This window comes from Cinclus cinclus, chromosome 8 (assembly GCF_963662255.1).
Source record: "Cinclus cinclus chromosome 8, bCinCin1.1, whole genome shotgun sequence".
Taxonomy (NCBI): Eukaryota; Metazoa; Chordata; class Aves; order Passeriformes; family Cinclidae; genus Cinclus; species Cinclus cinclus.
The window spans coordinates 2,669,805-2,809,513 of record NC_085053.1 but is presented as its reverse complement, the minus strand read 5'-3'; the positions used below and the strand labels follow the sequence as shown (position 1 = coordinate 2,809,513).

The 139,709-nt window shown below is 53.5% G+C and overlaps 1 protein-coding gene across 1 annotated transcript; it reads left to right on the top strand.

Moving 5' to 3' along the window:
• The first annotated feature begins 21,895 nt into the window (after window positions 1-21,895).
• Window positions 21,896-111,075, top strand: CACNA1E (calcium voltage-gated channel subunit alpha1 E). Its single transcript, XM_062497716.1, has 48 exons — window positions 21,896-22,161; window positions 30,472-30,577; window positions 31,009-31,148; window positions 41,372-41,475; window positions 42,213-42,365; window positions 42,473-42,654; window positions 55,865-55,968; window positions 67,036-67,151; window positions 68,160-68,213; window positions 68,550-68,630; window positions 68,907-69,116; window positions 70,429-70,541; window positions 70,782-70,894; window positions 71,026-71,157; window positions 71,468-71,540; window positions 71,922-72,039; window positions 72,353-72,420; window positions 73,997-74,094; window positions 77,088-77,144; window positions 78,013-78,612; window positions 78,722-78,996; window positions 79,589-79,748; window positions 80,273-80,402; window positions 80,901-80,960; window positions 81,244-81,350; window positions 85,429-85,440; window positions 86,804-86,900; window positions 88,014-88,174; window positions 88,527-88,664; window positions 89,180-89,381; window positions 89,574-89,738; window positions 90,230-90,340; window positions 91,269-91,352; window positions 91,434-91,559; window positions 91,738-91,803; window positions 93,496-93,587; window positions 93,726-93,891; window positions 94,055-94,182; window positions 100,571-100,667; window positions 102,339-102,444; window positions 103,714-103,821; window positions 104,306-104,406; window positions 104,667-104,773; window positions 105,350-105,458; window positions 106,914-107,042; window positions 108,472-108,652; window positions 108,744-108,934; window positions 109,797-111,075. The coding sequence occupies exons 1-48, from the start codon at window positions 21,896-21,898 to the stop codon at window positions 110,337-110,339; spliced, it is 6,840 nt and encodes a 2,279-aa protein (XP_062353700.1). The 3' UTR covers window positions 110,340-111,075.
• Window positions 111,076-139,709: the final 28,634 nt, after the last annotated feature.

The following is a 139,709-nucleotide window of genomic DNA, read 5'->3' as shown; positions in this document are numbered from 1 at the left end:
TGTCTGATGTCTGCTGCTGAAGCTTCTCCCAGCCTGAAGCAGCTCCTGGGTGTTCCAAGGTCTGCTCTTTCCTCCATCTGATCTTTGCAGGTGTTCCAAGGGTCTTTGTTGTGTTGTTTTGGTACCACAATGGCCCAAAAAATAGCATGTAATAGGTGAGTGGGTGATGAGAAAATTATGTTTTTTTGAGCCAAGTGGCCTTTCTTTGATTCCACCATGTCCTTCTGTTCTCAACATACTGGCACATGTGATTCTCCTATTTTGGTACATTTGTCCTGACCCTTTCATCCACACCTTTTGTTGTGTGTAGGACAAAATCTGCAAGGAGTGTCTCCTCCTTTCCTCCTCCTTTCCTCCTCCTTTCCTCCTCCTTTCCTCCTCCTTTCCTCCTCCTTTCCTCCTCCTTTCCTCCTCCTTTCCTCCTCCTTTCCTCCTCCTTTCCTCCTCCTTTCCTCCTCCTTTCCTCCTCCTTTCCTCCTCCTTTCCTCCTCCTTTCCTCCTCCTTTCCTCCTCCTTTCCTCCTCCTTTCCTCCTCCTTTCCTCCTCCTTTCCTCCTCCTTTCCTCCTCCTTTCCTCCTCCTTTCCTCCTCCTTTCCTCCTCCTTTCCTCCTCCTTTCCTCCTCCTTTCCTCCTCCTTTCCTCCTCCTTTCCTCCTCCTTTCCTCCTCCTTTCCTCCTCCTTTCCTCCTCCTTTCCTCCTCCTTTCCTCCTCCTTTCCTCCTCCTTTCCTCCTCCTTTCTCCTTGTTTAAGTCCCTCTGTTACTGTTATACAAAGCTCCCAAGCCTGGAATGCAAGCCCTAGCTCTCGCTGGGTCCCAGGGATGCTGGGAGCAGTTCTTCCCAGCAGAGTCACTGCAAATCTGCCAATGCTGGGGGCTTTGGGAGAGGGGTTTAATCCCACAAACTTTTTGCCCAGTATCAAATGACTTGACTGAAAATAACCCACTCACCAGCTGGCTCTCACAGCCACCGTGCTGCACTGCCCCAGATGGGCTGGAGCACCCAGGGGGCCCAGAGCTGACCCAGGCAGGGCTTACCCACCCCAGCATCCATGTCACTGCCAGGGGAAGTGCACGTGGCAGGAGAGGAAAAGGCCACGAGGATGAATCAGCCTCTCTCGCAGCCCATCTGTCTCTGTTTGGAAGGGCCCCACGCTGAAATTCTTCTGAGCGCTCGGAGGTTCGGAGCTTTGCTTTGCTTTTCCACGCTGCCTGAGCTCCCCTTCCCCCTTGGAGCAGGGACTGGTAATTAGGAGCTCAGGACAAGCATGGCTCACTGGAGAGAGGCTTTTGATTGCCCTGGAAGCCAATTGGCCCCCTGACCTGGGGAGAAGCAGGTCAGCGAGTCAGAGGGAAGGAGCAGCGGGGTTTGGATTTGGAGCATCCCTGTGCCTCGGGAAGGGGGGAACCAGGCCTAGATATCCCGGCATGGGAGACCAGCCAAGCTGGGGAGGAGACATCCTCTGTGGGCTGGTAAAGTGGAGAATCCTTGCCTGACTTGGGGTATCCCCAAGATGCTTGGGAGCAGCATCCTAGATGCTCTCATACAGATTTATATTATGTGTATATATTGATAGTATCATATATATATATATATATATATACACACATATATACACACATATTGTATATATATTTAACAGCTTCTTGCTCTGATGCTGCTGCCACAATCATCCTCCAAATCCCCAGGGAAGGCTGCTGGGGTGCTGAACCGTGTTTGGAGGGCTCCAGCAGTTTTGTTGCCTGTGGAATACACCACAGCCAGGGTTTGTCCATCCTGCCCTCTTCGGGAAGGGATCTCTGCTTCCCTGCTCTCCTGGGGCTGGAGGTCTCAGCACTGCAGTGTTGCCTGGGGAAGATCAGCCCCGTGGACCAGCACAGTATTAAACCTTCTGCTTTAACTCCGGGGGTTTTGGTAAAAGTTGTTTAGATAATGGAAGCAAAGAGCTCACCCAGTGCCTTAAGTGCTGAATGTAGTTATTATGGTAATACATCGTTTCTTGGCTAAAGGCTTGATTGCTGCCATTGTAACACAAACACAGGCGCAGAAAACCCCTAAAAGGAATTTCCTCTTCGGAGGGCAGCGCTGCTGCTGGGAACCTGCTCCTCCCTGCAGCTCTTTATTGGTTAATCAGAGGGGGAAAAAATGAAGCATGGTGTGAGATCTCAGGGTCTCCTGCCTGCTGGGGCTGCATTCCCTGGCTGGGGTTGAGGTAACAGGGTTGGGTCTCCTGGGGATGCTGTAGGGAGGACCTGTGTGTGTTTCTTCTTCCATCACTTGTGTTCTGGTGCTTGAAAAGCCTTTTCTCAGTGGTTTGTGGGGTGGGCATGCTGCCTTTGTGTCCCATTTCAGCCCACACTGATGTACAGGCCAAGGGGCTAGGGTTTGCCTGTGTAAATTCCATGAGGGAGGGAGGAAGGAAGGAAGGAAGGAAGGAAGGAAAGAATCTCTGAGATCCCCAGCTGGGATGGGGATCACAGAGATGTGACCTAGATGATGTGACCTCCAGCTGTGCCAACACAGCTGGGTGGACTCATGTCCTCAGCTGTGCCCTGGGCTGAGCAGGGAGCAGCACGTTGCTCCCAGCCACTGTGCAAGTGAAAGCACAAGTGCCAATGTTTTTGTAGCTGAATATCCCCTGTCTAATTCAGTTTTGCTGCTCTCAGTGCCCTGTGGCCGTGGTTTTATCCAGATGATTTCTCCACAGCAGGAGCAAACAGTGAATTTCCTGACTTTTATTGCATTTAGAATGAAGTTTGGGAGGTGAGGGCTTCTAGAGGCTTCATTTTAATGCACTGAAAGCCTGCTTTGTGTCACAGCACAGCAGTTCCTTGGGTCACCTGTATGAAACACGGACCAACGTCCCACTGCTGGGCAGTGACATCCCTGTTCCTGTGGCAGGGATGGCAGGGGCTGTCCCAGGTCCCTACTGCATCCCAGTCACACCACCAGAGGTACAGACAGTGAGCATCCATCCACCCGTGGGAAACCACCTGTGGGATGACAGGGGGGTCAATACAGGTGGATATGCTGTTTTCCTTTGCTTCTTTTAACCCCTAATTGTTATTAGTGGAGGTGTGAAGGTCATCTTCTGCCCAGCAACCTGGAAAGGTTTGTAGCTGGAAGGGCTCCGAGGCACTGACACCTGAAGGGAGCCTACAAGAAAAATGGAGAGGAGCTATTTATGAGGGTCAGGACAAAGGGGCGTGGCTCCACACTGACAGAGTAGGTTTAGGTGAGATATTAGGAAAAAATTCTGCCCTGTGAGGGTAGTGAGGCCCTGGCACAGTGTGCCCAGAGAAGCTACCCCTGCATCCCTGAAAGTGTCCAAGGCCAGGTTGGATGGGGCTTGGAGCAGCCTGGGATAGTGGAAGGTGTCCCTGCCTTTTTCAGGGGGTTTGGAACAAGATGAATTTCAATGCTTTTTCAAACCCAGGCCATTTTGTGACACACACATAGACAAGTTCTGCATTATTAAGAAAACCCAGGCTTGAGGCAGGGCTGCTGGATAGCTCCATGGTCCTGGCTCTGGCCTTGTCTCTTCCCATCACAGCCTAAGCTGTGGGTTCCCACCAACAGAAGCAGGGCTGGCATTTAAACAGCAGAAGCCAAATTGCATGAACCAGTGTGGTGTTTTTCCCCACTAATTCAGATTTTGGGTAAAAATAAAGTGTTTGTTTTCAGTGTGTGAGGAGGGGTCCAAAGGCCAGAAGGGGGGCAGGTGCCCTGGTGCCAGATGCTCTGTATCTGGCATGTGGTATCCCTTGAGCACCCTCGTTAGTGTGACACCTCCTCAGCTTTCCTTAACAAAATGTTCTGGCATCCTCCCTTCTCTCCTTGTCACTTCTCCAGAGGGAACGTGGCTTGTTCTGCTGGCAGCGTGAGCCCTGTTTGCTTGGGCGCAGGCAGAGATAATTATTTCTGTTTATTTCCTCAAACTTTCTCAGTGTTTTGTTTGAGGGCTCTGCCTGAGCTTTTCCACTTGCTCCCGAGCCTGGGAGTCAACTCGAGTGGGACATGCACGAGGGGGCATTAGCAGAGCCAGTGTCTGTGTGGACTTTCCCTTGGGATTTATCCTCGTTTGATCTTGGCTAATTGTCCTCAGGCATGGCTGAAACCTGGGGTGTTCAAGCTTGGTGTGCATGAAATCCTCCTGTCCTCGCCAAGGAAATGTTTAGGAAAGGAACAGGGTTAATGACTGTTTAAAAAAACATAAAAAACCCCAAAACAAACAAAAGCTGAACAAACACTGGCCAAACAAAAAACCCAAAACAAAAAGCTCACCAACCACAGGAAAAAGAAAACCAAAACAAAAAAAGCCCCCAAAACCAAAGGAAACCTGGAGTTAAACTTTAAGAGGGGAAGGTTGAAAATGAGCAGAACAATATGAAAAGGAAAAACAGAAGTTGCTGAAAATTAGATATGATGAAGGTGTCCAGAACTGACTTGAAGAAGTAATTAATGTTCCTAAAAAAAGTTGCATGGGTAAGCAAAGTAGTGGAGTGAAGGATCTGTTTATAGCTCTCAGTGGGAGCAGCCAAACTCATCTTATCAATGTGCTAATTAATTTGCTGAGGCACTTGCTGGCAATTGCCTTTTTCCTTCTGGAGAGCTTGCCAAGGGCTGAGTATCCCTTGGGCTGGACTGGTTTAAATTTGAGGGTGACTTTGAGTGGCTTCTATTTACAGGGCAGCACCACGGACCTGAAGGAAATATATTCCCCAGGGCCCTCCATCCATCCCCCTCATCAGGAATGTCAAGCTTATTTTGACTAGGATGGAGGCTATGTTCCATGTTGTCCCTCAGTTACTGTTAATTTTTTTCCCCCTTGTATTTAATTTATTTTTGCTACTGGTGTGGTGTTCCCTAGCCTTTATCCCGTGCTCTCTTCTCACCTCCCTATTTGTTCTGGAGGTGTCTCCAAAGGAAGCCCTGGGGAGGGGTTAAGATGGTGATATGCTCAGTTTGCTGCATGACTGGGGGATTTAAATTCTCCTTTTCCTTGCTGGGTTGCTTTCTCCTGTGTTAGGGATGGAGTTAGGAAGGGAGTAATGGCCTTGGCTGCCTTCTGCTTTCTCTCATCCCCTTTTTCATCTTCACTGTGGGCAAACACGGGGCGGGGAATTTCTGGGGAATCAAGGCCTTTTCTGCAGCAATAACATGCTGAACAGAGCTTTTCCAACACAAAATTAAAGCATTTCACCACGGCACTGGGTATAGGCTTGGACACGAGCATCTCCTGTCTGTAGAGCATCACCTACTTTGCTCGGTGTGGTGTTCCTGGCACTGATCCAGTGCCTTTGGCTCCCATGTGCAGCTCCCGACTCAAACCCACACTGGTATTTCCCCATCCAGCCTCCTGAAGTACTGCCTGTCTCTGGGGCTGCCTGGCTGTCCCTGGAGTGTGGGGCTGGAGGGAGATCTGGATGCTCCAGCCAGGGGTGCCACACAGAGAACGACCAAATAGAAGGAGCCTGGGGTGGTTTGACCCAAGTGTCCCAAATCTCTTTTCCCATCTCATCAAGTTGTGCTGCTCCAGGGAGGGCTGGCTATGGGGTCAGGAAGCTGCGGGTCCAGGGATGTGCAGATTGGGAAGGATTAGGGAGGCAGGAGATGCTGCCCCTTGCCCTAACCTTGGGGGTCCAGTGATGCGTGTCCTGGCACGAGAGGGTCCAGCCCGACAAACCGAGGAGAAACGGGACTTTTGATTGATATGGGAGGAAGGGAGGGAGTCATGGGGCAAACAGAGCAAACCCCTGAGCCTCCCTCTGTCTTGTCCCCCTCCAGAGTGATGAGCCACAGCAGCAGCAGCGATGCTGGGATTCGGGACGTGCTCCATGGGCACCGCAGTGCCGGGGAGGGGGGCTGAGCTGGACGCCGCCTCGTCCCGCTGCATCCTGGCCCTGCCCGAGGAGGAGACGTGGCGCCAGCACCGCCTGGGCCTCATGCAGAGCACCCAGTCCTGCAACCTGCTGGAGCCCGAGAGCCTGGCCCAGGCCCTGGTGTCCCGCGCCGCCTCCTTTGACGCCCTCTACGATTCCCGCTCCCGGGACGCGGACGCTGGCAGCGCCGTGGACCTGGGGCTGGGCCAGCTGGTGCCCGTGAGCCCGGATGTGATCAAGCGCCGCCGAGGAGGGCTCATCGAGCAGAGGGACATTATCAAGGCACACGAGGCACACAAGATGCAGAGCACGCCCCAGGCGCGGAGGAAGGAGTGGGAGTAAGTACCGGAGAGCCCCCCAGCCCAGGTGGGCAGCTGGGGGAGTGGGAGCCTTCCCTGTCCTCTGTGGGGCTGGTGGGAGGGACTGGGGGTATCCTGTTGGCTCCCCGTGGAGCAGCCAGTGCCAGCTGTGCTCCATCTCCTGGCACTGCTGAGTTGGGCTGCATGGCTCTGAGCTGGAGGGTGGCATCCCATGGGAATGGTGTGTCTCCAAATTGTGGGGTGCTAGGGGAAAGCGGCATGGAGAGGAAAGTTGGAAGCTCCCTGTTTTGGAAGTCCTCAAGGCAGTTTCCCTTGGCTGTGCCTGGATATTTAGATACATTTGGGGCTGTTGACTTTCTGCTTTTGCTGTGGCTTTAACCAGCTGTGAGGGCATTATCTGTAGATATGGTGGTTGGGACTTGGCAGGGCTGAGCTAACAGTTGGACTTGGTCTTAGAGGTCTTCTCCAACCTCAATGATTCCATGATTGGTATTTAATTCTAAAATGTGTCCAAGTCTTCCTGAATCAGAGCAAGCTGGGACATATTAACAAACTTGAGAAAGCAGAAGTGTTTGACGGAGCTAGAACCCACCGATTTTATTTATTACTTTCCTTTAATTAACTTATTCTCATCGTTTGGTGCTGTGAGGAAAGCTCAGCTGCAAGTCCGGGATTAGCCCCTCTCTCTCCCCACACTCACTATGTGACAAGGCTGCAGCAACGTGCTTCAGTCCCACTTTTAAATGACAAGCTTCCCCTCCCTGTGTCCTCTCAGCAATCAGCAAGATTTTGTGGGATAAGCTGTTGCAACACATCCTACTCCACTATCGCTGGTCTGGAGCAGTTCCCTGCCTCCAAAACTTGATTTGGGGAATAATGTTTAATAAAACACCCAAAGGAGAAGGGAACCCCCGTATTAATTAGATGTGGCGCTTTACTTTGGCAAGATCTAGGTCAGCGCTCTGCTTGTGTGCAGCTGGTAGGATTTCTTTGGGTTGGTTTCCACCATAAAACCGCTCGTGATAACGCTGAGGCTGCTCCTGCTTTTTTTTTTTTTTTTTTGGAGAGCAGCCCATGGCTGAGGCAGGCTCTCCCCGGCCCTCTCAGCTCTGTGCTCATCCCTTTTGTGCCCGGGGAACCTCCTGGCCAGTGACTCAGGCAGCTTTGCAGGGGAAATAAATTGCCATATGGGCTCGGCAGGCGCTCGGTGCCTCGTTATCTTTTGCAGCCCGCTGGGGATGCCAGATGAATAAATCATGGCAGGGCAGGAAGCAGAGGGGTGACCTCGTTAATTGTCGGCTGGAGGAGCGCAGCCCGCTCGCTAATTAATGCCTGCAGCTCCACAGCTCTGCTTGGTGGCAGGGATGTGGAGATGGAGCCCTTCCTGCTCCTGGTGGTGGGATGTGTCCCCCCAGCTGCTCTCAGCTCCATCCAGCAGCGGCTCAAACACAGAGCCCCGTATTTCTGTCTTTAACACCGTGCCTCCATCCCGATGTGGTTTAGCAGGATGCTTCCCCAGGCTTCAAGGGTCCTGTCCTTGCATTTCCCAGCTCCTGGGTGATTTGGTTTGTCACTTCATCCCGCTTTGTGATGGATTTCTGGGAAGCCTCTGATGCTGGGGAGGACAATGGGCTCTGGCCCTTGGGCTTTGCAGCCCCCTTGTCCCACTGAGGACCAGAGGGCCCCACTCCCTGCCTCTGCCAGGCCCCTTCCTGGGAAGTTGGGGAGCACCAAGGGGCTCGATCTGCTCCTTTCCCAGACTTCTGTGCCCTGCTGCCCCATCAACCTGCAAAATCCACATGCCAGAGGCTCCTGCTTTAACATCAGACTCAAACATCGGAAGAGGGAGTTTTGATAAGGGCATGCAGTGGCAGGACGAGGGAGAATGGCTTTAAACTGAAAGTGAGTCGGTTTAAGGTTAAGAATTCTTGACTGTGGGGGTGCTGAGGCCCCGGCACCGCTTGCCCAGAGAAGCTGTGGCTGCCCCACCCCTGGAACTGTTCAAGGCCAGGTTGGGTGGGGCTTGGAGTAACCTGGTCAAGTGGAAGGTGGCCCTGCCTATGTCAGGGAGGCTGAAACAATATGGTCTTTAAGGTCCCTTCCAGTCCAAACCATTCATTCCTTCTGGGACAAACCATGCAATGTTCTCCCAAAAGCTTTGCCGAATCCCAGGTAGGTGTGCAGAGCTAGTAACCCCAGTGCCAAGGATGCTTTCTGGGAAAAGATGGATACCTACTGGGGAGAAAAAGCAAATTAATTTCCTTATGTGTAATTTTATTAGTAATAATGCAATTTCCCTGTGATTTCATTTTCAGAAGGGCTCATCTCATATGCCTTGGATCACCCTGGGGCTTTCACTGAGGCAGTCTGGTTCTGGTTAGCAGTGAGGGGGGGTATTCCCCCATAGCTCCAGCATCGTGGTGGGCATTGAATGGGACATGGGAGCCATGGAAAATGTCTGAGTAGCTGCAGGCTTTGGCTGGGTGGTCTGCAGGGTGGTGGGCACAGAGAAAGATGCTGCATGTGCCTCTGTTCTGCTGCACGAGCCCTCTGTTCCCCTGGAGCAGCCCTGTCTTTGCAGATGTGGCATTCCTGGTGTGTAGCCAGATGTTGTTTAGCTGCTCTCCATCTGGTTTGCTCTGAGGGTAGTGAAGAAAGGCTTTTTTTTTGTGCTCACCAGTATTGACAAGTATGACCCTCAGTAAACCTCCACCTCTGGTGCCTTCTTTTTGCCTTTTGCAAGTGAAACAATCCCACAGGTAGAATAAAAATGGAAGCTTAAAATGAAAATACTCTTTTCATGTGGTGTTTTTTAATATTTTTCCAGGAGGAAACTGAGGCAGAGAACAGAAAACATGGAGTGCCTGTGGGGCAGTGGCTCTGGGGAAGGATTAACTTTATGGTGAAAAATCAATGTACCAGCCCACCTTGCTCTTGTCTGAGGGACTTCTGCCCTGGGCAGACACTAAATTCCATTTTTCCCGAGTCCCATCCTGCTGCCCTGCCCTTCATACACACACTGGGGTCAGGGATGGAGGTATCTGGAAAGATCTGCAGTGCTCCAAGGTTGAATCACTGCTGCCTTTGCTCTGGATGCATCCTTTGGATAATGTCAAGCTTAGAGAGAGCTCAAAAGAAAAGCTCTTAGTCAAAATAAGCAAACAGGGAACCTCCCGTGGTTTCTCCAGGAGGAGCAACTGCTTCCTTAGCTGATGGTAAGGACAGGCAGAGCCACACGGGGAGCACATCCCAGAAAATCTTCAGGCTGAATTTGAATCACACAAAACCCAACCCTGCTTTTCATCGCTGAAACCCACATGTGCTTGGGGATTTGTTAAGCTCACCTTGTGAAATTTGGGGAATGCAAGCTGTGCCCTCATTTTGGGCTGATATTTACAGGCAGGATGCATGGAAAAGCCAGATTCCAGGCAGATGTTGGACATGGAATGGAGGAGACTGGGGGGAAAGCAGCAGACTCGTGGCACAGTGTGAAGGTGGGATGCTGTAATTCCGCCTTTGAGCGCCTGAGCGATGGGTGGAGGGTCTGAGTGTAATGTCAGGATATTGTAAATAAAAGTGATGTCCTGCCTCGGATCGCCTTAATTCACATCTCTGGTGCTGTGGATTTGCAAGGTCTCCTTTTCTTTGGAGCCTAGGGAGCTCCCAGGAGGAGACCTTGCAAGCTCCTGGTGCAGGGAGCTCTGTGCTGCAGTCTGGCTCAGTCGAGGGGAGCCTCTGGGGCTGGAGCGTTCCTGCAGCTCTGCCTCGGCACGGTTGGATGGGAAGCAGGGAGAGAACAGAGCAGGCTGCAAACACACAGGGTGTTGCTCACAGATCTCAGTGGCTTTTTACAACTTGGCAGCCTCTGCCTGGTTATGTGCACGCTCTGCATCCCAGATTACAAATGAAGCAGATCTTTTTTCCCCTTACATCCTTTTCCCCCTTTATTTATTTATTTGTTTTACTGGTGCTGAATGAGACAAAGGACCCTTTTGGTATGTGCTGGGCTGCCAGCTTCGTTGCTGCCTCCCAGCATATTCTCCAGCACCATCTGGGTCTGTCTTTCTCCACCAGGGGCTCCTCTTCAGATGTCTGTTGCCATGATCCCAGGGCTTTGGGAGGGCTGGAAAATAGGGTTGGGGCAGCTCAGGCAGCTGGCAGGAGCTCTGGGGGCTCTGCAGGTCAAAGCCCTGAGATCTCGGTGGCAGATGATGCTGGGAATTGTGTACCTGGGAGGATCCTTCTTGTAGATCCACCCATGCTCCCAAGTCTTCTACAACTCCCTGCAAAGCAATTAACTTCTCTGAGCCTAAGGAGTGTCTCTTTGTTAACGTGGCCCTGCCTGCTTATGTTTTACCCTGCATCAGCAGCAATGCAGGCAGTGAAAAGCACTGTGGATGTGCCAAACCTGGCAATGGGTGCACTGAAATATGGCTTTTGTCATGGTACCTTGCCTTGAGCAGCAGAAAAACATTTCTCCAAAAGGTATCTGCCCTGAACCTCCCTGTGCTCTCCCTGCTTCCCTTTAGTGCAGACCGAGGTTTGCATCCTGAGGAGGAGTTTGTTTTTCGACCTGGCATGAACTCCAGTTCCACTGAATATCCTGGCAACAGCATGGAAATAGCAGCATCCTTCGCTGAATTTCCTCAAAGCCCGGGTTTCTGGCACACCCTGCAGGAATTCCCTGAGTTAATTCCGGTGACTGCAGAGCCTCCCAAGGGCTGCCAGAGGGGTGGGCACTCGGGGACAGTTCGAGCCTTCCTGCGTGGCTGAGCCAGTGCAGGCTCAGAAGTGGTTCCAGGGAGCTCCTTAGGAGCTGGGCATGGAAGGACAAGGTGGTTCCCAGGACATGCCTCTGCTCAGGAGCTGCTGCCTTTTGTTTTGCCACTGCATCCTGGCAGCTCCTGCTTCCCTCACTGGAATCTCAGCTGCAGGTGTTGGGAAGCTTTGTTAGCACATCTTGGAGCAGTGTTCAAACCGTGGTCTGTGCTTTCCAGGAACCAGCCTTTGGAAAGAGCTTCTCCCTTAGCTTGGGGCTGGCCATGGCTCAGAAACAAAGAATTATTGTGAGGCACTGAAGTGGCAAAGAACCTCAAGCAGGGTCACCTGAGCAGGCTCCACAGTCCTCTAAGTTTCTCCCAGTAGCATGTTCAGGTGGGTTCTGAGTTTCTCCAAATATGGAGAGTCCACAGCCTCTCTGGGTAGCTTGTCCCAAATGTTTAGTTCCCCTTACAGTGAAAAAAGTTAATTCCTCTGTACAGGCAGAATTTGTTTTATTGCACTTTGTGCCTGTTGCCTCTAGTGCAGTCTCTGGGTGCTACAGAGAGCAGCTCTGCCTCTTCCCCCACTCTCAGGTGCTCTGTGCATTGATCACATCCTCTCTGAGCCTCTTCCAGCCAGGCAGAGCAGCCCCAGCTCTCCAGCTCCTGTCCTTCAGTCACCTTGGCTGAAGTTGCTCCAGTAGCCCATGTCTCCTATCCTGTGGGGCACAGCACTCTGGATGTGTCACCAGGGCTAAATGGAGGGGACAGGCCACCTCCTCGACCCACTGGCTTTGCCTAACACACCCCAGGGGGCTGCTGGCCCACTTTTTTCAAGAGCACTGTGCTGGTGGCCACCAGGTGCTTTGGGGCTCTCCCTGCGCAGCCCCTTCCCAGCCAGCACTGGATATGTTCTTCCCCAAGTGCAGGGCTTGGTGCTTGCCGTGGAGCTGAACTCCCTGCTGCTCCTCTGCTGCTGCTCCAGGCTGCTGAGGTCCCTCTGGATGGCAGCACAGCTCTCTGCTTCAGCAGTCCCTGGTTTTTAGCGTCTCTCTGTACTGGTGGAGCAGGATTCCATGCAGCCTGCAGGCACCGAAACTTCTGATATTTCCTGCTCGTTTGCATCCTTGTCCTTTCCCTCCCCTGGAATAATTCAGTGTCTTCCCCTTTCCCAGGCAGTCCCCAGCTGTCCCTGTGTGATTCTGATGGGAGGCTGGCTGGGAAGTGTTTGTGACAGAGGCATTTTCCAGCGTCTCCAGTTTGTAGGGTTAATGTTATTTACTACTCTCAATTTCTTAGGTGTAGTACTTGCCTCACCCCTCCTCCCTCACACATTGTTTGTATTTCAGGGGTGACAGTGTAATAGGTTAATTCGGGGACCTCAGGGGGTATCTAGTTTGATCAACACTTATTTTTCATTTCACTCAACATTTTCCATTTTAAAATATAGAGGATGGCCGGCTTCACACTCCCAAAATGGCTTTTTCTCGACTGAGGGTTGTGAGGCCCTGGCAGAGGTGGCTTAGAGAAGTTGTGGATGTCCCATCCCTGAAGTTGTCCAAAGCCAGCCTTGGAGCAGCATGGTCTGGTGGAAGATGTCCCTGTCCATAGCAGGGAGTTGGAACAAGAGGATCTTTGAGCTTCCTTGCAGCACAAACCATTCCATGATCCTGCAAAACCTCAGGAAGGTCCCTGAAGTTGTACTAAAGCAGCTTTCAGATGTTCTGGTGCTTATCCCAGCCATGGGGAAGGAGGTCAGTGGGGCACTGTCCTTCCCAAAATCCACCTGAAAGAGCTGGTGTTCTCCCATCTTCCCTGGATGATGCCAGCCAGCTTGTTTGGTGGGAAGCTTGGAGCACACCACCACGGTGGATGATGCTGTGATGAAACCTGCATCATCTCCGTGAGCTCTGCTACAAATCCCAACTCCTTTGTTTGTCCTCAGAGGAGCTTCACAGGTATTGCTTTCCCCCCCACCCCTCCACAGCTCGTGAGACAGTACCTGATATGCTGCTACTTTCTTTTCTGTGCATTTTCTTGGGCGGAATTAAGCCTAAAAATTCTTCAATGAACTTTTTCCCATTGAGGAATCTCAGGAGCCGTGCTCAGCCTTGGCTGCTGAGGGTGTTTGCCTTCACAGAGGCTGCTGAGCTGCTGCCTGCCTGTCGCTGCAGCAAGGGGGACGTTTTTTCACACCTCCCAGCACTGAGGAGCTCTCAGAGAGAGGTTTTGCTCTTTGGCCTTTTCTCTTTCACAGGTTTGGGAGAGGGAAGCAGCATCTCCTTCCTGGCTGCGTGCCAGGGATGGAGCTTCTCCGGCTGTTTTGAGCATCAGCTGCTCAGTGCAAGTTCAGACCTGCTGGAAAAAAATTTTTCAACAGCTCCATCTTCTCCTGGCACTTCTCCTGACAATGTAGTTTTGTCAAAGCCCTGTTTGCTAGCAAGGTTGCTTTGGAGAAAGCTGACCCTGGGAGTTTGGCTTCATTAGGTTGGAGATGGAGTTGGTGGATTTCTGGTCCAGCTTTCTTTTTATTGCAGGGGGAATTTGCAGCCCAAAAGCAGGAAGGAGACTCCTCTGTCATCCCACTCCCTGGCAGTGGGTCTTTTGCTGTGTTTATCCAACTTGAGCCTTGCAGGGCAGGCAGAGGATCAGAGGAAGGACTGGGTGGTCCTCAGGCATGGACCTGCCTCTTGGAGGGGTGAAGAGGAGGTCTAAGGGAGAAGAAAATCTCCTGCTGGCTTAGGCTGGAGCTAGCTCTGTTGTGCCAGAGGAGCCATGAGGATGCTGGGGCATTTCTTTTGCTTTGGGTAGTGCAGCGGTTGAAAAAATGCTTTTAGAAATCCCCCTCCAACCTTTTGACAGGCTAGAAGTGAGTTTTTTTTGCTGTTGGCTGTCTATGGATAGCTCTGGGGATGTCTTTTCTGAGCTTGTTCCCACACACATGTAAAATTTGGTAGCTTGGTGTCTGGCTCTTGCAGGGCTTTGGTGTCAAGAAGGGGACTACCCCCCCGGATCTCTGCCTGCCCCTTCCTCATCTCTTTGCTCTCCGTGCTGCTCAGTCCCAGTATTTTGGGCAGGGCCATTCTCAAATATCCCTATTTTTCCCCCATTGGATCTTCTCAAGTGGACCTCTCTGGAAGTGCCTTGCCCAAAGCTGGACCTGTCTGAGGCGGAGGAGGATGGAAAGGTGTGATCTCACCTCCTGCCAGCTCGCTTAGTGTGAGGCTGGGATGCTCTACAGCTTTTGGCTGAGGGGAGAAGTTGTGGAGAGGGATTTGGGGGTTGGAAGCAGGGATGGAAATTTGCTTTAACATGATGGCAAAGCAGGGGAGGGTGGATAGCTGTTCTCTGAGGGGTGGGATTGCTGCACACCTGCCCAGAGCAACCAGGATTTGACTGCAAATGCTAATTAGAGCCCGGGCTGGCAAAGCTAAATAAAGCAGCAGGGCACTCCAGGCAATTTATTAATGGGTGGGTATTCCAGGGCCCTTCAGTTGAGCCACAAAAGCCTCCTGGCCTAAGGCAGAGCTATCCCAAGGAGCTCTTCATTGCCAGGAGCACTTGGAGAGGGGTGTTTAGGTAGGAAAGGGGAGAGCGGGCAGTGTCGGGCTGGGGGGAGCATCCCTGCAGCCAGCACTGCAAAGCAATGCTGTCCCTTTGCTCGGTGATTTGGGGGTGATGGGGTCTCACCTGCCTCTGCCTGAAGTGTCAGCAACCCCCCCGTGCTAGTTTGGGTACTCTCATGCAGCCACAAAGGTGGCTTTTGGTTTTGGTTGGGTGTTTTTGGGGAGTACAAAGTCCCGAGCAGCCTGTGGGGGTGGATTAGAGCAAGCACTGAGTTTCACAGTGACGGGGTGAGACCGAGCACCAAAATCAACTCCTGTGAGTTTTGTGGGGCTGGATGCACATCCCTACTCTGTCCCCATAAATGCCCAGGACTCGAGATTCCTTTGCTGCCCTTCAAGCTTCTCCCAGCCTGCCATCATTCAAAGGCCTGAGCAGCCTGGTCTAGTTGAAGATGCCCCTGCTCACAGCAGGAGAATTGGACTAGATGGCCTTTAAAGGTCCTTCCCAACCCAATCCATTCTGTAATTCCACAATTCGGTTGCTAAATTCACCTTTAATTTAAGGTGTGACAATGTTCTGCTTTATCAGTGGCTCTGATGCATGAGCTGCCCCAGTCCTGCAGCAAAGCAATGTGGGGCCACATCTCCCTTAAATGAGTTTAATCTTAATTTATAAGATGTATTTTAAAATAAAATTTAGTTTTTCAAAATCATGTAAGACATTTTAGCTTCTAACTGTGAAGTTTTTAAGACTTTTGGTTTTTTAGCTTAAGAAAATGTCAAAACTGTGCTCAATTATGAAACTTAAAAATTTACAAATATGCATGTTAAAACCATTAAAATATGTAAAAAATGTTTTAAAAAAAAGATCAAAAAATTCCCATGACATTTGAGACACCATTAATGTGTCTGCCCTTTGCTTGCATTGGAAGATGTCACCACAGATCACGGCGAAGCATCTGCATGCAGGGGAGGAGGGGAAGGGACGGCTGCTCCCTGAACAGCTGTGGCTCAGCACCCTGACCTTTCACCTGTAGGGCAGCTGGAGGCTGGTGGGCCCTGATGGGTTGTGGTGGGATGTTGTGGATTTGGGAACCTTGAGTGGGACCTGCTCCACTCGTGTTTGTGTGGCATTTTGCTTCAGGTTTCTGTAGTGTTTGTGTGCTCGGCAGCTGAGAACTGGCAGGCATTTTAAGAAATGGGACCAGAGATGCTTTGGGCTGAATTGTCTTAAGCAGACACTTACAGAGAGGTTAGGAAAAAGGATCCCTAGGGTGGGAATGCAAGGTGTGCTGCAGCTGGGGTCTTGGGAAGGGGCTGCAGGGGGAAGCCTGGGTGAGAGCTGCTGGGGCACTGCTTCTTCTGCATCTCCATCACCTGCAAAAGCTTGTCTGTGGGGAGCTACAGCCACCCGAGTCTCCTTTTGCAGAGGATTATTCCCTTATTCCAGCAAAAGAGAGCTTTACAAGATTGTTTTCCTCTTGATTTTGAAGATGCCAAGGCTGGCTGCTGGACTTGTGGGTCCTGGTAATTAAAGCAGCGGTGTCTGTGAACATGGGAATGTTTCATCACAGCAGCGTGCAGATAATTCCACTTCCAGCCTCACACATCCCAGTTCTTGTGCACGGCTGCCGTGTGACACCTGGAGTGGCTGCTGCAGCCCAGGGCAGGCTGAGGAAGTGCTGGCAGTGGCTTAAATCTGGAGGCACAATTCACAGCCTGGTGTGAGATTTGCTGTCTCTCACTTCTCTTCCAGCCCTCTGATCCCTCAGTGGGTAAATCCCAGCGCTGAGCCTGTAAATTCCACCTGGGGGTTGGTGTTGGGAAGGTGTCCTGGTGCTTGTGAGGATGATGGTGCCCGTCTCTGCCAGAGCTGGAGAAGGCACATCCTGGCGAGGTTGTTGGAAAGAAAGTGGAAGCAGATGGCAGAGAGGAAACACTTTCCCTGGTTTGGGTGAGAGCTGCCTTGCTGTGAGGTGGTGCAGAGCCTCTGCAGGGCTTTGTTGGCACAAGAAATGCCGTCAGGGCTGTCCTGGCCTGTGCCACAGCTGTCAACATCTGCACAGACGAGCATCAGGCAGAGGCTGGTGTGGTGCCCTCCTCCAGAGAGATGCCATCCTGGGTGAACTGTTCCAGCCCAGGGCTTCTGTCTCGCTGCTGCTGCAGAGGTGCTCAGCTCAGCAGGACTTCTCCTTTGCAAGTGGGGAGAACATCCTCCTTCTAATGCAGCAGGTAATGAAACTGTTCCTGGAAAAAAACTTGCATTCCTGCATGGTTATAAACACGCTTGTGAGTCACAGCTACTCAGTAATTTGGCCAGAAATTTGAAATTCGGCCAGAGCACACTGTAGATGATTCTCATTTGATTTTTTTTTTCCATTAAATTATTTTTTCATCTCAGCATAGCCATATTTAAAAAATAAATCGGGATGCCAAAAGCCACTTTCTAAGATGAGTGCAGTCCATCACATCTTCTGGGAATATCAGTCATGGAAGGGGAGCCTGTCCTCCCTCTCCAGACCCTGCATTAGAGTCATAGAATGGTCCAGGTTTGAAGGCATTTTGAAGATCATTTGCTCCAACCCCTCTGCTGTGGGCAGTGGCACCTTCCACTGGACCAGGTTATTCCAAGCCCTATCCAACCTGGCTTGAACATTTCCAAGGATGGCACAGCCACACCTTCTCTGGCCACCCTGTCCCACTGTCTTCCATCATAGTCAAGAATTTCTTTCTAATATCCCTTTCCACTTTGTGAAATTTTTGTCAGTTTGAAACCATTTCCCTTTGTCCTGTCACTCTAGGCTCTTGTCCAAAAACCCTCTCCAGCTCCCTTGAGTCCCTTTAGGGGACTGGAAGGGACTCTAAACTCTCCCTGGAACCTTCTCCAGAGTTGGACAGCCCCAACTCTCAGCCTCTCCCCAGGGACTTGTTCCCTGCCTGGTGCTCCCTCCAAGCCGAGGAGCAGCTCTGACTTTCTGAGCAACCTGGGGCTTGGCAGAGGAAGCTGTTAACACTGGTTCCCGGTGTTGGTGGTTTTTTGTTGGCTTTTTTTTTTTTTTTTTTTTTTTTTTGGTGCTTGTAGCTAGCAACGCACAGATAGGAGATTTCGGGGCGCCCGAGGCTGCGCGAAGGGATGCGGGAGCTGCTCGGGGTTTTGCATCTGATCCGAGCATCCCTGAAGGGCTCAGACGAAGGGGGGAGCCGAGGGGAGCCCAGCCGGGGTCCGAGGCTGGGGGGGCGCAGGGAGGGGACAGCTGCCACTAGATGGCAATGCCGGAGCGGCGGCAGCGGCCCCGCGGAGGGAGGGGAGGCTGGGGGGATGTGACACAGGGAGGGGACGTGTCACCCCCGAGGGGACAGCGCCGTGTGTCCGGCCATGTCCTGCCCTGCAGGGGTGGCGGCGTGGCTGGGAGAGGTGAGGGCAAAGCGAGGAGACGGCTTGGATGGCAATACTGGTGTGACAGTCGTGGAAAAGTGGAATAATTTCGGTTGGAAAAGGCCTTCAAACTTTAACCCAGTTAACTTTAACCATTAACCCAGCACTGCCGAGGCCACCACTCAGCCGTGTCCCCAAGTGCCACATCTGCACATCTTCCAAATCCCTCCAGGGATGCTGACTCCAGCACTTCCCTGGGCTGCCTATTCCGAGGCTTGGCAATGCTTTTGGAGAAGCCACTTTTGCTATTATCCAGTCTGAACATCCCCCTGGTGTGACTTGAAGCTGTTTCCTCTTGTCCTGTCCCTTGTGCCTGACAGAAGAGATCGACCCTCACCTTGCTACATCCTCCTTTCAGGAGCAATAAGGTCTTCCTTCTCCTGGGCCTCCTTTTTTCCAGGCTGAGCCCCCCTCATCTCCCCCAGCTGCTCCTTCTCAGAGCTGTGCTCGAGACCGGAGGAGTTTTAGCCTGTCTCGGTAAAACCACGTGCATCCCGAATGCCTTCCTGTCCTGGCACCCACTGTTCCCTGTCTTCTCGCATTTCCTCCATTGACAAAAACTCAAACAGCCCCACATAGCTGGCTCTGAATCCCTGTGCCATGTTGAATCATGTGGGCATCAGCCACACTTCTCCCTGACTCACAGATCCCAGCGTGCTGGGTGAGGGTCAAGATGAGAATGGCAATAAACATCCTGGGAAACAGAGCCTGCATCTCTTGGCATAGGCAGAGACTTTTTTACTTCCTTTTGGCTCTCAATCTTCTCTTAAGGAGCTGCTTTCTCATAAATATCCCATCCTTTAGCACTGTCTGAGCAGGAGAGAGGCTCCCAGCAGGGTCATCCTGCGCTCTGCTCTCTCTGCAGCAGCAAATGTAGAGTAGAGGTGAGAGCCAACTCCATGTTCAGGGGACAGCCTGGTGCCCCAGCAGAAGTGTCCAGGTAAGGGGTGCATTCCTGCTCTAAGGGAATGGAGGAGGAAGGCTGCCTTCCTCCTCCTCAGCCCCTTGCTCCTATCCAGGCGGGGGATGCAGGGGCAGTTCTGGGTGCAGCCTTCCCCATTCTCCTCGGGCTCTGGGTACCAGAGCCTGAACATTTCGGCTGGGTGGGGCCTTGCCATGCAGGCAAGGATGGGAGAGGGCTGGGGGGAGCAGGAGCAGGAGCTCGGCAAGGCTGAGGATCTGCTCCTGGCAATCGGCCCAGCCTCGGGCTTAATTAACAGTGGCTTAAAAGGCTGAAAGGTGGGAAGAGCGACATCGCTGCTGAAGCTGCATTGGTGGTGGGGGGGAGGAGGAGGTGGGGAGCTACAAATAATAATTGATTCGTTTAGGGCAGTGTCTTGTCTGGACTGAATCGAAGGGACTGTAATTAGTCAGTAGCTGCTGTGGTCACCTCCTTGCCTGTTCGTAGAATGAAAAGCCAGGGTCACTCAATTGGTGGCCTGGGAAGTGTTTTGGGAGGGGTCTGGGTACGTCTGCTCCACTCTGTGCTGCAGAGTGGTAGTGAGGTACCTGGGGACGTGTTGAAAACCTCCCAGATATCCCACTTTGGCTATAAAGATCACTGGAAGGAGAGAATTAAGAAGGGAAGCAGCAGCTGGGTGTTACGGAGAGCTGGTGGGCTCCCAGTGCCTGGTTGAGGTTGGGGCAATGATCCCACAACCCTTTTGGCAAACAAACACTCCTCTGTTACCTTGCCGAGGAGGATCTGGTCCTTCCTCTTTCTCACCCAGCCAGCCCAAGGGCTCCTGGCAGTGCACCTGCGAGGGCCTGGGCCAAAAAACGAGCCCTGTAGCCCTTCAGCCACTGTAGTGGCTGCAAAAAGTAGGGAAGTCCCTGGTCAGGTGTTGTCAGGCTGCACGGAGGGAGAAGCCCTGGCACAAATGAGTTAATGATTTATGTGATTAAGAACTAGATTTATTAATTAATTTATTTATTATTTTAAATGCCTCAAGCAGTCCTGGCTGTCCCACAGCAGTTTTGAGGGACAGGGCAGCAGCCACTGTGTTTGCAGAGCAGGTTGTTGGTGGGGTGGATGAGGGAAGAGCATGCCAGGGACACTGCATGCCTTGTGCTGCTGGCTGGAGCCGTAGGTGGTCTGCTTGTGGGAAATGCAGGTAGCAAGTTTCACAGGCGCTGGGGAGCTCTGTGGCCTCGGGGTTCAGTGGGAGGGGTGGGGGACCCTGCGTGTGAGCAGCTCTCAGGGTGTGCTGTGCCCTGCCCTGCCTGGTGGGTACAGAGGACTTGGGGACACCCCTGGGGGTCTGGTCATACCTGCGTGTGCCAGGAGGTCAGGATGGGTTCCCCAGAGAGGGGTGGGTGGGCAGGCAGCCCCCCGACCCGGGCACAGCGCAGCCCAGGGGACCCTGGGCATGCCTGGGTGACCTTGGCACACGGGTGGCTGTAGCATCGGCAGTGTCCCCAGTCCCCTGTCCTTATTGGGGTGCCTGGGGCTGGGGGCGGGGAGCAGGGTCAGAGACATCCCCCCCACCCCCGTGGAAGCTCCTGCAGGGGCACATCCAGCCCGGGTTGTTTACTCCTCTTGGATGAGCCGCTGTTTCTTCCAGACAACATCGCTTGTCGAAAGGCAAATACCGAGGTGTGGAGGCTCATCTGTATGCGAGTGAGCAGGAGGGCACTCCCCGGGCACCCGCTGGCATCGGGCGGCTCCGGCAGGGAGCCGGGAGCCTCGAAGTGTCCCAGGGATGGGGGGAGGATGACGCGTGTGGCCAGAGAGAGATGCTCGGTGAGGGCTGAGGTGGGGTGGGGGAGATGCAGGGCGGGGAGCCCTCCCCTTGCTCCCCAGTTTAGCCACTCACCTAGGAGCACCAGTGTGCTGGAAAGCCCTCTGCAGCCAGGGCGGGGAGTGTGCGTGCTTCTGGCAGGGTGGGGGCTCCCCCATTGCCTTTGTTCCCTTCAGACCCACCCCTCGCCTCTGATTTTCCTTTGCGGCAGCTCCCGTGCTTGCCAAAAGAACGCGCTGGATGGAGCGAGGGAGCGAGCCGGGCGTGTTGCGCGTGTGTGCGCGCTTGTGCGCGCCTGTGTTGCCACTGACTTCATTAAAACGAGCTGTCCCCGAGCTGCAGAGGCGCGGCAGCCTTTAATTTTGTGGCCCGGCTCCTGCGGGAAGCCGACGTCGCCTTGCGCGCTCCTGCCCCGGCAGCGAAGGGCTGAGCATCCCTGCCGCCGCAGGTGCCCGCCCGGGGGCTCAGCCCTCCGCCCCTGCCCGCTGCCCCAGCGAGCCGGCAGATGGGCGGCCGGGCTCCCGCAGGATGCTGAAGATGGAGTCGGGAGGAAGGAGTTGGACACTTGGCTCCAACTAGGCTGGACCGCGCTGCAACCTGTTCCCCCGGCCGCGGCTGCCGCGCTGGGTGCTGTTCCGAATTGTGTCTTCCTTCCTCGGCCAGAGGGCGGCTGGAAGGACTCGGATCCCTGCCCTTCCCGTGCCTGATCGCTGCTCGCCTTGCGGCGGGGTTGGCGGGTTAAAAGGGGCTGGTTTGGGCTTGCAGGCAGAGCGGTGGGGAGGATGTGGCTGGCTTTAACCCCTTGCTTCGTGGGGGAAGGTGCTTAGGGAGTGAGCGGCTGCGGCCTCCGCTGGGCACGGAGGAAGAGGAGGAGGAGGAGGAGGAGGGGGGGGGGGCTCGCTGCCCGCCCCGCTGCCCGGGTGACCGTTCTGGGGGGGCCGGGGGCTCGGCTGCCCCCCGTGCCGTGCCGGAGGCGCCGAGCCGGTGCCGCACGCTGCCACCTCTCCTCCACGCGGGTCCCTGCTCCCCCGGAGGGATGGAGGAGAGACGGAGCTGAGCATCACCCGGAGAGGAGGAGGGGGCTGTGGTTGGGACTGCGCCCCGCAACCCCCTCCCTCTTCTCTCCCACCCCCCTCCCCCCCCGCCGCCTCGGTGCTGCTGCTTTGGCTCACCTGTGTGTTTTCTTCCAGGATGGCTCGCTTTGGGGAGGCAGTGGCCGGCAGGCTGGGCTCTGGAGATGGGGGCTCCGACCAGAACCGGAGCCGGCAAGGAGCTCCTGCCCCTGCGGGAGGGAGCCCGGGAGCCTTCAAGCAAACCAAAGCGCAGAGAGCCCGGACTATGGCTCTGTACAACCCCATCCCCGTCCGGCAGAACTGCTTCACCGTCAACAGATCGCTCTTCCTCTTTGGGGAAGAGAACATAGTCAGGAAATATGCCAAGAAGCTCATCGACTGGCCATATCCTTTCTGCAGCCCCTGTGAGCCCCCACCTTCGCTGCCCGGATTTGCCTCGGTGGCCGCCCAGGACACGTGCGAGTGGCACTATCGGGCAGGTAAGGTGTGCGGAGAGGGGTGCCCCGGCCCCCGGGGATGCTCTCCTCGCCCTGTTGCTGCTTCCCCTTCTGTCCTCGGCTCCTCGCCTGCTCCTGACAGGACCTGAGCCTTTTCTCCCCCCCGGGAGCCACCCAGCCCCTCCAGAGGCTTGGATTTACTAGCCCCCCCCGCCCCCCCCCCCCTTCCCGTGCTAATAGGGACTGGTGCTCTGATCCCTGCGTGCTTTGGGATGCTCTGTGTGTGCGCCTGGGTAGTGGCCTTTTCTCTGTGCCTCGATGTCTTGTGGAGTTTTGTCACCCCACCCCATCTGGAGCCACCTGGGAGCCCACGAATCTCCAGTCCCTGCTGGGTGGTGGCTCTGTCCCTCCTGTGTGTGCCCTCTTTGCTGCAGATCATGCCTGGCAGGGGCACAGCCGTCTTCACCCTGCAGCCCCCGGCCCCTCAAGGTGGCTCTGGGAACTGGCTGCCCCCTCCCTGTGTCAGAGGGAAGGATGTTGGAAACCTCTGCCTGTGCCCTATGGCCCTTTTTAAGAAGGCTGGCATGGGGAGCCCTGATTTTATCCCAGGGACTCCTCTCCTAGCGCAGGGCGGAGGGTGCAGATCTCTCCCACTCCTTCCCCTGTTCCTCCATCCTTTCATACCTCCCCACGCACCTCTCTCTCCTCCCATCCTCCCTGTGGGTGCCCCTGGGTGCCTTGGCTGCTGCCCAGCACCACAGCTCTCAGCCCCACGCCAACCTAGGCTTGACACCTGCTGCCCCCCAAGACACCTCCTGGGCTTTGCCCCCACGGAGGATCTGAGCCTGGAAACTTCAGCGTGGCCACGCTTTGGCTGTAGGAGCCTCCCCGTGCCGTGTTCTGCAGCAGCAATTCCATGCGGCTCCTGCTGCTGCTGCTTTCTCTCCCTGCAACTTGTTGGTTGAGTTCCTGGCTCCTCTGGTGGGCACGGGAGAGCTTTCCCTGGTGCCAGGCAGCAATGCCTCGGTTTGGTGCAACAGGTACCTTGGGGGAAAGCCTCTGGTGAGGCCCAGGGATGCAGGACAGGTCACCCTCCCTGCAGAGCATCGCAGGGGAATTGTCCCTTTGCAGCTCCGACACGTCAGGTCAAGCCTCTGCTGGGCAGGAGCCAGTCCTGCCTGGGGAGCTGTGGCATGTCCAGGCTTGAGGGGGTGACCTGGGTGTGAAGAGCTGGCTTGGAGGGGCTGAATTTCCCATGGCATCCCTGAATCTGCCCCTCCTGGCAGCGCCCATGGGGCGGGTGGCTGCAGGACCGCTGGTGCGGTGGCGAGCTCGGCTCAGTGCGGAGCCCTGCAGGGCAGCGGTCAGGCCGGCTGCCTGCTTTTCCAGAATATGCCAAATTATTAATGTGCTTTTCCAGTGCGGTGTGGGAGGGCTCTTGCCCCTCCAGCTTTCATTGGGAGCCAGAAAGAGCTGGGGTGCTGCCACTGGCCCGGCACTCCTGGCGTGGGCTGGGGTCCCGTGCCGGTGTGATGTCTCATCTCCAGGCAGCTGCTGTCTCCTAGAGACTGGAGCTCCACCACCACATGAGCAGAGCTCCCCAGCATTATTCTCCCCTGGAATTTGCAATGCATGAGGGAGATGGGCTCATTTTATGTTTTTTTTTTTTTCCAGAAGTAAGTGACATATTCCCATGTGAGTGCTGGGAACAGGCGTGCTCCAGGCGCAGGAGCTCAGCATTCCTGCCTATCCCCCACCCAGCTGCTATCTCTTTCCAAGAAAAATGCATCCACCCTGGATGTTTCTTTACACTGCTGGAGTTTTGAGGGCTTGGCAACGGGCAAGGCCTTTTGGTGATAAGTTTGGTTAGGTTGGCCAGGCCAGTTGTTCCCGTCCCTGTAGTCGTAGCCTGGCACAGGCAGCTGGTGCCTTTCGGTAGGGCCAAGAAAACCATGCGAGCACCTTGGCTGCCTGGCCTGGAGCCCATGGCATTGCTCCTGGGTGAGGGTATTTTAGGGAAGAGAGCATTGGATATTGGCCACGGTCAGTAGGAGCTGCTGGCCTTGGGAGGGTGATGAGCCAGTCCTGGTGCTGTGGGTCAGGGTGGGCACAGCACCGAGGAAAGCCAAAGGGGCTGGAGAGGAGCGCAGGGCGAAGTGGAGGCTCTTCTTCATCCAGCTCTGGTTGACTAGGTAATAGGGCTAAAAATATCTGGTGATTCAGGCCTGGATATCTGCTGGGTAACTGTGTAATTATAACCAGCAGCCTCTGCAGTTTGGCTTCCCAGTGTAAATAGGGATGATGCATGGAGGAGAAGGAGGAGAAATACGAGCAACTGGGATTGGGATGCAGCTCCATGGGAGGCAAGTCTTTGCCGAGTTCCTCGCTGGAAAGCCCAGTGCGTTGCCTCCGCTGGAGCTGCTCTTTTAAAACTGGTCCTGCCCAAACCAGGGGGCAGCTGCTGTTTTGGCTGTAGGAACATCTCCTTCTCTTCTCCTTGGGAAATGCAGCCTGCTCTCTTCCTGCTGATGGCCAGGCCGTTCACCCTGATTTCATTTGTTTGGCTGCCTGGAAGGCTCCAATTCAGTTAGTACACGAGATGGGCTGCAGCTCATCTATATCTGCTCCGTTCCTCATCCACTTAATCACATTTGACCTGGATAAGATCCCTCTCCCGCCCCAGGAAGGCCAGATGACATTGTGTGGCTCTGGCTGTATCCCCAAGGACAGCATCTGGCTGCAGGCTGTCCACTGCACCTACCCCCAGTGTGGCAGGGAAAGAGGATGTCCATCAGGACTTTGCTGTTCCCTGTGGTGAGGGATTTCACCTATCTCAGCCCCTTTGAGTAACAAATCTGGTGTTGGGCTGGCCTAGAGCACCTGGAGTGCCCAGAGCTCCAGGGCATATCCCCATCCCAACAGCCAGGGGGATTTTGCTCCATGGGAAGCACACTCGTGAGTGCCTGAACTGTTTTGCTGACCAGGACTCTCACTGTGACCTGATGCTGGGTGGGCAGTGTCTCTCGGGAACCCTGGTGATGTCACATCCCACCTGGCCGAGCATCCCCTGCACCTTGGCTTTTCCCCAGCCAAGATTCCGGCAGGTCTCGCCTTCCCAAGGGAAGAGCCTGCGCCATGTCGTGCCATCCTTGGGAGCTCTGTCCTTGCACTCCCCGAGATCATTTCCCCCTCCCCACCTCCCAGCCTGTTTTCTGTGCCCTCCATTCATCAGATTTTAGAAGGTTTTTTTTTTGGGGAGGGGCGAGTAGGTGTAATGGCAGGTCCATCTTTTTGACAGCCGGGGAGAGAGAGGCTGCCTGTCAGATGGTGAATTTAAACAGAGGCAGCTGTTGTCATGGTGATGCCAAGTTGCATCCTGTTGCTGTGGCAACCAAAGTTAAAAAACTGATGTTAAGGCAGGAAAATCACATGATGTGGTCCTTTTTTGTTTAAGAAAAAAAAAAAGAAAAAAAAAAGGAGGAGGAGAGGAGAGAGGTTTGATTTCCAGGGTGAGGTGGGGGAGAAGAAGACGCTTCTCCGTGGAGCTGTTTGCACGTGGCAGGCAGGCATCCCACATCCAGCATCCCGCATCCCTACGGGAGCAGCAGCAGTGTGGGCAGCTCTGCCCCGTTGGACTTCTGGCTGTCACTGCCTTCGGTTTAACCCCTGATGGAAACCAAACCACTGCATTTTGGAGCCATAAAAGCAGCAACAGCTGTGACTGCAGAGAGGGAGCGTGGTCTCCTGTGTCCATTCAGTGGGATTGAGGCAGGCTGGGTGCTCCAGGACGCAAGCACAATCCAAGCCCACATTCACTCTCCTGGGCCTCTCTGTATCAGGCACAGAGCAGCTGGCTTGTTTTCAAAGTGGGAGGATTTGGGGGGTCTGGATGTTGCTTTCTTTTAATCTTCCTCAGCATGGATGGGCTGGGGGCACTGAGTGGCAGGACACAGGGATAGAGACAGGGACCACAGCTCTGTGGATGGACTTATAAATCCTTTGTGTCCTCAGGGACAAGCCAGGGAGGTACTGTGGGGATGGGGAATCCCAGAGTTGAATTAGGGCCACTCACAGGCTTTGCTCTACTTGGCACTTTCTTTTTTTCTTGGAAACCAAAAACTTCACATGCTCACAGAGGTTGTAGACTCCCTGGAATTATTCAAGGTCTGGTGGGATGGGGCTCTGAGTAACCTGGTCAAGTGGAAGGTGTCCCTGCCCATGACAGGGGCTTGGAACTAGATGATCTTTAATGTCCCTTCTGACCCAACCCATTCTGTGAATTCCTTGAGTCTGTGAAGCCTTGGAGAGAAGGTGCTCTCTTTCCTGATGGGGTGTGGAGTTGAGAGGAGGGGGATTGGGGCATCCTAAGGGTAGATGCTGAAGATGCGGACCTTTCACCACGTCATGCCGTGTGTGAGTGGGACAGGCAGCAATACTGGGAATGGGACCAGCAAGATGAAGTCCAGAGGTGTAGGAATTGAGCAGAGAAAGCCCCTCAGAGCAGCAGGTCCTCAGGGAGGCATGACAAGAGGTGGGAAATAGAGACATGGCTTTCTAGGAGATGTTGGAACCTGGATGATACAGGCATAGACAGGGGTTAAGTTGCTCCTGCTCTTTTGGTGGCACTGGAAGGTAGGATTCCCCAAGGCCCAGGTGGCCTCACTTCTCTGGCTCCTCTGCTCCTTCCCCACCTGCCTGCCCAGGTGTGGAGAGAAGGGACTGGGAAGGGGTGGGATGGAGGGGAGCTCTCCATAGCTCCTGTCCTTGCTGGCATCCAGGGAGGGGTTTATCTTGTACCCAGCCTCCTGTGGAGGTCTGCACCAGAACCCATCTCTGGGCTCACTCCCTGTCTTAACAAGATGGGTGTTCTGGGTGGGCTGGTTTGGGTTTCTGGCTGGGGAGGAAGGTGAAGAGGAAGGTCACAGCTGGAAGATCTGCCAGTGGCCGAGCATCTTCCTGACAGGTCTGCCAAGGAGCTCCAGCTCCATGCAGGGGGTTAGCCCGCAATGCCTGCTCCAGGTGGTCTGGGGGATGGCCCCATGGCCTGGGGTCACTGTCCCCACCTCAAAGGCACTGGGAGGGAAGCTGCAGGTGTGGTGTGCACAGGGATCGGCCAAGTTGCTAAGGAAACAAGTCAATGGTGCAGGGGAGAGAGCATTGAGTAAAGGAGATAAATCAATAAGAAAACCTATTTTTATCGGCTCCCTAATGATCCTCCAGGAGAAGCCAGACGGAAGAGGAGGAGGAGAAGGCTGGAGGGAGATGGACTCTCATTAGCAGGCCTGGAAGGTGGTGAGGGCTACTCTGCATTTTGGGTGGCTGAGAGGTTGTGTAATTATTCATCTGATGTGGGAGAAAACAAAGCCCTGATAGAGGATTGTCCGGTGGGCTCATGCCCCGACTGCGAGGATGCTTGCTTGGCAGAAGTAAAGAGTGGGGATAAAATATCCCTCAGTTCAGCCAGATGTTCCTGCTGTCCCTTGGGAGGTTATTTTCCTCTTGGTCCCTCAAAACCTGGCACAGCTGGAGCTATGGGGGCTGGCTTCCATGGGGTTGATGTCTTACGCCACTCTGGATGTGATAACCCAGGCTCAACTCCTCGAGAAACTGGGCCAGTGGGGTTTGGGGAATCACTTTTGGCAGTGACCTCGTGTTAGGGCCAGTGCTTTTGGGAGCGATTGCCCTTTTAGGCTCAGCCAGGTTGGACGGGGCTCCGAGCACCCTGGCCTAGTGGGAGGCATCCCTGTCCATGGTCGGGGAGATGGTCTTTAAGGTCTCTTCCAAGTCAAACTATTCCTTGATTCCATGATATCTGTTCACCCACTTGCTGGAGGTGGAGCAGGAACGTGGTCCTGCGCAGGGGTGTGACAGATGTGCACTGTCCTCGTGCTTTGAACCAGATGTTGGGGCCAGGTGGTCCTGACCCCCCCAGGCACTTCTGAGCAGGGCCCCCACGCTGCTGCTGTTGTGTTTCTCCCCCCTGGGTGTCTCTCCCATGAGAACAGAGGCTGTGGCAGGGAGCAGTGAGGGATGCTGGGCGGGCTGAGCCGCACCGGGGCGGACAGACGGACTCTCCGCGCCGTTCCCACACTTCTCATCTAGGCAAATGTGCCTGGTGCCTGGGGAGCCGCTGCCCCGCCCCACTATCACGCTGTTTGTCTCTTAAGCCGGTGCTAATTGCTCGCAGACTTTCAGGAAAATGATACGGAAAGATCCCAAATAGGCTGGTGGCGCGGGGCCAGCGCCGCGATCGGCTGGAGCCAGAGGTGGGATGCAGGGAGAGGACGTGGCCTTTGCCGGAGCAACGCAGTGAAATATTCTCTTGTGTTGAGCCTCAGAGGAAAACTTTTGGAGTCTGGCCCCCCCTTCCCAAGCATAGGTAGCCGCTCCTGCTCCGTGCCTGGCTGGCAGCAAGGTCTGAGCCAGCAGCAGGGAGCTCTGCAGCCACTCTCTTTGGGTTTGCCATTAATTTCACTGAGTGGCCTTTTAAATGCCTTGGATGTATCTTTCCTGGCTCTTCTTCCTACCAAGTTAAATACATCCCAGCTCCCACAGGCTCTCCTTATCTGTCTCTCCTGGCTGTCTCTCTGGAGTCCTTTCTCTGCGCTCATCCCTGTTCCTACCCTGCAGTGTGCCCAGTGTCACTGCTGCCAGGGTCACTTCGTGCTTCCCTGTCTGCCGGGGACACTGGGGTGTCTTCTCATGCCTGTGGGCTCCAGGGCACTGGTTGAAAGCATTACACTGTAATTGGTGGCCAAAGGACGAGGTTGGAAAAGACAAAATCACCCCTTTTCCTGGGGCTGATGGAGTGGGCCTTGGACACCTCCTTGCCTGAAACATGTCAGTCTGAGGGTATTGGGTCTGGAGAAGCCTGGTGTGGTGGGAAAGGGCTTAGCCAGCTTGAGATGGTGTGAGTGTGGATGGTTCCTTCATGGGTAAATCCATCCCAGGTGGGATCACATCCCGTTTCCAAAGACACAAATTTTGGGAAGGTAGCAGTCCTCTCCCTTCATGGCTGCTGGTGTCAATGGTGACAGTAATAGAGCTGTTTTGGCACAGAGGGAGTGGCATCAGGGGTGTGCTGCCTGCTGCTGTATCACTCCACATTTAGTTATTGAGGACAACTGGACTTTTATTGTGAAGAATTGGGAAAGATGGATGGCAGGTTGGAAAGATATGGCCATTCTGTCATTTGGAAGTGCTTTGTTTTCAGAGCTCGGCAGTGGGCCAGGCAGGAGAGTGCTCCATGTCCCTGCCTTGATCCCATGAATCAAAAGGCAGGAGGAAGCTGAGTTTTGGGTGTTTTCCTGGGCGTCAATCTGCCCTTTACTTCCTCAGGCCCTCAGACACCAGCATCTGCTGCCACTTGTCCTGGCTCAGGGGGCTCCTGGAGAAGGGTTGTGTAGGACCTGGACATGGATGTAGGATTTAGGATTGCTCATAAGGGCCCAACCAGATCCCGTTGACAAGGTGCTGCTGCCCCTTGGGGTGTGGCTGAGATGGGATGTCTCCACAGGGAGTTTCCACCCTGCCTGAACTGACACTCAGGCCCAGGTACCATCGGTGCCTCGAGCTGCGAATGCTCAGCCAAGTGCTCTGCAGCTCCCTGTGCCACCTGGGCTCATCCTGCTGCCCACAGGGTGCTTGGCAAGGGCACACGGTGCACTGATCCAGGTCAGATCCCCAGGACTTGCAAGGGATGCTCCATCCTCCTCAGGTTGTGCAGGTGTTTCCTCCCATGGGGACGTTTTAGGACAAGGGCTGCCGATACCTTGTGACACCTCCCCTTTCTGAGCCCCATCTCCTGCTGGTTGGTGATGAAAGAGAAGGAAGACGGGGACATGTCAACCCTGGCCAGCAGTGTGCCATGCCAGGGAGAACCTCCCTGGTACTGCCAAGGATCATGCCAAACCTTCTTCCAGGCAAAGCCCAGCCTGGTTGTCCTGCTCCAAACCTTGTGTCCACCTCCTGGGCTCCTTGCACAAGTAGCATCTCTCTCCCAGGGGAGTTTTCATCCCATCAACGGAATCCCATCTGCTTGATGTCCTGTGAGCTCGGGGAGGAGGTGATGAGGGCCAGCAGGTCTTCAGGGAGAAAGGTCTTGGGGGGCTCTCACCCCTCTCATTTCCACACAGCACCTAGGTGAGCCTGAGAGCAGCGTGTGTGGATGTTCCCATGGGGAAAACAGGTGAAACGAAGGGTGGGCTGGAGGGTTGGGTGTCACCCACCTCTTTTCTGCTCCTTAACTCCCCTCCACTCCCTTCGAGTACATGATCCTGGCGACCATCATTGCCAACTGCATCGTGCTGGCCCTGGAGCAGCACCTCCCCGAGGATGACAAGACGCCCATGTCACGGAGATTAGTGAGTACCCCGTGTCCATCCCTCTCTCCCTGTGCTGGTGGGCTGTGGGGCACAGCCACGGTCAGCCACCCAATCCTGCCAGGCAATTTCTTCTGATTTTGGGATGGCTGGACAGGAGGTTTCCTCTGGGACTAGCCCCTCCAGCCTTCCTGGGGCTGCTGTAGCATATTCCTTTTCTATGGAAAGGCTTCAGGAATGTTTAAACCCCTTAAAAAGGAGTAGGGAAGGGTTGGGGAACCTGAGTGTGTCATAGCCACCCTCTTTTTATTTCCGGGGTTGCTGCTGGCTGAGAAAGGGCTGGGAAAGCTCCTAAAGGAGGTGATGGGTCTGGGGAAGGTGGGATGGGACATGAGTTGGGTCAATGTGAAATGCCTGGTGCTGTGTTTGCTCAGTCTCCCCCTCTCACCGGGTCACTGATTTCACTCTGACAGGAGAAGACGGAGCCCTACTTCATTGGGATTTTCTGCTTTGAGGCTGGGATTAAGATTGTGGCCCTGGGATTTGTTTTCCACAAGGGCTCGTACCTGCGCAATGGCTGGAACGTCATGGATTTCATTGTGGTCCTCAGCGGGTGAGTCGGGTGCTGTGGGGCCACTGGTGGGGTTGGTTGGGCTTGGGGGCTCATCCTGGTGAGGACACAAGCTCCAGGACATGGGGAAAGCCCCTGGTTTGCTGTTGTCAGTGGTGTTTCATTGTCCTGATGAGGGAGGGGAGGATGGCTCCCTGTGCTGGAGGTGCTGTGTTGGCTTTGCTGTGGACACTGATGATGGGACAAGGTTCCCTATAGGTGCAGTAGGGCTGGCCCTGAGGCCACCATGTCTAGCTGTTCTCACTTGGTGGCCTGTCACCCACCTGAATATGAGGCAAGTTGAGGACAAGGTGGTGGCATGACCTGATTAGCAACTGTATGTGATCTGGGAGAGATTCTGGTCAAACTTTACATGGGGAGAGGGAAAAATCTCTTCTCCTCTTCCTTCCCAAGCACCTTCCATGCTTGCTCTGGTGCTGGAGGTTTGGGAATGAGGTCTGGGTAGGGTCACGTTTTCGGGTGATGCTGCTCATTGTCCCTGCTCATCATGCAGCAGTGGTGCTGGGGGTGGTAGCACACAGAGCTTCACGGGTGCTGCTCGTGTCACTGTGGTGTCACCTGCCAGTGACATGGCCCAGATTTGAGTCTTGCTTGCAGTGTGCTGGGCTGTTCTGGTGACACAGAAACGAGTGGGGGCATTTGGGTGTGTGCTAGCCAACACTGGCAGTCAGCTTGATCCAAAGCCCATCCAGGGTGAACCCCGAGCCCCTCTCTGTGTGGAGGGCAGGTGGTGCCGGGATTGTGGATATTTCTTTTTGCCTGCTGATGGAAATGTCACGCTCAGAGGAGCTGGTTTGATGTTCACAAACAGATGGTGCCTATGGGTCTGAGTGCTCCATGAGCTTTGCTGGGTACGGAGCAGCTGCAGGGCTGGCTGGGAAACTGAGGCATGGGGACCAGGCGGGATGCCGGGGGTCTCTACAGAGCTTCCTCCTGCTGCACAGTCCTGGCTCTTGGCTTGCGGGGTGGTGGCACTACGTGGGATGTGACACCTGGTTGGGTGTTTGGAGGACGAAAGGGAACGCTGAGCCTGCTTCTGCTGGGGTGTGGTGTAGCAGTGCAGGTTGGGACTGTGCACGAGAGGAGGCTTGAGGAGAGCGTGGCTAGGGACGTTTTGACTCCCTCGGTGCAATGGGGACTTTGATGGTCTTGCCGGGGGGAGGGACGGTGTCACCTGAGAGTGGAGGGTGTGCTGGTGGTGGGTGATGCTTCTGATGGGCAGCGAGCAAGCAGCCTGTGGGAGGTGCAGCCCTCGCTGCTCTCCCACATCCACAGAGTGACCCACGGAGAGGGTCCTGTGGCTCCTGGGCTGGGCAAAGGTGCTCATCTCCCTGGAGACAGGTTCTCACACCTCTGGGGACTGCATGGGACACACGTTGGCAGCAACAAGAGGGACCCTTGGCCTCACTGGGCTGAGTGTGCAGGAAGCAGCCGGGGGGGGGCTGGGAAACGCCCATCACCTGTGTCCTGACCTGGGCATCCTTTGGGCCATGGGCCAAGGGGCAGCACTGGGCTGGGAGGAGGGGTTCACAGGGACCTCTTCCTGCCCTCCCCGCCGCTCCGGGCTTGCTGCTGTAACCGAGCTGGTGCTGAGTCAGCGCTCGGCAATTACTCACTCGCAGAAACCTCGCCAGCTCCTCTCGGTGCCAGGCTGAGCCGGGCCCCGTGCCAGGGAAACAATTGTCCGTGAAGGGCTGCGAGCACCGCGCTGGCCACCGTGACAGGAGGTACCCATGGCCCCCTCCGGACTGCCAGTCATAGGGCGCAGCCCTCCAGCATCTGCTTCCCCACCGTTGCCCCCCTGGGATCCCGACGTTTGCTCCAGCAGAGTGGAACCCTGCCCAAGGAATGCCCCTTCATCTGCTGGCTTTGCCTCAGCAGTGCTTGCCAGCGTGACCGCAAACGACTCGTTGGGGCAAATTCTGTCGTATGGTGGGTGGAGGAGGCAGCCCATGGATTTTCATCCTGGGCTGGTTTTGGGGTCACTGGGATCAGCTGCCCCAGGTCGTGGGCTCCTCCGCACCGTTCAGCTCTTGCTTTTGCCCTGCAGTGCTGCCAAAGCTGCTGCTCCTTGATGCCATGGTTGCGCTTCTCATGCAGGAAACTCTCGCCTCTTAAATCTGCTGAATTATTGGCAAATTCCTGCAGCAAATAATCCTTGGCTGGCAAATGACTTGCAAACAGCTTGTGGGAGAAGGTTTGCACTTGGCGGCTGGTTCTGTGTCAGTTGCGTAAGGCGGGCAGGCTGCGGAGCCTGCATGGGGCCTCGGGATCACCTTTGCGGACTCAACCTTTCTGCTTGACGAATATCGAAGTGTCTGCACGGAGATTTGTGAGATTCGGTGGCTGTGGGGATCTTGTTGTGGCTTGTGGAAAGGCTGTGGCTGTGGCGGAGGGGATGCTGCGATGGGAAGTGCAGGGTAGCGCTTACCTCAGGATGTGCTTAGTGGGTTTGGATGCTGGAGCATCCCATGATGGGCCAGAGAATGTATCCATGTGAGCAGGACCTATCCCAGGATCCATCCCTGAAGGACCCAGAGGGAGCTAGCATCACACTCACTGGCCCTCGTCTCTCCAGTTGTGACACAGGATATTGCTGCTTCTTTCTGGACTTATTTTTTGCTGTGTATCTGATGGGAGAGGTCCTCAGTGTGGGTGGCATCATGGTCACAGACACCATGCTGGGATTTCCGTGAACAGTGGGATTTTCTTCACCCTCTCCCTGTTGTAAATAAGCCTAATGAGGGATTTCTCCCATGAGCAGCCTCCTGGGACCCTGTGCAGGAGTGGATGGCACTAACTAGGGTTCAACCAGTGTTTGCTTCTTCTGTCAATAAATCAACTTTTTTTTTTTTTTTCCATCTCAGTGGAAATCAACACCCACCTAAAAATCCCTGATGCTAAAGCTTCCACTGGGGGACTAATAGTCACATTTGTAAACCTGCTCTGTTTGTAACCTGTGGTTTCCAAATCATCAATGCTGCCTGAAAAAAAACAGCCTGTTCTTCCGCAGCTAAAAATAATTTAATATGAAAGTGTGCATAAAATACCTTTACTGTTCTGAGGCAGAGCCAGTGAGGGGAACATCTGCGTTTCCCCTGGGATTTGGGGATGCTCACCTTGTCTCTGCATGAACCAGAGCCGGCTAGGTGCTGAAGCTGGACTTGGGACCTGCTTGATGCAGTGTGACCTGGACCAAAAAAAGGGGAAAATGGCTCAGAAATGGTCAGGAAGGTCAGAGAAAGGTTGGTGACCTCTTAATGGGTGGTTCTGAGAAAGTGAGGCTGACAGAGCTTCAGCCACCAGCAACTGGAGCATGAGCTCCCTGCTCCCTGGGTGCCATTAGGAACAGGGAACAAGAGCCCTACAGCTGCCTGCTTTGTCCTACATCCTAGCTGATGGAATAAGAAGGGTTAAACTCCCTCTGCAAATATCCAGGTGGGTGTGTGCTTCACACAGTCAGGTGCCTGAGCATTATCAAAGCACCATTGGCTCTTTTTTTATAGCAGTAATACAATAACACGTGAGAGTTGAAGGGGTGGGGGAACACCGTTCACAATGGGGAAAAAAATCCAAACAGGAATCAAAAGGCCCTTGTGAAGTTGTTCTGCTCAGGAGCTGGGGAAGCAGCCGCTGTAAAAGCCCGATCAATAGCCGGGGTCACGCAAAGGAAGCGCTGCTGTCAGGGTTTTTGGGAGGGTTTAATAACAGCAGCTACACCTGGGTGCCTTTTGTGAAGCCCTTGGGCACGGTGGTTTTCATTAAAGGGTTTTGTGGGGTGGAGCATGGCCAAGGGAAAGCGGGAGTGAAGGATTGCTGGCACTGCCTGCCATGCTCTTAGCAAACCCAGAGCCAACCCGAGGGGCACCAGCCTGTGCTGGAGAAGGAAAGCCTGGCTCTCCAAGTCCTGTTCCAAAATCCATCGTTCTCTCCCTACAAAGCCAAACAGCAGCTGTGAGCCTGGTCTCTCTCTCTGACCTCCCAGAGCAAGCCTGCTCACACTTGTGCCCTGATTTCCTGCTGTGGCTGGTGGGAAGCAGGATGGAATCATTCCAGGGAAGGTGCTCCCTGCTGTGCTGCAGGGTTGCAAGGTGAGCCCAGGGATGAGGAGGGCAGGTTGGCTTTTTTGCTAGTTTTGATGCTGCCTGGATTTTGAGATGACTGTCCTGGAAAGTTCCCTTTTCACAGTTCCCCCTGAGCTCCCCTGTGGGACAGGCAGGGATGTTTTGCGTTCAGGTATTTAGTGCACCTCGTACAACCCCAGTTTCATGGTTTTTGGGTGCTCTTTTTAGTCTTAGAGTTCCAGAGATGGAAGTGGGATCCTTGAACAGACACTGGCAGCAGCTGCATCTGAGAATATTGACGTGCTGCATGCCCTGGTGGTTTGGGGTGCTGGCCCCACAGGTGTCTGGCTCACCACACAGGTGCGAGAGCACACACAAGCACACCTGGGCTGGGAACAGGCTCTTCCCACAGCGCCCACACCTACATTTCCCTAACCCAGGGAGCACAGCGCACGCCCAGCCAAGGAAACTTGGGGGAATGGATAAGAGATTTGGAAAACAAGTGTGGAATCAGAGCACAAGTGCAGCATCCTGACGTGGTTATCCTGCTGGAGCATGAGCCACTGCAAGGAGTGCTGTCCTATAGGGATAAACCAGCAAAGAGACAACCCCAGTTCCAAAAGCCCAGCAATACTTCGATCACACCAGAAAAGACCTTTTGCCCCCTCTTTCCTTCTTTTCCATTCACAAATGTTGGCACTATCCAACCTGATGCCCCTTTCCCACCCCTTTCCCTGCTCTTTCCTTTCAGGACAATCAGTAAAATGTTTGGTCTTTCGTTTGGATGAATAATTAATTTCCCAGCTCGGTGAATGATTCATGTGCCATATGCCACGGCCCTGGGACGTGCCCGACACCGGCACCTCGCACAAAGGGCAGCACCTCTTCCCTGGCTGGGTGAGGAGGCGAAACGCTTCCCGTAGCTGGAGATGGGGGGTGGAGATCCCTGGGCAGGCAGAACTCCGGCTCTGGCTTTGGGGAAGACAGGCATCCCACCTTCTAGCAGCGCGGGATCTGGCCCGCGTGCCGCTCACGCGATTCCCGGCTCCGTCCTTCCCGGCTCCTCTTCCCCGCCGGTTGGTTTCCTGAAGCCGCAGAGTGAGTCAGTCCCTCCCACGTGGCTGCTGGTCCCTGGGGGCACCGCGTCCCCTGCCAGGCACCCCTGTGCTCCCCAGGGGCTCCTGCTGCCCCCCGCCACCCTTGCAGAGCTCCTGGTCTGAGGGATGTCCTCATTGTCCTGTGGGGGTATAGCCTTGGGATTCTTCGCACTGTCACTTACCTTGCTCTGGGAGATGGGGTGAGGGGTATAAGCCTGGCCTGAGGGAAGGGGCAATGGGTTGTTTCCTTCTCATCCTCGTTGAGAAGGTGGGATCACACAGGTGGGTGCTCTGTGGTCTCATACCCCTCCTTTGGCATGAGTTCAGACAGGCCCTGCTGTGCTCCGCCCTTACCTGTTCTCTATTCCTCCTGTGGGGACAGCTCTCCTGTCTGCTGCCAGTGGCTTTAGCTTTCCACCAGGTCCTCTGTGTGCAAATGTAGTTTTGTCAACATCACCTCGCCCTGCCAAATCCTGTATCTGCTGAGAGGCAGTGGGGGGATGGAGGCAGGAGGGGGATGTGGGGCTTGGCCAACCCGCAGGGTCCAGAACAGGGGATGCTCCCCCATGCCCCAAATCCTGGGGGCTTCTCTGGGAAGGGTGGCCTTGGGAGGATCATTTCACCCCCCACATCAAAGGCTGGTAAAGGCAGGTTTTGTCCTTCAGCCTCATCACACTGCTCAGGGAGTCACTTGTGCCTGTCCAGACCTCTCCAAGCTGCTGGGAGGGGTGGAAGCAGGAGCTTTGCAGCAGCTCAATCCACCTGGGTCACAGCCCCGAAACCTAGAAAGAGCAAGCGGAGGTGATGGAGACATTGACGTTGCTCTGAACTGTGCCAAGGGCAGGACTTGGCCCTGGTGTCCCTGTCCCCTGGTGTCCCCAAGGCTGCATCCTCAGAGTGGGTGACCTGACCCTGCTGGCCCTGCCTCGAGCCAGACTGGGACCCAAGAACCATGAGAATGTCCTGCTACTCATGATGCTGCCTGCAGAGAGGGCAGGGGTGGGTTCACCCCATTGATTCACCCCCAGAACAGGGCAGGAATGGGGTGAATTCATCAGGTAACTCACTTTCTGTGAGTCGTTTGACCAGTGTATTAATTATGAAGTAGTCTCCCTCGTAGAGTCAGGTGGCAGTGCAAGCCTTCAGGGGCCTTTCCACTTAATTATAAATATTAATTTGCATGCCAGCCAGCATCCTGCCTGCCCCAGATTTTGGGCTGAGATTAGTCTGTCTCAGCCTGTGCCTCTCTCCACCCAGCACACCCTTTGCTGGGACAGTTTGTCTGCATGAGCTTCAGCAGTGCTCCCTGAGGGGAATGCTTGAGAGGGGTTCAGTTTGGGGTTGAGGGGGTGGGATCAAGGGTCGATCTGGTAATTTGGGGTTCTGCCCTTTGCTTGGGGTCTCTGGTGTGACACTCTTTGCAGCATGGCCTGAGCTGTGTGTGCTGTCCCTTAGGGCTGAGGGATGGGATGGGATGATGATGGGAGGATGATGGGGAGGTGAGCCCAGCAATGCACAGGCACAGGGTGCACGATGGGTGCTGTACAGTGGGATAGTGCCCAAATTCAGTGTTGACTTTACGTGGGCAGTGTCATCGAGCATCACTCGTGCTTTATTCTGCATGGTGCCAAAGAGCAGGGAATCCTTTGCAATGAGATTATTCTTTGGGGTTTTTTCCTTCTTTTGACCCCTGGGAGAAGAGATCTAAAGGTGCAGGTCTTCAGCTGGAGGCGAGGGCGAGTGCTCTGCTCAGCTGCTGCGAGCTGGAGCAGCGGCGCCGGGGGCCGAGCCTGGCTCTGCCAAGCCCCAAAGTCCACAGGTCTGGTGGCCCCAGTGGGAGCTCGCTCTCCTCCCCGGAGCCTCCAAATAAATAAAATAAAATAATCATCCTGGTTGCAAGCACAAAGCATTGAATTATTATTTTTTTCCTCTCCTGAAAGAGTGTTTTTGTCTGCTGGTGATTGCTCACTATTCAATTATACTTCGGCGGATTAGCATATATTTCCCATCCTGCCTCCTCTCTCATTTGCATCCTTCCAAAAGTTCCTCTCTGCTCTTTTCTCCACCTGAAGTCTCTCTTCCTCCTTTCCTCTGAAGTAAAAGTAACCCCTTTGCCTGGGTGACCTATAAAAACGCCTTCACTTTTTTTTCCCTTCTTTTTTTCCTTCAGTACATATGATGAAAAGCATGAGATCATTGGGATTTTTATAGCCTAAATCTGGCAGCTTTTTTCAAATAACTTGGATGGTGAGATGTAATTTTAGTTTGGGTCCTTGCCTAAAAATAAAGAATAATTATTAGCACATCAGACGTGGATATTGTAAGTGATGGAAAAGGGTTTAAATTGTTCTACAGATACCGGAGCTGCTGCCCTGTGGCAGCACAAAGGTCTTTCACAGCCCGAATCCCATCTCAGGACCCTTGAGAAACCTTAGTTCAGAAACTGGAAGTTCTGGCTGATACGGTTAAAAACAATTATTAATGAAAGGCATGATTAGGGGGTTAATAAACAATTGACAGGTGAGATATGCTGAAGTCCGAAGCAACAAGGTGTGCTTTGAGTACTGGATTTATAATTAGTGATGTGGCGGTGGTGTCTGTGCCTCCCAGCCAAGCCTGGTTATCCAGGAGAGGGGACGTGTGTCACTTCCAGCCTCGGAATGGCTTGGGGAAAGCAGCCAGCAGCCAGCCTGTAGTGCCTGGAAGCTCGGTTCGCTTTTCCCAGCCACTTCATTAGGTCTAAGGAAGGTACGGGGCTGCTCAGACCGTGTGCCCAGAGGCTCCGGGCTGGGTGGGTTTGCTGGAAGCAGCTCTCGCGTGGTCCCGGTGCCTCTGCCCTCACCGGCACTGCGCCTGCAGGAGGATGTGCAGGAACCCGTGTAGCATAGCAGCGGGTCAGCTTTTTGTCACCGGCCGTGTGACGGGTCTGAGTGCAACCACCTCGGTCTGGTGATCTGTCCAAACCTCCTTCCCGAGGAGCTCGTGATGTCCCCCGTCCCCCAGCGAGGACAAGGAGCATGTCACCTTGCCACAGAGGAGTCCCATTCTTAGCAGCTAATTTAGAGCGCAGGGAAGGAGTGCCCTGAAATCGCCCGAGCCTTGCCTGGAGGCTCAGCGCGGCTGCTCCGGAGCCCTTCAAACAAATCTGGGTTAGCCGAGGACTTTGCAGCGGGGGCGCTCCCGTCCCAGGTGAGGGCTCCACCTCCATCGCTCCGTCCGTCTGGGACCGCGGATCCGTGCTGAGAGCAGACAGCTGCCCATCCCAGTCCTGCTCTGCTTCCAGGAGCCTTCCAAGCTGGGCTGGCTTTGAGAGAAGAGCTGGAGCCTGCATCCTGCCCAGGAGCATCCCAGGCCTCCTGGAGGTGTTCAGTCCTGGCTGGAGTCAGCGCTGGGGCTGTTCCTGCCCCTTTGGGAGGCTGGTGGCACTCCAGGGGCTGGCACACGAGGAGCAAAGGCTGAAGGAGGGGTCTCGGGGTTTCCAGCATGATGTTTGGCACAGAGCGTCCCCTGTGCTGGCATTTCGGGGAGCGCTGGGGTCCCCTCCTGTCACTGGCAGGGTGTGCGAAAGGGCAGGCAGTGACAGGGCTGTTCTTCCTCCCTTGCACTGCCGAGTGGCCAGGCTTTATCATACTTATTGATTTTGATCTTACAACCAATTTAACAGCACAGCTCTGCCCAGCCTCTGGGTGCTCCCGACTTAATTAAGTCCCTTTTACACTCTCCTGTCAGCCTTGTGGGCAGTGGGGTCTGGGCGAGGGCTGGGGCATGGAGTTTGTGTGGAAAGGGCTCAGGGGAAGGGGAAAAGATCCCTGTAAATATTCAGGGATAAGCAGTGTGATACAAAGGGGGTTGTGGGTGATGCATCCCAGCTGCTACTGGGGCCAGGCTGTGACCCCTTGCCCCCCTTGGGGCAGGGGGGAAGAGGAGGCTGGGAAAAGGAGCTGAAGCAACCTGGTTTGCAGATGTGAGAGCGTTTCTGCTGCCAGGGTATCCTAGGAAACCCAGCCACCTTTCCGGAGGGACAGGTTGGTACCTGCTGTACCTCAGGGAGAGGGTGAGAGAAAGAGTGCTAATTGCTCAGCACGCCAGAGAGCTGCTCTGGCCTGTAATTAGATGAATTAGTGGAACAATGACCCAATTTCCCTCGGTTTTTGGATTGCTGCAAACAACCCTGAGGTTACTGCCTCCCTCTATCCCGTTCTCCTCCCTCTATCCCCTCCTCTCCCACCCCCAGCAGCAACTTTGCTGCTCCTTGCCCAGCACCTGGGGACCTAGCTTGGATGGGAGAGGGTTTTGCCAGCATCCCTGAGGTACAGCATCCCTGTTCCCAGAGCAGGTGCAGGGGCTCTGAGTGTTTCCACTGCTGGACCCAGTGTGCACCAGCTCCCTCCTGCCCCAATTTGTTTTCCAGAGATGGGCTTGGAAAAAAAAAAATTAAAAATCTTTGTGTTTTAAAAGAAAACCTCTGGAGTCCTTCCTGTCCCTGTCGGTTGCCTTCCAAGGTCATCAAACTTCCATTACTATAGATTTTGGAACGTATGTGAGGTTCTCGGCTCCTTCTCAGCAATCCCAGAGGTGGGACTCTGAGGAAGCTCCGTGTGTGGAAAAAGCCAGGGCAGCTGATGGTTGGAGGAGCTGCCACAGAAGCACAGAGGGGAGTGACTCATATCTGAGGTGCCACTCCTGGTCCATGTGCCACCTTCTGGGAGGGAGGTCGATCCTCTGCAGCCAGGATGAGCGTGGTGTCAGTGGTGTCAGTGAGACCCCAGATGGGATCCATGGGTGATGTGGGGCTGTCCCCAGGCATCCTGGCATGTGGGGGGCTGGGGGGCCCCTGCACAGCTTTTTCTGGTCATAGCGGCCCATGAACTTGTGTGCGAGCATCAAACGAGGCTCGCTGACCTTTGGGAGGAGTTGAATCCCTGCACCTGCCCAGGGACACGGTTCTCCTTGCGGCTTCCCCCAGCCTGGCGCGAGAACGTGGCACTGAAGTGGCCAAGGGCTTTCCCTGGGATAACTCTGCTCTGTCCCTGTGTGCCCACAGCATCCTGGCCACGGCCGGGACACACTTCAACACCCACGTGGACCTGCGGACGCTGCGGGCCGTGCGCGTGCTCCGGCCTCTGAAGCTCGTCTCGGGCATTCCCAGTAAGTTGGATGCTCCTGATCTTCCTCCCAGAGTGTCCACATCTGTACCTGATGTCCCTGGGGTGCGAGGGGTCCTTGTGCCACCTTATTCCACCTCTCCATCTAGTGGGAACTCAAAGGTGGCAGCACTTGGTGTCCCCGGGTGGCACTGTCCCCTGCTCAGCCCGCTCTGTGCTTGGCAGAGCCTGCTGGCAGCTCCTCTTCCCTGGCCAGAAGGAGGTGGGTGGATCCTTTCAGGACCTGGGTTTATTCAGGGGAGATTTCTTGGCTTTTTGTTTTTGGGTTTGTTTTTTTTTTTTTCCCCTTTTGTTGTAAGATGTCATCTGTTGGCACGGGGATAAATAGAGAAACTAGGCTGCTGCTGGAACCAGTCCTGTCCCTCCTGCCTTGGGCACTGGTGGTACTGGATCCATGCCTTAGGGGCAAGGAGGGGACAAGCCATGTCCCAACCAGTCCAGGTGGGGCAAGGAAAGGCAGGACATTAGAGTGGGGACCAGAAACCACCCCTGCTGGAGCTTTGCTCTGCAGCTTGGCTTTCCCTCCCCTGCAATGGTGCTTTCCTCCAGGATCCTCCTGCCCAGAGGGATCCTCCAGGCTGTGCTGGCCTCTTGCATCCCTCTGTTGACTGTCCGTCCTCCCTGCTCCCTGTTTTCCACCTGCCAGAGCTGGGATGGGTGTGTCCCTGGAAGGGAGGTTGCATTGCTGTTCTGAGCTGTGCCCTTTCTCTCCTCTCCCAGGCTTGCAGATTGTCCTGAAATCCATCATGAAGGCCATGGTGCCTCTCCTCCAGATTGGCCTGCTGCTCTTTTTTGCTATCCTCATGTTTGCCATCATTGGCCTGGAGTTCTATAGCGGGAAGCTGCACCGAGCCTGCTACACAAACAATTCAGGTGGGGACAAGGGCTTGGCACCCTCTTCACATTCCACAAGCGGAAAAAAGCTGGGATGAGCTGTCCCTTACCTCTGCCTCCTTTGGCTCTCTGCTGTGTGCTTGTAGGTGAACTAGAGGAGCTGGACCCTCCCCATCCATGTGGGGTGCAGGGTTGCCCCCCGGGCTACGAGTGCCGGGAGTGGATTGGTCCCAACGACGGGATCACGCAGTTTGACAACATCCTCTTTGCTGTGCTGACCGTCTTCCAGTGCATCACCATGGAAGGGTGGACCACAGTCCTGTACAATGTAAGTACTGCTGCTCTGGGGGCTCTCTGGGCAGCTGGGGGTGGGGAGATGGAGGTTGTTGCTATGTGCTGTAAGCTCAGAAGATCCAGAGTTTCTTTCGTGATGGAAATGGGATGTGTTCCATACCTCCAGGCAAAGGCAGCTCTAAGCGCCTGGTTCCCATCTCTGACTCGTTGCAGAGGGCAAAACCTTGTGGGCATGTCCTGCAGTGATCCTCCTGCTTGAAGGCTGTCCCAGGGGGAGGCATCTTTCCTTGCCTGCTCCTCCTGTGCTCCCCAGGGCAGCTCTGTGAGAGTGGATGTGGTTTCTGGGCATTGAAGACCAGGCAGAGGATGTCTGGCAGCCTGGGAAAGCCTCAGAGCTGGGCTCAGACCCTCTCTCTGGGGCAGGGACAGCATTTCAGTGTCCAGCAGGGAGCTGGGATCTTTGTGCTGATGGAGCAGGGAGTGGCTGGGCTGAGTTCTTGTGGTTTGCAACTGCTGGAAGCTGCTGACGACCCAAGCCCTTGGAGTGCCCAGAGAGCAACTTGAGGGCAAAGCTGGGAAAAAATCTCCAGGCAATCCCAGAGTGCAACATCGCCGTGGGCGACTGGCCATATCAGCATGTTTGAGTTTGTGGGCTAGAAGCAACCGTGCCTGTTCTGTTCCCAGCCTAATTTCAGCATCAATTTTGGCGTCATTGCACCGGGAATGTTTTTACACCCTGGTTCCCATAACGCCCGGAGATTTGCAGGGTGGCATTGCTCTGCGGGAGGTGAATTGGATGGCATGTGGTGGGGATGCTGCTTCAGGAGGGACTCTGTCACTGGGGGAAAGGCTGTTGTTAAACTCCAGGCCAGTGCCAGGCTGTCAGCACTGGGTGTCCCTGTCTTGCTCAGTCTGTCACAGGGTCCCTCTGGGGGTGCAGGATGGCATGCTTGGATTTTGAAACCTGGACTGGAATAGAAAGGGGAGAGCTCACTGCAAAGGCCTGACCTTTCAGCAAGGATTTAGTTTTCCTCTTCTTGATGAAGATGGCAGTGTCAGGAGCTTGTTGTGTCAGTGGAGGAATTAAGCAGGATTGAACCACCTGAGCATTCAGACCAAAAAATTTCGATTCTGTGTCTGTTTCTGGTGTGTCAATGGGATTAGAGGCTCACCCACAGCACCTATTGCCCAGGTGTAATTGAGTATATCAGGGAAGGTGTATTCCCAGTGCCCTGGGCAGCTGCTCCTACTGTCATATGTAGCCTGTGCATGCCTGTGGCTGGTGCCACCTGCCCTGAGCCTTGCTCTTGTGTTAATCACTGTCTCCCTGCTTCCATCAGTGCTTCCTGTGTCTCCCCCTTCCCAGCCTTTGGAGCCTGCAGCAATCAGCAGCAGCACTGCCCCTGCTGGAGTCCTGCTGGTGGGGTGTGAGGGGATGGGGAACAGACAGATAGTTTATGGTCTAGTGGACCTCAGGGGTTTGTTTGAGTGCATCTGGTCTCCTGCTGTTTGGGGTGTCCTTGCTGGGAAGGCTGGAGCTGATCCCTTCAGTGTCTGGGATTTGCTGATTCATCACCTGGATCTGAAAACCCAGGAGCTGGGAAACTGTGCCTACCCTACAGGAATCCCTATTTACTACCCTAGCTGCTAAGCTGGGGGCTCTCTGGGACCCCTGTGGGGATCCAAATCATCTTCCCAACACAATTAGCAAAGCTGGGCAGATGTGCTCTGTCACCAGTGTTGCTGTCATGCTCTGTCACCATGTTCCCAATGGCCAGGACCATAAATTAGGTGCCTCCTTTCCCTGTTCCTCTTCAGAGAATCAGCTCTTACTGACCAGTTATGGAAAGGAGCAAGGACCTTTCTTGGCATTTAATTGAATGAGAGCTTGGAGCCTTGGTATCATTAAATGCTGCTGATTCACCTCGGGGAGATGGCCATAGCTGGTGTTCCCAGCACTGCTGGGCTGCTCCTCCCCAGGAACTCTCAGGGGACCTAATGGTGCAAAGGTTGTGGGTGCTTGGTCCTTTTTCTACTAGGAGACAGAATTTATTTTTTTTTTAAATAAAAAGATGAGGGATGCAGTCCCTGGGGGATGCAGGAGAAGGGCTGGAAAATCACAGGGTTGCTCTGCCATCACCTTCATCAGCTGGGGCAGCAAGCCAGAGCAGGCTCCTGCTGCTAACTAGTGTGGACCTTGCCCAGCCCATGCCCCAGGTTTGGGAGGTTCAGTGGGGCACTCTGCTTTCCCACTGGGATAAAGCCATGGGAGGCTGTGTCCTTGTGGATTAACGCTGCAGGGGAGAGGGAGATGGCAGGAAAACCACTTTAGCAATCTCTCAAAGAAATTGCTTACTATAGAATTCCCCTGTGTGACTGCATCATGATTTTAATATCTGTTTTTCCACCATTCTACCAGATCTAGGAGTGTGGCTTCTGGAATTTGCAGGCAGCATTACAACAGGCTAATTTCCACATGGATTATTTCATCTGTGTGCTTGCTTTTTGTTTTCTTCATGTCAGCTTTGCCTTCATGAAGTAGAAATTACAGTATGGGTTGAAATTAAAGAATTGTGGGGTGTTGTGGCTTTTCCAGCTCCTGTCCCTGAGAACCTGGGAGGCTTTGATTTCTTTTGGAGAGGAGTTTGACTTCGAGACTGCCTCTGTGATCTGAAACAGGGGCTAACAAGTATTTTGGTTTTCTTCTCCTGGAGCAGACGCCTCTTACCCAGGCTGGCTCCAGACCAAGCCTGATTTCTGTAGGGACCAGAGGGAAGTGCAGTTCTGGCAAAGAGACTCACTGTCCTACTTCTCCGCCTCTGCAGCCGTGCTGGCGTGGGGCAGGGATGCATTTTGTCATTAAACAGTGCTGCTGGGGCTTGGGGGATGGAAGGGCTGCTGAGGGGCTCCCCAGGCGTGGGGCACAGGTGATTCTGGTGGCTTTGGATGCTCAGCCTGGCTCCCACAATCCTGGGGAGCAAAGGGGCGAGGAGTTTGAAATCAATATTTCCTCCAGAACGCTAACTCGAGAGGCTGTATTTATTCCCTGCAATTGTTTATTTGTGTTCCCGTTCCGAATTGTTCAGCTGCTGTGCTTGCAGGTAGAAAGGAGGAGCCTGGCTTGCTCTGACACTCTGCTTTCCCCACCCCCCCCCACGCTGCTGGGAGCTGAGATGGGAAGAAAAACACCCGTGGAAAGGATGTGCTGGGGAAAGGTGGGCTCTGTAAGGGGATGCAGGAAGGGCATCCAGGGCTGCCTGCTCCTCCTAGAGCAGGTCTGGAGCACAGCTTGGAGGAGGAGCAGCTGAGGGAGATGAGGGGGAGCTGAGCCTGGAAAAAAGGAGGCCCAGGAGAAGGAGGACCTTATTGCTCCTGAAAGGAGGATGTAGCAAGGTGAGGGTCGATCTCTTCTGTCAGGCACAAGGGACAGGACAAGAGGAAACAGCTTCAAGTCACACCAGGGGGATGTTCAGACTGGATATTAGCAAAAGTGGCTTCTCCAAAAGCATTGCCAAGCCTTGGAATAGGCAGCCCAGGGAAGTGCTGGAGTCAGCATCCCTGGAGGGATTTGGAAGATGTGCAGATGTGGCACTTGGGGACACGGCTGAGTGGTGGCCTCGGCAGTTCTGGGTTAATGGTTGGCCTCGATGACCTTAGAGGGCTTTCCCAACCCAAACGCTGTTATGATTCCTGCTGGCACTGCTCACAAGCTCTGAGCCTGCTGCGTGCCTCCCTGCATGGATCTGGCTGCCAGGTTGAACTCCTCATCCTCTCCTGGCACAGGGGATTGGGACACAGGGTAGCAGGAGGGCCAAACAATACAGGGAGCCTCAGGAAATGCCAGGGCTGAGTGCTGGGAGCCTTCTGGGTGCTTTTGCAGCAGGAGGGGAGAGTTCGCTGGGGGAAAGAACACAAAGGTGTCGGTGGCTTCCAAGAGCACCTCCCAAAATGCAGTGGTGGCCAGCAGAGCTGTGTGTGTGGCCTCAGGGGAGGTGGGTCTGGGTCTTGCAGCCCCATGCAGAGCTGGGCAGCTGCAGAAGAGAGGCAGGAGGCTGCAGGGGCACGGCTTGGGTGCCAAGTGTGAGCTGTGTGTGCAGGGACGCTGTAGGAGTGGCTGGAAAATGGGAGCTGCTGCAAGGATGGGGGTTTGCAGTATATGTGACTCAAGCCCCACGTTCTTCCATCATGCTGGAGGTGCTGGGGCCAGGGGGGGAGGATCCCCTCAGTGTCTGGGATCTCCTCTACGCGTGGGGTGCAGAAGGGTTTTGGTGAATCTCACCATGTGCAGAAGTCATTTCGTGCTGCCGGGTGCAGGGCTGGGCTTGCACAAGTTGGCTCAGACTGGTTTTGTTTGTGAGGCACCAGGCTGGAGGTCACAGGATCACAGAATGGTTTGGATTGGAAGGGAGGGGCCTTTTAAAGATCATCCCGTCCCAGCCCTCTGCCATGGGCAAGGATGCCTTCCCCTAGTCCAGGTTTCTCAGAACCCCAGCCGACCTGGTCTTGAACACTTTCAGGGATGGGGCATCCACAACTTCTCTGGGCAATGTGAGCCAGTGTGTGACCACCTTCCTTGTAAAAAAAAAAAATCTTCTTTATATCTAACTTAAATCAACCATCTTTTAGATTAAAACCACTACCCCTTGTCCTGTGACAACAGGCCCTGCTAAAATATTTGTCCTCATCTTCCTTACGAGCCCCATTAAAGTATTGAAGGCCTTCTGCTGGAGCCTGGATTTGAAATGCAGTGACACATCCATCCTATTTGAAACAGGAACTGTTCAGGCCAGCTTGATTTGGGCCGGGGAAGGGAGGTGTGTTAATATCAGTAGTCGTGCTGGAGCACATGGGTCAGAGATGTGAGCAGGGCTTGGCTGTTCTGCTTCCTGCCCCATCCCCATTTGCCCCAGTCGACCTTGGAAGGGATCAGATGAGGAATCTGTTGCAGAACAGTTGTTTTTTCAGGTGTGTGTGTACAAAATTGCTCACTGCATGTTGGTATCAATTCCTGGGGTTTCACAGCCATCCCGTGGGGTGTCCAGCACTCAGCTGCCCTCCCCAAAGCACCTTTGTGTGAGCAGTGTGAGTGAGACCTGAGCATGGTGCAGCTCTGGGTGGATTCCTCCTCAACCTTTTGGAGAGTGAGGACAGTGCCTGGCTTTCCATAGAGCAGCCAGGAGGCAGCAAAATTAATGGCATCACCAGAGAGGATTTTCCTCTTTTTGAGGGGGTTTGCTCAGACCTGAGATGAGCTGGGAAACCTCCCAGAGCCTCAGTACTTCCAAGAGCTGCTACAGATCCTCTGGACACCGGTGTCTATCTCCTGGGGTCCCAGGGCGAGAGCTACAGCAATGCCAGCCATTCACCAGGGGCTGTGGGAGCTCTGCTTGTGGTGCAAAGATCCCCAAAACAGCCCTGACACTGCACTGATGGCCTGGAGGAGCTCAGTACAGCAGGAAGTTGGGAGTGTGATGCATAACGGTGGCTCCCAGCAAGGAGCTGGGAAGAGGAGAAGGAGGAGGAGGAGGAGGAGGAGGGAGAGAGGCTGGAGAGTGGGAGAGGTGGCAAAAAGAGGGAAACCACCTGGCTTTTTAGCCCTCTGTGCTCTGGGATGGCACCAAGCTCTCCAGCCAGAACGCTTGCGAAGGGAACAGAAGTCCCTTCTTGCATGTTCTAAATTAAAACACAACGCACACAAAATATCCTGGCGGGGAGGTACGAAAATCAAATCAGCACCCAGAGCTCCAAGCAGCTCGGCAGTGAGCACAGTCCGTGTTGCCTCTGCAGCTGTTCCTGGTGGCTCAGGGCTCAGGGCTGGGGAATGGGGGCTGCCAAAAAGCCAGCATTTGTGACACTGCAGGACAGAGCCCTGTCCTCCTCCCTCCTCCGAAATGCTGCGTGTTTTAAACATGGTTGAGAGCATGTTAGAGCAAATTCTGAGAGGAGATTTCACATTCCACCCCAAAGGTTCAAACCCTTCCGAACTCAAAAAAAATGAGCTGTTTTCCCCCGAATGGCTCCAGTTGGTGCCCGTGCTGCCAGCCGTGGGTGCTGGAGCCCAGCCCTGCCAGGCACGTGTGTGGCAGCCAGCCTGCTCTCCCCTCTCCTCCCTTCTGAAAACGTCTCTTTCTCCGCACTCAGCAAAGCCAGACCCTCACCAGCTTGCCAAAGGTTCCTGTCTTTTTTTTTCCTTCTTCCTTTTTTCCCTCTGTGTGTGTGTGTGTGTGTGTGTATGTGATGAAATGACACAGCAAGAAACAAACTGTGTCTGCTGGATCCCAGCTTTCAGGCATGTTCTATCAAAAGCTCCCTGCCCACACCCTCCTCCCTGCCCGTGCAGGAAAGTCTCACTCCAAGACAGTCTGCTGGAAGCACTGGAGGAGCTTAGGGGGCCTGGTGGAGGTACCAGTGCTCCAGCACAGGTGCTTTGGCATCACCCAGCATCTCCAGGCTCAAGGGTGGGAGGTGGCAGGGGCGTCTCAGTGCTGCCTTGCTCGTCTTCGTTAAGCCCAGGATTTCTAATTCCGTCAGGTTTGGTGCTGGAAATGGCATAGTGAGGTGTTGGAAAGATGGTTCCAGACCTCTTGGTGAATGTGCTCCTGTGCTCTGGGGTTGGGTTATGGGATTGTTGGGGTCCATTGTTGGCTGGAAAGGCTGACCTGGAACAGAGACCAGACAGAGCAAAAGGAATACAAGAGGTATTTATTGAAAGGATGCACTTTGGGCAGTGCAAGAGCCTGGCTGGGGCTGCACCCAAATCAAACCCAAGATGGATCCTGGTCACGAGTTTTTACACTTTTATAAATTTTGGTTCATCTACGTGTTGGGGTCAATTATCCAACCACAGCCCCAGGCTGTGAAGTCTCAGTCCCCTGGCTTGCCCCCTTTCCCTCACTGTTGTTTCCGGTTTTGATTCTCTGGTCCTTGATTCTCTAGCTACAAAGGAATTGTTTTGTCCAACCACCTTGTGAAGAGACCTTACTAACATCTAATATAAACTTTCAGAGTTACACGCTAAGCAGCAGAGATTCTGAAAAATATAAAAGCTAAAACCCAAGGTATCCCATGAGGGAGGTTGTGCAGGGGTCTGTTACCCCAGAGGCTGGGGATGTTCCTTCATCTAGGAATGTCATACAATGATGAAAATCATATAATGGGGCCCAAGTTTCCTCTCTGGGCTTGCAGCATGCCCAAAACAAATCAGCGATCCAGGCCCCATGAGAAAACAGCCCCAAAGCTGATCCTGTGGAAGCCATGCCCTGCTGCAGCATCCGGGGTCTGGGTCCAGCTGGAGAGGCAGCAGTGCTGGCACATGGGTCTGCCCTGGAAAGAGCTGTGAAGCTTTGCAAATGCTCCATCAGGAAAAATTCATCTTGCCTGCACAGTGGTTAGGGGAGTGTTGGGGAAGGTGCAGGAGGGGTCTGGGCAGGGAGAAGGTGAAAGTTTGGGAGCAAAAGTGGAGGGATCACAGTGAAGGATGACTGTGGGGAGAGGCAGAGTGGGAGGCACACACAGGGATTGGGTTTATCCTAGCATTGATGCTGGGGCATCTGGGTGCAAATTCTTGGTGGGTTGGAGAAGAACAGCAACAAAATTGGTCTCGGTGCCTATTTCAAATATTTTGAAATCACTTGATTTTTAGTAATGCTTCTAGCAATGCATTTTTTTCATTCCATTTAGGAAACAGAAAAATGAAACGCATCATGTCCTTTTCCTGTTTCCCCACTCCCTCCCTGCTCACACTCAGAGAGAAGATTATGCTGGGCTTTATGTCCCCTTCTGGCATTATTCCAGAGCTTCCCAGTGCCAATGTGGGGCAGTGCTGGAGGAAAGGAATAGGGCAGGAGGTGCCCACCCTTCCTGGAAATCCTGACACTTGGCCGTGGCAGGATGTGTCCCACCCTGGGCCAGTCCTGGCCTTGCAGAGGAAATGCACCCATTTCCTCATTAACTTCATTTGGGAAAGCAAAGCATTTCCATTCAGATCTTGTCCAGTGCCAGGGTCACTGATGGATCCCAGGCAGGGAGTGAAGCATGGCCCTGCATGGAGGAGATTCAATTACTGCTATTAAAGGGAACAAGGAGATCTGTTACTGCTCTGGGGAGAGCAGCAGCAGGTGTCAGCGTCTGGACGGAACTGCTTAGGCCAGGGAATCTGCTGCGAGGTGTTTTTAGAATTAATTTTCTCCCCTTCTGCTGGGCTGTGAGGCTGCGACTGCTGGCCTGTGTGTGATTCTCAGCTGGATGCAGCTGTGGTTTGCAGGGAGGAGCAGGTCAGGGGTTAGGGAAGTGATGTTGGGGAGACACCATCAGCCATGGCAGGGGCACCATGGGTGTCACCACCAGGCGAAGAGCACGGAAGTTGCCAAGCCAAGGATTTGTAGCACAAATCATGGAAGCTGTGGTGGTTCTGCACCCGCTGTCCTGCTCTGCAAGCACCCGAGGAGGGCTGGGGAAGGCAGGCACAGCTCCCAGGGCAAAGACCCTTGAGACGATTGAGATCCATGGCTTTTCCCACCATCCCCAAACCTCTGTGTGAATGAAATCCACATCCTGCTGCTCCCTGAAAGCTTTGGGTGCCCACAGATCCCCAGTTCCCCTCCCCAAGCTGGTGAGCAATGAGTGGCCATTAAGGCTCCCTGCACAGAATGAACCTGCTCTTCGTTTATTTTTAGCCAGGAGAGACTGAGTTTGAGGGGTTTATTGAGGTTTTTCCCCCTCCCTTCCCTATAGCAAAGAAATCCTGAAGGTTCCCATGCGCCGCAGCCCGAGGGAGGGGACGTGTGGGCTGTGAGCTTGTGCTGTGCATTCAACTTGAGGATATATTTAGATTTCTTTAGATTTCTGGCCCCCCCAGTGAGACCTGCTTTTGCAGCTTCCCGCGCCTTTTCCTGCCCTTTGGGGGAGAAAAGAAAAACCAAAACCAAAAAAAAAAAAAAAACAACAAACAAACACCACAAGAGTTGCCTAAAGAATAACCTTGTGCTTGGGGGTTGAGAAGCAGGAGCTGGTGGGGGCTCTTTCCCTCAGGAGTGTCCTGCTCCCATGCCTTGGCGGCCTCATTTGTAGGCTCAGAGGGCTTTCCTGGCAGCAGGATGAATCCTGCCAAGATGTGAGTGACGTGGTTCTTGGTCTGGTGGTCGCAGAAGAGTTTGCAGGGTGGTGGGGTGCATGATGAGCAGGAGGTCTCTCAAAGGGATGGGAAGAAATACCAAAAATTTGTCACCAAGGAAGTCTTCCATTTCCCAAAGGAATATAAAAAGCCTGTCCCAAAGCGCATGGGTGAGTGATGGGACCTGCTCAGTTGTGCAGGGAGCAAGGGAGGAACCTAGAATTTCTGTATTAAAGGAGTTGGTGTAATTTAGAGATTAAAATTCCCGTGTCTACCCTGAATTCTGCAAACAACAACCTCCTGGTACCTTCAACAAAGGGGAAAAAAACCTTTGAGTAGGCACAGTGGACCAAGATGATGAACTACTGCCTACAGAAGGATATCAAGAACTGATGATGCCCCAAAGGAATGGGAAAAGAGGCTGCTCAGTCAAGACAATGACATCTTGGTGCCAAAAAAGTTGGGAAGTGCTGTGAGGGCCACAGCAAAGCTGTGTTGACACAGACCTCATGGAGGAGCAGCCAGCAGTTTCCCACCTCTGCAGCTGGAAGCGAGGCCCAGTGAAATGACATCTGGAGAGATCTTGGCATGGATGGACTTTCCAGCCCCGCTTTTGGCCAACGCTAAGCAACAAAAGGCGTGATAGTGGGAATGAGGGCACAACCAACGTGGAAGCCCAAGGCCGAGACCACCGCACCCACCAGCCTGGGTGCTTGGGATGGCTTCCCCCAAGCTTGGAGGGAGCTGGCACATGAAATGGCAGGTCTGGTAACAAGTATTTTTAACAGCTCCATCGAGTTGGGGGAGGCACCATCTGACTGGGGAATAGCGAATGCGATGCCTATATTTAAAAGCGGGGGGAGGAGGGGAGCAGAAGTGAGGCAGGCAGGAATAGGACTGTGAGGCTGACCTCGATCTCATGCCACTTCAGAACAGATTTGGGAGGCAAGAGAAGAAAATGAATCATGGGCTTGTCAAAGGTAGGTCACGCCGGGCTAACCTGGCATGGCAGGCCTAGAAACGTCGTAGAGCTGCTCCTGGTAGTAAAGGGTTTGTAAATGGGAAACTGGTAATGGGGAGGGGAACAGGGGAAGGGGATGAGGAGCTCGGTGAGGCTGGTGGGGAAGTGAGCAGTACTGGGATGGTCTTGAGGGGACAAAGGGGATGTCATTGACTTGTGGACTCCTTGGGGATGCTTCGTGGGCTCTCCTGCCTCCAGCATCCACTGGCTTCCCAGAGCTGGAGGGACAGAGGCTGCCATCCTGGACTGGGACCAGAGGAAGAGATGCGTGGTGCAGGGAGAAATGGAAAGCCAAGCGCTTGCTGAGGAGCAGCAAAGATCTCTCCTTGGAGCTCAAGTCTTGTTGGCTGGGAAGCAGTGGTGTGGAGGAGGAGAGGGTGGATGGGTGACATCGGGGTGACCACGAGGTGGCTGCAGAGCAGGGGTGTCATGAAGGAGGAGGGAGGATGGTGGGATGCAGGTGGGGTGGTAAAGTCTCTGTGGCATCACGCAGGGATGGAGTGTGACCCATCAAATTGCTCACTCAGGTCTCCTGTGTCCAGGAAGGATGAACTGAGCCTGGACTGGAGCAGGGGAGGGGTTGCTGGATGAAATAGGGCAGGAGAGCCAGTTGGGCAAGAAAGAACTGGAAGAACCTTGCTTTGGCCAGCAAAGCAGAGGCTGGAGATGGCTGTGATTGCTGTCTAGAAATAGATCAGGATAGAAACAGGAAGGAAAAGAGCTATTTCAGCCAAAGGCCAGTGCTGGCAAAGGAACAGAGTGGTATAGAAAATGACCACAAATAAATTTAGGCTGGAAATTACAGCAGCCATTGGAGCATCTGCTTGAGGAGGCTTCCAGTAGGGATAGTGAGTTTTTGGCAGTCTTAGTGGCTGAGCAAGTACCAGGTGATGGTCGGGAGCCACTGCATCCAAACTGTGCATCACCAGTTCCTGGGTTTGTAGGGAGCATTGGGATGTCCCCTGAGAAATTTCATGTTGGGGCTGGGGGATGCCAGCAAAGCTGGCACCAGCCAGGGGGACCCTTGTGGCTGCTGGTGGCAGTGCTGTTCCCGGGGCTGCTGGTGGCAGCCTGGGTGGTTGGGACCATCCCTGGGCTGACTGTGGCCAGTGCTGTGTCCTTGAGTATGTCCTATGACCACAGCTCCCCATCTTCTCCTCTACCCCAGAAATGCCCCTGCTGCACCTGCTGGGTGCAGGTGGTGCTGTGACCTCCCAAATCCCCTTAAAAAGCTCTCCACCCCCCTCTGCCTCCACCTCCAGGGGAGCTAGGCACTCAAATGCACAGAGATTGGGATGACATTCATCCCATGCCACCGGAGTCCTGCCAAGCCCCTGCCTCAGCGTTCCCTGCTGCAGGGCCCCAGTGCCACCAGCTTTGCTGTGCCTGAAAAATGCAGAGGGAACATGTGGTCTGGGCACTGATGACCCTGGGGAAACTGCCCATTTCCCCCTCTCTTTCCTGCTGAGATGGCTGAAGAAGAGGTGGTGATAGCTCAGTTCTGGGGGAAGATGTCTTGTTCTCCTGTAGGAAAGAGCTCGCCTTTTTTGCATTCCCTGTGACAAGGACCTCGGGGAAAGCCTGTGTTTTTTGGGCAGGAGCCAGTTTCAAAGGCAAGCAGTCCTGACATGAGTGGCAGATACCCAGTGGCATCTTGGCAGGGAGCCAAGCTTGGGCTGAGGGTTGCAAGGCTGGTGCCTTGAAGACTGATGCCATGGGAGATGGTGCTGTCAGAGCAGAGCACAGTGGCCTGGGTGTCTCTGGAGGGCTGTGGTGAATTTTGTCTGTCTGGGATTCCCATACACTGTTCCTTCCTCCCTGTGCTTGCTTCTCCTGTGGCCCTAAAGAAACGTGCTGGAGGTGAACCGGGGCTCTTGAAAGAGCAGGATCTTGAGAGGATGTGTGTGGTTTCCCTAGTGCCAAGGGAGGAGAGCAGTGAGTCCCTCCAGATGCTTCCAGAGCCCTTATGACTGTTCTTATGTGTGCCAGGTGCTGCTTGTCACTGAGATCACATCCCCTGTCCCAGGGCTGTGGTCAGTGCCTGTGCTGGGGTGTGCTGGTGTCAGGGTGATGGGGACACCCAGCTGAAGTGCCCATTGGAGGAATATTCCAGCACGGTGACTTTCTTTCCTCCTTGGAATCGCGCTTCTCCCGTTGCAGAGCCTTGCCTCAGCTCCTGCACTGGCCGACCAGGAGATGTGGTGCCAATGACTCAGATGAAGATGAGGGCTTAATTAGCACAGGGAGAGTGGGGAAGAGAGAGAAAAGAGAAAGAGTCTTTCATTGCAAGAAGATTGATACCACCTCCCCCAGACAGTCACGTTCTGCCACATCACCCTCAGCCCGGCGTCATGCGCATTGTGCCTGACACCCGAGGACAAATGGGGCCTGGGAGGGACAGAAGGGCACTGCTTTATTAAAACCTCTGGTGAATTAATGTCTGGAGGTATTGAGCAGGGCTCATCAGGAGCCTTTGCAGCTGTTGGGCTGTGCCCTTCCCTCAGAGCTCCTGTCTGATCTCAGCTGCTTGGCTTTGGGGAACGTACCTGCGGTGGGAAGGTGTCTGCAAGGCGTGATGAAAATGCCTGTTTGGAGGTTTCCCACCATGCATGAAGAGACAAACATTGCCTGCCTCTTCTTTAGATGCCACCTCACCTGGTCTTAAGGCACCCTATAAATCTGTGCTTGGTGTGGGGCTGCTTTGCCCCATCCTGGTGGATGTGTGTGGGAGCCCTGAATCAAACTGCTGAGGAAAACATGCTCACAGTGGCCTCTCACCCTCAGCACCCCAGTTTTGGGCTGCAGGACCCTGCACCTCCAGCTATGCCCCATCTCTTAGAGTCTCTGCAGGGGTGGTTGGAGAGGGCGGAGGAGAGCAGTCCTGCCTGATGAGGGCTGGAGACTGGAAAGCAGGGCTGGTGCAGGGTGCTGAGGGGTGCCAGGGCTCTTCTGGTGGGGAAGGGTGCCCACCAAGGCTTGGCAGGCATGGCCATGTCACCCTGAGGAGCCTGGTGTGGTCAGCCTGGAGCACTGGAGTTAACACACCCCTCCTCTGCCCCATCACTGGTGTTGAAGGTGATGTCACATGTGCTTTTTGTCTTTCCCCTCCAGACCAATGATGCCTTAGGAGCCACCTGGAACTGGCTGTACTTCATCCCTCTCATCATCATTGGATCCTTCTTTGTCCTCAACCTTGTCCTGGGAGTGCTGTCAGGGTAAGCAGTGTGGTCATTCCCTCCAAGCTGTGCCTGCCACACATTTCTGGGACCCTGTGTCCCTGCACCCCCTCCATACCTGCCTGCCCCACAGCAAGGGATTTCTCCCTGGCTGTACTCGGTTCTTTCTGTCCCTGGGGAGCTGGGAAAGGGACAACATTGAGTGCATTTATTATTACTCTTGTTTCACCTTGATGAAGATCTTGTGCTTCTGGTCCCCTGGAAGAAATGGTGCCTGGGGATCTTCTGGCTGCTTGGGACCTGCAAGAGGGGAGAGACATGGAGGGCAGGTCTACGAAATGTGTTTAAGGCTGTTTGTGGTGGGGTGTGTGTGGGTTGGGATGGGTTTGGGGAGTGATACAGAGCACCTCTGTGCTGTGACCAGGAGGATGTGCCCTGCACTGGTGGGGTGCAGGCTGGTGAGCATAAGGGTGCTTGGGGTGCATGTGGATAAGTCCAGAAAATAAGGAAGTAGGGACAAAGCAACTGTCCCTGTCCTGGACTTCCCAAGGGGAAGGCAGTTTTAATCCAAGCCATTAAACTGGGTTTGGAGACAAAAACTCTCCTGGTCTCCATGACAATGAACTGTGGTTGCATCAGCACATCCTCAGCTGCTGGCAGAGGCTGGTGAATGGTGAGAGCATGCCCTCTTCTGCACTGGGTGAAGATGTGGGCTCCTCTTTTCTGACTGATGCAGGTCATTTTTTAGCTAATTACGCATCATGGCAAAATGCACAAGTCACTGTAGCACCGATTTGGCCAGATGGAAAACCCTTACATGCAAGGGTCAGGATGGAGAATGGCCTTGGTTGTCTCTGTCCCTTTCCTGAGTGTCCCTGGATGTTCAAGTGTGATGTTCAGGAGTTTCTAGAGTGGCAGGTTGGGATCTGTTATTGGGCTGAATTTCCCCAGCTCTCATTCTGGGGTCTGACTGAGTCCAGGGGCTCTGGGGACAGGCTGCAGGAAGGGCCCCACATTGCCTTGCAGAGAGGGAATTCTTACGGGGGATGAAGATATCCAAGCAATGTTGGGTGGAATTTGTACTTCTTATGACACATCCAGCTTGGGCATTTGGGCAAAGTCCAGCTGGGTCTTGGTGTCAAACAGAAGCTTTCCTGCAAAAGCCTGGAGAAGGAAAGTTAGGAAGCTGAGGAAGCCCCTTATTACAATGTTGAATCGTGTCAGTGTTGTGTGTTGTGTGGGCACCGAGGCTTTTGCTGCTGGGGTGATGCTGAAAGCAGCTTGGGGACACAAGTCAGACATTGGCCAGAGAACCACAGCGGGGCTGGTGAATTCCTGGCCATGCCCTGGTCCAACTTGGTGCTTCACTGCACCAGGACTACCTGAGGCAGCTGTTCCCATGCCTGCTGAATTGGATGCAGTTGTCTAGGACTCTTCCCAGGCACTGGCTGGCATTTCCACTGTTTGTTTATTGCTAATAGGGTTTGTACTGGGGAAGGATGCAAGTGGGTGGGTGGCCTAATTAGCAATGGAGATGCTCCTGTGGCGTGGCAGATATCCCGGGTAAAGCAGGACTGCTCAGCTCCCTGGAGGGCTGAGTGAGGTGAGCGCAGGTGGCCAGCTGGGCTCTGCCCCTCCATGGCAAGGCCACTGTGTGTGTCCCTCTGCCTGGACACGGCCACATCCTCTGTGGCTCAGTGGATGTAGCACCTTGGCTGGGGGAATCATCCAAAGCTGCTGCTGGAGCCGTGGAGGAGTGGGACCTAAGGCAGGAGAAGGAATTTGTGCACACACATAATGTGTGTCCTCAAGTGCAGCTGGATGGGTCTTGTTCCTTCTTCTGTTTGCTGAGCTCTTCTTGTTTTTAGCACTCACTGCAATCCTCTGGTGCTGGAAGAGAGTGCTTGGCTCTGCTGGGAGATGGGAGATGTGACCTTTCCACTGCCCAGCTCTCAGCTGGATGAACAGGCAGGGCCCAGCCAGATATCCCCGCTTGTCCTGTGGCTGTGCTGAACTGAGAAGAGATGGTCACTTTGGGAATGAGCTCCATGGAAACACCTCCACTGAAGGAATTCTTTTTCTGGCAGTTACACCACTGCTTTTAGGAAAGCCGGGGCATACTCAGCTGAAATCATGGCCACTGGGAGCCTCCTTGCAGAGACCTGGCCCCACGTAGCTTGCAAACCACACCACCTGCATCCGTGGATAACAAGGTGAACTCGGGATTTCCAGCATTCTCCTCGACATTCACGCTCAGCAGCTGCTGCTGAGCTGCCTCTTCCCTCACCTCATCTCGGCAGCAGCTCCCTTTGAGGAAACAGCCCAGCACCCCGGGTGGGTCCCGAATGCAAAGAGGCTGCAGGAGGACATTTGTGTGTTTCACTTGCCACCAGCAGAAGTTTGCCTGAGCCCAGATTTAGCAATCTCCTGGTTGCGATGAGCATCTCTCCCAACAGTCAGTTCCCCAACTGTTAAGCTGAGGCATGACCTCTGTGATGTAAACAGCCTGGATCCATCTGCTCCTTAAGCACAAAATATGTGGGAGAGGAAAAGAAATGATTTTCATCATAGCGAGGCTCCTCAGTTTTCCTCCCTAAATACGAACAGGCATAGACACACTGGAATTGCATGCGACTCTATTAAGAGGAGATGGATCTCCTCCAGGCAGGGGCTTGGAGAGCCAGTTCTGCTGTGGCTTTGGCATTTATTACCAGGTCTATTAACTTCCCCCCTCTATGGATGCAATTACGGATCAATTAATTCTGACTGAGAGCCGAAAAAGATTAAAAAAAAAAAAAACTTGGCCCCGTTCCTCTCTGGGAGCAGGTACAGAGCCCAAGGAGATGTGACTGCTCAGCTTTTAAAGCTACATGAACTTCTGGGAAAATCCTGGCAGAAGACAGTCAGTGGGAGCGAGTGAGGATGGAGCATCCACTGAAACGCTGTTTTCCACTTGAGGCTGCCTTGTGTCCTGAGGAGTTGCATGTGCTGGAGGTTTGCAAACATCTGCTCTCTTTTTTTTTTTTTTTTTTTTGGTGAAATTGTTGAGCTTTGGGGTTTTTTTTCCTCAGCTGTTTCTCACATAAAACAATTAGAACATGTGTTTTTGGGCTCTGTCTGCAGAGCAGCAGAAACCCGATGAGAGCCATGCTGCCCTGTCCCTGCTGCTGGTGTCATGTGCCAGTGGCAGTAGTGCCACCCCAGGAGTGACCACAGCCACTAGGACTGGTGTCCTGTCCTGCTGACTGCAGAGGCCCTGCCTGCTTTTCCCCTCCTGGCAAGAAGATGGCTTGTGTCTAGTTTGTCACTGGGAGCAAGAAGATGAAAGAGTGAAGATAAAAAACAAGCTGTGCTTGGAGGTGTAGCACTGAGGACTCATGCAGAGCTTCCTGAGGACTCATACAGAGCTTCAGTACCAAACAGGCTGCATTTTGACTCTTTCCCACCTCCCTTTCCACAGCCTCTGCAGAAAAAATTTGGTTTGCAATCACCCTCCTCCATTCATTGCAGCATCATCCTTCTGTTGAGAGCTGGGAGACTCCATTCCCATATCCAGTCTTGTGCATCCAGCCCCTTTCCAGAATGTCAGAGCTGTTATAATCACTGGTATTTCTGGTCTGCAGAAGTGGCAGAGTGGGTGCAGAGTGGAAGGAGATGATGCCTGACTTGGGAAGACTGGGCCCTCAGGCCAGCCAAGGAGAAGACCTCTGGAAGCTAATGGCAGAGCAAGAAGTGGAGCACGGTGGCAAGAAAAATGGAATCTATCTGCCTTGTACCAAACAAGAAAGTAATTTAAATCCTCCTAATTGCTTCCACTCATCCTGGTGATGTTAAGTCTTTTCTCCCTTAAAGTCTTTTCTGCCCCCCACCCCCAGCTCTTACACTAAGCCTTTGAAAGAAAAGACTAATGTTATAATTAAAGGATCAATTTGGCAAGATTTCTTTGTCTTAAGATCTTTCTTTCAGGTTGGGTTAGCACTGCGTTCCCGGTCTCTGGAGAGTTGTCTTCAGTTCCTTCAGGAGCCTTCTGTACCATCTTCTGAAATCTTTTCACTTCAGTTAATTTGAATTTTTTCCCCATCCAATTTGGATGCATAACAAACGATGAATAAAATTAAGTTTTATAGCAATTAATAATAAGGGTGTTGAGGGAAAAAGCGTACATTTTCAATGGAGAGAGGGTTCTTTTTGCCAGCTCCACACAAAAACCTGGGCCCCACGCGGTTGAGCGGGATCTGGTGCTTTGAAGCCAAAAACATTGGGAAGGTGACTAATTTCTTGAAGATTCATGGAGTGCGGGGGACACATCACAATGCAGGAAAGCTTGTGGAAAGACCATCAATTTCCAGGAAGATGTCAAGAAACAAAATTCTTTGCCATAAGAATGGTCAGGCATTGGACCAGCCTGTCCAGAGAAGTAGTAGAATCACCATCTCTGGAAGTCTTCAAAATACATGTGGATGTGACATTTAGGGACATTTTGTAGTGCTGTTCTCTTAATGGTTGGATTTGAGGATCTTCACCTTTTCCAACCTGAATGAGTCTATAGTTCTACACCCAAAAAAATACGGAGTTGGAAGTACAAAAGCTTGGAAGCATCATGTCAGCTTTTTCCTGGAACCGTTGTAGGATCTCAAGGCATGGCTTGGATGAGATGTGAAATGTCTGCGCTTGTGTTGTGCTTGGGAAGTCAGTAGCTGAGATCCCTTTTGAACAGACCAGTGGGTTTTGAACAGAATGAGGATGGGGATGTGCTGCCCCTCCCAGGCCCCCCAGCACCACCATGGGATGCACGAAAAACGTCCGCGCTCGTCACTTTGTTCGGGGGAAGCTCTTTGTCATCACCGTGGTGTTTGAGCACAGGCCAGGCAAAGGAGGCTTGGGGACCTTCATCTCTATTCAGCAGGCAGGTGGGCATCCATATTCATGCCTCTCTGCCATGCTCTGTTGGGCCACCTTTCTGCCAAGGGCTCCAAGCCCCATGCAAACAAGCTGCCTGACAAGAGGCGTGCGTGGCTGCTGTGCTGGATCCTCTGCTGTTACAGGGAATAATGACTCCTCTTACAGCCAGCTGGGTGAGAAGGGGAAAAAATATCCACAACAAAAAGATGACTCGCTGACTTTCCCCTTTGATTTCTCCTGGCAAATTATTTGCCAGCATGTCTCCCTCCGCTGCTTCAAAATTGCTCTTATTCCTGCCTCCTGGCAAATCTGCTCCATGGTCTGCCTGTGGTCCGCGGCTGTGGGTGAAAAGGCTCCGTTTTGATCCTCCCAACAAAGCACTCAGCCGATAGTGCTTGCTTACAGATTGCATTCGGAGCTGTTTGTTCCAGATTATGGTAATTTCTGTCCTCCTGGTTGATGACAGCAATCGCGTGGCTGTGGCTGCAGAGATTTGAGCCGGTGGATGGCTTTGGAGATGTCCAGTTCCTCCAGGAGCTGCTCCGCCCTGGCAAGGGGGTGCTGGGCACTGCTGTTGGATGGAGAAGGGGTTGTTTTGAGTGCTGGAAGCTCCTGGGAAGTTAATGTGATGAAAGGCTGAAAATTGATGTGGGGTTTTCTTTCCATACTACATCTCACCTGCAGTACTGACCACACACCTTTCATCTGCAGATTGCTGTCGCATGCAAAAGGAGACTATAAAGATGTTCTCTGCTTACAGAGGGGATAAAAACTGGAGCAGAGGAGGGAAAGGGAAGAGTGACATTTTCCCAGCACTGCATGAGCCAGTGGGAGTGATTGTGAACAAAGCCCGGGGCTCTTGAAGCATTGAAGCTGCACTGCTCATGCCAGCCCTGCCTGATAAGAGTGAAACACAATCTTGAGCTCCCATCTCTGCTCCTTGCTGCTGGGGCTGCCAGACCCTCTGCCATCCTTCTGCAGCTTCTTTGCAGTGTGGGCTGAGTGTGCCATTGCTGCCCTTGGTGCAGCATTGCAGACAGAGTTCTCCGGGCAGAGGGACAGCGATGCAAACCTTGGTGGTGTTATCCTTGGAAAAAAAATGAAATTGAGAGTCTACAGCTAGAATGTTTGTGGCTCTCTTCTCTGCCCTTGTCGATGCAGCCCAGCACCCTTTTGGTTTTCTTTGCTGCAGCAGCACACTGCTCATTCATACTGAACTTGTCCCCAGGACCTGCGGGTCCCTTTCCACAGAGCTGCTCCCACAGGCCATCCCAGCCTGTGCTGCCCTCCTGGATTTTGTCTTCCCATGTCCAAGACCTTACATTTGAGTCAGAGAATGGCCTGGGTTGGAAAGGACCTTGTAAAGACCATCTCATTCCACCCCTCCTGCCATGGACAGGGACACTTTCCCCTAGACCAGGTTGTTCCAAGCTTGATCCAGCCTTGAACACCTCCAGGGATGGGGCAGCCACAGCTTCTCTTTGTAAGGTTCCCATCAGCCCACTCTTCCAGCCTGTCCAGGTCTTCCTGCAGGATTGTTCTCCCTTCTGAAATGTCCACTTCCCCGCCCGGTTTAGTATCAGCACACTTGGCCTTGGAGAAATCCAGGTGGACAACCACAAGTTTTCCTCAAGGTAGAAGGTACCCATCAGCATCTGCCCCTTCTTAACAAGGACAGTGATGTAATGGGTAATCTCAGGGCTGGTATCTCCCAGCTCCTTCCCGTTTTACCATTCCATGCCACCAACAGCTTGTCAGCTTTTCCTTCCTCAGCTCGTGTGACTGCCAGTGCTCTATAAATGTTCTCTCTCTTTAGCAGCATCAGCTGCCCTCCCACTGCAGGTTTGTCACACCGTGGTGACACAGAGCTCCCGCCCAACTGCACGGGGGTGATCAGAACTGGTGGACAGGGAACACAAGAAATGGGGTGTTTCTGTTGGCCTTTCTTTTTGTACCCTTTCTCTTCACCACTCAGTGCTTCAGAGAAGACCTTCTTGAGACAACACAGCTTTGTTAAGGAATCATAGAATGGTTTGGGTTGGAAGGGACCTTTGAAGGCCATCTGGTGTAATGCCCTGCACTGAGCAGGGACATCTTCAACTAGACCAGGCTTTTCAGAGCTCCATCCAGCCTGGCCCTGAATCTTCTCTGACTCTGGCAGTTCAAGTGAACTTAAGCAATTACCCTCACTGAAAAACTTGTGGTCCCCTTCAAAGTGGGCCTGTGAAGGACACCTTCACCCTGCAGAGGTTTTTGTACCTTTTTGGACACCCTGCTCCTGCTTCTGCCATGGCTTGAGTGCAATAATCCCAGTCTGCAGTGCCAGCTCTGCCTGCCACCGTCTGTTTAAGTTGAGGCTCCAGGTTACAGACTGTGCAGTCAGTTCAACACTCTCATTTCAGTTCCTTTACACCTCTTGGGTAAATACCATCTGATCCCCCAGGTTTGCAACTGTCTCCGCTGTGTTTTCCACACCGTCTGTTGTCAGTTCCATCCCATAACCTTCTCTGACACCCTCCTGGAGTCTCAGAGGCAGTTTTTCCTCAGATTGTGGTGCTCAAAGCTCAAGTGAAGCCATGAGCAGAGACCTGAGGAGAGCCGCAGTGTCACCTGGTGTCTTACAGATGGTCTCTCTTGTTATGCATCCCATTGTATTTGTTTTTTTTTCATAGAAGAGTGGTGCTGCTGTCTCATCCTCAGTGTGTAATCCAGTATTTCTCTGATTCCCATCCTGTCCTTTCTGCTGCCTCAAGTTGTTTTAAGGCTGATTTGATAACTGGTTTGCTGGAAGCAAAATATCTTTAATAGAGGCAAGAGGAGATGAATTGATGGGTTTGAACATAGATGATTTGTCATTTCAAAGCATGGAGGCCATAACATTGATGTGACCAGCACTATTTACCTGCTTTGAACTCAAAGATGGTCTAAAAAGTAGAAAAATGGATTTCAGTAGCTGTGATACTCTTTTATCTTAACTTGTTTTGAGTTCTTGGTTTTCTTGTAGTTGGTTGGTTGGGCTTTTTTTTCCTGTTTTCTTTTCTTTTTTTTTTTTTTAAGAGGGAGCCCATTTTCAAGCTGGGTATTTCAACAAGTGGTTCTCCCATTGAAACCAGACCTGGGCTTTCCAATCCTTAGAGTGGATAATGTTGGAATAAAACCATCACTGTGGGGGCCTGGAGAGGAATGTGGCTGAGCATGGTGGTGTTGCCAGGGGTCTCCTGCCAGGAGCAGAGATGCTTTAAGGCCACATGAAGGCAATGCCAAGGCTCTGGAGGAGAATTTGCAAGCAGAGGAGCAAAACATCTGTGCTCTCACTGCCCCGGCGGGCTGGGCACAGGCTGTGGGGGAACGGTGCCCTTGAAAGCAGGAGGACAGACAGAACATTGATGATCCCCAGACCCCACCAGGGCCTTCAGCAATTGTCTCCAGAGCTCTCTGAGTGTCTTTGGCTTCATGAGGCTGAACAGAGAGGGTCTGCAGTGACACAAGCCTGGCATCATGGATCTTGGCTGTCAGGTGTGGATTTTTTGAAGTGGGAGCCATTGGGATTTGAGGCCAGAAGAACCCAGGTGGACAGGCAGAGGTGTTGCTGGTGGAGGCTGTGCAATCTGCTGGGGTGCTCTGAGCCCCATTGCAGGGACCCTGTGGGGCAGCACCGCCCTGGGCTCTTTGCAGGGCAGAATTGGGCTGTTCCTGGTGATGTAACCCCAAGAGAGCAGGAGCAGAGGCCTTCAATGGGAGGCAGGCACCCGCTCTCTGAGCGATGCCAGGCTGCCCTGCCTGTGACTTGGAGCCTTCCCAAGTTGCTGTCAGTCACCATGGCTGGCCCTGCTCTCACTCACACACAGTATTATCTCTACCCGCTGCTGCAAATTGGCTCTGAGCAATCCTTGATCTGTCAGCATCGCCTACCCACTCTCAGATGTCACCAGCCCCCGCTGCTGCCCTGCTTGGGAACGTTGTCTCTCTGAAATGTAATAATTCATTAAGTTGAGATTAACGTTTTTTCCCCCCCTCCCCTTTCTGCCACACCTTCCTCCTTCTAATGGACAAAAGCAATTAAGCTCCATTAGGGATCAAGTGAGTGGAAAGTGGCTCCCTTGGAGACGCTGCTACATGGACCTTGTCCCTGAGTGTGTGTGGCACCAGCCTCCTGGAAATTAGTGCTCCATGAGCAAAGGGGCTGGACAGGGGGAAAATCTTCCTTGATGAGCACCTTTTCCAATGCCCCATTCCATTCTGCAGGAAAAGGTAGCTTGAGGCTCAGCTGGTCCTCCTGGGTGGCTTCCACTGTAGGCACATGGTGATGGTTTGTCTTGCCGTGCAGCAAAAGGAGCTGGAGAACAGAGGGATCGACAAACAGAAACCAGCAGAAAATAGCCAGGTTCCCAGCTAATACAAATCAGGAGGAGCTTCCCAAGTTCTCCCAGTTGCCCACAAGCTGAGAGAGTTGGGGGTGTTCTGCCTGGAGAGGAGAAAGCTCTGGGGAAACCTTAGCGCTCCTTCCAGTGCCTAAAGAGGCTTCAAAAGAGCTGTACAGGGACTTTGGACACGGCCATGTAGTTACAAGATGAGGGGGCATGGCTACCCACTGACAGAGAGAGGGGTTGGATTAGATATTAGGAACAAATTCTTCCCTGTGAGGGTGGTGAGGCCCTGGCACAGGTTGCCCTGAGAAGCTGTGGCTGCCCCTTCCTTGGAAGTGTTCAAGGCCAGGTTGGATGAGACTCTCAGCAGCCTGGGGTAGTGGAAGGTGTCCCTGTCTGTTGCAAGGAATGGGATGGCCTTTAAGGTCCCTTCCAACCCAAATCATTCTAGGATTTGATATCTATGGGGTCTGGGAAAAGTGCTGTCGAGGCTGCCATGTAATTATGGTCCACAGGGCAGAGCTGGGAGGACCAGAGGACCAAACCAGAGGAGGACAAGCAACTTCCCTTCTGACTCCAAACAGCATCTTCTCATTCCTTGACATCCCAAAATTGCAAACAAAGGGTGGTGAGGGGTAATAGCAGATCCAAAATTCTCCTGCCTTTCCTTGAGCTAGAGCAAGGAGGTGTTTTGGCTTGGCATGCCCAAAACTGAGAGTGCATTTCACTGTTGGCTGGGTAGATCTTTCCTTCTCCCCCATGTCCTCCCACCCTCCTTCCCCTCACTTAGGCTGCTTTTCTCTTCCTTGCCTTTTGTTTCCCCCCCCCCCCCTTTTTTTCCCTGCCCCAGGAAGAAAGTCTTATTTCAGTCTGAAAGCCAGTGCCAGAGGGGGAGTCTGACACTTAATGCCAGAGCGGCAGGAAACTTCACCTTCCTGGGGTGGAATTAAAAGCGCTTGAATTGTCTGGGGATCTTAAACAAGAGATGCAGGGAACATTCCGGGCTTTCCACACAAACACAGGCGCACACACACACATGCAAAAGCCCACACAGCATCAGGGTGTAATAGCTCAGCTGGGGTAATGCACTTGAACGCTCTCTGCAGCAGACAGACCAGCTCCTTCCGTTCTTTGGAATAGTTTTTGTTTTTTGAGGCCTGAGATTGCTGCTGGTCTCTGGGGAGAGAGAGAGATGTTCCTCTTGCAGAGAGAACAATGCCATTTGCTCTTTGTAATCAGGCTTGCCTCGGAGTATCCTGGGGCTGGGAAGGGGCTGAGGCTGTGGGCTGGAGTTCTGTAGATGCTGGGACTAGGGGATGGGGTAGGGAGTTTCTGTGCTGGTCATCACACCTGGACAGCTCTTGTGAGGCCCTGAGATCCAGAGGAGGACAGGCATGTCTCAAGTTTTGGGAAAATACTCCAAGGAGGGTCTGGAAAGGAAAAGGATTCAGAGGAGGAGGTGAAGGCAAGGGACAGGACCTTCCTTCCTCCATCCCCCCACTGCCTCCTCACAGCACCCAGTTTTTATTCCCTGAAGGGACACACAGAAGCTGAGTTGGCTCTGGAGCTGGGTGGCACTGGGAACATTCTCTCTGAGTGGCAGCAGCTCCCAGCTGCAGCATGCAGGAATGAGCAACCGAGCAGGGCGTTTGCTCACATCCATCCATTCCTGCTTTTCTCCTCCCTGGCCATTCAACCCATTCTCTGAATGGGGGTGGCCGTGCACGTCCCCCACAACCACCTTGGTTCCTGCTTTCTGGGCTGTGGTTCCCCAGCTCCCTGGGCATCACGCTGCTCCTTGGCCCTGCTCTCACCCCTCCCTTCTGCCCTTCCCCAGGGAGTTTGCCAAAGAGAGAGAGCGCGTGGAGAACCGCCGAGCCTTCATGAAGCTGCGGCGCCAGCAGCAGATCGAGCGGGAGCTCAACGGCTACCGGGCATGGATAGACAAAGCAGGTAAAGGATGCTGGCCAGGGGGACAGCTGGGGGGACAACAGGCACCACAGGCTGCTGGCTGTGTGGGGTGGTGGGGATAGAAAGAGCCCCCAAGTGTCCAGGGTGTTCACATGGTGATGTTGAGTGCATGGGTGAGCTTGGTGCAATGGTCCCACCAGGCTTCAGGCAAGGACATCACCAGCCTCGGGTGAGTCCTCATGTTCTGTGGCGTGAAATTGTCACATTCTGTGCACGAAGCACGTTACATCTCCAGGGAGGCTGTGAGCAACACAGCTGTCAGCTGTGCTCTGCCATGGTTTCCTCTCTCCTGGCTTTGCTGGAGTCTCCTGTGTGGGAGTGGTGGGCAGTGGGAAAGAAGAACAGTGAGCAGAGAGAGGGGTTTTCCAGTTAAATCTCCTCCTGAAGCCACCTGGAGGGGATGAACTTACTGGTTCATCCCCTTACTTGGGACTTACTTGGGACTCCTGGACCTGGGCTGGGGGTGGTGGAGGTTCCAGGCTTCCTCCTGACACAGGCATGACAGCCTGTGGGTGTTGGGTCCCAATCTGCCACAGCCCATGTCCTTGCTTGCTCCTTGTAGGAATCAGGTCAGTGCATTCAGCTCTGGGAAGTGAAGATTTACACTTTCATCCAGCATTCAGACTTGTAAAAGATGGGTGTCTTCAAATGAATCCTGAGCACTAGACCTCAGCTTTAGCCCAGGGCTGGGTGGCTTGAGGCCCAGACCTGCCTACAATTTTCAGCTTCTTTCTTTCTTTCTTTCTTTCTTTCACGAGCTTAATGTCAGTGGAGGGAGAAGGGCTGATCACAAGTAATTCTTCTTTCTGATGCAATGTTTGGTAGCTGCCTCTTGTCACTCTCCGGAATTTGCTTTTGGGCCCTTAACCAATACTTGGTCAGAGTTTGCAATCTAGAGCCAGCCTCTGGGCCAGGGGAAGTTCTTAGGTACAAGGCAGTGACATGTGACAGTGCCTTGTCTCTTGATGCTGAACTGTGTGTTTTGCATAGAGGAAGTCATGCTGGCTGAAGAGAACAAAAATTCGGGGACCTCGGCCTTAGAAGGTAAGACCAGCAGTGCCCTTAAAATCTGCCTGCCCTTCATTCTGCTGGCCTAGAGCTGGAGGCTCAGACCCTCCAGTTGTGATGGCAGCCCCCAGTGGGGTCTGCAACCCAAGAGAGGGGTGAAGGGAGGTGGATTGGCACCATAACTCCTGAGAGAGTGTGGAGGCTGGGAGGTGTCTGATCCCACAGAAGGGATAGCTCTTGACTAGGATCACCTGGGTCCCTCCATCCTGTTACCAGACCTGAGTACTGATCACCAGGTCTTGATCCGATGAGCTGGCTACTGGCAGAGTTGGGCCACTGAGACTCCAGCACCTGTTCCTCTTGCCTTCCCAGTGCTCAGGCGAGCCACCATCAAGCGGAACCGGACGGATGCCATGTCGGGTGACGAGCACTGTGTCGACATCTCCTCTGTGGGTGAGCGGAGGCTGGCGCAGAGAAGACCTCTTCATCCAACTTTGGGTCAGTGCAGCCTGCAGCTTGCTTCCCCCAAACCTCTGCCAGCTGATTGGGTTCCCAGAGTCACACCTGTCACCTGGAGAGTATCACAGACCAGCCATCTCTGCCAGTTTAGCACCCTGTGCCACATAAAAATTCTCTGGATGAGTTTTGCCCCACGGGAGCAATGTCTGTGAACCTTCTGTCCTGTCTCATGTTGCACCCAACTCCTTGTTCCCCTTCTTTTTCCTTCAGGTAACCCCTCGAGTCACTCTGGCCTCAAAGGTGCCAGGGTGGATGGTGCCTCCTACTTACGGCACAAGGAGCGACTCCTGCGCATCTCCGTTCGCCACATGGTGAAATCCCAGGTCTTCTACTGGATTGTCCTGAGCCTGGTGGCTCTCAACACTGCCTGCGTGGCCATCGTCCATCACAACCAGCCAGCCTGGCTCACCCACTTCCTCTGTGAGTCCCTGGGCTTGGGGTATGTGGGAGAGCTCTGCTTGGGCAGGAAAAACCTTCTTATCTCCAGTGGTTGGAGGTTGCAGCACACCCTCACTGCTTGTCTCAAGGCACATAGGGATGAATCCCGCCACAGTCGTGCTGGTGTGGAGCTGGGTGTGGAATAACTTCAGCTCCATTCACTGTTGATAACAAACGACCACGTACAGATATTTAATTAAGCTTTGCCCTTGGCCCCAAGGCCACCGAGGGCTGTCTCAGCCTTGTGAGCAAACACGTAGGAGTTGTGCTGGCTCCGTGTCCTTCAGGTCTGATATGTTTGTCATGAGAGAGAAAGACTGCCAGTCTCAGTGGAGTTTATCCCAAAATTGTGAACAGTGGTGATGGAAAGCTTGCTGGAGAACCACCTTTGAATGTCCGCAAGCCATTGCCGGAAAGGCGTGAATTTGCGGGGAAGGCACTGGTCATGGCAGAACGTCCTGGTTAAAATCTTTGTGCAGAGCATGGTGACAGAATCCCAGGCTTGGAGGTTCCCAGTTATGGAGCTTCCCTGAGCCCAGCATGGGCCAGGGCACAGGGTCAGGTCTTGGAAGCACTGCAGCCATGTCCTCTGCAGTGTGGGCTACTGCAGAGCAGCCACATGTCACTCCTGAGCTGCTGCAGTGGGGACAATGCTGCTTTCTCAGATGTGTTATTCATCCTCACCTTGAAAATGTCCTGTCAAGCCCCAGCTCTACCCAAATCTGCAGCAGTAGGTTCAGGCCTGCCAGGCTCCCAGCACGCTGCGGTGAGGTATGGCAGCTGTTCGTGGTGAGAAGCATCTTCTGGGAAAGGTGAAGAGCAAGGCTCTTGCCTGCTAAATGTTTATGAAATAGCTGGAAAGGCTTTTCACTGGCTCTTGGCTGCTTGGCTCTGTTTCCCTGGCCAAATTCCAGCCATGCAATGATTTTAATCCAGGTTGATAATATTCCCCTACAGTGTCGTGTGGTTGTTGCCTTTGTAGGCTCCTCAGCTTCTCTGGTTTAATGCCAAAGAGCTGCTCTGCTCTGTGCTGGCCATGTCTGGTCCTCTTGATCCCCTGGGACGCTGGTGTATCTTCCCTGAATGATTAACTCATGGGTTTAATGCTCTGTTACATATGGTTTAGCTCCTCACCAATTAAAATTCCCTCATCCCAAGCCCTGAGAGTTTGGAGATGCAACATGGTCCTTGACTTGTCCCATCTCTGTGGTGTGCTGGATGCTCAGCTGGTGGGTGCATGCAGTGTGCTCCCCACAGTTTGGTGCCCCAAGCACGCTTGGGTTTTGTCTTCTAGACTATGCAGAGTTCCTGTTTCTTGGGCTCTTCCTTCTGGAGATGTCCTTAAAGATGTACGGGATGGGGCCACGCCTTTACTTCCATTCCTCCTTCAACTGCTTCGACTGTGGGGTGAGCAGCCCCAGGGATGCTGTGGGTGTGGAGGGAGATGCTTGGCAGGGTCTGCAGTGCAAGGCACCAAAGGGAAGATCAGGATGGCCCTCACAGGGGGCAGGGAACACTTTCTGTCCGGACAGCCTGAGACACCAGGTCCTGGTCTGGGTGGTGGGTGCCTCATCTTTGGGGATGTTAAGATTCCCTGCAGCAGCCCATCCTGAGCCTGTCTGATCTGTGGCCATGTCTGCTTCTCAGGTCACAGTGGGAAGCATCTTTGAAGTGGTTTGGGCTATATTCAGACCAGGAACCTCTTTTGGGATCAGTGTCCTACGAGCTCTTCGTCTCCTGCGGATATTTAAAATAACCAAGTGCGTACCCACCATCAGTGCCTGTCATTCTCCATCTCAGACTGTGGCTGCAGCCCAGATCCAGTCACTCCTGCTCTCCTGCTGATGGCATCAGCATCACTGCCAGTGCTCCAGCAGTATCTGTTTTCTAGGTACTGGGCATCCCTGAGGAATTTGGTGGTCTCGCTGATGAGCTCCATGAAATCTATTATCAGTCTGCTCTTCCTCCTCTTCCTCTTCATTGTAGTCTTTGCCCTGCTGGGAATGCAGCTGTTTGGAGGCAGGTATGTGGTTTCAAAGCTGAGGAACAGGAGTTTCTTGGTGTTAAAGCCAAGTGATGACACCCTCTTTAGGGTCCCAGCAAGACTGCACCTTCTCCCTCAGTTTCCACCTACACAAAAATCCCTGCTTGAGGACTGCCTTTGGGCTCTGTGGGTCCTTCTAGACAAGAGACCTTCTGGTTTCTGGCACCAAAAGCTCAGGAGACCTTTTCTGGAGGGGGGAAAGGTCCTCCTAAACACAAGAGAGCCGACAGCACAGCAGCCAGGGCTTTGATATTTCATCCCATTTATGTTGACCTGGTTTCTTTTCCAGGTTTAACTTCATGGATGGGACTCCATCGGCCAACTTTGACACCTTCCCTGCAGCCATCATGACGGTGTTTCAGGTAGGAGCTGGGCTGCCAAGAGACTCAAGCAAGGGGACTTGGGACCACCTGCTCACTCCCCCATGGCTGGGAGGGGCTCTTTACACCAAATTAATTCTCCTCTGTCAGCTGTTGCTTCCTCCCGCTCCTGCACAACAAAATGGATGAAAAGAGATGGAAACACTTCCACCTCTGTTGCAGAAGATGAAGAGTTGCAAAACTCTTCAGAGGAGGCTTTATGTCCTCATTGGTGTCCAGTGGGATTTCCCTCGAGTGCTGCAGCTGCAGAGCTGGGTTATCCACTGAGTGGAGGTCTCCATACATGGCTCCTGCATTGGTGGCACAGATGTCCAGGCGATGGGGAGGTGCAGCTGACAGAGCTGCTGCCTTGTGTCCCCGCAGATCCTGACCGGCGAGGACTGGAACGAGGTGATGTACAATGGCATCCGCTCGCAGGGAGGTGTGCGCTCAGGGATGTGGTCCTCCATCTACTTCATCATCCTCACCTTGTTTGGAAACTGTATCCACCGGGCTGCTGTGCTTCTCCTGCTGACAGCCCCCTCTCCTCACCCTCTCTGGGGGCATCCCCCTCCCTGCTTGCTGCTCCTTCCTCCCCTCCCAGCTGAGGGAGACCTACCACACAGGTGTGGCAGTGCTGGGTGTCCCAAAGGCAGAGAAGGAGCTGTGGGGAGGTGCACTGAGGGCTGTTTTTGTGGGGTGGGTGAGGAGTTTGTGCCCTGAGCTGTCGAGGAGCCATTCAGGCCACCCTCCCTTGGGAGCTGCAGATACACATGTCCTTAACACGCGGCTTGTGCATCCTTAGCTGCTCTCAGATACTCTGCTGAACGTCTTCTTGGCCATTGCTGTGGACAACCTGGCCAACGCTCAGGAGCTCACCAAGGTATGTTCCTGCTGCTACTTTTCCTTCTCCTGCAGAGAGAGTGGGAGCAAAGCCATTTAGGCTTTGAATTAGGAAAATGCTTAAACTTGCTGGTCTTTCCAGGAACACCCACACTTCAAGGATGGCTTTAACTATTTCTCCATTTGAACTCCCCTGTTCCATTTGCCATCAGTCAGATGGAGATAGCCCTCATCTGTTGGATGGGATCTGCCGTGGAGTGGGAAGCATTTTCCAGTGGTGTCAATATTTATTCCCCATCTGCCTACAGGGCAGCAGATGTGATTTAGGATGCTGTTTTGGCTGGTGCTTAGCTGCTTTTTAAACCATGCTAGGGAATATTTGGGGAACGCTAAATTGTTGGGGCACCATCTGGGTAATGGTGAGTAGGAGAGAGATGCAAGGGTCATGTCCACTCTTTGGATCAGACCAGTGATCCTGTGGTGCCCAGATTTTTGTGGAGCACGTCCCTGGGGCTCACTGGGAGGCATCCACGCTGGTGTAAATCTGACCCGAAATGGGGCACGGTGCTGGTTTGCCTGAGGGGTGTGTGCGGGGGTCCTCCCACGGTGGGAGGGGTGCAGATGGCGCTTCCAGGGGCTGCGAGGGATGGGAGAGCCCCACGGGTACCAGCAGCAGCAATTAAGAGAGCGACGAGTTTTTGAAAAGGCTGAATGCTCGCTAATGACTCCTAATGACATTCTTTGCTCCGGAGACACAGCCATACTCATTAGAGCAATCCGGTCTCTGCCGGGGTCATTCGTGGATGCCTTACCTCCCACTCCGTTTGGGGGATGGCTGTCTGGCCCCTGGGGCTGTGAAGAAGGGAGGGCTGAGCTGGTCTGCGCTGTCTGCGGTTGTCCCACCATGCTCAGCCCAGCTCTTGCCTGGGGTGGGCTGGGTTCACTTATTCGAGCAGCACTGATGCCTTGGGGAAGATTTGGTGTAGTGGGGAACCTGCATCCCCGCAGCACCAGGGAAATGAAGTGTCTCTGGAAGTGATGCCTTAAGATTTTAGCCTTTATATTTTTCAAATCCTGTGCTGCATTACTGCATAACTCCCAAACTCCATGTAAAGTGTCAGTTAACTGTCTTCACATTTTGGTCAGACAAAACAATGCCTCTGGGCCTGTGATCCAAGGACACCCTACAGCCTCAGGCCCCGAAAAGTATAAACAAAAGTGAATTATGGGGGAGCAAACTGGGGGTATATAACTTCATTACCTGAAGCTGTAATTGGAGGATTAACCCCTGATATGTAAGTGGACCAAACTTTTATTTGTCTGAAAAACTGACCATCATTCATCTTGGGTGTAGCCTCTTGGGAGACTCCTGACTGCCCAAGGTGTACCTATTGAAGGCCTTTAATAAATACCCACTTTTATTCTCCTAATCTTGTCTAGCCTCTGTTCTAGGTAGCCATTCCAAGGCACGAGAAGTACAGGTCCCCCTCAATCCCTCAAGCCTTGGCAGCAAGGGTTGCCCTGCACATCCCTCACTGCTCCTGACTTTCTGACCTCCTGAGCTTTCCCTCAAAACCCCGACATCCCACTGAGCAATGCCCCTCCTTTCTCTGCAGGACGAGCAGGAGGAAGAGGAGGCCTTTAACCAGAAGCATGCCCTTCAGAAAGCCAAAGAAGTCAGCCCCATGTCTGCCCCAAACATGCCTGCTATCGAGTGAGTGACTCCCCAACATCACCCTGGTGACCCTCTGAGCCCAGCCAGGCTTAGAAGGGCACAGAGCTGCAGCAGAGCCTGGCGTGGCTGGTTTGGGGGGGGGCTGCCAAGCATCTTCCTGAAGATGGGTAGAGGTCTAGGAGTGTGCTACCCACGAGCAGCGGTGCTTTTAGAGAGGTGACAGTGTGGAGAACGGGTCACCGGGGAGGTCCTGAAATTGCCAACCTCTACACCAAGCTGCAGCCTCAGTGCTTGGGCATGGCAAAAATAGTCTAGAAGAGGCTTCCTGCCCCAAATATAGAGCTCAAGCACTCAGGGCTGATGGTAGGAGGCTGGGGAGGAGGAAGGTATCTCAAGTTATTCTTGAGGAGGGTTGATATTTGTTCCTGGGGTGTGTTTCTTCATGGCAGAGCTGCAGGAGAGCAGCCAGGGCTGGGGGAGAAGGGACCAGTGGTGTCACAAATCTCCCTCGGGCTCCTTCCTTGGGAGTGAATGCAGTTAGGAAAGATGGAGCAGGTTTGTGAAACCGTGTTTGGTTGTACAAAAATTTGATTTGGGTGAGAAAAAAAAAGCCCCAAACCACATAAACCTCCAGCATAGTGTTAAGAAGCCTTGTCTCTGCATTTCAGCAAGACAAAATTCTGTTTTTTCCTTCCTAGCTGCCTTTTTTCTCTCTCTTTTGTGGTGTCATATGGTCTAAATCACATAAAACTTTCAAAGTCAACATTAGAACGAGGCGTTTTGATTTGTTTCCCAAAACAGTACATTTCAGTACAGCTGAAGGGATTATTTTATTTTTTTCGTCTTCTTCTTCTTTTTTTTTCCCTCTTCTTTTTTTCCTTTTTTTTTTTTTACAGAATCCCTTCCCAGGGAATTTTAAGTTTCATTATGCTTTGAAACTCAGCCAAGCTCATACATGGCAGAATCTCTTGCAGATTTGCTGAGAGAAACTGCTGTCTTCAGGCTAGTTCTGATCTGGGTGGGTCAGGGGCAGCCTTGAGAACGGCCCCTTCCCTGGTTTGGCAGTGGTGGGATGCTGTGGTCCTGCACCCTGCATGGTTTTAGGGGCAGCAGGAAAGGGGTGTACTTGTAAGGCCTGCCTGATCCCCCAGCAGCCACAGATTTTAGCCTGGACTGGGGCCGATGGGATGTTCATAATAAATCTGTGTTTGCCCAAGTACTAGGGGGGGTTTAGGGAAGGGGTGGTGGAGTCTGTATGTTGGCTCTGTTTCTGGATACCAGTGGGAATGTGTTGGACAAAGTGAGGGAATAGAGAGCTTTAGGCTGCGGAAGAGGCTGAGGAATGGACAGATATTAGAGAGGAAGAGGGGGAGATGGAATATATTAGGGCAGTCAAGGATTTGCCCACACTGCACATCCCTGATAAAGCTCTCTAGTCATTGTCAGATAGAGCTGGCTGGGAAAACAGATCTTTTCAACCTTTCCTTATTGTTCTGGTGGCATTGAAAAGGGAGGTATTCACGAGGCTTTTTTCCAGCTCCTCCCACTCACCAGGATGGATTGGGGTCAGGGCCAGACAGTAGGACACCACAGGTTAGGCTTGATGATATAATCCACCTCAGGTCTGGTGTGCTTTTGGTGGTGCTGAGCTTGTGGAGGGATGGTGGGGACAACACAGTGTGGCCAGGGCAAAGCAGAGCTGGCACAGCAGGGAGGTTGGGAGCTCAGAGCTGGGTGTGAGTGGACAAAGGTGGCTCCATTTCCACACGGGTACCTGGTGCATTCAAGACGGTGTGGGTGTTCCTGCTGGCACAGAGGGCAGTGCGAGGATGGATGGGTGCTCCCACGTGGCCAGGGATGGTGTGGGTGGCCGTGGTGGCTGTAGGAGCACTGTGTTTGCGCCGGGGTGCAGATGGCTTGGGGCTGCTCGACGCAGGGACTGCCAGGTGGGCGCGCGTTGGTGCCGGACGCGCTGCGTGGACACATCTGGAGGCTCGGCCGCTTGTTGTGGGAATGCTGTGGGTGCCTGCAGCTCCAGCTCTGCCTCTGGGATGGCACCAGCATGGCACTGGGTCCTTCCCATGCATGAGGATCCATGGAGATCATAATCACCAGCATGATTGGAGCACCTCTCCTGGGAGGATTGAAGTTGTTAAGCCTGGAGACCTTAGAGCACCTTGAGAGAGCTCAAGAGGGACTTTTGACAAGGTGGTTTTTTGACAAGTGATAGGAGAAGGGGGAGTATCTTCAAATTGTTAGGAAGTGGTCACAACAGCGAGCCTGCCAGAGCTCAACAAGCATTTGGACAGTGCTGTCAGGCACATGGTGGAATTCTTGTGGTTGTTCCTGTGCAGGGCCAGGAGCTGGATTCAATGATCCTCTTGGATCTTTTCAAACTCAGGATGTTCTGTGTTTCTATGGTTGCATATTCCCAGGGCCATGTTCTTGGAGCTGTGTGTATCCGAGTCTTTTCTATGCTGACGCAAAGGTTAAAGCCTGGAATCTCCCCAGCTGCTAATGTGTGTGAAGGACCTTGCCAGCCCTGTTAACTTGTGTGGGGGCTGCTCAGGTGACAGGAGCTCTGTGGCATCTCAGCCTGGCCTTGTGCCCTTGTGTTTGCTGGGGAACTTCACGCTCCCCTCTGTGCTCCCAGAGCAGCATCAGCTCCCGGCGATGGCTCTGAGCAGCTCCGAGCTAGCCTGATGCATTGCTTCCTCTTTCCAATTGCCGCGTGTTGCTTGGGAGAAGTGAATTTGGAGCAGTTTGAGACAGCTGTGAAATATCCAAGGATGTCTCGGAGCTTCTGAAGGACTGGAGCCTGCACTGCTCTCCCGGTGCACAGTGTGGGGAAGGCTCCCAGGGAACGAAGTGTCAGCGTGAGTGTGGGCAGCCCGTGCCCAGCGTGCCCGTCGGGGCTCGCTGTCGATGCACAGGGCCAGGATGACCGGCTGCCCGGGGAGGGGGGGACAGCTCTCTGCGCTGCCCGCACGGGTGGAAGGAGGGCATTGAACCCGTTTGTTTTTCCTCCCCAGAAGAGACAGGCGGAGGAGACACCACATGTCGATGTGGGAGCCACGCAGCAGCCACCTGTATGTGGGCGGCGGGGGCGCGTGTCCGTCTGTGCCTCCTGTGCTGTCTGTGCGTCCGCGGGGCCGGGGCACACCGCGCTCCCCTCCGGCCTCTACGGCAGGGACGGGAGTGGGAATTAACTCAGTGTGTGTGTGTGCGTGTGTGTATGTGTGTATGTGTGTATCCGTGTGCCACGTGCTCCCCTCCGGTGTGTGCCGATCCCCCGTGTGCGGTGCCGGGCTGCTCGCTGCCCGTGGGTGTGAGCGGTGCCCGTGCCCGTGTGTGCTCCTGGGTGTTTCCCTGTGCCGCGGGGGTGTCGGGAAGGGCACGTCTGTCTTCTCCAGAGTGTTGTTTTGCGACTTCGTGGCACAGCCCAGAAGCCCAGTGCAACTCCTTCCCCTCAGACAGTTAAAATTGCTGCTCCTCAGCCTCAGGGCAGGCTTTCTACCCGGGATGTGCTGGGAAGAGAGGCAAGGACAGGTCCCTGGATGCAGCAAGAGGGCTTGGCCCGTATTTAAGGTGTCCCCAGGCAGTCACACAAGAGGAAGGTGGTCCCTGTCTGTCTGGGATAGGGCAAGCCAGGATGCTGGCAGCTGCTCCCAGAAGCTGGACGTGCTGCCTGAAAGCTTCAGGGCAGCAACGAGGCTGCTGGGGCAGGTCATCCATCAGCCTGATGCTTTCTGAAGGGACACAAGCACACTCTCGGCCCCATTTCCAGCCCCCGCCAGCACCAGGGAACTCTGACAAAGCCTTAGCACGGCCTGTAACGCTGGCGGTGGCTCTTCTTTCTCCCTGGGATTCCCAGATTAAATCCAGGGCGGGTGCTTCACCGGGGAGTGCTGTGGGCAGCCGGGGTGGTGACCCCTCGCTGTCCCCCCATCGTTGCAGGCGGGAGCGTCGCCGGCGGCACCACATGTCGGTGTGGGAGCAGCGCACCAGCCAGCTGCGCCGCCACATGCAGATGTCCAGCCAGGAGGGCATCAACAAGGATGAGCCGCCCCTCATCAACCCCCACGCCAGCATCTTCCGCAGGAAGAGACCCGGGGAAGGTGTCACCCTGGAGAAATGCGCTGAGGAGCAGGGCAAGGGCGAGCGGCCGCTGGCTGAGGGACCCGAGCAGCCAGTCCCGGGGGCCAACCCCGGCGGTGGTGAGGACAGGACATCGCCCCGGGCCAAGCGGGACAAGGACATGTGGCAGCAGAAATCTTGCCATGGGAACTGTGAGCCGGGAGAACAGGACGGGGCGGGAGGCAGCATCGAGGATAGGGCCAGGATGAGACAGAGCCAGCGGCGCAGCCGGCACCGCAGAGCCCGCGTGGAGGGGAAGGACACGGCTGGCATCTTGGGGAGCCGCTCGGCCAGCCAGGAGATGGGGCTGGAGGAGGCCAGCACTGCCGAGGGGGCACAAGAAGGGGACCGACGTGGGGACGTGGCTTCAGGAGAGGCACTGATTCCAGGGGAGCCAGAGGCGGGCGGAGAGTCCGTCAGGTTGGTACCCGCAGAGGGCATCTTGCCATCCCCACGGCTCCTCGTATTCTCTTCTTCTCCTGTCCCTGTACCTTCTCACACCTCTTTTACTCCCCTTCCCCTACTGCAGGACAAATGGGGTCCCTGCTGGCGATGCCGATCTGATTGGGACCGCCAAGAAGGGGAGCCCCCCACACGCCGCCCACGAGCTCTCCCAGGGGAAGATGGGCAACCTGACAGAGCAGGACTGCAGCAGCCCGGACACGAGCGAGCAGGCACTGCTGGAGCCCAGCCGCACCGTGAGCCGCAGCGAGCCCGACCTCTCCTCCATCAGCCCCAACACCGAGAAGGCCACCGAGAGCACGGCCATCATGATCGATGTCCACGACTCCGCTGTGGTACAGAGTGAGGACCTGTCTCTCTTTCCTGAGCCCCCCTCCCAGCCCTCGGGGACCCTGCGGGGATGGGAAGCCGCTTGCGTGGCTTTTCCTATCTGCATCCATCAGCTGGGGGGATCTCCTTGCTGCTCCTTGCAGTACCTCACCCCAGTTTTGCAGGGGAGCACAACCGCTGATGCGCCAGCATCCCCTGGGGCCCATGTCCCTTTCTCACCTCTTTCCTTCCACCCCTTCATCTGATCCATCATTTCCCCTTCCTCTCTGCCTGGGCAAAACTCTCACATTCCCTGTTTTTCCTGGAACATCTGTAGCCTCCGGCAGCTCACTGTCACTCAAACCCCTTAGCAGCATCCTGAGGCTGTCAAGGTGAGCTGCTTTAAACAGTGTTATTAATTAACCAGCAAGGTGAAAACTGGCCTTGTTAAACCCATTTCATCTGCTCCATACCAGCAGCTCATATGTTTTCTTCCTGCCTAGTCCCTCTCCCTGTAACAGCACAGGGATTGACAGCAGGAATGAGGGGGGTTGCCTGGGGGGCAGGGACACCCCAGGGTGTTGTCTGGGTGCAAGGCCGGGCAAAGGCTCTCCCTTTCCTGCAGTTAGCAACAAGACAGACGGTGAAGCCAGCCCCTTAAAGGAGGCCGAGACCAAAGAGGATGAGGAAGAAATGGAGAAGAAGAAGCGGAAGAAGGAAAAGAGCGAGACGGGCAAAGCGATGGTGCCGCACAGTTCCATGTTTATCTTCAGCACCACCAACCCGTGAGACATTTTCCACACTGGGGCTGGGGATGGCTGCAAGGGGAAGGACCCCAGACATCACCAAAAACAGGGAATCGCTGTGAGAAGGGAGTTGAGCATCTCCCAGACAGGCTTGATAAGCAGCCATGGAGTTCCCCAAGCCCCACATCGCTCTCCCTCTGTGGCAGCTGTGCTCATGGCTCTCTCTCCCAACTGCTGATTGCTAAGCTGGGATTTTTAATTCACTGTTTGTTACATTTACCTGCAGTTTTCTGCTGCTCTGTAGCTCTTCCCCAGATCCAGCAGCCTGGAATAATAAGCACCCGAGTTTCCTAGGGACTCTCCCTGCCTGGCTGTGGGGCTGAGAGCTGAGGAGAGGGATCAATAAGCCCAAAATGCCCCTTGAGCTCCCTTCTTTTGCTCCTCAGGTTTTGCTGCCCATCTCCCCACCCTGGAAGGTGGCGATACTGGATGGGCTTTGCACGTGGGCTGTGCCTGTGGCCTGCCAGGTGCTCACAGGTGGGGTGTGGGCTCTGTCCCTGCAGGGTGAGGAGGGCCTGCCACTACATCGTGAACCTGCGCTACTTTGAGATGTGCATCCTCCTGGTGATCGCCGCCAGCAGCATTGCCCTCGCCGCCGAGGATCCCGTCCTCACCAACTCCGACCGCAACAAAGTGATTGCAGCCCCCTCCTGCTCCCCCCACCAGTGCAGGCAGAGCTCCTGTAGGATTTTAGCTCTGTAGGATTCTGTAGGATCAGGGCAGCCAGTGGTGGCACTTGCGCTGTGCCGTGGAGTCTGGCTTCTTCTCTATCACCTTCTGTTATGAACCATGGGAGTCACTCTCAGCTTCCCACACGTGGGGTTTTGAGCCTGAGGAGAGACCAGGATGCCTGGTCAGCTGTAAAGTGGCTTGAACTGAGGAGATACTGGTACAGGCACTGGTATGGGGCACATGATCCTGGCTAGCAGCATCATTTCCAGGCCATTTGCATGGGGAATGATTCCCTCCTGCCTGCAGAGGCTGGGTTTAGGGCTGTCCTGAACTCTTAGGGACAAGGCCGAGTTTGGGACAAGCAACCCAACCCCATGTTTTCCCCTGAGCCAGGCAAGCTGCTGTAGCTGGGTGTCTGCTCAGCAGCAGCTGCAGAGCACTTGTGCCCTCTCCCTGCAGGTGCTGAGGTATTTCGACTACGTCTTCACTGGTGTCTTCACCTTCGAGATGGTGATCAAGGTAAGAGCCCTGAAAGGATGTAACATCACTGGGAATTAGCTCAGTTTTGCAGTTATGGTCCTAAATTTAAATGGTGGAGACCTTAAAGTCTGGTTCTCAGCAATGGTGCTCCAGAGTGCTCAGCACTTCTTTTATCAGCATTGAGGCTTCCACAAAATATGAAGTCCTCCATCCAGGACCCTGGGATGTGTCTGCAGTGCCCCTATTCCCCAGCTTGTCCCTTCCACTTGATGTCTGAGCTACTCATTCCCTGCCTGTTTTTCTCTCTGTATCGCCCCTCCAGATGATTGATCAGGGCTTGATCCTGCAGGATGGCTCCTACTTCCGAGACCTCTGGAACATCCTGGATTTCATCGTGGTGGTGGGAGCGCTGGTGGCTTTTGCCTTGGCGTAAGTGACCGCTGTCCTTGGCAGCTCCCTGCCCTCCCTCAGCTGGGGTGGGAGGAGGATGCAACTGTGTGTTATGGATACTAGACTCTGATTTGCTTTCGTATTTTATTTCTCTGCACCCTTCTGCTGTGCTTCTGGGACAGCTCCTGGCAGTGGTGTGTGGCTGCTCCAGAGATGTGTTTCTCCTTGTTTGTCAGAAGCTGGTGAGAAAGCAGGCAGGGAGCAAGGCAAGGCAAGCTGGAGATGCTAGGAAGAAGTTGGTGGTGGAAGTGGACTTGAAACAGAGCAGAAGGGGCTGTTAGGAGGAAAATAGCCTAAAGGTGCCAGAGCTGGAGTTATACACCTGCCATGCATCTTGGGTTGCAAAGAGACAGAAAAAGCAGCAGCCTGCCAGGTGGAGCTGCCCTCTGAACATGTTTGTGCTGGAAATGGTACTCCTGGCTGGTGACTTTTCCTCTGGTCTGAGGGGGACGTCGCTCTGGAGCCCTGAAGGAATGGGGATGGCGCCAGGGGGGTTTGTGCCAGAATCCTCTGTGGCATCACTGAGAGGGCTGTGTGCTTGCCCTGCAGTGTCCCCACCGAGCATGGCTTTGGGATTGGGCTCTGGCACTGAGTTTGTGGCACCTGTGGGTACTGGGAAGTCCATGGTGCCCACGCCATGGAGGGCAGGAGTACGCAGGGATGAGTTTCCTGCTGCCGTGATGTCCCCCGTGCTGCTGACTGGGGCAGGGGGTGCAGTGAGCTTAGGGAGGGATGTGTGGTGCCAAGGTGATGCTTGCAGGGAAGGGGCATCCCCTGGTCCCCAGCGCTGTGCTGCCCCATCGGTGCCCAGGGAGGGAGAGAAGGAGAGGCTCAGGCTGCTTTGTCACGCTGTTGTTCTCTCTTTGTGCCTGTGACACTGGCAGCAGTGGCTGGTGACAGGGGAGGGCCTGGCAGCCACGCAGACAGGAGTCTTGGCTTTGTCCACAGCTCAGGTACTGTGCAGGCTCTTGAGGTGGCCACAAGGTCCCTCGGGGTGGCCAGGAGGTCCCTTGATGGATTTCAGCCTGTGATCCATCCCTCCCATCTCACCCTGGAGTGGGCAGCAGCTCCTTCTCCTGGTTCTCACCCGCGTGTGAGACAAGCTCGTTGCTTCCTCACCCTCCTCACCCCATTCCTTGCCCTGTGCTTCCAGCCCCTGCTCTCTCCTTGGGAGAATTCAGCCTGCTCAGCATAGGGATGAAGCAGACCCCGGCACGAGGAAGGGGCTCGGGGCAGGTTTGCTGGATGGTGGCAAAGCTCTGAGCCTCTGGAAGGCCACACAGGACACCAGGAGGGTGGATCGAGCCGCTCCAGGCTCTGGCTGATCCCTCCTCTGCCAGGACAGCTTCCCAGGGTGTGTCCGGCAGGGCTCAAGGGCATCAGCAGCCTGAAGATGCACTGAGTGGTTTGAGGACAAGGGAGCCTTTTCCCTCCAAGGCAACTTCCATCAAGAACTTTGATGGCTGAAGGAGCACAGGTTGTGGGCTCAGCCTGCTCCTGGATGGAGGGGTGCCCTCACCAGTGCACCCTAATTGTTTACTGTCCCCTTGCCCTCACCCCACAAGGGTGACACAGTTCCTGCAGCGGCCCCTGCAGCTGACAGGGCTCAGCACTGAGCATGTGGGGAAGCTGCCTAGCACCTTCCTTCCAGCCCTGCTTGCCATCTGCCGGCCTCCACCCATCCTCCTGAGGGAAGGATGTTCCTTCGGGGCATGGGGCAGCTGAATTCTCGAGGGTGAGCACCCCCATGGGCCGTGGCACCGAAGCCCTTCCTGTGGAGAAGGCCTTGGCATCTCCCCACATGTTTGCAATAAGCACTGTTGTCTCCTGCTGTCTCTTGCAACCGTAGCTGGGTAAATACTGAGCTGCTTGTGCTATGGATGGGGGCTTTTAATCATGTAAACCTGCAGGATTGTCCATCTGCCCTGCCTCCAGCATAGCTCCTGCTGGAGGAGATGAGCTCATGGCTTTGGGAGCGAAGGGAACAAAGGCACCACGGTGATTTCCGATGGGTTCATACATTATAAAGCATTTATAAGAACACCTGCCTCTCCCGTCAGCAGCCCAGCACCACCACAGCTGTGGGAGCTGCAGGATATTCACCAGCTCTCCATGTCCCAGCCTGCTGCCCTCCCTCCCACCCTCCCTTCTGGCCTCCAGGGGAAAGCTCTGCTGGTGATGTTTCAATCCATCTCCTTTTCTTCTCCCTCTGTAAGCTCTGATGTGGGGCCAGAGCAAGGGGAGTGTTCTTCTCCTCCTTCTCCTTCTTCTCCTTCTCCTTTCTCCTTCTCCTTCTCCTTCTCCTTCTCCTTCTCCTCCTTCTCCTTCTCCTTCTCCTTCTCCTTCTCCTTCTCCTTCTCCTTCTCCTTCTCCTTCTCCTTCTCCTTCTCCTTCTCCTTCTCCTTCTCCTTCTCCTTCTCCTTCTCCTTCTCCTTCTCCTTCTCCTTCTCCTTCTCCTTCTCCTTCTCCTTCTTCTCCTTCTCCTTCTCCTTCTCCTTCTCCTTCTTCTTCTCCTTCTCCTTCTCCTTCTCCTTCTCCTTCTCCTTCTCCTTCTCCTCCTTCTCCTTCTCCTTCTTTCTCCTCCATGGTGCTGGGTGGGAACAGCAGTGCCCCTGTAGTGGCTGTGATGATTACCTGGATGATTACCTGGTGATTGAGTTCAGCACTTCCCAGCAGGAATGCTGGGATGTGCCATGCAGGTTTCCTGCCCCTTTTGCCTCCCCTCTGCACTCTGGTGCTCCCACAGGGATCCTGGGTGGCTGAGGGCACAGCAGGAAGTCTTTGAGCTGGTTCAGCAGTGCCACCATCACTCACAGGCTGTCCCTGCCACATCCAAATTACTGATAACCAAGTGTCCATCCCCAAAGCCATCTCTTTGAGTGCCTTTGTGGCTTGTCCACTGCTCCCTCAGAGGCCACAAATCCTGAGAGGCTGTTTCCATTCATCCATAACTCTCCACGTGGAAAGCTAATACATCAATCCATGGACAGCCTAAATAAAAAGCTGTAAATCTCCAAGAGTTCAAATTAAATTAGCTGAAATAACAAGAACCACAACTAAAGACCCTGCTCTCCTTTCCCTCTCTCTGAGGAGGCATTTCACATTCACAGCAGTTTTGCAGAGCTGTGCAGGGGTGGTAGAAAGGTTGGTGGAGAGGCTGAGTGGCCAGTGTGGAGCCCTTGGTGTGCAAGGGCCGATTACCTGGTGGGGTGGCCTCTCTCCTTGCAGCATCTCCTTGTACCCATTGTCACCAGGGTCTGAAAGCAAGAAGGACCCCTAGGTACTGCAAAATAGCCTGGCGTGAGGCAGGTCAGGACAGAGGTCCCACCACAAAAGTGCGGCAATGTTAAATTGTCACCTTTTCAGCATGCCTCCCATGTGTTGGACTAACACCCAGCCAGGGGCTGGGGTTAGTTTTACATGTTTTAGGAACTGTTTTACTTAAAGGCTTTTGCCCACAGTGCTGAGCACTCTGTGTGCACGTGGCAGGGACTTGTCTCAAACAGGGATGGAGGCTAGGTTACAACCAGGGACCTTGGAACCCACCTTGGCTCGTCCAATCGAGTGTCCTGCTGGCTTGCAGGAGATCCTGCACTACAGTTCGGGCTCTTAATCAGTGGAGCTCTCAATAGCAGTGATTTAGCAGAATTTGGATGTGGCTTGCAGGTAGGTTCCCTTGGATGCACCTGCCTTTGGTTCACTGACCCCCACCACTCTTGGCTAAGGAGGACCGTGTGCCTTCATGCTGTTGCCCACTGTCCCACTCCATGCAGGTTCCTCTTGCAGCAGAGCTTTCACTACGTGCCTCCCACCCAAAACCTCCAGCAGGGAGGGCAGGAGGGGCTTCTGGTTGAGTCCCTGCCTGGAGATGTACCCCGTGCTGAAGGGTACAACATGGTGTACTCACCGTGCCTTTCACCTGAGGTCTGGAGTGGTGGGCAGCAGCTGCAGGGTCCCCATGCAGCTCCCCTGACACTTTTCTTACCTTCCTCTTCTCTTTCTTTTTCCGTCTCTCTGCTGCTGCTGCTTGGTGGCTGCTGGGCTGGATCGCCGACAGGAATGCTTTGGGGTAACTATGGCACTCTTGTGAGATCTTGTGGGATGCTGTTCCTGGGAATGCAGGGGGGTGGGTGCAGGTGGATGTCAGTCTGTCCAACACCTGGGCTGACCCTTAGCTGCATTTTCAGGGACTGCAGCACGCTGCTCTGCTGGCACTCCTGAGGGCTGGAGGGATACCCCCTCAGCAGGTGTCAGACACTGCAGTTAGGGTGTCCTTGGTGACAACTTGCACCAGATGAGTGCTGCCCACCAGTCCTCACCCCAGCCCTCAGTCAGATGCCCCAGGCCCTTATCCAGGCCCTATTTCTGAGCAAAACAGGAGCAAAATGACTCCTAGGTCTGTCTGTACAGTTGCTTCCTATGCATGTTGGGGCTGTGCTCCTAGGGAGGACTATTAATTAGTGGTTTTGTTTACATCTCATAATGATTAAGGCCATTATTGTACTCCCTGTTGCATTAACCCTCACCAAGGAGCTGTGTAATTGGGAGCATCTGTTGTTGCAAATAATTTCCTTGACGTTTTTCAAGGGTGCCTGGTGGATCCAAGCTGTGCTACCTTCACCAGGACCTCACTGCTCTACCCTGAGATCCAGTCTTTGGTTAAAAGTCAAGAAAAAAAAAAAACCCCTGTTATTTTGGTTGGGGAATAATCATCATATTCAAGAAATGAGGGTCATGAGGGGGCTTTTCTAAAGAATTCTCCTCGTAAGCTCTACCTCCCTCAGCTGACTTGGGGTGAAGGCAGGAGTACCCCTGACCTGGAGAGACCTTAGAGGCCCTTCCAAGGGTCCAACTCCTGTGCCTTGGGCAAGGACACCTTCCACTAGACCAGGTTGTTCAGGACCCCATCTAACTTTGCCTGGAGCACTTCCAGGGATGGGGCGCCCACAATTTCCCTGGCAATGCAGACCCTGTTGAGTGAACCACCCTCATTTCATTCTGAATTTCTTGCAACTGGTAGGAAATGGTTTGCAGTGGTGGTGACCCCATGCAAGCCCCGTTTGCAAACAGTGTGTGCCTGAAGGAGGGCAGCAAATCTCCTTGTGCTGCCTGTGCCCTGCAGACCTCCTGGTACTGCCTGTCCCAGCCCTGGCACTGCTTCCCACATCCAGGGGTTTGTTAAGGTCACTGGAAGGGTGCTAATCCCGGGAAGGAGAGGATTACCTTGCTTTCCATCTCTGCCGGCTGTCAGCGTGCGTGTTGGAGGAGCTGTGTTTAGGTGGGCTGAGCACTCAGCAATGGTTGTGCCCCTGCTGTTCCCATCTTCACATGTGCTGGGGGGGTGTTGTTGACAGTTCAGGGCACCCAGGTCTACAAGGTTATTGTCTCTCTGTTCCATTTTTGGGTGCATGTGCCTCCCTCCAATGTGGCAGGACCAACAAGGGCCGGGATATCAAGACCATCAAGTCCCTCCGTGTGCTGCGGGTCTTGAGGCCCCTGAAAACCATCAAGAGACTGCCCAAGCTGAAGGTAATGAGCTCCATCTCCTGCCTTACATCCTCTTCTCCTCTTCCCTGGCAGCAGGGGCCACCACAGTGACTTGCTTTTAGCAATAAACAAGTTGTTTTCAAAGCTTTTGGGGGGTTTTAGGAGCCCTGTCCGCAACCACAACACCCTTCAGGCTGCTTCGTGTCTGGAGGTGCAGTGAGTTTTTAGAAGCAAGCCTGGACCATTGCAAGGTATCCAGAAGTAGTTCCTCTGCTAGGGAAAGTGGGGCTTGAGTGGATAAAAGGGAGCAAAGCCCAGATGTTCTCCTGAAAAATAGGCTGCCCTGGTTTTGGAGTGCTCAAATCTCTTTCCAAAGTTTTTGATCTTTCCCACCAGAGCAGGTCGCAAGCAGCTCAGGGTTTTATGCGCTGTGCTGTCACGGTGTTGCACTGGAGAGGGATTTCCCATCTCAAAAATGGGATTAATTCTGCATCACAGGTAGGATTATGAATTTCCCTACTTTAGCTGATGGGGTACAGAGCCAAAAAAGAGTATGAGACTGAGGAAGCCTTTTTTTTTTTTTTAACTTGTAAGTGGTTTGGCTGATTGGTGAGACCCAGGGTGGCACCCCAGAAACATGGGGTTTGACCCCAGCTCTTCTTCCTGATCAGTGGATGGAGTCAGCCTGTGTCAGTTCATTTCTGGAAGTGCCTGTCCTCGTCATGAAACAGGGATAAGGACAATCCCCACTTGAGTGCTGTGAGAACCAGGGCTGAGAGCACTAAGGAACATGCTGCTGTGGCAGGCAGATGTATTTATTCTGCCTTGTTATTCAGGGTGACGCAAAACGATGAAGTGTTCACTAATTAGTCTTGAGTGCTGCTAATTGCATCATTAGGATGGTCCCCTGTCTGCTTCCCTGGTTGCAGAGAACACTGAGGATACAAAGGTCCATCCCTGGTGCTGTCTCAGGGGCTGCATGGTGCCTACACGTGTGCTATGGGCACTCTGGGTGTCAACCTCATTCACAAAACACCTTTTGGCCTGGGAGAAGGCTCAGCTCTTTCCCTCTTTCCCCAGCAAGTAGCGTGGTCTTGGTCCTGCCCTTTGCCAGGTCTGTGGCTTCCCCAGAGTGAACTCTGCACTCCCTTTCAGGCTGTTTTTGACTGTGTCGTGACATCTCTCAAGAACGTCTTCAACATCCTCATTGTCTACAAGCTCTTCATGTTCATCTTCGCCGTCATCGCCGTGCAGCTCTTCAAGGGGAAGTTCTTCTACTGCACTGACAGCTCGAAGGACACGCAGAAGGACTGCATGTAGGTGCCCTGTGGAGTACGTCTGGTGCTGCTGACCCCTCTGGCGAGGGCAGGGTGCTGGGTCATGTCTGCTGTGGTTCCCCATTAAGCCCTTGGCCATGAGTTGCTCCTGTGGGGGTGAGCCCTGTCCCCAGTGCTGTGGCCCATCCTTCTGTGGGGTGCAGAGCCCTTAATTTGCTCCTGTTCTTTCCTCCTTCTCTCTTCTGTTTTACTTTCCCCTTCTCTCTCCTCTTCCTCATGGTTGTTATCCAGATGCTCCCCTGCACACACCCACGCTGCCCCCAGAGTTCAAACCTTCCCATACTCTGGCAACCCAAAAACCCAAGGTCACTGCTCCCTCCCAACCTTGCAGAGGGAACTATGTGGACCACGAGAAGAACAAGATGGAGGTGAAATGCCGGGAGTGGAAGCGGCACGAGTTTCACTATGACAATATCATCTGGGCTCTGCTCACCCTGTTCACGGTGTCCACTGGCGAGGGGTGGCCCCAGTGAGTATTCTGCTTGGTCTGTCCCCTTGAATAGGGGTGGTCACATCCCTGTCAGGTTACACCCAGTGGGAATGAGAGAGGAGCTGCTGGGCAGCGACGTGGAGAGAACAACAAATTATACCAGCACAAAAGAGCTTTTAGCCCCACTATGAAGCTGGGGCAGTGGCTGGGGTTGGCTTCTTCCTTAGGGAGTGAATGATGGATAATCCCTTTTGTGCGTGGCCTGGAGATATATTTTAGGTCAATATTAAGGATAACAGTAGGATTGGGCCTCTCTAAGTGCTCCTGTGAGTTTGGGTAATATTTTTTTCTCTGTGTGCAGAGCACAGGAAAATCCATTTTCCATCAGGGATGAGGCAAAGCTCCATAAAACAAGCTGTAGCCATTTAAAAAATGAAAGCAGATTAGGACAGAGCTTTACCTCATCATTATACAAGCGTGGACAGGCAGAGCTGGGTCCCATTGGAAGTGGTGGATGTATCCCCGGTTGCTTTTCTTCACCTCTCTGCCCACAGGGTGCTGCAGCACTCGGTGGATGTGACAGAGGAGGACCGCGGGCCCAGCCGCAGCAACCGCATGGAGATGTCCATTTTTTATGTCGTCTACTTTGTGGTCTTCCCTTTCTTCTTCGTCAACATTTTCGTGGCTCTCATCATCATCACGTTCCAAGAGCAAGGAGACAAAATGATGGAGGAGTGCAGCCTGGAGAAGAATGAGGTATGGTCAGGGGAGGGGAAATTAGGACGTTTCCATGGGGTTTTTAGCAATTTTGGAGCTTGGAACTCCCTTGCTATTGAAAAGGTAAAAAACCCATGACCCAGCTGCCTTCGCAGATCACGAAGGAAAGAATTGCGTCAGCCAGCACCTCCCAGGTGTCCATGGGGTCTGATGGGTGTTATTTTGTTGCAGAGGGCCTGCATTGACTTTGCCATCAGCGCCAAGCCCCTGACGCGGTACATGCCCCAGAACAGACACACCTTCCAGTACCGCGTGTGGCACTTCGTGGTGTCCCCGTCCTTCGAGTACACCATCATGGCCATGATAGCTCTCAACACTGTGGTGCTCATGATGAAGGTGAGCTGGTGGTCAGAGTGAGGCTGTCCTCTTTGGAGCAGCAGGATCAATCGGGATGGGAGCAGAGGGTGTTTTGGTTGTGGAGATGCTTTGAGACAGCGTCTGTGTGTGTATTCCCTTGGTGCAGCTGCTTGTAACAACACAAGACCCGAACAGGAGGTGGCACCTTTCCTGAAATAAATGACCCAAATTATTTAGACCTCTCAACTACTTCAGGCAGATCTGGATTTCTTCTGTGCTCCCTTCTTAGAAAAAGTGGCATCTGCCCTGGGAGAGGCGGGGAGAGAATAAGGAGGAGATGTTCTTGATGCCCCCAGGGCAAGGGACATGGACCACCACAGGCCTGTCCTGAGGGAGGGGTGAAGAAAGGAAGGAATTCTGGAGGCAGCCAGGGCAGCAAGCATAGGCCATGTCAGGTCTGTGCTGGGACAGTCATCAGCCAAGAGGCTGGCAGGCCCCCTCCTGGCTAATGCTGTCTCTGTTTCCATCAGTACTATTCTGCTCCATACACCTATGAGCTGGCCCTGAAGTACCTGAACATTGCCTTCACCATGGTGTTCTCCTTGGAGTGCATCCTTAAGATCATCGCTTTTGGCTTCCTGGTGAGTGCCTGCTCCTGTTCCATATAAGCGTGTTAATTTGGACTTTGGTGGTTCACAGATCACAGAGGGAAGGTGTTAATAATGTGAGGTTGCTGCTACTTATTTTGGATCCTGGCATGGGAGCTGCTTTTGGGTTGGAATCCTTTGGTTCTCATTGCACTTCCCAGTGCTGGATGCTTCTGGGGGAAGCCACACTGCTGCTTTACTTCTTGTCTTGCTCTATGCCAGAACCATGCAAGTTCTGTGCTGCTACTCTGTTAGAGCCCACTGCTGCTGCAGTGGCTGTGCTCCCTTATCCCCACAAGTCAGGAATTGCTGGTGCACTTCCATCTTTGGGCTGTACCAGCTGGACCAGACCTGAGCAGCAGTGAGACCTGCCTGACTGATTCACAGTCCTCAAGCTCCCAGCTGCTCATTTGGGATCTGAAACCATGGGATTGCTTTTTCTTCAGCTATTTTTTGCTGCTTATAGGAGACAAAGTCCACTATCAGAAGGGTTTCTCCTTGCTCCCAATAGCACCAGTCAGAGTCATGTTTGGTCTTGTACCAGCTGCCGCACAAATCAGCAGGGGCTGAGATGTGTCCAGGTGTCTGTGAAGAGGAGGGCAAAGCAGCCTCCTGGCTGTGAGGGTCAATGTACCGAGCTGTTGCAGCCTGACCTAGGCTGTGGCTACTTTTCCTGCTCCCATTTGCCAGGGTGGTCTGTTGGATACATGAATCATCTCCCAGGAGAAGCTGCTTGCTGCAGACATGCTCAGGTCTGCCATTGTCTCAGACACAGGACGATGTTCCGGACCATGGCTGCATACAAATGGGCTGCGAGATCTCCACCAATGTCCATGAGCAGCCTTGGCCTGTATCCCTGTGCGCTTCAGACCTGCCAATCCTGAGCTCAAATCCATGTTCCCTCTCTCACTCTCTTTCACAGAATTATTTCCGGGACACCTGGAACATTTTTGACTTCATCACAGTCATTGGCAGCATTACGGAGATCATCCTGACAGACACCAAGGTGAAGCAGGGGCTGGGAGCAACAGGGTGGGGGTGGTGGTGGGGGCTCCCACCTCCCTCTGACCCTCTCATCTCCTCCCAGCTGGTGAACACCAGCAGCTTCAACATGAGCTTCCTGAAGCTTTTCCGGGCTGCTCGTCTCATCAAGCTGCTCCGCCAGGGTTACACCATCCGCATCCTGCTCTGGACATTTGTGCAGTCCTTCAAGGTCAGTCTCATGTGCTCTGGCCTCTTCCCAGACCACAGGGATGTGGTGTTGCTCCCAAATATGGGCTGTTCCCAAGGCCTTGTAGGAGAGATGGATCAGCACAGATCACCTGTGTGTTTTGTACTCCGCTGGGGATGGACCTGTGATAGGTGAGATGACTCGTCTCTTCCTCTTGCAGGCACTCCCCTATGTCTGCCTCCTGATTGCCATGCTTTTCTTCATCTACGCCATCATTGGGATGCAGGTGAGACAGATGTGTCCGTGTGTGTCCCTCTGGCAGAGACGGTGACACCAGCATGTCCCCAGTATCGCACTCAGGAGCAAGCCTTGTGCCTGCCTGTCATTGCTGCACTCACTCACAGTGCCAGGAAGGTGCTGAGGATGGAATAGCTTCTTTGGGAGATGCAGGGCCGCATGCCCTAGGGAAACTGCCATGGGTTTGTTCAGTCAAGCTCCACAACTGCCTTCCCATCTGGTGCCTTTGGAGATGTGGCCTCGGGGACTCAGCTGCGCATCTGCCATCCATCTTATCTGTTGGGGTGTCACATTTAGAGCCCTGCTGTGACCTCCCAGCTCATGGGGGGCCTGCAGAGCACAGGGAGGTGTCAGCTTCGCCGGCTCCAGCTGGTGAATAAGAGGCACGTGAGCTGAACCCTGCACATGCCACAGGGCTGGCTCGCCTCTGCTGTGACTAAATCCCACGCTGGGGATGTGACAAAGCATCCTCGACGATGAGCACTGGGGATGTGGAGCAGCCTGATGAACTGCCTCCAGCAGTACCCCACGCCTGACAGGAGCTGTTTTTGGGGTGACAGAGGCCCCTGGCTTGTGCAGCTTGGCAGTGCTGCTGTTTAGGATCTTCCAGTGCCATGGCTGGTTTTTGCACCCTGTCCTACACACCTCGGCACCGGCTCCAGGTGTTCTCCTAAACAGCCGCCATCTGACTCAGCCCACCTCCCTGCCGGGTGGTAGTATTAGATTTATTTTCTTTAATCTTTTTTTTTAACACCATTGTGAACAAATCCCCAAGCAGTAAAGTCTGTGGGCGTTATTTGAGCAAAATAGCTGGAGGCAGAAAATATTCTACAATTACACATTCCAAAAAACCTGTACAGGAAAAAAATACTCTGCAGTTGGTGTATTTTTAGGTTCAGGGAAAGGGGAATAAATATTTAACAGTAATAACAGCACATTTTTCCAATTTGAGGCACTTTACGAATGTTCGGTATGTCTTACCACAGCCTTGGCTGAGGGTTGTTGTTAGAATATTGTCCATAGTTTGATCTTTGTTGCCTCTCTTGGTCCTGGGGTTGGTGGAGTCTGTCTTTCCCTCCCTGAGCCCTTCTCCACCAGACTGTTTGCAGTGCCTGGCCCCAACATCACAGACCATTTCTCCACCAAGGAAAGAGCTCCTGGGAGTGTCCAGGACTGTCCAGCACCCACCCAGGATGGTGGGGCTTTGTCTCTGCACCTCCAGCATAGCTGGGGTTGCTGGGTGCTCAGATGGCATCGAGGGATGGATGTGGAATGGTTGGACTCAGCTGATCCCAGGCCCTCCATGCTCCTGTTTCCATGGTAGCTCAGCCTCTCGCAGCCTTTGCCACCCACAGCAAATCCCTGCCAAGGAGAGGAGAGTCTCCTTCCCCGATGGCTGCCTGGCACCAGCTCCTTGGCACGCTGGCTGTGCACCAGCCTGTATTTGCTGGGGTACTTTTCGTGCAATCGCAGACTCAGAGGATGCTTTGGGTTGGAAGGGACTTTAAAGGCCACCTTGTCCAACCCCATGGCAGGGCCATCTTCAGCTAAATCAGGGTGCTCAGAGCCCTGTCCAACCTGACCCTGAATGTTTTGAAGGATGGCAGTGTGAACGTGCAGCTGCTTCCCTGGCTGATGAGGTCTTGCCTGAAGAGCTGAGCCCTTTTTCTCCATTCTGTAGGTTTTTGGCAATATCAAACTAGATGAGGAAAGCCACATTAACAGGCACAACAACTTCCGCAGCTTCTTGGGTTCCCTCATGCTCCTCTTCAGGTGAGCAGCCATGGGAAATGTTCCTGCGCACACCAGAGATGTGTTTGATTTGGGCAGGGGGTGGTGAGGTTTCTCTGGGGGACATCCTGACTCCGTCCCCTGCCACCACAAGCTGCTGACAGGCTGTGTTGGGAACAGGAGTGCCACTGGAGAGGCGTGGCAGGAGATCATGCTGTCCTGCCTGGAGGGCAAAGGCTGTGAGCCAGACACAACGGCGACGTCCGGGCAGAATGAGAATGAGCGCTGCGGCACCGACCTGGCCTATGTTTACTTTGTGTCCTTCATCTTCTTCTGCTCCTTCCTGGTGAGCTGCCTGGTCTGAGGGCTTTGGGGATCCCCCTTGTCAGCACCCCAGCCATCAGGTCATCTTCCACCACCTTCCCACAATGACTCTTCTCTCACCCTTCCCTTCTCTGCTCCTTCTCCCCCCACTTTCCTTTCTCTCTGCCTTTTCCCCTTCCATTTAGATGCTCAACCTGTTTGTGGCAGTCATCATGGACAACTTTGAATACCTGACACGGGATTCCTCCATCCTGGGCCCTCACCATCTGGATGAGTTTGTCAGGATCTGGGCAGAGTATGACCGAGCAGCGTGGTATGTAGCTAGGTCCTTGTCTCCCAAGAAACCTCCCAGAGCTGGTTTTAAACCAGGCTCTCTATGTTCTCCCACTGGAATGGTAGTTCTCACTGATGTCTGGGATAGTCAGGGATGTGCTGCTGTCATCCATGGTCATTACAAGGGCAGCAGCTGGTTCTTGTACTGGTTGGTGGCACAGGCGTCTTAGGTGATGTTCAGTTTGCCATGGGGTGTTCATCCTGAGCGCTGGACGTTCCTGCTCTTCCTCTCCTCCCTACCCAGCAGGGATCTGTCTGCAGATCTCTCCCTCTCAGCCTCCTTTCCCATCCCCATGCACCAGCTGGGAGCCTGTGCCCTGAGACCAGCTCCATCCTTTGGTCCCCAGCACCCACAGCTCCTGATAAGAGCAGGCCTGAGCGGGGCTTGTTCCCACCCATGGGGATCTGCTGGGGTCCTGCCAAACCACTCGCACAGGACATTGTTTGGGACGTGTTTGAGGAGCTGTGTTCTGTGCTGCCCAGCCCACTCACCCCTCTGGAAATGAGAGGGCTTTGTCTCTGCACTCCTGCCCTTGCTGATGAGGACCTTGGAGAACAGGGCTCCCATTTGGAGGCAGCAGCCTTTTCCTAGCAGTGGGGTGGGCTCACAGGGCCAATACACACCCTAGGTAGCCAGATTTTGGCTCTGCTGCAGAGGCCTTGCTCTCCACTGCTCCTCCTCCTCGGATGGTCCCTAGACCATCGAGCACCCCTAGAGCAATGGGGGACCCTTGGCAGCTCTGGGAACGTATTTGCCCTTCACTCAGCCCCAGCACCACCAGGGTGCCTCGTGTGGTTCCTTCCAGAGCCCAGGGACTCTTTGGAGCTGTCATCCACCACTGCTGGGTGGCCTGTGCCATCTCAACTCAAGAGCCCCTTGGCAACCACACACCTTTTTGAGACTCTTTCCCCCCATGTCCTTCCCTCCAGAGACCAGCCCCAGCCAAGGTATTTTTTTATCTCAAATATCAGCTCCAGCCAGAGAGAGGAGAGGAGGTGGAGCAGTGAAACACCCAGCTGCTTGCTGTGGGGTGGCTCTTTGGTAGGATTTCTTCATGCCAGGCACTTGATTCACTCTCATCGTCCATGGTGGTGGCCTCGATGCCCAGGAGCCACTGTAAAACAAGCCTGAGCTGTCCTATCCATGCCATATGCCCCTCTGATTCCTGAGCAAGCCATGCTTGTAGCCAGTGATTAGGGGGCACAGGAGACAGTGGTGGCAGCCCTGGCCTGGTGCTGGGGTGAGTACATGGGTGAGTACATCCCAACAGCTCCCACCACATCCCAACAGTGGCACCATCACACGCAGCTCTCATGGGGAGAACATCCAGCACCAGGGGGGAGCAGGGATGGGTTTTGTCCAGATGGTTGGGTTCTGTTTGGTTCTTCATCTCTGGACAGTGATGGAGAGGGGATGGGAGAAGAGCAAGGAGAAAGAAACCAGAGGCAAAGGCGCCGGGTAGGATGGTGATGCCGCTCTTCGCCTCCCTGCGTGGTTTCCCTCCAAGCTTGTCCAAGGATGCCCAGGAGGTTGCAACAGCTGCACCTCAGCACTTCCACCCCACGCAGTCCTGCTTCCTGAAGGGCTCTGGGCTGGAGCAGAGTGGGGAGCTCAGCATCCTGCACCCCCTTCTGCCAGCTCCTTGCCTCGGCTGCTTCCTTGTTTCCGTGGTGCGGGAGGATACGGCTGTATCCTGGGATGGCTGCACCGGCTCTGGGCAGATGGGCTTCTGTGGGAGGAACGGGGGGTGTGTGTTTGGGAAGGTTTGCTTCCAATAATGTGCACCCTTGGCAGAGCTGGGCTGGTGGTCGGAGCACAGGACTGGACTCGAGAGCCCCAGGGGCCACAGCCAGCAGCTGGTCACATTATCCCTCCCTGTCTCAGGTTCCCCAGATCTTGGAGGCACAAGTGGCTCAGCTGCCAACCTCACTGGGACCTCGTGGGCCTCAGAGAGCTGGCTGTGTGAGGACAGGGGCTCCGGTGATGTGATGGGGCACAACTCCATGGGTTAGAACTCCACCAAGCTGCAGGCTCACCCTCTCTAAAATCCCAGCCCTCTCCCACCAGGCGCAGGGGTCAGGGGCACGATGAGCAAAGATCATGGGATGGTGTCCACCACCGAAACTATCCTTCTCCAGGGTGAAGAGGGGACAGTGCGAGGAGACATGAGCCAACTCTCATGGTGGAAAAGGCAGTAGCTGATGCCCACAGCTTTCTCCTCCCTGGGTCTGACAGAGCCAGGAGAAGAGCTGTGCTCTGCTGGGGGTCTTGCCCCACAGACGGCCCCAGTGCCCCCCCGTTAAGCTCTCCATTCTCCTCTCCACCCTCTCAGTGTCCTATTAACCCACCTGTGCTTCCTTTGCAGCGGCAGGATCTCGTATAAGGATATGTACAAATTAGTACGGGTGATCTCGCCTCCTCTGGGCCTAGGAGAGAACTGCCCCTACAGGGTGGCGTGCAAGGTTTGCCTCCCAGTCCTCCGCCACAACCTGGCCACGGGACACACCATCCACCCCTCCTTCCCCCGCTCCACTGCCACCGCGCCTCCCCAGGGAACCCTGACGTTGCTTTCCTTCGAGTTTAAAGAGGTCCACTGCCTCCCAGAGCCAGCAGCTGTTACCCTCCAGGGGAGGCATCAGTGGGGCCCAGAGCCTCCTGGGGTGGGTTTTGACAAATTGTGCCCCCCAGCCAGCCCCCCGCCCCAGTTCCACCCATGCAGAAAGCTCTGAGGGGCGCCAGGCCAAACACCACTGCCCCTGCTCGACTTCTCAAAGCACCTCCCGTGGGACAGGGAGGTTTTGGGGAGGGTTTGCTCCTCAGGAAGGAGCAAAAGCTGGAGGATGTTGGGGTCTTTGCTGTTGGTTTGGACAGTGAGGGCTGGGGGAGGATGAGGAGGCCAGGGTGACCCCTGTTCCTAGGGGATGCTGTGTTCTACCAAACAAGCCTGTGCCCAAGTGTGGCACTTTGGAGGACAAACAACCGTGTCTCTGAGGAGCAGGACTCTGGCTAGTCTTGCACATAACTTGCTGGATCAGCCTGGGAGATGGTGACATCATGGCACACCTCTGGAGCTTGGCAGCTTCTCTCCCTTGAGCTCAGTTCCTGGCTGCTGGCAATGAGTCCAGGACAGCAATTTGGTCTCCTTGTATCTCTCTGACTTCAAGGGGGTTGTTTTTTTAAATTTTATTTTGGGGTGACAGCTGAGCAAAATCCTGCACCTGCCACATTCTCTGAAGTGCCATGACACCTTTGTCTGTGCCCAGGGCACAAAAGGGTGAATTACAGAGCTTGCTCTTCCTCTGCATCCCTCATGGTGTCTGAGGTCTACGAGGGAACTCAGACAACCCCAGCTTTTGCTCTTGCCTCTGCAGAGGAGGAGGCAGCGTGGTGTAGTCACCACATCCTTCTGGAAACATCAGAAAGGCTTTTTTTCCACACCCCTGGAACAGCTCTGTCACCCTCCACAGCTGGACGTGGGGACTGTTTTTCAAGAGGCAAAATGGCGCAAAGAAGACAAGGTTTCTTTTGATGATTGGTCATCTCATTTAGGAAGATGTATTTAGGAACAGGAGATTATTTTCAAGAATCTCAGATGGGGTCATCTGTTCCTGGAAGGGCTCCTTGGAGTCTTTCCACTCTTCTCTGCTGCTGCATCCCTAACAAAAGATGGCAGCTTGGCTGAGGACACGTGCTCAGGTCCCTGCAGGCAAAAGACACCTTTGGGAGGAGTGGTGAGCCCTTCTCAACAAGGCTGCACTGGGAGATGCTGATCTCCTAAGGTGGATCACCTGGAGCTCAGAGGGGGACCTGTAATACTTCCTTGGAAGAGGGAGTCTCTGAGTGATCAGATTTTTGCTGACTGTGGATGGGCAGAACGGTGAAGGTGGATAAACTCAAGGAGAGGCAGAAGCAAAGAGTACCAAGAACAGCTTCTGTTGTCTTGCGGGGGAGACCATCACCATCTCTACCTTGTGTTACCTCGGTCTCCTCTTCCCTGTGCAGGAGATATTTCAAGAACATGTGGTTTTCAGGGGTAACTATTGCTCTGGAACAACTCCCAAAAGATGTTAAAAAAAAAAAATTCCATGTGGTTGTTGCATCTTGCCAGATCCCAAAATGCTAAGTCAGCTTGCACACCCTTCAGTTCAGTGAGCCTGCCCTGCCTGCCAGGTGAATGCTCCACAGATAATATCACTGTGGACATCAACTTTTCCTGAATCTACTCTCACAGCACTCCTGGTGCTCCCTTCCTAACAGCCTGTGTGGCACAGTACTTATTTCCTAACCACAGGAGGACAGATGTCCTGTCTCCCACATTTCCCCCTCTGCCACTCACAGGCTTCTCTCAGGGCCATTAATCCCTAGTGGTTTACAGGCCACCTTGAGCTGTAGGCGTGGGTCACATCTCTGTCCAGACACGGATAGATGGGTCACATCCCCCATCCCGGATGTGCCTGTTCTTGGATCAGCTCCTGGGAGTCATACTGCTCAGATGGATGGCATTCCACGTGCCTGCTTGTGCTTCACTCTGTGGGGAAGTGGTGTCTGGGCACAGAAAGCTCCAAGACCTCTGCTCTGAGGAGCACCAAAGTGTGCAGCTCTCACGTGATCCCTCTCGGTCACTGAAGCAAAGTATTCCTTTCATGGACTCTATTCCTCCTTGATTGTGTGGAGTATGAAAGGCAGTGCCTGTTTTGTGCTGGGTTCCTCAAAATTCTCCCTTTCAAGGAAGGATGGCTGGAAGATCACTGTCTTGCTTCGTTTTTTGCACTGAATTAACACATGAAAATTTTAGTCATCTCACCCTGAGCTGGTGCGCATCCAGCTCTGCCAAGGTGCTGCTTGTGGACTCCTGGGTATTTCCTCTTGATCACCCTGCTTATCATTCTCCAGTGTTTTTACCAACCATCTCTTGGATGTGACTGGCCCAGCCCGTTCTGTGCCTGCACCCCAAACAGCTCCTGTCACCAGTTCTGTTCACATCTGAAATGTCAGGACTTATCTTGGTAGGGGGCTTTCTGACCAGGGGGCTGTTCCCAAATCCTGAGGAGATCTCGTCTCCTCTTTCCATGCTGCTCTTAGCACATTCTAGGGAAGAAGCCAAGATCCCGTGGGGATGCTTGATTTTTTTTGGCAGTGCTCTCTCTCACAGGCCATCTCACAGCAGCTGAGATGGGCTCCTGCCCAGCGGTGAGGGTTGATGCCTTTGGTGTCACAAGGTTGCCCTGTGACCATCCTGAACCTTGCAGTGCAGGCTGGGAGCCTGGCGAGAGGGGAAGAAGAGGTGACCAAGCCCAGGATCCCTGGGAGATGTGGACGTGCAGAGAGAAGGAGACACAGCCCAGCTACCCGAGCCTGGCAGAGGGTAGTCCCAGGTGGCCCATTTTTGGTGGCATTCTTTGCTCAGCAATCCCAGGCAGGTTCTGATGGAACAGAGGAGTGCAAGGTGGGGGGGTGTGTCCGGCCCTAACTGCTCCTGTGGGAAGCCCAAATGAGCCCCAATGTTGGAAGGCCCAAACAGCTGCCTCTGCTGAGACTCTTTAAACTCCAACCTGGTGGAACTTGCAGCCGCATGTGGGAGAGAGCCAGGGCGGGAGCATGGCATGCCCGACTTTTCCTCCTGGTTTTTTTTTTCCAGCTGATTCAGCATGCCTTTTGCACTGGTGCATGGTGGGAAAGTGGTCCATCCGCAGAGCCAGACGGAAGCAACTGGGCATCTTCCTTTGACAAGTGACCCTGGCCCACTGCCTTCTATGCAAGATGCTGCCTCCCAATTGCATAGACCCCACGAGCTGGGGATACACAGCCTTTGGCTATGGGTTAGGTGGCCATGCCAAGCAATACCAGGCAACCCCCGGGAGGGAAGACGCTCCGGAGGCCACAGAGCACTGTGGTGCAAACCACCCTTATCTCAAATAACCCATGGCTCGAGTGCCGTGTATCTGATTTATACCACTCGCACACAGCCCTGGAACCTGTGGGACGAGGTGGGGGCTGCTGGAGGGCTTTAGGAGAGGGGTTGAGACCAGAGGAGTCGTCCCAGGCTGGTAGCGAGACAGGCGCTTGAGGCCAGCAGCAGAGAGGAGAGGGGTGAGTTGCTTTCTGCCAGCATTCCTGGGTCTGTGTGAGCAGTGCTATAAATCCACATCAGGACAGTCTCTCATGTATGATTTGCCTTGATTAACGGGTTTCCTATTCTTTTCCTGTTTGTCCGTTTGTTTTTGGATTTTTTTTTCTGTTTTGTTTTTTGTTTTTTTTTTTCTCTCCTGTTTTTCCTGTACTATTTTTCGTTTGTACGTTTTTCTGCTCTCTGGGAATGCCTCCTCTCTCTGCATCTCCCTCCCTCCCCTTCCCCCTCCATGAGCAGTGGCCGAATCCATTACACTGAGATGTATGAAATGCTGACTCTTATGTCACCACCGCTAGGCCTCGGCAAGAGATGTCCTTCCAAAGTGGCCTATAAGGTAGATCAACCCTTCCTTCTCTGGGGGTTAGAGCCGAGCAAGAGCCGGGGCGCCTGCGGGAGGTGGGACCGGGGAAGCCGGGAAGTTGTCGGGGTGTCCAACGTGTGTTTGGCTCACTCCTGGGGGGCCTGGTGTGCCCACAAGAGCCCTGGCCACTCTGGCTGGTCTCCACTGATGCTGCTGTGGTCACTCGCAGCTCCGAGGGGAAAAGGGGGGGCAGGACCAGCAGTAGTGTGGAAGTGGGAGGGCTGGAGGAGGTGAGGTGAGGAGCAACCCTGTAGCACAGTCAGGAGAGTGAAATGTCCTTAGGAGTTTGTCCCCAGGGGCTTGGAACCATCCTCATCCCAGCTGGTGCAGAAGCCCTTGGAGATGGGAAGCAGGTGGGCACTGGGGGCGAATCCCAAATCCCGCAGGAGCAGGCCTGCCGTGCATGAGGAGCCAGGACCATCAGCAGAGGCTGTCCCAGGGATTGCTTGTGCAAGGCAGAGCCAGGGGCCTTCCAAAGGCAGCTCTGAGTTGTCCCACGCAGAGTGGTGGCTGTAAGTCAGGTCCCGGCTGCGTAGGCACGGATCAGGAGCGTGGGAAGGCGTGGAGGATGTGCCATGGGAGTTGTGTGGCTTTCTGAGGGCAGCAGCTTCCAGGGCAAGGCCCAGAGCTACAGGAGGATCTGTTGTCCAGGAGGAAATTGGGGTTTTTCTTGGCCTTTCAGAAGGCACTAAGGGATTCCTGCACACTTCCAAACACGCTTCCACCCTCTCCAGCTCTCGCGTGTTTGTTCACACAAGCATACGTCCACCATCACACTCTTCCAGGGGGGAAAGGGAGGCTTGAAAGCAGGAAAGGGATGTGAGAAGCCGGGTGAAAAGCAATGGGCAGGGAAGGGCTGACCCAAGGTATTCACAAAGCAAATATACTCTCTGGAAAGTGGATCTGGTCACTTTGGTTTGCACCCCGCCTGCCCAGGGTGGGGAAGGAGCATGGCGTATCTAACCTGCCTTGGTTGCCCTTTTCTCTTTCCTTCTGCACTTTCTCTACCCTCCCCTTCCCTTCCTTTCCCTTCCCCACCCATGGATAATTTGGACCTCCTCCCCTGCATGTGCTGGCAAACTTCATCTCTGAAAGACGCAAAAAGGGAGTGCCAGGATGTAGCATGCTAGACGAATCCAGCCGATCTGAAGTCCCTGAAGGCTAGGGACCCTCCTCTCCCCTGCCCCAGGTGGGAAGGGTTGAGAGCTGGAAAGCCAAACCACCCGGGAACGGAAACCTGAGCCCATCTCCCCTTCCCGCACATCCCACATGCCCACATCCCTGATGGATCAGGTGTGTCTTCCCTAAAGTGCCAGGGGGTGCTGTGGCAGCCCCGGTGCCGTGGGGAGGGGGGCTCAGGGGCCGTTCCTGGGGTGCAGGAGGAGCCCTGGAAGGCAGTGAGCCGGTGTCCTGGGGTGGAAGGAGCCGGGGGGGAGGGGGGGGCAGCGGGGTGATCCTTGCCCTTCTTTTTTGGCTGTGCTGTTTTGACACTCTTTGTTGCTTTTTATTTTTTTTATATTTTTTTTTAATTTTTGGTTCTTTTTTTTCCCTTTTGTTTAATGTTTAATTTCTTTTCCTCCAGCCTGGTCGATGTGTTTTTCGATATTGTTTTCCGTCCGCTGTTTTCTTCTCTCTCTTGCGCAGAGACTGGTGCTGATGAACATGCCCGTGGCCGAGGACATGACAGTCCACTTCACCTCCACCCTCATGGCACTGATCCGCACGGCCTTGGACATCAAAATTGCCAAAGGTAAAGGCTGTGGCAGAGAGGGGACAGAGCCAGCAGGGTTGCAGAGCGACCATCGTTCTTTGCAGAATCCCAGGATGGTTTGCCTTGGAAAGAGCCTTAAAGATCATCCTGTACCACCCCTGTGCCGTGGGCAGGAATACCTTCCACCACCCATCCCTTGAAGACTTCCAGGGATGGGGCATACGCAGCTTCTCTGGGCTGTCTGTTCCAGGGCTTCAGCACTTTCTGAATTTTTTCCTAATATCCAATCTCAATCTACCCTTACTCAACTTGAAATCCTTCTTCCTTACCTTGAACAGGCAAATTTCTGCCACTTTCTGTTAAAAAAAAATTCTCTATTTCTTAAGGGAAGAGGTAGAAGCTGTTTCTAGAGAAAAGTAGCAGCTTGATGTCCACTGTATAATGGAGGAGAGAGAGAGAATTCCCCTTCGTCCCCACATAAAAAGCCAAACCAAGGATGGAAAATATGTGCTTGGCTCCCTTAGGCTGTGGGAGAAAGAAACCTCTCTCTCTCTCAGGGAAGATAAAAATGTTCAGAGCAGGAGAACCTGCTTTGTTGTTGTTGCCAGAGAGGCTGTGATTCATCAGATCAAAAACTTCCTGCAGAAACATGGCAATTTCAATAAAATATCCCCTAGGAACAGCTCAGCTATTGGAAGAAAACCCAACACAGGGTAAGACATCATCCCAAGCCCAGTGCTCAGACAACAACGATGGGTTCAAGCCACTCTAGACAAAGCAGAGATTTGAACCTGGGTCTCCTACAGCTCACCCAAATTGCCCGCTGCTTGGGTGATTCTGTTGGGGCATGCTGACAGCTTCTGATGATCCCAGGGCATCCTAAGCTCAGCAAAGTCCCTGGCCAGAGAGCTCTGCTCTCTGTGCACATCCAAGCATTTCAGGATTTTCCAAGCGGAGCTGCTCGTCCACCAGCACATGATCTGCTCACCAGCAAAAAGAAAGTGGGGCAGCAGCAGGTGTGTGTGGGCTGGAGTAGGATTGGAGCTGCAGAGACGGACCCAAGGCAAGCTTGAAGGTGGCAGCTTCGAGTGGGAGGGTAGGGGATGGGGAGATGGAGGCACATATGGAGGGGATGGTAGGAAAGTTTCCCTGTGGGAGCAGGAGACCAGGCTCACTGATGCAAGATGGCCCTCCCAGCCCAGAGAGATGGATGCTGAGATGGAACTTCAGGATGGGAAGGGGGGGTTGGTTGGACCCCGGTGCCAAGGTTTGATGTGTGCGGGCCATCTTTGCTCCCTGCTTTTGAAGGTGGTGCAGATTGGCAGCAGTTGGACTCTGAGCTTCAAAAGGAGATCCTGACCATTTGGCCTCACCTGTCCCAGAAGATGCTTGACCTGTTGGTACCCATGCCAAAAAGTGAGTCTCTGTGGGTCTGTCATTGCTTTCAAATTCCCCTCAAATTCCCCTCATACCCACAGCAACTTCTTCCCAAAGAGAGGTGGAGACTGACCAGATCCATCCCCAGCTCAAGGAGAAGTGGGGAAAGGGTTTGTTCTGCTTGGCTGCTTGGGAGCTCTCTGGAAAACCACCCAGTTTGAAGGGATCTACTCCTGCCAAAGCCATGGTCTCGCCTCTGGAGCATAGCAGGGAGGGAGGCTGAGCACCCCTGATGATGCGATAAGGACATCTGCCTTGGTGGCTTAGGATGATGATTTCAAGCCATGATATCTATTTAATGTCCATGGGGAGTGTCTGGGTGCTCAGCACTCTCTCTTTTGGAATGGTGAGAAGAGTTTGAGGGTCACCAAGGCATCCCAGAGCAGGGCTCTTCCCATGATCCACATTGGTGCCTTCTCTTACAACACAAGTGACCCCATTTTGTTCCCTCTCATGCTTCCAGCCTCTGACCTGACTGTTGGGAAAATATATGCAGCCATGATGATCATGGATTACTACAAGCAGAGCAAGGCGAAGAAGCAGCGGCAGCAGCTGGAGGAGCAGGTGAGGCTCAGCCAGGTCAGGATGGGCACATTCAGATCATCCTCCCTGCTTCCCACCACCTCCCAACCCAAAGATGCAGCCAGCTGGGATAAAAGCAATGGTGCAGGTCAGGGTTTGGGGACTACAAGGCGCGTCTGTGATCATCCTCAGGGAACATGAGCACGGTGTCCTCTTTCCGAGTGGTGGGAGCTTGGCTGGGAAAGCACTGGCTGTTCATCCATGTTTCCTACAGGCTCAGTTTCTTCCTTTCTCCAATGCAGAAAAATGCCCCCATGTTCCAGCGCATGGAGCCATCCTCTCTGCCACAGGAAATCATCTCCAACGCAAAGGCTCTGCCGTACCTCCAGCAGGACACCCTCTCGGGCCTGTGAGTATTGCCTGTCACTTTTCTGTTCCTGCAGCCCTTGTTTCCTCCTTGGAGCCGGCACTGGGCTGCAGAGAGGGTTAAATTGCTGCTGGGAGCAGGGAGAAATCTCCTGGCACAAAGCTATTGCAGAATTCCAGGAACCTGGTGTGTGTCAGCAATCACCAGCAGCAGCTGAGGTAGCAAAAGGGGATGGCCAGGGGTCTGTGGATGCTCTTACTGCAGGACCATCCTGGTGCTCTTCATCTAGGGGTGAAGCTGGGCCCTAGGAACTGTTGAGCAGTGTAGGGTCAGTGGGGGGTTCCAGCACCCTGGCTGGTGGGAATGAGGTGGTAAGGGTTTCTGTCACTGCTCTTGGGATGTCCCACTGCTGCTGCAGGACTCGGGGCACCGATGTCCTCTCCTGTCTTGGGGCACCACTTCAGCTCTGCAGGGAACATGACGTTTGTCTCAAACACGGGGTCTCAGCAGCCTGGGGGGCCAGGCACGGGGCTCCCCAGCTCTGAGTTGCTGTAGAGGTGATCCCAGGGATGGCAGCACCCGGCTTGTGGCCTCCCTGAAGCTGGGCTGTGTTTGCAGGAGCAGCCGAGGCGGGTTCCCCTCGCTGAGCCCGCTCTCACCACAGGAGATCTTCCAGCTGGCGTGCATGGATCCGGCCCAGGAGCAGTACCAGGAGCACCAGTCTCTGGTAAAGTCACGCACTGCTCCTCTGCAGTCCCAGCACAGATGCTGGTGGGCACGGGGAGGTGTGGGGTGTGAGCACAGCACAGGGATGGCAGCTGCTGGGTCATGCACAGATCCAAACCAGGGGACAAATATCCCTGGATGTCCTCCCAGCTGGGGCTCTGGCCCTCGCCTCTGGCACTGGAGATGCAGCCATCCCTGGACCTGCCCTGATCCGTGGGGCCAGGCAGCACAAGTGATTTTGGGGCCAGAGCCATGACCAATGCCCTGCAGTAAAATATCCTTCTCTCCACAGGCTATTTTTTCCACTGAGCACTCATGTCAGTGGGTTACCCGGTGCTGAGTGATGGTATCTGATGTTTTTGGATTCGTGTCCATTTTGTTGTCAGTGGTGGCGTCCCCAGTCCCCAACCAAGTTGTCAAAGTGTCTGCAGCAGGAGCAGCCTTCTCCGGCCTCACACACGTGCTGGCCTGTCTGTCTGTGTGTGTATATATATATATCACACGTTTATATATATCACATATCTATATATATCACACATCTCTATATATCTCCATGTCTGCGTGTGCCTTCCTGCAGCACCCGATGCAGGGTGGTACCCAGCCCAGTCCGTGTCCCCAGGGTCTGTAGCTCTGTGTCACCTGTGCATGACACAGGCAGGCGTCCCCTGCCTCGGCCACGTGGAGAGGTGGCAGACGAGAATCCCCCTGCCCCCATGAAGTCACCTTCTAGTGGACTCCAGGGTCACTCTCTGCCCATCTCCTCGACACCATGAGGGAACATGAACATCCCCAGAGTCCCCTAAAAAACTGGGAATTAGCCAAAGCATGTAAGTGCTATGGGCAGTGTGTGCTCTTTTAATAGGAATGTATGTGGCCAGGAAGCTTTTGAAGCAGGGTCAGAAACAAAGTCCCATCCATTTGTCCCCTCCTGGCAAAAGAAGGAGTTAAACCCTGAGCAATCAGGGTGTCCCCAGACCCAGGCAGGGTTTCCACTGTTGCTGTAGAGGTGCAAGGGCAGCTGGCCATCCTGCAAGCCTGAAGCACCACATCAGGGCTCACCTGGGGACTGTGAGCTGGAGAGCATTTTTCAGTGGCAACGTGATGAATTCTAATGGCTTAGACTCTGTTTTTCATAGAATCATCGAATAATTTGGGTTGGAAGGGATCTTTTAAAGCTCATCTAGTTCCAGCCCTCCTGCCATGGGCAGAAGCATCTTCAACCAGATCAGGTTGCTCAGAACCCAATCCAACCTGGCCTTGAACACTTCCAGAGAGGGAGAATCCACCACCTCTCTGGGCAACCTGTGCCAGTGTTTTACCACCTGTTTTTGGCCAACTTCCACCCAATTCCACCCCTGGCTGAGCAAGCAGGGCTGTCCCCTGCCAAGGGGGCTGAAGCAGCGCGCTGCCCTGCTCCAAGCTCATCCCAAGAGCTTGGCTGTGTGTTTATTTCCAGGACCCAGAGGTTAGGGAGTTTCAAAGAGTGCAGCCCTCTAACCGTGGCAGCTACCTTCCTGTGGACACTCAGGACCACGCTGTCTCTGGGAGGGCCTCCTCCATGCCTCGTCTCACTGTGGATCCCCAGGTAAAACCAAGCAAAGCCCCCACAAGTGCCGGGTCTGATCAAAGCCTGCCAGATAACGCTGGGGCTTCTCTCTGTGCTGAGCCCCGTGGCATCCCCAGCACCCTGATATCAGAGCTTCTCCCCTTCTTCGGGTGCTGCACGAGTAGGAGAGCTGTTGTTGCCCTGCGAGGGGGACACTGGCAGCAGAGAGCAGCCTGGGGGATCCATCTCCTGGCTCGTGGGGGAGGTCCAGAACCACGCCGGGAGGCAGCAGGTTCTCCCCATGGTGGGACACCCCCTCCTTTCCTCCAGCCCTGGGCACTGGCTGAGGTTTGAGGAGCCCTTGCCCAGCTGTGAGAAGACCACAGGTGATGAAACGCCTTCTCCGTCCTTTCCCATTGTCCCACCATGTGCACTTCTCTGTCTGTCCAGGGGAACCCAGGACACATCTCACCTCCTCATCTGTCTGCCTGGTTTCTCTGTTGTTGTGTCCTGTGCTCAGCCTCCCCCAAGACGCAGATGTTTTTTGGGGTTTGGTGTTGCTGTGAAGTCTCTGGGTCTGCTCTCTCACCTTGGTGCAGGCACCAAGTCCTGGTGTGGCACTTTGTGGGGGTGTGAAGACAAAGGCAGGCTTTGTCTCACGGGCTTTCTTGAACTCTCATCAGCAAAGGAGATGACCAGAAGGAGGGGATGGGAGCAGGAAAGGTGAGAGGAGATGGAGAACAGCCTGGAGGCTGCAGTGGCAAAGACCTTCTAGAATTAAGCAAAGGAAGCATGGAAGGAGGTGTTGTTTTACCCATAACATGTGAAAACACAGGGCGTAACGAGGGGAGAAAGTAGGAAGGAGAAGCATGGGAGGGAGAAAGAGAAGGAAAGGGAAGATAAAACAACAGTGTGAGCAGGGATATAGGGAATGAGTGCAGGAAAAGGGATGGGAATGTGGGAATAAAGGAAAAGTAGGGAGGCGTGTGGAAAAGTGGTGGCAGCTGGAAGACTGAACACAGAGCAAGTGGCACTGGGGGACCCCTCTCTGCCAACAATCTTTTCAATGATGGCTCCTGCTGACCCTGCTTTCCCGGTGGGGGAGGATGCTGGGGAGGCAGCCTGGGGGGCAATGGTCTGGTGCCCTCCGTGTCCCCAGCACAGCGGGAAGTGCTGTTGCTCTCCCCCCAGCCCCTGCGCTTGGATCCACTGGCCTTGCTTGTGCAGCACAGGTCTGGCCGGCGGGGGAAGACGAGCCCACGAGCTCCAAGGTTAAGCCCCGCTTTCCTCCTACCCCTGATTTGTACAGAGATTATCTGGGGGGCTGTTCTCAGGCTGGCTGCCCCCCATCCCGGATTTCCCCATCCCACAGGGTGGTGATCCCCGTGGTGGGGGTGAACTGGTCGTTCTTCACCCCCAGCCCCGCCTGGCGCTAACACTGTCCCCGGCTGGCCGGGGTTGCTTGCAGGTGGTGACAGACACCAGCTCCATGCGGAGATCATTCTCCACCATCCGGGACAAGCGGCCCAACAGCTCCTGGCTGGATGAGTTCTCCATGGAGCGCAGCAGTGACAACACCTACAAGTCCCGCCGGCGCAGCTACCACTCCTCACTCCAGCTGTCCGCCCGGCGCCTCAACGCTGACTCGGGTGAGCCCAAAAGATCCCCAAAAACCCCTCGAGCCGAGGGGTCCCTGCTGCTGCAGAGGGGATGGTGGGGACTGACGTGGGCATCCCGCAGGCCACCGGTCCGAGGGGCACCGCTCTGGCAGGGAGCGGGGCCGATCCAAAGAGCGCAAGCACCTGCTGTCCCCTGACATCTCCCGCTGCAACTCCGAGGAGAGGAGTCCCCAGGCGCAGGAGGAGTCACCGGAGCGGCGGCGTGAGTCCCGGTCACCCAGCGAGGGCAGGTCACAGACGCCCAGCAGGCAGGTGGGTGACAGAGATCCCTTCTTAAGCATAAAGGAGAAGCTCCTTGCCAAAACCGGGAAGATAAGCCCCAATTCTGGGAGCTCTGAACCATCTCATCTCCTGGTGGTGGCATCTCTGTGTCTCCCATGAGCTGAGCGGGTTGGGGCTGCTCGGGCACCCTGCAGGGCATTTGGGGACAGGGGTGGGTCTCACGCTGATCCTCCTGCTGCTGTGGCGTCCGGTGCCTGCCAAGGTCTAGGTGTCCCAGCCACACAAGCCTGGAGGTGCCAGTGCTTGAGTGAGCTTGAAGCCACCCATGGAGATGCCACCTATGGAGAGCAGCAGATGGCGAGCCATCAGCTCTTCTGATAGTGGGTTTAGGAGTGCTTTTTGCTTTTGACCACCAAGAGCGTGGAATCATAGAATATCCTGAGCTGGAACAGAGCACAAGGATCATCAAGTCCAACTCTTGTCCCTGAACAGGACAGCCCCAGGAATCCCACCATGCACCTGAGAGCATTGTCTGAATGCATCTTGAGCTCTGTCGGTCTTGGTGCCGTGACCTCTGCCTTGGGGAGCCTTTTCCAATGCCTCACCACCCTCCGGGTGAAGCACCTTTTCCTAATATCCAACCTCAACCTCCCCGGACGCAGCTTCACGCTGTCGCCTTGGCCACCACGGAGATCAGTGGTGATCAGCTTCCCTTTGTGAGGAAGCTGCAGGCCACCTCGAGCTCTGCCCTCGGCAGGCAAACCCCGAGGCAGGGATGGGGCAGAATCATCCTTTCAAGACAGGATTCTACAGGAGCCCAGGGTGCGGGGAGAGAGGGTGCGGTGCGGCGTGCCGCTGCCTTCATTCCCCAGCGTGTCCCGGTGCGTTGCAGGGCATGGGCTCCCTGAGCGAAAGCTCCATCCCCTCCATCTCGGACACCAGCACTCCCCGGCGAGGCCGCCGCCAGCTGCCGCCGGTGCCCCCCAAGCCTCGCCCCTTGCTGTCCTACGCCTCCATGCTGCGACACGCCGGGGACACCTCTCCCCCCGCCGACGAGAGCGAGGGGGGCTCTCCGCTGCTCTCCTCCACCCTGGATCCCAACACGGCCGGCCCGGCCGAGTCTTCCAGCTCCCCGGCGGGGAAGCAGAGCCGGCAGTCCACGCCGCAGCGCTACATCTCGGAGCCCTACCTGGCGCTGCACGACGACTCGCACGCCTCAGACTGCGGTGAGGAGGAGACGCTCACCTTCGAGGCGGCCGTGGCCACCAGCCTTGGCCGCTCCAACACCATCGGTTCGGCGCCGCCGCTGCGGCACAGCTGGCAGATGCCCAATGGGCACTACCGGCGGCGGCGGCGAGGAGCAGCGGCGCAGGGCGTCATGTGCGGGGCCAGCATCGACGTGCTCAGCGACACCGAGGAAGACGACAAGTGCTAGAAGCTGCCCCCCTCCGCCGTCCCGCCCCGCAACCCCCGACCCGACCCCACCTCGGCTGCCCCCCGCCCCGTACCCCGCCCGCCCTGCTGCCCTTCTCTCCGATGCATGCTCTTCGCCAAGCCTGGGAATGAAAATTTAAAAAAAAAAAACAAAACAAAAAAAAAAAAAAAAAAAAAAACCACCAAAAACCAAAAGCGGGGGGGAGGGGGGAGGGAGGGAGGGAAAAAAAAGAGGAAAAAAATAACGAAAAACAAACAAACAAAGAAAAAAAAAAAAACCCCAACCTAAACCGACCGCAACGGAGGGGGAAGGAAAAGGAAAAATTAACCACCGACCAAAAAAAAAAAAAAAACAACTCAACAAAAGAAAAGGAAAAAAAAAAATCTTTGTGCAAAAAAAAAAAAAAAATTAAAATCTGTCGACTTTCATTTATTACTATCACTTTTTTTTTTCTGCACAGAGAAGCATTTGATGGGCGGCGGAGCCGCCCGGCCGGGCTCGTGTGCTGGGGGACAAAGGAGACCCCCCCCAGCCGCAGCCCCGCTCCCTGTTCCAAGAGGGATCCCCGGGAAAGCTCCTCCCGATGGTTTTTTGCTCCCTATGGCCGGAGAGTCCCAGCAAAGGGATGGAAGAGGCGGCCTTTGCTCTGTCGCTTGGGCTTGTGATGCTGTGGCTTTGAATTTCCCTCCCTGAGGGTCTCATCCTGCCCGGGAAAGGGGCAAGATGCGATGGCGGGGTGCAGGGGATGAGGGGTTGGGGTGCACCCAGACAGACCACAGCAACTCTGGCTGCCAGAGGGGGCAAAACTGGTTTGTACTGGGGCTGGGGGGGGCTCAGTGCTGCCGAATGTATCCTGTCTCCCTCTTGACATATATTTATTTATATACGGAGAACTCTAGGTGTGCCTGTGTGTGTATATACGGGGTGTGTGTGTATATATATTTATATGCTGTATATATAAAGATATACACATGCATAGATTTGTTTTAATCATCTGATTAAAGGCTGGGGAGCCCCTTGGGACTCCTGCTGCCTGCACCCTGCTTTGGTGGGGGCAGGACCGAGCCCCCCCGGGGGGCTGCTGTACAGAGCATTGGGAATGTCACCTTGCTTCCTCTCCCAGGTGTTTCCAGTGGTGGGAATTGCATTTTCACTGTTAGAGGTGGCTGAGGCGAGGGCTCCTTGGGCAGCTCAGTGCCTGCAGGAGTGGGATGCCCAAGGGATGAGGACAGGGCTGTCCCCAGGAGTACGGCTCGCTTGGCACCAGCAGTGCCAAGGGGGTGATGGCAAACCTCCCAGAGGCCTCTTTGCTTGTTTTCCTGGGAAAGGAAGATATCCATGTCTGCAGGGGAGTGGAGATGTTGTGAGTGCATGATGTACTTTAAGATCTGTCCTCCGGGCAGATCTGGCTGGCTTCGGCACCAGGCCTGCCTCAGTTTCCCCTGTAGCCACGGCCTCTGCCCTCTCCTGGGGCCTGGCACCCCTTTGGAGAAGGGCTGCCGTGGGGGGCTGGGTGTGCAGACCCCATGGCCCCGGTGTGAGAGCAGATGGGTGTCCAAGGGCATCATCCAGGGGGTGAACAGGGTGGCTCAGCCCTCCTGCAAACGCTGGAAATGCAGAACAGAGTCACCTTCCAGCGCCGGTCATTAATTAACCCGGTAATTATGTGCTGTCAGCTCTCAACGATCCATGCTGTGGGTGCCAGCCCGGGGAGCTGCTGCTGGTGGCCTGTGGTGATGGGTGGCTCACCCTGGTGACTGGTGGTGTGTTTCTGCTATGAGCTGTGTCTGCCACCAGCCGGAGCGTGGTCCTGGGGAGCTGGAGAGTGCTGTGCCTTTGGAGCCTCAGGGAAGGGCTCGCTCTGTGGGCTGGGGGATGCTCGGTGCGTTCGGACCAGGCGTGGTGGTGGCCATGTGTGGAGATGGGACGTGGGGATGGGCAGGTAAAGGCAGCACAGCCCTCTCCCCGCCCTTCCTCCTGCCCATGGCTTTGCTTTGCTGTAGGTCGTTGTGGTCTGGGTCCTTGGGGCCGTTGTCCAGCTGAGCAGCAGCTCTGGCCAGGCTTTGCTTTGGTCCTGGGTAGCTCCTGTCTTCTCCAGGCCGAAAGATGCACAAACTGCCCTGCTCCTGCATGTGCAGATCAGCGCCTGCCCTGATCGCTTTGTGAGCTCCCTCGAAGGAGCTCTGCTTTGTGAGAAGCAAATCCCAGTGGCTCCGAAGGCTTCCTGCTCCAGGGCTCGTGCATGGACCCAACCCCCTCTTTCTAATGGTCAAAGTGCCCCCTGTGCACCCATCAGGGCTCTCAAAGCTCCTCCTGCTTCCAGTGGTCCCCGATGGTGGGGGCACCTCTGCTGTCCCTGCTGCTTCCCAAACAGACACTTCCACCTGCCCAGGGATCCAAAAATTCCACAGGCAGGCCCCTCTAGCTTTGGCTCAGGTGCTGCATCCCCGCTCTCGGCTCTTGAGGGCAAACCCCGTCCCATGCAGCCGTGGGGAAGCTCCCTGGTGGCGGCTGGGGACACGGGCATCACCTGTTCCCTTCCAGCCACCCGTGAGCAGTTTGTGGCTTCACCCTGAAGCCGCGAATTCCCAGTGGCGGAATTTGGGAGAGCCGGGTCCGGCCGGCAGCGTGGGATCGGGGACCAGGGGCGCGGTGCTGCTGGGGGCCGGGGAAGGCAATGCCGTACCTGCTCTAAATATAGGTGTCGGTATCGTCTCCTTCTAAATGCGGAGAGGCGTCTGACAATGCGGCGGGATCTGAGTAAGAGCCCGCGGGGAGGGGAGGAGGCGGCTTTTTGTGTCTGTGCCTGGCGGGTGGGAGGGAGGCAGCGATGCTCTCGAAGCGGGGCCACGTTTCATGCGGATTTCGAGCTTTTGGGGCACTTTTCTTCTCTCAGCCCCGGCATGGGGCCGGCGAGCGGTGTTGGTGATGCTCCGCAGTGGGGGCACAGGGCGGGGCTGCAGTGCCCGAACCTGAGCTTTTTGGCATGTCAGCCCCGTGTTTAACTACCGTGCAGAAACAGTGTGGAACAAAACAGAGCCCTCTCCCTCTTTTTTTTTTTTTTTTTTTTTTTTTTTTTTTTAACCGGGAAAGGGTCCCAAAACGCCCCGCTTCTGCCGCAGCGCTGCTCCCGCGGCGGGGGGACGGGCAGGGAGCTGCGGGGACACGGCGGCACCACAGCGCGTCTCTGAAACCAAAAACAACCCCCAGGAGAACGCGGGAAGGACTGTGCCCGAAGGCACCATTGCAGCCCCTGCCTTGCTCTCCAAGGCGCTGGACTCGGCTTTGCTGCCGTACGGTCTCTCCTCTGTGGATTTTTGGACATTTCCTCCACCTCCCGGTCACCGAGACCGTGTCACTGCACTCGCCGTCGGTGGCTGTGGCCATGCTGGGCCACGGGAGGGAGGATGGGGAGGGGGATGTATTTCAACCTCTGCCTGCATAGGACATGCCCTGCCCAGGCAGGAGTTCACCAGTAGCATGCAACTGGTTCCCAGTTCGGTGCTGGGACTGGACTCAAAGCCCTGCCAATCTCCTGGGGGGGGGGGGGGGGGCTGTGGTGGGTGTGCGAGGAGGTGTGGCAGCCCTGGCACACACAGCCCGCTGTCCCCTCAGGCTGTCTGTCCCAGCACCATCCTCCTGTCCCCCCAGGAGACCTTGGATGGCAGACCCCCCCCTCGGTGTGGGGCTGGTGTCTCCTGGGGCCGTGGGAGCCGTGGGTGGGAGATGCTCTGCCTTCATCCCCCAGGCTCTGGGGTGGGATGTTGTAACATAACGTGCTCGTTTGGACCCAAATGGGGAACCGAGCTGACCACCAACGATGTACAACTCCTCAATGTTTTTTGTCAAAAGGAAAGAAAAATAAAACCTTGTTGTAAAGAACCGCTGCAGACTTGGTCTCATTGGCACCCCCCTCCCTGTGCTGGCAGGGCCATGGGGACTCTGGGTAACGTCATGGACCCTTCAAAAGGTCCCCTTGGAAGGAGTGGGAGGCACACAGCCTGCCATCATGCAGGATGGGGTGTTCTGCAGCCCCAAGCAGGGTGGGGGCCTGTGGAGGAGAGGGGCAGGGAGGATATTTGAGATATCCTGGGTAGCTGTGGCTCAGACCTGGCTGCTTCCAGACACATGGGCTGAGGAGTACTGGGGTCTGGGGGAGCTGGGAGAGCCCAGAGGCAGGAGCTCGAGGAGCTGTTAATGGTGGCACTTCAACAAACTGGCCAGGGGAAGCCAAGAGCATCATGGTGACATCGTATCACTGGAGAAGTGCAAGGGAGCACCATCGAGCTTGGAAAAGGATGGGATCTGCGGGATGGGATCAGCTGGGAACCGTGCCTTTGGGTCATCAAAACAGCTTGGCTATCCCTCCGTGCCCGCACTCGAGAGATGCCAGGTGGATGCAGATGCTGTTGCCTCGTTCAAAGCTTGTGGGGGAGTTGTCAAGCAAAGTCACACCTTATGTTTCTTTTTTTTGCGGGAGTGTCTGAAGCATGAAAATTTCTCCAGCAGCCAGAGGTGAGGCAGCAGCCTGTGGCAGCCTCCAGACTGAGCTCAGGTGACAGGGATGGTTTATGACTTTTCAAGGACACTCTTCTTTCCCAGTACTGTGCCAAGAAGAGCTCAGGGAGAGATGAAGGCCGTCACCTTCTCTGGACCACCTTGAGCTGAGCTTTTACACCTTGTGTGGTTCACAAGTGTGGTGCCACCAAGGACTAAGCCCAAATGACCTGTAGTAGGAACCGGTTTTATCTTGCCCTTCACTTTGTGCAAATTTCCCTTTATTTCCAAAATGCTGACAGATCTGGTTTTCACTTCTCTGGCTCATGAAGTGATAAAAAGTTTTCAGTGGGAAGTGTAGAGATCCAGGAGACGGCCCAGCTTTGAGAGCACTTCCCGAGGCGACAAATGCAATGACAGCCCAGCATTTTTTCAGGCTGGGAAGTAAGTTCCCGTTTTATAGCCAAAAAAGTGATCTGCAGCCCTGACTGTGGGGAAGGCTCTGCAGGGTGGTGATGCCACCTTCAGCACTGAGGACTTTGCAGTGCTGTTGGAAGCAGTTTGAGGAGAGGATGTCCTCCTGTGTGGGCCAGAAGTGCTGCATTAACATTCCTTGAAATGACTGTTGTAAGTATGAGCTGCTCCAAAAGCTCGGAAACCCTTTGGAGTGTGCAGGTTTCTGATGGACATCCCATGCAACCCCACCTCGGATGCTCATACAAGGATGAGTGGTGAATGCAGCTACTTGAGTGCTTGACCACATCTACCACATTTCCCCAGATTCCCTAAGATACCTGGGGCCATGAAGAAGGCACCCAGAGCAATGCAGAGGCAGAGCTTCACCCTCACAAGGGAAACTGGAGCTGCAAAACGGGGAGCCTTCGCTGTCGGAGAGCCAGAGCTCCACCTGGCAGGCGCAGAGGCTAAAAAAAGCCCCTTGACAAATGGAACAGAAAGGTTAAAATTATCTGTTCATCATCTGAATAACAATGGCAATGCAGATTGTACCTGCTTATAATAGCTCCGGGAGACAGGGGATAAATTGGGAACAAAAGTACCCCAGAAGCAGATGCTGCTGGCGTGCGGCTGCCACAAGTGCCAGAGCTGCTCCTCCTTGAGGAGCCGCTGGGGGCAGGGCCACCAGAGCCCAAAAACCTGGTCTGTGTGTGCTCCTTTCACCTTGCCCTGCGTGCTCCAGGACCCTTCCAAATCCCAGTCCCAGCGGAGCTGCCCAGGCTCCCGGGATGTGGGAGCAATCCCAGCCCCTGGTACCAGCACTGCAGCAAGCCCTGTGCGTGGCCTGGCTTATGTCCAGGTGCCTGGGGGACATAACAGCCCTGTCCTGGGACAGCTGCAGTTCATCACCCCGTAACCTGGCTCTTCCTCCTGGGAAAAGACCTTCTTGGGAAGATACCTTATCATACTGGATTTTTTTCTCTCTGTCTCTGTCCCGCTTTCCCTCCTGCAAAGCCAAATGAAGGGCCATGGCACCGGGTGCATCTGTAGCTCTGCAGGCATGGGCTCTTTCCTAAAGGCTTCCTGGATTATTTCATAGGCTGGATGTCAGCAAGGGAAGCCTGGCTTTGGTCCTTTGGTCAAACATCTGGTGGTGACTTTGCTCACTCCTCCAGCAAAACAAGGGAAATTTGGGCTATGAGGCTGCTGGAGCAAACCCCAAATCCCTCGGGGTTGCAGAGGACAAGAGGAGGGGGGCAGGAACTTGAAAGAATAAAACCTTTTCTCTTCCTTTTCCCTGACCTAGCAAGACATTTAAAATCCATCCATTCAAGGGTGAGGGGGCAGGGTTTGTTCCTGCTGGGGGCACGGTTGATGGCTCGGATCAGAGACGTCGGGGTGGCTCTCATCCTCATCCTCATCCTCATCCTCCTCCTCCTCCTTCCCTTTCCTTCCTCTGGTGGCACTTAGGAGCACACCAAGGATGTGTGTGGGCTCTGAAGTGGGGCAGGTGCTTACTCACACCGGGAGCTGCTGGCTCGTGGGCTGGCAGCACGGATGGTTCCTTGGGACAGCATTCCCCCGTGGAGGAGCGTCCCCCCACAGGCGAGCATCCCCCCGGGCATGAGCATCCATTGCCCTATCAGGAAAATTAATCCACCAGCATCAGAGGTTTATGTCCAAAAAGGAGACAGAAGGGTCCTGTAACTTTATTCTAATAAAGGGAGAGGTCATTGGGCATTTCCCATGGGGTCTCTCCAATTTTTAGAGGATGCAGCCTCCTTTTCATCCTAATTTCCTGGCCACATTTCCCTCTCTCTTTCCCCGTTGGCTGAGGTACTTGAGAGGCACACACTTCCCAAAATGCTTACTGCCTGAGACCCCCTTCTAACACCCCCACCCCCTTCTTCTTTTCCTTGTGTCAATCAGTGGAATTCCTGTGGAATTTATGCTTCTTCCCATTGTTTCTTTCATCTCTCCGTACCTAACTTTATTTATCAGCAGACCCACAGTTTGTTTGTAAAGACAAATCTCTCTCATTCTGTTCATCAAACAGTGGAATCCTTCCCACCCATCATTTCTTCTGTCTCTCAGTGCTAGTTTTATCTACCAGTTTGTAAGGAAAAATTCCTCATTCCTTTCACTCCCACAGGTGAGCACCCCACCGACAAAAAACCCCATAAAACCCCACTCCTTTTCCAGAGCCACTGTGTTCCCCAGGGAAGTGGGAAGTGCTCGCAAGGATTGTTCTCCCTGAAGGGTTGGACCAGCCTGGCCTGGCTCAGCACCTCTATTTTTTGTTCTTCTCATTTATTTCTGTCTCTGGACACTGATCTGCCTTGCTCGGTGCTGTAGCGCTGCACATCTGCGCTGGCTGTGCTTGCCAGATGTCAGGGAGAGCAGGGGGTCTGGTGAGCAGGTGAAATCCCACGGAATTCCCTGGAAACTGACCCCTACCACTGCACAGAAGAGCCAGCTGCTACTTGCTGTCTCCCAGGAGGTTTTGGGGAGCTCTTTTGTGTCACCTTTGGCTTTACAAGCAGCAGGGAGCAAGGGGATGCCAGGGCTGAGCTTGTCTTGTCTCACAATCCCATCTCCTGCTGAAACTCCACTGAGCAGGAAAGAGCCCACTGTTCATTTGACTTTGCTATTTCTGTGTAGATAATTAAAAATAACCCCAAACCGACACAATTCTGGCTTCTAAATGAATGCCAAAAGCATGAATTGCTCTCCTTTCCCAGCTGGTACCTCCCTCTCCCCAAAGCAGGACTCTCCAGGTGTCCCTGGCATTGGGCAGTTGGATGCTGGGAGGGCTGGGAGAGTGGGTGGAAACCCAGCAGGGGTGATTTGTAGCCAAAATAATCCCAAATCACCCTCTGTGCTCAGCTTGGAGGCATTGCAGAGCTGAGCTGGGCGTCTCTGCAGTTTGTGGATGAGCTGTCCCAAGGGACCCTGGCATGGGTGTGACACACCCTGGGTATCTCCAGGCTCCAGCAGAGATACCAGTGATCCTTGGGGTGCAAGGGATAGGGATCAGGGGTGAGGTTTTTTAAAGCCAGGCCTAGGCCAGACTCTCTTTCCCTCCCTCCCACACGTTCCCTTGGAACTCAGTCAATTTATGGAGCCATCGATGATGTGATCTTCAGATTGATTTTCACAGATCTACAGAATCATGGCCATCATGAATGATGTGAGGAGTTGGGGCTTTTTTTCCTTTCCAAAAGAGGAAGAGCAGAGAAGAAAATAAATCCAAGGTTCTATTTCCCAGCAAAGTTTAATTCTATGGTTTTGGAGCAAATAAAGGGGGGGGGTTGTGCATCTCTGGGGCCTCTGAATGAGGGATGCAGTGTGCAGGACCATCAGCCGGAGCCACAGGTCTCAGCTGTCCCTTCCCTCGGCCTCTGGAGTGTTGCAGGGGCCTGAAAATATCCTTATTTCCTTGGCAATTTACTTCAGGGGGGTAAAAAAGTGCAATCAGGCTTATTTTTTTTTTCCCTCACTGATCAAAGCGTGGCCCCCATTTACACAGCCATAGGTTTCTCAGGACTTGTCCCAGCTTGAGCCCCTCTTCCTCGAGCATGTGATACCGTGCTGGATCAGCAAGTCTCACCTCCTTAGCAGCCAGGACCACATTGGGAAACCAGCGGGAGCTGTGCGAAGGAGCTGTGAATTTTAGCAGAGCCTCCCCCTGCCCCTTGGCAAAAGCTCGTCTTACACCTCCCAGCTTGAATGGCTGCAGCTGCCTTCTGCAGCAGAAGCCAGAGTGCGACGGGACAAGCAGGGATCACAGAATTCACAGAATTACAAGGTTGGAAGAGACCTCCAAGATCATAGAGTCCAACCCATCCCTGAACACCTCAACTAGACCACGGCAGTGGGTGCCACATCCAGTCATTTTTAAACCCATCCAGGGATGGTGACTCCACCACCTCCCTGGGCAGACCATTCCAGTCCTTTATCACTCTTTCAGTGAAAAACATTTTCCTAATATCCAACCTGTATCTCCCCTGGCGCAGCTTGAGGCTGTGTCCTCTGGTTCTTTCAGTGCTGACTGGTGAGAGAGAGCAGCACCTACCTGAGCACAGCCACCCTTCAGGGAGCTGTAGAGAGTGACAAGTTCACCCCTGAATCTCCTTTTCTCCAGGCTAAACAACCCCAGCTCCCTCAGCCATTCCTCACAGGGTTTGTGTTCCAAGCCCATCACCAGCCTTGTTCACTCTGGACGTGCTCAAGTGTCTCAACATCCTCCCTAAACTGAGGGGCCCAGAGGATCCCTGCATCCTCTCAAGGATGGCCTCGGGTCACGGCCACTCTGTCACAGGCACAGCCCTGGGGACAGAGGCTCTGCCCCGCTCCCCACGTGTCCCCGTGGTGGATGGGTCACCCCTCTGCAAGGACAGACATCCTCGTCCCCGGCATCACTCGGGGGTGGAAGATGCTCCACCGGATCAGAGAGCAAGGAAAGGTGCGGAGAAAGGCAGGGAAAGCCCACACGCTCCTCTTTGCTGCTTAGGGGCATTTTTGGGATGAATGTTGGCAAATCCCTGCTTTGCCCAGTGCTGGTTTGAGAAGAGGGACATCTCCCCACCCTGCTCCTCCATCGCAGCAGTGCCGGAGGGCAGGAAGGCCTAGGGCAGATGGAATTAGCAGTCACACGTGCCACTACTCTTTCCCTGTCTTAGCCTCCTTTTCCCCTGCACCAGCTCCTCCAGCGGGTCTTCAGCCTGTGCTAGCGACGGTGGTTTGGTGTTTGACACAACTCAGCGCTGTCTGTGAGAGGCTGGTGGGTGCTCAAACACACCCAGAGGGATGGTTCTGAGCAAGAACCATCCTTTCCTCTTTCCTCTGCAGCATGCCCTGGAGCACCCCGCCAGGAAAGCCTCTCTGGGTGCTGGAGAGCCCAGCAGCTCTCAGGGGGAAAGCCTTTTGCATTGTCACCCCAGAACCTCTGTCTCCATCACCACCTGCAAAAGGGTCAGGCAAAGCAAGCGGGCTGCAGGAAACTGTTGGAGAAGGAGATTTTGTGGATTTGCTGCCTGAATGTTTTGATTGTGTTTCACGGAGTTTCCCCCTGCAGAAACCCTTTCTTGCTCTCCTTTGTGGGAGTTTAGGAGGCTTTCAGTCCGGGCTGTTCTTGGTGGGGCTGAGCTGCTGTCCCCTTTTCCCCAGGGCTCTCACCTGCCCCTCGGACCAGGCTCTGCACCAAGGGAAAGAGTTTCAGCCCTATTTTGGCACACAAGTGACTACAGCTCCAGTGAATTAATTCAGAGATGTTATTACAGGCTATGAGGACAGGTCGGGTTTCAGGCTGGGAAGGAAATGTGGGTAAGTGATGTTCTACAATCATCTCCTATGGATGAAATCAGGCTGAGAAATAGGCTTTCCCCGCCCCATATTCTGTCACTTTTCTAGGCTTACAGTGGAGGGGGTTGGCTCTGCCACTGCTGTGCAGCACTGCAGGCGTGGGGGAGATGAGAGAATGCTGTCCCACAGGCTGGGGAAGGGGAGAGCCTCCAGCAGTGCCAGGAGGGAGTCTGGCTCTTCTCCCAACCACCAAAAGTGATTTTAGCTGGGAAATCGGAGGTCAGGAGGGTTAGACAGACCTCCCAGGCTGAATTTCACAGCCCTGAGTAGAAGTGGTTGGTTTTGCCAGAGCTGCCATACGGAGACACGCTGCAGAAGGAGAACACCGCATCCTCTGTTCCTGACAAACGCCTGTCAGGACAGCTTGAATATAAAGCAGGGGCTTAGGCAGAGGGAGCTTCTTTAGTGCTTGCAATTCCTGTTTCCTTGTAGGTCTTCGGGACTCCCAGAAAGCTGAAGCAAAGCTCCTGTGGGTGCAGCAGGAATAGAGAGCCCCAGGCTGGGTCCTGCAGGGGAGGAAGGAGATGTGGGGTGCTGGCATCCAGAGGCAGGCGGGCATGGAGGATGGCAGAGGCATTCCCGTGGGGGACCTGGACTGGATGGACCAGGAGTTGCCCGGTTCTGGTGCCATAAAGCCAAGAAGCCATGTAATAATGCTGGTGGCCAAGCCACCAACATCCCCAGCCTTGTGGCAATGCCAAGATGTGCTGCAGAGAGGAGAGAGAGCTCCTTTCTGCCCGTGTCACCAAGGAGAGGACCCTCCTGGGCATCCTCCTCCTGCTCAGCTCCCTCCGGTCCCCACCATTTTCTCCTGTACCACCAGAGAAAGGTTTTCCTCTGAACAGGGTGACACCCTGGCTGTGTCTATCACCCCCCCTTGGCAGAGGGAGAAAGGAGACGGGCAGGACCAAGGGGACAGCTGAGAGGCAAGCAGTAAAACTGCACTCGGATTTATTTCGAGATGCAGCTGGAATTTTGTCTCATGTCTATTCCTGTGCCCTGTGCCTGATGCCGCGGCGTGTGAGGACAGATGTGAAATGTGGCTCCCTGAAATTCATCTCTGCTTGGGGCATGGGAACAGCAAAACCTCCCTTGAACAGGGAGGCCATGTTTTAATTTGCATTTCCAGGGCTCTGGCAGAACACTGGGTCCTGTGGTGTGTTCAGCAGTGGAGGCACTAAATGGCCATGAGTTGCTATATATCTGTTTTATGGGGGCAATTTGGGCAGCTGCCAAACTCGATAACTCTCCTGGTGTTATCCCAGCAGTGATGGTGGCTTGGGAAGTGGGGGGTGAACCAGATGGGGGGATTTCTTCAGTGGGCTGTGAGCTACGAATCCAAACTGCATCTTGGCTTGTCTGGCGGAATTGGCTACGACAAAGGATTAAATGTCACTGTGCCACCAAATGGGTGATGGGCGTAAGAAGGGAGGGAGGGCATAATCAAACAGGAGGGGAGAGAGCAGCAGGGCTGGCGGTGACCCATGAAGACCCATCCTAAGCAAAAACAGCCCCTGGGAGCATGAGGATGAAAGGAGGGAGCTGCAACCTAACAGCTTTTCATTAATAGAGCTGTGGTGCTCATGTGGTCACGGTGACAGATCACACAGAACCACAGAATGCTTTGGGTTGGAAGGGACCTCAGAGCTCATGTTGTTCTAAGCCCGCTGCCAGGGGCAGAGACACCTTCCCCTAGACCAGGTTTCTCAGAGCTCCGTCCAACCTGTCCTGGAACACTTGCAGGGATGGGATGCAAGATAGCTGCAAGGCGCTGTCACTTTTGCACCAAGAGCTCTCTCGGTGCTGCTCTGAGGCTGTCGGGAAGGTCCGGGCTGGCTGGTGCTGTGTGCTGCAGTGACAGCCTGCCTCTCAGTGGGGACAGGGATCCTGGGGGCGAGGCCATCTGGATGCACAGGAGGAGACAGCCTTTGCTCCCTGAAATGTGTCAGCTCAGGGTGGAAGAAGCAAATCCTCTTTTATGGAGGCACAAACAGCTCCGTTGATGGGAGAAGGAGATCGTCCTAGAGGTGATACCGAGTTCTGAGAATCCCAGCCCTGGCTCTGAGCACGAGTTCCCTGATCGTGCGAGGTGTCAGCAGTGCAGGGAGCAGAACATGCTTTTGGATGCTTGAAGGCAGCTCTCTCACCATGCAGGCAGTTGTTCCTGCCTTGCCTGCCCAGTGCAGATTGAGCTCTCCTGGCACGGGGATCTTTGCACGCCTGCCTGATTGCTGGGGCCTCAGGATGCTTCCCATGGCTTCAGGGATTGTCACAGAATCTAAAAATCTCTCCACAGATAATCGAGGTGCACCCAGCAATCAGCCTGTGCTCTATGGCTTGGTCAAATCTGGTGTGTCACAGTGGTTTGGGCATTGGGAAGTGTGGGCAGTTGTGTGGAAGTCTGTCAACAAAAGAAGTGGCATGGCAATGGCTCTGAGGCTGGGAAAAGTGCTTCACAAGGCTCCAGCAGCTGTATGAGCTTCCCAGAGCAGCAGGGCAAGAATCCCCTGCGCAAAGGTAATCTGGCATTTTGGAAGCTCTCCAGCAGCAGCCACAAACACAAAAGTGTCTCCTAAGAGGCTCTCCCAGGAGGCCCTTGATGGATCTTTGAGGGCTGAGTCAGGAAGAGGAGCTCTGTGGGGTGAGTCACAGGGATTGCTGACAGCCTGCTCATCCAGCTGGGCTCTGGTCACTTCAGCTGAAGCATTCAAGCGAACACAATATCCGTGTTTTTTAAGTGAAAGCTGCTCCTTCTTCCCTTCGCTCTGCTGCGCTCCCAGCTGTCCCCGTGTGCCTGCTGCTGTCAGGACTGTCACGGAGAGATGACCCAGACTCCCAGCTCTCATCCCCTGGGAGCAGGAACAAGCAGCCTGGGTTGCCAGTCTCCTCCTGGGATGCCACCACTGACCTGCGTGCGCCTTGTCACCCTGGGGGGACGCGCGGCGTGGCTTGTCCTTGTTCTGCAGGGATGCCCCAGCACTCTTGCTTTGTGCCTGCTTGGACACCGATCCTGCAGACACAGCCAAGGGTGGAGGAGTTTCTCCTTTCCTCAGCAGGGGAACTGGGGAACTGCCAGCGGAGAACATCTCCTGCTCTGCAGGAATGTAAAAGCTGGATGATTTCCCCATGTACCCAGCTATGATAGCACCAAATGAGCTTGTTTGCATTTTAACTTCCCAGGCTTGTTGGTAAAGGCTGACACACCACTGTCCTCCTTTTCTGTGGGCATTGAACAGGTACCAGCAGCTGGGCTTATCCTGGCTGCCCATGGCTGCCAGGAGAGGTGGCATCAAAGTGACACCAAGGGCTCTGGGGTGGCCAGGAGAGCATCGGTGGTCCTTCAGGAGGGTGCAGCAGGACACTTGGCTTCTTTTCATTCCAAACCTCACAGGGGGTGAGTATGATCACAGCCCCCTCCCCAGTGAGGTTTTCCTGTGCTAAGAAAATGCCCCGTATGGTGGTTTATCTCAGCTGGTGGGGCTCAGTCATTGTTGCTCCTCAAGGAGAAGGTTTGTTTGCCCCTGTGTAGTGAAGCCTGAGTCCCTCATGAGTGGGTTGTAATTTTCTTCTCGTGAATCCATGGGTTTCTTTAGCTGAGAGTGGTGTTTGCCATTAATGTGCCTGTGTTCTGTACAAATGGCTGCTTGTCTCTGGTGGGCTGTTGGGAAGCAGCTGCACCTACATTCATGGATCAGCCTTGTACACGTATGAGAGATTCCATGTGGCCAAGTGTGCCAAGAAAATCCAACTTTGGAGGGCCATAAAGGTGCTCAGAGGGCTGGATCGGCTCTCCTGTGAAGACAGGCTGAGAGAGTTGGAGCTGTTCAGCCTAGAGAGGAGAAGGATCTGGGGAAACCTTAGAGCCCTTTCCTGCGCCTAAAGTGGCTCCAGCAGAGCTGAAGAGAGAATTTTGATGAGGGCATGGGGTGACAGGACAAGAGGAAAGGGCTTTGCATTGAGAGAGGGCAGGGTTAAATCAGATATTAGGAAGAAATTGTTCCCTGTGAGGGTGGTGAGGCCATGACACAGGTTTCCCAGAGAAGCTGTGGCTGCCCCATTCCTGGAATTGCTCAAGGCCAGGCCAGACAGAGCTTGGAGCAACCTGGTCTAGTGGAAAGTGTCCCGGCCACCGTGCCTGTGCAGAGGCAGGATCTCTGCTCTGGGGAGCAGGGGTGCAGGTTCCTGTCCATCCTGGTAGAAACACACCTCTCCTGTGGCACAGGAATATGCACTGGCTCTCCATCCCAGTGTCAGCACCCCCAAGCCCAACCCCTCTGCCTGGTATTGCTCTCTTGGAGTTTGCTTGCCTTTCCTGAAGAAAAAATCATGGTCTAAAAGGGTCTTATCCATTTAATTCCTTGCTTGCATCCCCTGGTGTGCTTTAGCAAATGTGTGGGATCAGCAGGACTGTTTCCTCCAGCAGCTGCAGCGGTGGGGTGGGATTCTGAGCCTGCCAGACAGGCAGGCCATGCCCTGCCTGCACCCCTCTCAGTTTTCCACCTTGTCCTTCCATCCTCTCCCTTAAGTAGATGTTGTTCCAGCCCTTTTCATTGCCATTTTACAGTCAGGCTCTTGTTTACCGCTGAGCTCTGGAGGGGGCTGGCTGGGAACATCTCAGTAGGGATGCCAGGAGATCTGCTGTGGTAGGGGACACCAGCTCCTGTGGCCAGTGAGGATGGGCTGGGGGTCTTGTCACTCTCACCCACACTCATCTCCCTCCAGGAGAGTGGGGGCTGCTGGGCTCTGCAGGCAGGTGAGGCGTCACTTTGATGCACAAGGACGAGCCCTTGTGTTTTCCTCACTAATTTCCATCTTTGTCTCGTGTAATTTTCTTAGCAAATCTCTATGGAAACAGGTACCGTTTGTAATAAACCCTCTGTTTTTCACTTTGCTTTGTTGCTCTCGAGGAAGGAGGGGGCAGAGACCTATAAAGGGCAGATGAGGTTTAGGTAGGGAGAGGAGAGATGATTCAGCTGCCTCAGCCCTTGGCACAGATGGGAGCAGCCTTAGCATCCCTTCATCCTGTCCTCGTTGATGGGAGATGCAGGCTGAAGTCATCCAGTCCCCTTCCTGGCTCCCTCAATTTTGGGGGGGACTCGCAGATCTTTAAGGTCCCTTCCAACCCAAACCATCCCGGGATTCCTGTCCCAGCTGGATGGAGAGGAGCACTGTGGCATGGAATGGGGTCAAATCATTCTTATCCAGATCTGATAACACACATCTGATGTGTCCCCAGCGAGCCACCAGCCCTACAGCCTCACCCCGGCTCTCCTGAAGGTCACCCAGTGCCAGCCATGTCTCGGCGTCCTGGCAGGACCTGCCGTGACATTGCCCCAGGGCCCACGTGAGCCACCCCCACGGAGCTGAGGTGTGTGGGGAGCAGGAGCTGTGGGGGTGGCGCAGAGGGGCCGGAAACCACCAGGAGCCAGAAGGATGCACAAGCCCCCACCCGTCGTGGGACGCCGGAGCTCCGTCATCTCACAGCTCTTCCTGCCCGCAGTTCCCAGGCTCGTGAGCTTCCTAGCTTGTTTGTTTATTTTGGGGAGGGAGGGGGACGTTTCAGGAGCTGAGAGAGGAATATTTTAAAGGAGGAATTCAATGCCAGATTGGCATCCTCTGCATCAGACAGAGCCGTGCACCAAAGTGTGCTCGGAGCTGCAGGAGGGAGCTGCGTGTGTTAGCTCCTTCTGCTCAGAGTCACCCTTGGTATTCAGCCACCCTGGGCCTTTCCAGGGGCTACAGGGGCAACTGAATCCAGAGAAACCCGCAGCACACTCACATTCAGGTCCTGGGAGTGTGTTTTAGGGGGCTCTAGGCACAGGTAATTGACCTCTGACACAAAGAGGAATCGATGGTGGCACCTGGCTCTCGGGGTTCAGAATGAAGACCTTCCACACTGGCCGAGAACTGGCATCCTCTTCCCATTGAGAGCTAGTCCTTTTAGGTTGGAAAAGACCTCTAAGGTCACTGAGTCCAACTGCTAATCCAGCACTGCCAAATCCACCATCACACAGGCCCGGGGGTCCCTAGCTCACAGAAGAGGGAAGGATGCGCTTTGAGAGGTCTCTCTCCCACCCCTGCTTTTCCACAAGTGATTCTTTGTGCTCATCCCAAACCAGCCACGTGTGGCCACCCTGCAGCTGAAGCTTTCTCCAGGGGAAATCCTTCTCACCCATTCCCAGACCTGCTTTGCCCAAGGGGACTGCTCAGCTGGAGCTGTCAGGAGTGATGCTTGAGGTTTGTCAGCTCTGGGTGCTCGGAGAGGCACCGAGCTGGAAAATATTCCCTTCCCACTGCTGTTTCTGTGAGAATTTGCTTTAAGAGCAGGGATCCAGACTATAGTGTTAATTTTGCTTCCTTCTAAGAAGAGTCAATTTTACAGAGTCTTTGTGATTCTGCTGGAATTAGAATATGTGATTATTGGGGTTGAGACGCTGGTTAATTACCTGCTCATTTGTTGTAATGCTCCTGAATAGCCTGTGAAACTGTGGCAAATGCATTGCTTCTGCTTTTAATGGCTTAGACTAGGCTATTCATAGATAGTAGAAGATAAACAGTGTTCAATGCCACATTACAGCGCTTTCCTGCTTGCCTGGGGAAGACAGGAATTCACAGGTGAGATGAGGTAGGCACCTTGATGTCACTGTGATTGTGGTCATCTCACCTTGGAAGTGGAGCCTGACAAACCCCACCAGCAAGGTGGGATGGTCCAACCTGACGGGGAAACTGGCTGGGAGGAGCTCCTGCAGCAGTGCCAAACTTCCTGAGCCTTGCTGAGCCTGGTTGTCGTGGCCTGCTGGTGTCAGGGAGTAAGGAAAGGTCTTTTGTGCCCCAGGAGAGGGGTCAGCCTCCCCCCAGCCCTACTCCTGCTCCCTCCCAAGTGCAGTGCCTGATTCCGTGCCCACGAGAGCGCACACGGCAAGGCAATGTTTGCTCATACGAGTGCCTGTTTGCCCACACAGCTCATTTGGACATCTGGCTTGGCAGATTGGTGCACATGGAAAAATGGGCAAGGAAACACTGAGGCCTGGATGGCAAATTTGGTCTGGTTCTCCTTTTTTTTTTTTGTTTTTTTTTTTTTTTGGTGTGTGTGACGGTGCTGCTTGCAGAGTCCTGGTTACAGCTGCATAGAAATTTGCCCTTCAGGAGAGCTTTGCCTTCCAGATATTGCACTCCAACCATCTAAACTTTATCTCTGTTTGGTGCAGCAGGCCACCTGAAATATGTGCCAGCTCTTTAACCATGTACTTTCTCATGACCCTGTCCTGGACTTTGCCTCTGGGACACATCAGTCCTTCAAGGCTCTTGGTACCTTCCCCACACCACCCCAAAGCAAGGGGGTTTGTCAGCACCAGCCTGAGGAAAGACAAAAACTCAGGTTCTAGACAAAGCCTGGCATTTTCATGGGATAGAGATATAAAAAGCTGCTCTGCCCAGGGATGCCAGGAGGTTGCTTTAAGCTGCCAATTACTTGGTTGTGTGTCTGGACTCAAGGACAGGCAACAAGGAACCCTCTAGAGCATCTTCTCCAGCCTCTCTGAATGTCAGCAAGAGAGATCTGGCAGGGGCAGCACTGCTTTAAAGGTGTTTCTGGATGTGGCTTACTCCATTAAGGTTGAGGGAATTGAGATTGCTCAGCCTGGAAAGGAGAAGACCTCGGTGTGACCTAAATGCAGCCTTGCAGTACCTGAGGAGAACTTACAGGAAAGGTGGGGCAGCACTTTTTTACAAGAGCATTTAGTGATAGGACAAGGGTGAACGGGTTCAAATTGAAGGAGAGTAGGTTTAGATTGGATTTTAGGAAATAATTCATTAATGTGAGGGTGGTGAGGCACTGGGACCAGAGAAGCTGTGGCTGCCCCATCCCTGGAGGTGCTGAAGGCCAAGCTGGATGGAGCCTGGAGCAATCTGGGATAGTAGAAGGCATCCCTGCCCACGGCAGGGGGTTGGAATGAGATGATCTTCAAGGTCCCCTTCCAACCCAAACTGTTTTATGATCTTGCATTTCAGCCTCTTTCAAGCAGAGATCTGGGGGGGGGGGCACAGATCTGTGGGCGGTAATGCCCGAGACAAGACGTGGATATCTGGGTGCAGCTCTCCATCCAATTTCCCTGCTCAGCAAAGACAGGCTTGAAGGATTATCCCAGCCTGGGCGACGTTTTTAAACCACAATGGCCATGAAAATCTCCATTATTTATCTCCAACCTGCTTAGTGGTACAGTGGGTGGAGAAGGAAGCCACATTTCCTGCTCAAAGAGTGTGTGGGAATACCTTTTCAAATGTTAATTCCTCATATTTTTCAAAAAGGTACCCAAAGGCACCGGTCAGAGCAAACGCTAGGAAAGCCTGTGCATATTCAAACCAACAAGGTTTTAAAAAGTCTGCGAAAATATTTGGGGCGAGGAGGGAGCGGGGAGAGCGAGAAGAAGCTCCGGGAAAAATCCTGCCACCGTTTCCCCCACTTCAAAGTTAAAATGAGATGTGTGCGTTTCCCTCTGCTCTGATGTGCCTCCCTCCAGGGAAATAGGTGATGGATGCAAAAAAGGCCAGAGGGAGCGGGATCAGCCGAGGGATTCCCCTCCAGAAATGCTAATGAAGGTCCAAATCCCAAATCATTCCTGCCCCAACCACTGGCAACCAGGAAAAGCCCATGTGGGCTGGCTCGGGACAAGTGCCACAGGGATGCAGCAAGCCACACATCCTCACTTCTGTTTTGCATCCAAAGCAATCTGGTCCCCCGATATTAAATCACTGTAAAATTCATCAGCTTCCATGGCTTTATGATTGATAAAAACCCTCCCTGCCAGAGCCACCTGGGCAGCGTGTGGCTAATGGGCTGTTCTTAGCACACAGCCCTGGATTTTCTGTGGTGGTTTTTGCTTTAAAACCAAAACAAACAAAAAAATCGTGCATGATTTTAACGTACATTTGAAAGAAAACTGGGGGGGGGGGGTGTTTCTCTTGGGTCTGCACCCACCGCAAGTTTTAAAGTGCAGGATCTATGTCTGTTGTTGAATAAGAGATGTGTGCAGACTGCCAAATTTCAGCTTGAAAGCAACCAGAAGCTATCTGGAAAAAAAAAATAAAAGCCAAAAGACCAACAAAAAACAAATGTTTTGCAAATACGTTTTGTAATTGTAAAAATAACATAATAATTAAAAAAAAAAAAAACAAGAAACCCAAAACAGCAAGAATTCACCAGTTATTAAACCTTGAAAAATGTGGGATCTAATATGACTTGGAGCCCAGAAGTGATGTCTAAGCTTGAAAAAAACCACAGAAAACAGGGATTTATAGTTTGTCTCTTATTCCTCGTAGCCAAGCAGTTTTATAACCAATGTCTCTTCATCCCAAGTGCTCCAGAAAGAACAGAAAATGCCTCAAGCCTGGCAGTAAATGCAGAGAAGGGATACAGATCCTGCTGTCCCTGAGTCCAAATTCCCTCATTTCTAAGGGTCTGGTTAACTCTCATTTTGGCCAGCCCTGGAACAACATCTTTTCTTTGGTTGGGAATTTGTCATTATTGGCCATGTGGATTTCAAGACGATCAGCTGATGGTCTTTGCTTTTCCTTTGGCCACATTGGTCCTTGGAACAGATGGGGATGTTCCCCAGAACCTCTCCCTGCTTGCTGCTCCTTCCTGAGGGGATAAAGGAAAGAGGTTTGGGATCCAGCAGACAGCTTTTCCCCATGGCAGCACCCTGGGTGCACAGCTGCTGGTGACTTTGGGGTTGGATTTCCATCCCCAGCCTGCTATCAAGTCACTTAGTGCATTAAAAAAAAAAAAAAAAAAAAAAAAAAAAGAGAAAAGGCCTTTGTGATGCACAAAGCAAAGGAAATCATGGGGAAAACTGCTTCAAAACTGACTTTTTTTACAGATCAAGAATTTCATGAGTTGGTGGAAAGCACAAACAGTACTGGGCCAGAAATTCATAATATTTGGTGGCTGGTTTGTGTAGCTACTGCAGCTCATATCTCAAATAAATACTTCCATGACTAATCCCTTGGAAAGAAAAAAACACAAAGAAAGAGGCTGTCACATGAAACAGGATGATTTTGATGTTTGTTTTGTATTTCTAAACACAAATTCTGCCTCTCGAGCTGCGAAACATCCTTAATCTAAAACCTTGTTATTCTCTGGCTGGGTAAGTATGTGTTTGTTTTCTGTTCTCATCCCTTCCCTCTCTCCTTCCCCAACAAGAAGTCCTTATTCTCCTCTCTAGACTCTAGCAAAACTCTGTATATTTTGGTTAGGTTCTAGAAGCACCGAGTCTTAAATTCTAGAAATAATTGCGATTTCCTTCTGTGTGATTAAACTATGGAAATTTTCTCCTTGGGATCTTTTTTGCATAACAGCAAAAATAAAACCCCATAAAGAAAAAAAAATACAAAAGCCAACAAAAAAAACCTAACAAAACCTGTTGGCGTCATCAGAACCTAAAAATAACAGGAAGATGACTGCTGGTGCCAGAGTGATACCAAACAAAATCTATTATTGAATTAGATTCTTTCCAGTTGGTGTTCTTAGGAATATATTTCCCTTTGCCCCTCATGGTTCATTTGGAGCCAAGGTATTCTGCCTGCCAGTGCCATTCCAGCACTCAAATTAACAAGAAGTGATGTCTCTTACAGTAAAAAACCAGTATCTATTAAAATATTGATGAAGGCGAATAAGATGAGGAGTTTGTGGTGTCTGGTTTCTTGCTGGCAGCCAGGGATAACTGTGAAAGGAGGGGAGAGCTGGACATCATCACTCTGCTGCCATGGCCAGGATGATCATCGTGTTCCCAGAGGGCAGAACTGATGTCCCAGGAGCGAGCAGCCTGACCCCAGGGACTGACAGAGAGCCTGGAACACTTGTCCCTCTTTCCTCCCTGCTTTTCTCCCTCCGCCGGCTCAGCAGTGCCTGTTTTCCCTCTGCTGTGCAGTCCTGCTGTGCTTTGCTGTCCATTCATTTCAAGGGTTTCAGTTTCTATTTATGCTCCCCCATCTTTCAGTCTAATTAAGCACCTCTCAGTCTTGTCGTGTTGGAGCTGCACATCTTGGCATCCGCAGAGCTTTGTGGTGTGTTGGAGAAGGGGCTCGGGCCATCAGGTCAGCTTTTACAGCTTCATCCAGCCCTCTCCCCTGCTCCAGAACCTCAGTGTTATTTTAAGGGCCTGCTGGAGTCATCTGTCACCATTCCCCAGAGCATTTCTTGCTTGCTGGCACTGCTGGCCCAGCATTCCCGTTCTCCTGGGCAGCAGGAACGAGCTGGGAGCTGAGGCTGCAGTGTGGCCCTCCTGACACACAGGCTGTGCTTCCATCAGCTCAGAGGCATGCAACTTCATCTGCAGTCCCAGCCTGAATCCCTCTGACCGTGTCTTCTCCATCTGTGAGGGTTCCCAGGATGTTATTTAAATGCTGCTGTCACCCTGCTCTGGCTCCTGGTTTTCTTATGGCCCTGGGAGAACTGGAGCATCTCCTCCATCATGAGCGAGCACGGTCCTGCAGAGATGCTGATGCTGAACAGACCTCTTGCAAAGGCTGGACGAGGCCTGGCTTCCACCCAGGATCACAAAAAGGCATCCACATTAAATAGCATACTCCCTGGAATCTTCTACATTGATGGGAGGAGCGTGAGGTGACCCAAAGCTGGCGCAGCCAGGGTGATCCTTCTGGCAGCATTCACACCACTGGCCTGCTTTACCCTGGGTGGGTTTTTTCCCAAAACCAAGCACGTTGCATGTGATGCCTCCATCTCCACGATCCAGGCAAGCACTAAATCACACAATCCAGGCTGGAAGGAGCCATGTGTTTTCCCCTGCATGCAGCTCCCGCTGTGCTTCCAAACACGTCTCCCCTCTCCCTTTTCTGTACAGTAACTTTGCACACACAAACGTCAAACAGCAGCTGTTTGGCCAGTGTTTCAAAAAAGCAACTAGTGATTGTAGCTGACTTAATTCTGAAGCGAGGATTTCCACTCTGCATGGCAAAAAGGGCTTATTTTTCCTTCTCAAGTAGCTGTAGATATTTTTATCTGTTTCTTTTGTAAATGTGTAAATGTGGGAACAGTCAGACCTTATCAGGCATGAATGTCTTTGAGGTTTCCCCTTTCAGAAAGAAAATGTCATGGTGCCTGTCAGAGCCAGGTTACTCAGGGCTTCTCCTGCTTCAATTAAGCAGGAGCAAACCTGTGATGTTTCAAAGCCTACCCTAGGTAAACAACATGCTGGATAATTTTGGACATCACTTCAGTGCAGGTGTGGAAAACTTGAGCAGGAAGCTGTCCTGAGAAGGGTTTCTTCAAAAGTCTTTCTCTGCTGGCTGAGCCATCCCATACCCAGAACCTTCGCTGGTGTTTTGGCCCTTCTTGTCTCAGGGTGGAGATGGAATTAAAAAGGATTCAAGTCATGAGCCAGATCAAAGCTTCAAATCCTCCAAATTGTCCCGGGGAACACTGAAAATTGCACTGAAAAAATTGATTTTTGGGCTACTGATTTCATCTGCTGCAGCTGAAAGGTCACTTGTTAACAGTTTGGATTTTTTCCATGGGCCCAGAACAGACCTCTGAGCTTGGAGTGCACAGCTGCAGCTTTTCCAGTAAGGGGTTATGGGAAGGAGGGAATCAAATTTAACAGGTATCCCATAGGATTGAACTAGGAGCAGTTGGTCATGAAGTGCTATTAACTGTGGAAAGCACTACAGGGTGCTGGCCTTTTTTTTTCTTTTTCTTTCTTTTTTTTTTTGTGTGTGTGTGTGTGTGTGTGTGTGTATGTGTGCATCCTTATTTGATGACACAAAAGTAAAAAATCATCTCTTTAACCAGAATTCCTGGTTTAACTTCATGCAGAGATGGAACTGCAGCACCAAGTTAGCTGAGGACAGCTCTGCTGGTGTGTTGCCACTGTGTGTGGAAAAAGGGCCAAGCCTTTGTGCTTCCCAAGGGCAGGATAAAGCCACAGATCCCACCCTGGAGCACCTTCAAAGGGTTTTGTCGACACCCCAAAGCACAGAGAGGCTGGTGGCAAGGTCCTACACATTTTGACTGGAACCAGCAGCAGGACAAAGTGCTGCAGAGAAGAGCTCATCTCTGTCTGTGGCCCCCTCCCATGGATGGAGGCAGAGTGGGAGTTTGCTGTAAATCCCATTCATCACACCCCAAGCCTTCTCCTACTTAATCCTCTCTTCTCCCACGCCTGGCTCCGAGATTTCCCTGCAGCGAGGCAGTTGTCCCTGATAACATGATGGCAGGGGATGGCTCGTGTCAAACCTTAGCAAAATAAACGTTAAAGAAACGTTGCTGGTAATTTATCTGCTCTTCAGAAAACCCATGTTGCTCATCCTTGCCTCTCCAACACCCCCTTTAGGTGGGGTGGATTTCAGCTGCTCAGGGGGTGCATTGCCTGCCCTCAGAGTCCCATCCAGCCTGGCCTTGAGCATTTCCAGGGATGGGGCATCCACAGCTTCTCCTGGAGATTTGATAACAGGACACACATTTGTAAAACTCATGCTCACCACACAGGGTGGGAGGAGGAGTGGGATTCAACAACAGTGAAGCAGATGCAGTTTGAACATGACAGAGGAGTGAGAGGAAACCTGGTCCTGATGGGTGTAAGGTAAATGCTGGAGCAGATCGTGGGAGAGATTGCAGAGGCTGCAGCTGAAGAGGTTCTGTGTGGAGCTGTGGCAGGTCCCTCTTGGAAGCAGATTTAGGGGCAGATGACCATGCCCTGGCATGAGAGGTGTGCTGTCTCATCTCTGCCCTTCAGTTCACCCTCTTTTTCATGATTTTTGTGGGACTGCTGCTGCAGATCAGGAGGAATAAAAGGGAAAGTCTGTCTTCTCTTATGTAACTAGAAGTAAATGCATAATGCAGCTTAATTGAAATTACTGGCTTCCCTAGATAAGCTGGATGTAACTGGATCAATAGTGATCTGGTTAATATATAAAAAATGACTTTGGGACACCCAGTGCACATAGATTGGGGCACTGAGGATGGAGTAGGGAGACACCAAAAGCAAATCCGCCTGGTAGAAGACTGTGTAGATTTGCTGCTGACTAAGTAAGGATAATTTGAGCAAAAGCAAAATCCACTAGCTCAATCCTAGAGCAGGAAAAAGTGGGGATGAGGAACTGGATTAATGGCACCACCTCTGGGGTTTTGGTTCTTTGCTGGGATTCTTCCCTGCTGTTCTGGACCTCAGTTGAAGGTGTAGGCTCAGTCTGATCTCTGAAGTTCTAGAAAAAATCAAGTCATTTCAGAATACAGGTTGAAAACACAACATATCTATTGAGCTGAGAGCTTTGTCCTTGGGTTCAGCTGGAAACCTGTAACATTTGAGGGACACTCTGGAAGAAAAGAGGATTATTTAAGGAGCATCTGGAGAGATGGGTTTCAGCTGCCCTCTTCCCTATTTATGCCTATTAGAGATTAAATTGAAATGCAGCATGATTAAATTATGCATATAAAGAAAAGCTTCCACAAACAAGAAAACATAAGCAATGTGGGAAGGAACAGAACTGCAAAGAGAACGAGAGGAGCAAAATCAAACAGGATGCCAAACTGCAAAAGACATTTCAACAGCACCTAATTAAAACTGTTCACATTTGCAACAGACAGAAGGTAAAGACATTCACTAGGAAACAGAAGAAAAGGGGGGGAATAAAAGCCAACACAAAGAGGAGTGATTTAGTCAATCACAGGAGATTCTGGAAAAACAGCAAGCTTTTGAGCAAAGGCCAGTTGCAGAACGTGCAGTGCATTTGGAGTTGGGGGTTCTCTCCAATTGTCTGCCGGCAGAGGAGACTCCAGCTGGAATAACGAGGAATGTGCTCTGCAGCAGCCCCTGCCCACTGCACTGGCAGCCTATGGGGAGCTGCCACTGCCGCCTTCCGAGCTCATCTCCAGGCAGGGATTTGAATAATATCACATAGCAACCAGCCCAGGACTGAGAAATCAACCCAAGTCCCACTCCAATAACTTAATCACAAGATTATCTCCCAGCTTCTTTTGTTAATTAACGAGTCTTTGCCTTTTAGCTTCAGAAACCACAGATACAGCAGTAATGGAGAGGCTGGGAATCCGGCGCGGCACCTTTGTTAGCACGATGAACTAATAACACTTCTCCTCCTGTGACACCTTTCAAACCTTGACACGTTCACCACTGGGTTCATCTGCTTCCTGACGTGTAGGAGAGCAGCACAAGCTCCAAAGTGGAATAATCAGGACAAATGAGTCTTCAGCCATCTTTCAAAGAGGCCAAATCAAATCTTCTCTGGTGACAAAAACAAGAACGAGCTATGCTGTATTTTCCTCGTCTCTGTCTAAGCAAAATTATTTTCATAATTGGTGAACATGGGATGAAATAACATTTCAGCAAGGGAAAAGACTGTCGTGTATCATGTTTGAGAATGGATAGGGGAAGGTATTTTTCCATCTTGTGGTAGAGCCTTTGCTTTCAGACAGGCTTGGCCCAGAGAAAAACGGAGCTTTCCAGCTAGAGAGAGGCTGATTTATATGTGCACAAGAAATCTCCCTGTTTGGAGATAAAACAGCTGAGTACTTTGTTAATGATGAAGTGGCAGGCAGAGCTGGAGGAAGAATCTCTTTCTTAGGTGAGGCTGGAACCACAGGAGGCCTTTGGTAACCCTCCAGTCTGGATGCTGCCTGAATCCAGCCATCCTCTCCTCATCCACACGGAGACACCACAAATCACTCGTGCATTCCATGAAGAGCTGCCATCTGTCCAAAGGTGCTTGTTAAACAATCCCATCCCTAGGATGCTTGTGCATGGTGCATGGATAGATCCCAAATAATTAGCTCTGTGGCTGGCAGCCAGCAGGAATATCTGAGCCCTCCTAAACCCTGAGGAGGGAGCCCACGGAGCTGAAGTCCTGCTCAGGCCAGCCCAGGTTACCCTCCCACCTTTGGTGTGGCTGTGAGAGCCAGGACAAAGCAGCAGCGTTGTCCCCAGCCCTGACACAGAGAAATGAGCATCATCACAGAGGGGCAAGTGTCACAGACATGTGGCGATCCTCGTTGTCTCCTCAATAATATCATTTTTGAAAGGGCAACAGGAGGGGGAAGAGCAGAATCCCCTCCGGACCGCCTCCTTCACAGGGAAGTGACTGATGAGCCTGGCAGCCTCTGAACAAATATTTCTGATGCAAAGAATTCACTTGTCAGCGTGGAGAAGCCCCGAGAGGAAATTTCCAAAGCAGATCTGTCGGAGATAATGACACTGCACAAGGAAGCCCTCCTTAGGAGGGATGTCTCCAGAAGACGTGGAGTGTTTGAAAACATGATGCTTCTGTGTGTTCCTGTTGATGAGTTAAAATCCAAGCAGCCGTGGCTGAATTTTTAATCTGGGAGCTCTAACAGGTGAAGCACAAGGAGGCAGTGAGTCAGTTTTTAACCTTCCCTGGTGCTGCCTTGGTCAGGAAGATTTTGTTTTCTTTCTGAATCAGAAGCCTCTCTTCAGGCCTGAGATAACACACTGTATTCTGCCACATCCAGATTACAAACCAGGGAATTTCTGTGCATCTGCATGTTTGTGTAATTGCCTAACACAGTGAAACCTCATCTCAGTTGAAGCCTCCAAGCTCCGCTGTTAGATAAAAAGCAATTAACAGCAACTATAACCAGAAACCCTTCCAGTGTGAGGACAGGCAGCAAACGGCAAATAGATACATCAACAAATCTGTTTTTGCCTTGTACTTTGCTACTCTCAGGCAATGGGTCATTAATTTTTATATGAGTATCATGGATTTATCAGCAATTTGGGAATCTTGAAGTTATTACCTACGACAGTGGCTCTGATTGTGTTGGCTGCTGTGTGTTGCCTCTTCTCCTTCAGTTTAAAAGTCACCCGAAAGGGTGCAGCAGGCAGAATCCCACCCCAAGGCAATCCTGGGCACCCCAAGGCAATCCTGGGCACCCAAAGGCACTGGTTATTCCCTACACTTGTTGAATATTTTGAATTTTAGTACAGGGCTGGGTCTGTAGAGCCCCTCGCCCTCTGAACGCTCATCAGCATCCACCTGTCATAGGTGTGTTCTTCCAGCTCTCCTAAGTAGCTGTATTTTATCTTGTCAAATATAAAACTAGCTCAGGTCAGGAATCTTGTGCTGAGCTAGTCAATCTTTAGGGTTTTCGCTATTTAAATCTAGGACAGATAACCAATAGATTGTTCAGCTGAACAAGGCTAGCTATTTTAACCTCTCCTCTCCAGGTATTTTGGGATCATTTTGCATGTTCTGATTTGTTAGTTTGAGCTTCAGTTCCGTGGAGGGAAATAAAAGGTGGAAAAATCTATATTTTACTTGGTAAGTGAATTGTCTTGTACAAAGTAAGGTTTACTTTCCGTGTGGTCACAGAGGCACTTGCAGATTAGCTGTGTGCAAAGTGATGTGAGGAACCTTAGCTGGATTCATGCAGCTGGTGTTTTTTAATCTGAATAAATGCTGTTCTTCAAAAAACTAGCAGATACAGAGGTGTCAAGGATAAGATTGCCTGTTACCATACTCTGCTCTGGAGCTGTGCTTTGGCTGTCAGGTATTTTTAAGCTCTCTCTCCAGGCTTGTTGGGTGTGAGCCTGTGTCTCCAGATAATCCATCAGTAATTACCTGTTTAGTTTTATTGCGCTCTTGTTGTTTTGTGCAGCTGCTCAGGAGTTCATTTGCTCCCACCTTGCAGACAGATTTAAATGTTAAGCTTGTTTTCAGATGGAGAAGAGATGTCTCTATTTCAGGTGAGTGTTCTGTGAGCTCTCCCCGGTGGGAGGAGATGGTCCTGTGCCTGTTACAGTTCAGGTCAGCAAGGCTGCAAAATGCAGATCAAACCAGACCTTTGTGCCTCTTGGGTTAGAGAGGCTTTGCTGAACTCTTTGTGTGTTTAAAACAATTTGGGTGTTCTCCTCGTGCAGTCAGTGGCTGCAGGCAGCACAAAGGGATTTTGCCGGAGAAGTTCAGCCTGGAAAATTCCATTCCTGGAAGTGCTCAAGGCCAGGCTGGATGGGGTTTGAACAACCTGGCCCAATGGAAGGTGTCCCTGCAGCGAGGTTGGACCTGATCATTTTTAAGGTCCCCTCCAACCCAAACCATCCTGTGATATTTATGCCTTGACTCTTCTTGAAGATTTTGACAAAGAAAATTTAAAACCAGCCAAAAGAAAAGACATTCCTACAAGTGGGCAAAGACCAGCACCTTGGTCATCCCAGCAATGACCAAAATATCCAGGCAAGAGGGATCCTACCCCTTTGTGAACATAATTCCCAGCACAGTGCTGCAATGCTTCCCCCCACCCCTTACTTCTCTTGAAAAGGGTAAATCTCTGCTGTACAAGTTTCTTGAGCTGAATGCAAGCAGCCTGCCTGTCTTATCTCCATTTGCCCCCTTCTGTGAAAACATTTCAGTCACTTCCTACAAATTTAATGTTTTTTCAACTACTGACATGCTCCTCATCTCCACTCTGCAATTATGAAGTGATGTGTTGATGTTTTAAGTGCTTTGTTTTAAAATGTGTAACATCTGAATTTACAAAAAAACAAACAAACAAACCCAAACCAAAAAAAGACAGATGCCTCCCCAAATCCTCTCTGATGCTAATTATAGAAATCTCAGCTCTCCAGCAGAAGCATCAGTCAGCAAAGGATTTGGTTCTTATCAGAGGCTGAAGCTTTGGGAAAATATATTGAGGATGGTGCATAAAACTGGGGATGTGGCAGGTACATGCTGGAAGTGAATGCTGAGAGTTTGGAAATGCAGCTTCAGGATTTTCCAGTCCTCTTCCTCCCCCAACACCCAGAACACTGCATTGTTGGTTGGTCTTCATTTTTAAATCATTTGCTGTCAAGATACATGTGTTGTTTTCATAGAGCTGGCAGCAGAAGTTATTATTTTTTCCAGCTAAATTTAGAGAAGGGTAACAAATATTCTGGGTTTGCTCTGAAATCATTCCAGGAGGAGCTCCAGGGTTATACATCATGGTTGCTCCAGCCATGAAAGTGGAGCTCTTCTGTCAGAGTTTCAGCTTGATGATGTCTTTGGCTCTCAGGATGCAGCCCCACACTC

Coding starts and splice junctions, on each gene's coding strand:
- CACNA1E (XM_062497716.1), top strand. CDS start 21,896: ATGGCTCGCTTTGGGGAGGCAGTGGCCGGCAGGCTGGGCTCTGGAGAT. Junction 22,162..30,471: donor AAGAAGCTCATCGACTGGCC/ATATCCTTTCTG, acceptor ACTCCCCTCCAC/TCCCTTCGAGTACATGATCC. Junction 67,152..68,159: donor GGCATGGATAGACAAAGCAG/GTAAAGGATGCT, acceptor TGTTTTGCATAG/AGGAAGTCATGCTGGCTGAA.